We start from the raw sequence: 108,584 nt of genomic DNA, 5'->3' as shown, positions 1-108,584 counted from the left end.
TTTGTTGCAGGCCACCCTTTCCTCACGGCCCAACAAAACAAACCGTAACCACCAGTGCCTCCAAGCCATTTATGTAGCCCCTTCCTAGCCATGCTGCCCCACCATGGACTCCAGGCAAACCATCAACCATCTGATACAGCTTTCCTGAAGATTTTAATTGTTTTTTTCTTTTTTGTGGGCATGTACCTGTCCTATGGACGTGTTCCCACATCGCACTACAGCCCAAATCTTTTCCCAGTGTTTCCCCCACAAAGCTACATTTTTTTGTGCTGCCCCAGGGGAAATGGCTCACGGGTTAAAATCGTCAGGAGAGGGTGCACAGAGGTTGATTCCCCTTCCTCCAGTGACGGGTCTGGGGCGGCAGCCCTGCCTGTGCCACCTGCAGCACTTTCCCAGAGGGAGCCCAGACAGGATTTACAGCCAGCGGTAGTAGGGGAATCATTTTCACCTTGCTCTTCTTGTTGCCATCATCCCTGTTGATATCCTGTAAAGGGGTGATTGAGAGGACAGGCCCTGTAGATCGGTAAGTAAAAATTTCATCTTCTAAAGCACTAGATGTTTCACAACCTGTTTTTGTTCCCAATTCCACACCGCATTGTTCTTTGGCAAATTGTGCAGGGGTCTCGCAGGAATACAGTCACCTGGCACGTGTGACTCCAAAACCTGCAGGACCTGGGTAAAGCCCACAACCCCCATTTTTTTTAATATCAGAAGGTGCCAGAATATTTTGTATCTCTACTGAAACAGATCCTGTCAGTTTTCTGCCCTCCCGTCCATCAAGTACCTAAAAACAGTTTGGCGAATTATTTCCGTATCTGGACTTCTGATTAAGATATCAACTGTATATTGAGAAAGATACTTCAAGTGGGAGGATGGTGGATTCCAGTTGTTTAGCCAACACGGTAAAGGCAATGGTGGGGCTGTGTTCAAAACCTTGGTGGATAAGGGTGTATTATATTGCACCCCAGGTAAAAGCATACTTTTATTTATCTTGCTCTTGTGTCGTGATCACAAAGATCATACATTTTATACCTGGCACTTCCACCCATGGAAAAGCACATAAATTAATTGTATTGGCTACATCTAGGGTGCTTCAACAGCTGGAAAGGCCAGCTTTTTTATATCAACCCTGATAATCAATAGAGGCCATCCTAAGCTGTTAAATGGTGATTATTTTTTTTTTCTATAATACCCCATTGCTCTTTTTGTTTGATTACCTGTGTCACAGGTTTTATAGCAGGAGCAAGTAGCTTATACTGATGAATATTAATGGATAATATTAACCATTAGGCAAGAGTGGGGCTATTTGTAGTGTATTTGTAGGTTTAATCATGTGCAATCTGTCTTTAGAATCAGAATCATGGAATCATAGAATAGTTGGGACCTTTAGAGGTTAGCTAGTCCAACTTCCCTGCACTGACCAGTGACATCTTCAACTAGATCAGGTTGCCCAGAGCCCTGTTCAACTTGGCCTTAAATATTTCCAGGGATGTGGCATCTACCACCTCTCTGGGCAACCTCTTGCAGTGTTTCACCACTCTCATCATTAAAAATATGTATCTTATCTAAATCTACCCTCTTTTAGTTTAAAAACATTACCCCTTCTCCTATTGGTACAGGTCCTGCTAAAAAGTGTCTATCTTTTTTATAATCCCCCTTTAAGTTTTGAAAGGCCACAATAAGGTCTCCCTGGAGCCTTCTCTTCTCCAGGCTGAACAACCCCAACTCTCTCAGCCTGTCCTCATAGGAGAGGTGCTCCAGCCCTCTCATCATCTTCATGACCCTCCTCCGGACTCGCTCCAACACCTCCATGTCCTTCTTATGTTGGGGCCCCCAGAGCTGGACGCAGTACTCCAGGTGGGGTCTCACGAGAGCGGAGTAGAGGGGCAGAATCACCTCCCTTGACCTGCTGGTCACACCTCTTTTGATGCAGCCCAGGGCACAGTTGGCTTTCTGGGTTGTGAGTGCATGCTGCTGGGTCATGTCCAGCTTTTCATCCACCAGTACCCCCAAGTCCTTCTCAGCAGGGCTGCTCTTAATCCCTTCATCCCCCAGCCTGTATTGATACTGTGGGTTGCTCTGACACGTGTAGAACTTGCACTTGGCCTTGTTGAACCTCATGAGATTCACATAAGCCCACTTCTTGAGCTTGTCCCAGTCCCTCTGGATGGCATCCCATCCCTCAGGTGTGTCAACCGCACCGCTCAGCTTGGTGTCATCTGCAAACTTGCTGAGGGTGCACTCGATCCCACTGTCTATGTCATTGATGAAGATATTAAACAACACTGGTCCCAATACAGATCCCTGAAGGACACCACTTGTCTTAAAGGCGCAGGAGCAGGCCATGCCCATGTGCCAAAAGATGAACCAGTGGGAAAGGCCACCCTGGCTGAACAGAGAGCTTTGGCTAGAACTCAGGAAAAAAAGGAGACTTTATGGCCTTTGGAAGAAGGGGCAGGCAACTCAGGAGGACTATAAGGATGTCCTTAGGCTATGCATGGAGAAAATTAGAAGGGCCAGAGCCCAACTAGAAATTAATCTGGCTACTGCCATTACAGATAATAAGAAATGTTTCTGTAAATATATTAACAACAAAAGGAGGGCTCAGGAGAATCTCCATCCTTTATTGGTTGTGGTGGAAAACATCATGACAAAGGATGAGGAGAAGGCTGAGGTACTTAATACCTTCTTTGCCTCAGTCTTTAGCAGTAAGACCAGTTGTTCTTGGAGTACCCAGCCCCCAGAGCTGGAAAACAGGGACAGGGAGAAGAATGAAACCCCTGTAATCCAAGGGGAAGTGGTTGGAGACCTGTTAGACACACACACATAGACACACACAAGTCTATGGGGCCGGGTGGGATCCACCTCAGGGTACTGAGGGAGAAGAGGTCACCAAGCCACTTTCAATCATGTATCAGCAGTCCTGGCTAACCAGCGAGGTCCCAGTTGACTGGAGGTTAGCAAATGTGACACCCACCTACAAGAAGGGCCAGAAGGAGGATCTGGGCAACTACAGGCCTGTCAGTCTGACCTTGGTGCTGGGGAAGGTTATGGAGCAGATCATTGTGAGTGCCGTCATGCAGCACACACAGGACAACCGGGCAATCAGGCCCAGTCAGCATGGATTTATGAAAGGCAAGTCCTGCTTGACCAAACTGATCTCCTTCTATGATGTGACCTGCTTAGTGGGTGAGGGAAAGGCTGTGGGTGTTGTCTACCTGAACTTCAGTAAAGCCTTTGACACCATTTCCCACAGCATTCTCCTGGAGAAACTGACTGCTGACAGCTTGGTTGGGTGTACACTTTGCTGGGTAAAAAACTGTCTGGATGGCCAGGCCCAAAGAGTTGTGGTGAATGGAGTTAAATCCAGTTGGTGGCTGGTCACAAGCGGTGTTTCCCAGGGCTCAGTACTGGGGCCAGTTCTCTTTAATATCTTTATCAGTGATCTGGACGAGGGGATCAAGTGCACCCTCAGTAAGTTTGCAGATGACACCAAGTTGTGTGGGACTGTTGATCTGCTGGAGGGTGGGAAGGGTCTACAGAGGGATCTGGACAGGCTGAATCGATGGGCCAAGGCCAACTGTATGAGGTTCAACAAGGTTCAGTGCCGGGTCCTGCACTTGAGTCACAACAACCCCAGGTAATCTTACAGGCTTCGGGAAGAGTGGCTGGAAAGCTGCCTGGCAGAAAAGGATCTGGGGGTGTTGGTTGACAGCCGGCTGAATATGAACCAGCAATGTGCCCAGGTGGCCAAGGCAGCAACCAGCATCCTGGCTGTTGTATCAGAAATGGTGTGGCCAGCAGGACCAGGGAAATGATTGTCCCCCCGGTACTCAGCTCTGGTGAGGCTGCACCTCGAGTGCTGTGTTCAGTGTTGGGCCCCTCACTACCAGAAAGACATTGAGGTGCTGGAGCATGTCCAGAGAAGGGCAATGGAGTCTGTGAAGGGTATGGAGCACAAATCTTATGAGGAGTGGCTGAGGGAACTGGGGTTGTTTAGCCTAGAGAAAAGGAGGCTGAGGGGAGACCTTATCACTCCTTACAACTACCTGACAGGAGGTTGTAACCAGGTGGGTGTTGGTCTCTTCTCCCAAGTAACAAGCAATAGGAAAAGAGGAAATGGCCTCAAGTTGCTGCAGGGGAGGTTTAGATTGGATATTAGGAAAAATGTCTTCACCAAAAGGGTTATTAAGCATTGGAACAGGTTGCTCAAGGAAGTGGTTGAGTCACCATTCCTGGAGGTATTTAAAAGACACATAGATGTGGTGCTTAGGGACATGGTTTAGCGGTGGACTTGGCAATTCTAGGTTAATGGTTGGTTGTGATGATCTTACAGGTCTTTTCTATGATTCTGTGACTGTTCTCCATCCAGACATTGAGCTGTTGACCACTACACTCTGGATGCGATGATTCAACCAATTCCTCATCCACCGAACGGTCAACCCATCAAATCTATATCTCTGCAATTTAGAGAGAAGAATGTTGTGGGGGATGATGTGCTCCTGTAACAGGAGGACTGCCAGTTTCTCACTTACCCCAGCTATCTACCCAAGATTCTCCTTTCAGAGTACCCACTCCCAAAGTACTCATTTTGCCTAGTAACAAGGGACATACGCCCCCCCCAGTGCAGAACAGTAATACAGTCTGTACAACTAAGTGTTAATCGCACAATTCTCATCTACTCCTGAAAAAGCTTGTTTCTGTGAAGGAGCTTCATCCATCATCCTTGTGCTCTGGCTGTGGTACTGGCTCCCCCCTGCCCTTCAACCCCTGCAGTGTTCAGCTGCCGGTGGGGGATACCTCCAGACCGTTGGGGGAGATAGATGGTGGGTCCTCCGCTCCACTTCTCTCCACTCTTCTCCGTGACCGGGTTTCTCCTGAGGCTGTCTCAGCATTCAGCTGGCAGACTGCGCATCACTGCCTCGCTAACCCGGTATCTCTGTATTTCCACTCAATGTTGCTATGTCAGTCAGGCGCTCCACCTGGAGGGGTTTTTACCTGCCGAGCACATAATTGGAGCCAAGTGTGGGGGGCACTGCACCAGCACAGTCCCAGACTTCACCTCGGAGCCTGGCATTTCATGTAATGGCAAAGCAAGCAGCAGCTCTGCGCTTACTCTGGGCTCTGGGGCACACGGCACTGCCATGGGTTAGCACTTGGGGTCTGCCCGTCCCGACCCTCTGCCCAGGGTGTCTGTGGTGGCGGAGGTGAGCAAGGCATGGGTCTGTTTGCAGTTGCGGAGCCCTTCCCACAGACGTGTACCTGGGGACTGTTGGAGTGGATGGTAACGGTGATCCCCATGCGGCCGGGCTACATCTGTGGCACCGGGATGCAATGCTGGTTATAAGCAGCTGCTCTCCCACCTGAGTGCACTGCATTTTACATGCCGCATTACCTTTCGTATCTACTTCTTTCTCTCCTTCCAGAGCACACAGCACTCTCCAATGGGCACATCTCCCTTGCCGGTCTCACGTTTCACACGTGAGATGCATGCCTCACATGTATTTCACACTTGCTCCAAGATCCAAGGTCTGGATTAGACCAATCCCTAATAAATTTCTGTCTTCAGACCTTGTGCTGTCTCCCAGGGTCTGAGTCTTTTCCATATGCAAACCTTTAATTGAGCTGTAAGACTTGTGGATATGCAAGGGATGGCATGTGGTAGGGAAAAGAAAACATTTCCACAATTTCTGTACTTACTTAAAACGGACCATCAGAGTTGCTAATCACAAAAATGTGCGACAGTTTCATTACGCCCTTAAGTCTTATAATTGCACTACTTTTTTCTAGTAAAGGAACTTATTCCTTCTTCTCCACAGGAGGAGAGAGAATGTCCCTGTAACTCACTCACCATTAGCTGAGGGGTCAGATAAACCTTTGCCCATTACAAATCAGTGTTTATCATTTAGGACATGGGACAATCACTGTGCAATGTAGTGGCAGTCAAGTATTTTTCTGTGAAGGCCAGAAGGCAGCTTTGTGGCTTCTGACAGGGAATCTCTTGTTGCAAAAGCTGTTCCTGACATCCTTTGGTAGAGGAAAAGAATTGTGCTGCTGTGGTGCTCCAAGGCTGACTGTTTCCCAAGGAGGCATTTCATGTCCTGAGTGTAATGTGAGCTACCCATCAGTTAGGAATTGCTTGCTGTGGCCATTTACGATGGTTTTGTAAACCAGTTTGGGAACCTCAAGTGTGAGAGAAGCAGCAGAGAACTAAAAATCAAGTTGTAAAACCATGATTTCCACACTTACTCTGTTGGACTTACATCATTAAATACCTCCAAAAATTCTTTCTGCAGCAGTCCAGAGGGACAATGCATGTTATACTAATGTCCAGTGTAGTGATATCCACAACATCTCATGCAGATGTGGATTTTGCACTGAGTAAATAGAGCAGTCGTCCCATTGCCAGCATAGGGCTTTTCCCTTCCTGGGGCAGTGCGCCTCAGCCAGCAGGCTTTAGGAATTTCAACAGCACACTTACCTCTCTTGCTTTTTAGGGAGTAAGCTAGGGCCAGTGGCAGCATATTGTTATAACTGTTGTGCTAGCACTCAGAGGCAGTTGTCATTTCTGCCTCCAGCATTTTCTTCTGCCCTTCCTCCTTCCCTGGAAACACCCACTGTGTCTGTACCCTATTTTATAAGCAATGACCGTCCACATTCTGGAGTATTTCTGGGTTTTATGGATTGAAGTCCTTGAGGCTTCAAACTTCATTTCACTTACACATTTCCATATTTTCCTCTACGATATTTTCCAGAAAAGTAATGTATGTTATACAGTACCTTTTCAAATTACCTGACTGTCGATATTCATGAGTTCTTTATTTTAGCTGCTGTCAAACCGATTAGTTTACAGGGATGAGGAATGGATAGCCTCATATATGACAGCAGACTTTGGGGAGCAGGAAAATCCGAGTTCAAAAACTTTAAAAATACACATTTTTGCTGTCAGTTTTATTAGAAAACTATTCTTCACAAATACAGGTGTGAGGCAAATCTGCTTGTGTTAATTTGCTCTGCTTTTCTAAGAATTTACTTTACTTTTCTAGTTTATAAATTGCCTTATGGGCTGGCTTCCTTCTGCTAGGAACAACACCTCTTTTTTTTTTTGCAGAAGGCAAATAGAGAAGGTTTCTTCTTTGTCGCTGACTTCCTGTTGCCAAAGCCATGCCTACCTTACAACAAGCCCTTCTACAGTTGTTTTTTTTTTTCCTTCAAAAAGCCTTTCTTCTGCGGATACCTTTTGTGGCAGTTCCTTCCCTAATACAAAGAAAGGCTAGTTAGCCAAAGTCAAGTCCCATTTCTTCTAGAATCTGAATTTTGGTATTATCCATCTAAGGTTGCTTGTTGTTTGAGAAACTCTGATGCTTCCTTACACTGATACAGCTGCCATCAATGTATTGGGGGTTATCTGAACAAAGGCTGTGTTGATATGACATTAAAACTGTACTTTCCAGACAGATCTATTCAGAATCATAGAATCATAGTATGGTTTGGGTTGGAAGGAACCTTTAAAGGTCATCTAGTCCAACCCTCCTGCAGGGAGAAGGGACATCTTCAACTAGATCAGGTTGCTCATACATAATAGCCTGAATAAACAGAACTTAATCATAACGTTTACATTTACTTCTTTGTAAAAATTCTGCTGCTTGCTCCTGAAAACATCCCTGTGGGATAAGCATCCGCTTTAGAGGAACTGAAGGAAGGTGCGTAAAAATCAAAACTGGCACAGTTTCTCAAGTTCTGGTTTGCAAACAAGCACATCAGAAAGCCTAGTATCTCAGAGGACAACTCTTCAAAGTTAAGACCATAAAGCAGCGTGCTACTTGGGATGAAACAAAGAATTTACAGCCCAGTAAGTGAATTTTACTCAATGAAGAACTCTGCTGTTGCCTCCAGGGGGAACAGATTTTGTTTCCAAATGGGGATTTATCCCAGCTGCTCCCTTAACAGAGGGTTTGTTTGCCTATTTTTGCCTTCTAATAATTGAGCCGCTCACAGGAAAGAAAATGTCACAGAAAACGGGTATTTGCTGTCATCTAGTGGTAATATTTATTTTAGCAACTGTTCGTTAGCTCTGCAACAATGCAGTTTTGGTTTTCTCCTAGGAAATACTATCTCTGATTTTGGTTTTATGTTCTTTTCCAGGTAGTAAAGCAGAGGACTTGTGAAGAATAAAAATAATGTGTCCTTTTACTAATGGTTTAGACTAAAATCATAGTGAGATTTTTTTTTTCCCTGCAAATGCATTCCTCTCTCTTCTAAAACAAAGAGTATTCTGACTTCATTTTTTTGATGGACTTTGCTGACATCATTGCAAGATTGACATCAAAGGTGCCCGAGAAGATAAGCTTTAGCTTTCCACCCCCACCACCACAGGAGGAGGGATAATTTAAATAATCTTCTTTTAACACAGTGGAGAGAGTGTTATCTTTATAGTTGGGTGTCTTTTTTGTTTTGGTTTGTTTTTTTGTTGTTGTTTGGTTTTTTTTCCTCACAGATATTCTTGTTGCTACAGGATGGACAGCAACACATGAAATCTTGAGGTATTATTCACATCTGTGATATAACATGCATGGTGTGTTGAGTTACAGCTCCTATTGCTCGGTTTGGCTCTGTAGATATCAATAAAGCTGCATCACTTTATACTCTTTGAAGAACTGTCAAATAAGGCACCCCTGCTTTCCATCACTTAAAGGCAGTTACACTGACGGTTGTTAGATGGCTCATGCACAGGACAGGACTGTCCAATAATGCAGCAGAAAACAAGGAAAAACACAGATATTAAACCTGGGATGCTGCATTCTGCCCAAGGTTTGGTGTGCAAGAAAGGATGCATACAGCACTGTTGAGAAAGGGTAGTACTGATGACAAATGAGGCTATGCCATAATATACCCTTGATTAAGAGAAAACACTAAGTGATGTGGGGTCCACAAAGACCCACTTCCAAATTTATGTGAACCTCTTTTTAACTCTCTGTGTTGTAACAATGTGTATAATAAAGGAGAAAGTTAAATTGTCGTATGTTTTCAAGTATCCTTCCAGCCCTTTCCACTTGAATGTGATCTTAGGAAGGCTGAAAGAGGTTTGTAAAGTTTGCATCAAGGGCACCCCAGGAGAACTATTTTGTGTTAAGGCAGGCATAGGGTCAAGACTGGAGAAAAGCTAAAAGTAAAGGTCCAGAAACCCCAGGAAACCACCACTTTGGTAGGGTGTTTGCTGGTTAATCGTGTGGCCATGGGAGAGGCTGAAAAGGAAGTGGCATCATTGACATAATCCGAATCAAAGTAAAACCTGACAGGCAAAGGCCAACAAGGACAAGTCAAACCAGCACCCGCAGTAAAATGGCAGGTAGAAACAGCCCTCCACTTCCATGCAAGGGGAGCTACCTGGGAAAAAGAACTTGTAATTCTAGAGTAAAAAAATAAAGCAGTATGTTACTTCTCTAAGAGCATTGTGGCCTAAATTTCAAGCCAGGTCCACAACAGATTCATTTCAGCAGCAGTAGGCTCCAAAGACCTCAACCCAGATGTGGACTGCAGATAGCTAAATTAACTCAGTGTCTCTGGCAATCTTCAGGAAATGCCCTACTTAACACCTGCAATTGATATTTTAATTTATTTTATCTAACTTTCTATTGCAACTGCCAAGTACAGCTACACTCATTTTCCAGTGTCCATCAAATTTTTATTCCCCTTACACTTTCACAGAACATAAATAAGAAAATTTGAAGTTACCCTGGATTTATCTGAGGCTAGATGAAAGGTCAGGCAAGACCAGGAGCAGAAGACACACCAAAACCAAAAGGCTAGCTTGTTTGACTACAAGTGCCCAAAGACATACATCCAAATGGATATCCCTAATTAAGCACACTTCCTGGCTTGCAGGTCGTGAGAAATGAGAGTGAACTTCCCAGAGATGAGCCAGAAGATATAGTAGGTTACGGAAGGGAAAAATAAATCAGATTTTTTTCCTGCGGACAGACCCTCAAAGAGCAGACTTTAAGACAGACCAGACATGCCCACAGGAGGCGCTGCTCCACCACTTTCCACAGCGCTGGTGGCACCTGCAGTTGGGTGTAGTGCTCAGCCCCGGACCAGGACCTGGATGCAGATGTCTTGAGGCATTTTGAAATTACACCTTTGACTCATTTTGTCCGATTTTTTTCTGGATTTTAAAGTCAGTGGTGCTTTCTGGATTATTTGTATCTATTTAAAGTACTGCTTTTATGGCTACCTAACCTCACTGGTGGCCAAAGAAACAATCAGAGACACTTGAATGTGGAGAGGTTCTTCAGCAGACACAGTATATTGCTATAATTTTTTCTTCAGCTGTAGTCAGAAGATAAAATAACTTTCCTGGGAAAATCAATTTGTCGGCTAGAATTTAGAGTACGTATGCTGAAAATTTTCTTGACCCTTGACATAAGACAGAGGGGAACTTTTAAAATTAGAAAAATCCCAAATGCTTTGTCCAATAGTATTCCCCCAAATGGCAGGGCCGGAAACAGCACGCAGCGAAGACTGAAGTTAACAGTGTCTTTTTCAGTGGGTGCACAAACAAAGGAAACTTCTAAGCAACTATGCTGAGTAAGTGATATTGACACTTACTAAGGAATCGCTGGGATTCTGTCTGGGACCCTTACTTAAAATAGGGCTTTTTAATCCCTGTTTCTCAAAGTGCTTTCTAAGAGGTCAGTGAACTTGGTTGGTGAACTGAGGGACTTAATTATATCGTGACTTGCCCAAAAACTCAGAAAGAAAACTGATATTAAAATCTTTCCTCCCACACACACATTCCAAGGAGCTGTTTCCCATGCTGCTTTCTTGTTCCATTTTTGTTTTAGTCTTAATTCCTTGTCAGAGACACTGTGACTCAGAGCAGGGGTCATGACAGTTTGTTTTTTCTACCTTGCTATATTGTTGTAGAAGTCAGTGTATGTAAGACGGGGAATCCCTGTAGCAAACAAACGTGAAGATATGTTCCTTATCAGAAAGGGTGTTGGGGCATTTCCTGCTCTGTATCTTTAAACTTTGTATATGCTTTGACCTAATGTTAAAAATCCCAGGCTTTTAAAATGGATGGACAGTAGATCTGTACTATAAATTCAGTCTCTGCTTCATGTACCAATTTGTTAATACAGCGAGAAAAACAGTATTTTCTCTGTCGCCTTTACTACATAAGATCCCTGGGGCTGGTAGACAGATAGCCAGGATATATTTGAGAATGTATGTTTCACTTCTGTATTACGACTGCACAGCTCCCACGATCAAACCATTGTGCCTTAACTGAGACTTGCATTTTACTCAGTAATTCCACCAGTGAAAAGGACAAATATACATAGAGAACGTGCTAGCTTGTAAGGAGTGGACTTCAGACCATGAAGTAATTTGTCTGCCAGGATTCTGCAGTGCACAAGTGGGAGATCATGTGGAAGAGGCCATTCAGTTGGCAGCATCTGTAAAGGCGTGTTTTGTCATGGTTATAGAACATGGTGTCATCTGAGGATTACAGCCTGGAGGGCCTAGTATTGTGTCACTCTCATTGGGTGCAGTGGTAGTACCTGTTTCTCACACCTCTGAAAATCAGACCTGAAATCTGCAGGTCTGTCGCAGTAGGACTGGTTTGTAGGTTGTTTTATTCTTTGCGTATCATGTGCCAGAATGCCAACCATACGGATAGAGTTTCCACTCTTAACTTGTGACATATTTACCAATGTAAATAGCCATAAATGGAAGGGTAAGGCTTCCACAGTGTGTATGGAATAAGCTCCTGCTAAATCAAGCTTTGACGACACGGTGCTTGCTTGTACAAACAGCTCCTTAAACAGAATATGTCTATCTCCATCACACAGTTGAGCAGGACTGTGGTGACTGCACACTTAATTTTACATACTGCAAGATTAATTAACTTACTTACTTGCAGTTAGAAAAAGAGTATGAATCTCTTGATAGTGGGCAAAACTAAGGGTGTGAAGCATCCTTCCATATTCAGCACTTCCACAGAAAGCTTGTGTTGGACTCAGAGAACGTGTCTCTTCCTGAGCAGGAATTTAATTAATTAATTACAAAACGTCAATATTTGAGAATGTTAGTATTTTAGAGAGCTTAAATATATTTCCAGATTTTGTGAAGAACTCACATGGGATCCTTGTCAGACATCTTTGGGTTTTTTTGGATTGCATGTCTGCTACTTTCATGCTAGGCCATTAATTGCATTGAAGCATATTTGTGGGGTAGCAGGAGGGAATCGTACTGCACAGTATCCCCTCCAACTGCCTTCTCCTCCCACGAGAGGACACTGTATAGCTCTGTCCTGTCCCTAGCCTTTCCCTTCCCCAACCCCATCACAGCTCTTTCCACCCTTGAATCATGTTACTTGCCAATCTGTACTTAATTAAATGACAGCAACAAATATTGCATGTGTTGATGGTTCATCGTTCTATCCTAAACTTTCTGGTATTAATTTTTAATTCCCACACAGAAAAAAAAATGTATCACACATCTGTACATAAATTCCAACATGAACTCAAGTGAAAAATACAGACTTTCTTCTCAGAAGATGCCCTCTGCAGATGTCCTAACTCCTAATACTGGTGGCTAGCGTGTGCCCAAAGAATGGTACAAATTTTATAGCTTATTTGAATGATTGAATCTAGCAGCTGTTAAACGAGGGTTACTGAACAATACTGGGAAAAACTTGAATCATATATTACTTACAGCCTTTTTATCAATGCAGTATTTATTTCACCCCTTGTACCCTCCCACATCAAATCCAGACAGGCTGCCTAATAAGAGGCTGTAATTTGTGTAGAAGCATATCCACTCTATCCTGGATTTCAGACATCCAGCAAAAGCTGTTGCACAGCAGTGCCTATTTTGGTCTACACAGCCGTTTAGCAAACCTAGCATGTGGAGTAAGACTTTAACACATCTGTTTTTATTTCCCTTAATCTACAAGGAGTGGATAACAGGTGACGGATCTAAGAAAGCTGTGTGAATAAGTAGAATGGTGCTCTCACTAGTGAGGCAACATACTCAGAGGAGAAGCATTGCATACCCCCTTGAAGGACCAGAGAGAGGGCTTACTTTGACTCCCAGGAATTACATTTTGTTTCCTGTCCCGTGCTGGTGAGTCACATTCCAAGCTGCTGTTAAGGCGATAGGAGAATTACAGTGTCAGCTGCTCCTTCCAGTCCTGGCAGTGGAGGCTGGACCAGCAATGGAGCTGCTGAACTAACTGTGGCAGGACTGCAGCGGGGACAAAGACAGTTGCTTGGGTCCATGTTCAGGTTCCACTTCCCCACATTGGCAAGAACCATTAAGTAATGGATCTGCTGTTCACAGCCTTGCGTAACACCTCGTGGCCTAGCATTCAATGCGCTTGTCTGGGTATTTCTATGGAATTACTTACTGAAAACAAGAATGATGGGACTGGTCTCTCAGTAACACCGGAAAATGAAAAATTGCTAGTGATTCTAAGAGATCCAAAGCACTAACTTGAGTAGGCATATCATTAGAGTTTTGAAATGGATATTTATCTTGAATTTCTCTGCTATGCACAAAACTATCTGAATAAACTTTCTGCAGCTGAGTCTTTGGGCATTTTGGGGGATGCTCTTTTTAGAAAAGTTACTTTCTCTGTTAGGTTAATGATTGGTGACCTTCCTTCCTTCCTTCCTTCCTTCCTGGGAATTTTTTGTGTTTGGGCTTTGTAAATCCGTTTGTGTGAAAATGCTCCTTAGAACAATTGCCCTGTTTCACAGTAATTAGAAGCTAACAGTTGTAGTGAAATACAGCCTTTTCTGGTGATTAAGTATAATTTCCAGCAAACAACCTCACTGAGTTGTAGTATCCACCAGATCATACATACTACTTCTAATAAAACTCTGCTATAAGGGAACTAATTTTCCTGTAAAAGTATAAAATACACTTGCTCTGCCTTTTCTAAATATTATAGCAAGGCTTATATAGAAAAGCTGTCATTTCTGAACTGAAAGACAAGACAGATGAAGTCAAAATATCAAAATATTCTTGCATTTTATTTTCTCTTTTATTCTTTTTTAACTCCTAAGTAATTTACATTTTGAAACAAGGTCATTGCAAGCCAAAGAAAGCAAACTATTCACAAGTAGGAAATGCCTCAATTGGAAGCACTGGATTTTAAAACTATTTTTGCTTTTATTAGCAAAACAATATATTAATTGAAATTAGCCATTTTGAGTGGCTTTGATAAGCCAACATTTTATTTTTAGAACTTTTTTGCAAAATGCTTTTTTTCAATAGCTCAGTTTAATAATTTTCATCTTATAACAACACTACTGTATGCCATTCTCCAAATGATAACAGCACTATAAGAGTAACTGGAAAATCCAGTTCAGTGGCAGAATGAGAATTTGAACTGCAAAATATGGCACCATGGGGAATGGCTGAATTAATCTTGAGTATCCACATTTCTATCACAAACACATATTGCATTAAACAATTATAAAAATACTTTTCCATCTAAAACTCAGGTATTACACTAGCGCTGAAGACCTTAGTAGTGCAACTGAAGGAGCAAAACTTGCTTAGTTAATGGTGCTGGTACCGTCCTGGTGCAACATTTGCAAGCTGATACAAAATATTTTTCCTTAACAGAAAGTAAGCTTCAGGTCCACAGCTATTTCTTGTATATTAGCATCAAATCAGAGCTGGGCTGGGCTTCCATAATCTACCTCTAAGATCCATTAGTAGTTTCTGCCATCTTGCAGAGGGGACGCTTCTGGTCACCAGGTCAACTGAATTAGAAGTGACTGTGTGGCTTCTCTTGCTGTGGGACACATTTCTTTCCTCTGAGTCAACACGGACAACAACCCAATGCCCAGCTCAGTGCATGAAAAAATTGGACCTGAAGGGACAAAGAAAGGCACCAGTACAATGCTGGTAAAAAAAAAAAAGCTGAGGAAACACAAAAAAATATGGTTCTTAAAGTAATTAACATTGACTCAGTCAATTGCACAAGACAAATGAGTTATGGTAAACATCTTAGAGGCTCAGGAAATACAAAGTTTTAAGACCCAAAGTAAGGACTGAAAATGTCCCTGAACTAGATAGCATATGTCAAACCCAGCTTGCAAAATTGGCAGTCAGAAAACTAATTGTTTTACTTGGAAATGGAACAAATTTAACATGTATCCTATCACTCCACTAAGTTTTTTTTTATCTTAACAACGTTGTAAAAAGTCACAACACACTATGGTAATATTAAGAATATATTTAGCTGTTGTTTACCAGAAAGGCATTCCAGACTTTTAATATCATTCCATATTGATAATTATTCCTTTGTTAGAGATACATAGCAGTAATCACTTAATGCACTGCAATACTGGCCATCTACAGTGACCTCCACTTTTCAATGAAATTTGCTGAGAGCAGACCTGCTTGTGAGATGTGCATTACCATAAAAAAGAATTTGAAGTGCATCCCAATGTATAAATGCATCAACATAGTGCTAATCCAGGTACTTCAAAACTGAAGCATTTATGAAAAAAAGTAAAAAATTGTTCCTTTTCTTCAGCTTCTGTACTAAAATGTTCAAGCTCCTGACATTAACTTTTTCATGCTCTGCACTACTACAGTGAAGGCTGGTAATTTTTTTTTTTTAAACAAAACCTTTTCATGAAATAGCATGACTTTGAGAACCTGAGTTTTGCAAAGTATTACAGGAATCACAATAAAAGAAAGGTCACATAAACCTTGCTTGGACTTACCTCAAGCAGACCCTGAGTTTGAACTAAAAAATTTACAGTGCTCTTTACAACCCATTACACTCCTGGTAGAGCCATTGTCAAGGTGATGCTTGAAAAGCCTGCACAACTCTCTTTGTCTTTATTCTTCAGCACTGTTTATGTAAATGATATGGGTAAAGACAAACTCTTCTAGCAAACTGTAACTGATTGTCCCTCTCAAGTACAATCTGGGAATGTCACTGTTTGCAGAGTTTATAAAACTGATTCAAACGGATATATTTTCTTCCAAATGCTGAACACATTTCCCCTATCCATATGAAAAATGCAGTCAATTCTCTATTTTGAAGACTATTACTGTGCTTCTTACTTTGGTCATGTGTTTTCCTTTATTTGGCATTTGGAACTTATCATCTGCTCTCTCTAATGCTTTCAACCTTTGTTGCTGGTTCCTTGTTGGATACTTGCTGTGGTAGATACCAGTTACCTGATTCCACTTCAGCTTTCACTGATGCAGACTATATGTTGTGGCTTCATTACTGGCAGTGCCCAAAATTATTTCAGGTGTAACAACCTCATCTATAGCTGTGCCTTGTTTACATTAGGGATGTGACAACTGGCATTTCCATACTGCAGAATTTTTCCTTCACTATTTAGAATTCTGAATCACTACAGGAAGCCACAAATGTGACTGCAGACTAGGAAGTCTAACAAAAGAGAGATTACTGCCTCCCTGTAGCTGTTCTGGCCCTCTGCCAGAGTATATGGCCCGGTATGTAGGTGTTCCTTCAACAGAGCTAGAATTCCTATATCTGCTTCAGTGCACTAGGTTTTAAATAAAACTAAACTGTTGGGCCTTGCCTACTGTAGTGTGTATAGTGTTCTACTCAGCAATCCATAGCGATGGATAAGTAGCAGGCAATTGTATCTTAAATTGCCATATCCCATGTGCTACGAACCCTCAAAGAGTGTGCAGAGATAGGGCTCAAAACCACCACTGAGTTCTTCTGGTTACCATTCACCAGGTGACTCTCACTGACTCTTGATGAGTTCTTAGTCATGTGTCAGACAAAAGCCTTTTACCTCACGTTTGCCTGGCCACCTCCTGTCACATTGCTCATGTGTTGTTCTGTTGAGGTGTGATACTCCGTGCTTCTGAGCAGTTTATGAGCAGACTCCTTCACAGACACCTGAAAAATGCCTTACAAAATTATTTTTGCCTCCTCAGGTGCAGGTCTCTTAAGCACAAGAATGACATCTAGGTTATATGACTTTTTTTTCCAACTCTCCAGCCAACAGAGTTGTCCTGGCAAAATACTATTGTGTGGGCCCAGTGTGAAACAAGCATTTGGATGGAAAATTTCAGCTGATGCTTGACAGTCACAGGCATCTGTAAACACAGCCTTTATACTGGGAAATGTCAGGCATGTTTGCAATTGCCAGTGCCACCACCTCTGCAGAATGAACTCAAGCAGAATGAACACACATGTCAATGAACTCAGCCCCACCACATCCGTATGAAATACCTTACAGTATTTCAAAGGGAAAGGCACCTTCAGAGCACTGCTCAGCCTCACAGGGAGTAAGCCTGGACACAAACCAGCATGATCAGTTATCCTACAATGAGATTAGACCCTTGCTGTAGTACTCGGCTCCTGCTGTGAAAAAAACAACCAAAACCGCTCTGTAAGCTTGCTTACTACACAAACCCCCCCTTACTTTCACGCTATATTTTTATATAGTTTTTTACTATATTTAGTAAAAAACCCCCAAACAAAAAACCGCATCAATTCCCCTCGCTTAAAGTTTAGTAGTGAAAGAACTTGTTCGTTCTTTAATTGCCTGGTCTTCTGTTTTCTCGCCTGCAAAACGGGAGAGTACCACCTGCCGCTCTTACTCCAGCCTGGGGGCTGATTCTCGGCTACGTGTGGGTACTGCCCCTACCTTCAGCCGGGAGGTGCTACGGAAGGGGAGAGACCGCCGGCAGCTTTCCATGCCGCCCAGAGGTACGCGACTCCCGAGGCCTTTCTGCTGGCCGGGAGGCAGCCGGCGGGGGTCGGTGGGGACGGCTCCAGCGCTGACAGAGAGTGATCCCCCCGAGCAAGTGTGTGGCGCTGGCTCTCCCTCTCCCCGCTGCCTCCAGTTACATCCCTGGCAGGAGACCGCGATTCTCGGCTTCGCTTTCCAGGGTTATTTTTGGCCGGGGCCGCCGCATGCTGATGGCAGCGGACTGGCAAGCCCCGGCCGTCCTTGCGGGCGGCAGGCGCCGGCGGGGGCCCCGACGGGCGGGGAAGGGGCGGTGCGCACCCCTCGCCCGCCCCGGCTCCCCCCCCACCCGCGGCGCCGGGCTCCCGCCGGCGGGCCGCCGAGGGCTGAGCGAGCCCGCCTCCGGCCCCGCGGGGGCCGGCCGTGAGGGAGCCCGACCCCGCGGCAGCCCGCGGGAGGGAAACACCTCTCTGCTCCGCGCCGCCGGCGAGGCAGCCTGCGTGAGGGGCTGCCGCTGCCCAGCGGAGCCACAGCCGGGCGGGCGGCAGCGGGCCACCGCGGGCCGCCGCCATGGAGAGGACCCCCATCCCGGTGTTGACGGTGCAGACGGCGCCCTACGAGGACCAGCGGCCGACGGGCGGCGGAGGGCTGCGGCGGCCCACGGGGCTCTTCGAGAGCCAGCGCAACTACCTGCCCAACTTCGTGCAGAGCCTCCTCTCCTCCGTCGATCTCCGCGACCGCCAGGGCTGCACCATGGTGGTGGGCAGCGACGGCAGGTACTTCAGCAAGACGGCCATCGAGATCGTCGTCCAGATGGCCGCGGCCAACGGGGTAAGCGGGCCCCCCTCACCCTCCCCGCCGCCCTCACGCCGTCCCCGCTAACCGCCGCTGGCCGGGCCCCCTCAGCCGCCCCCGGCCCGCCTCGGGCGCGCGTCCCCCTTCCCTTCTCGCAGCGGGGGCCGCGCCCTGCCCGCACCGGCTCCTGCCGGCGGTGCCGAAGCGCGGAGCAGTCCCATAGGAACGGGGGAGAACGTTTTAATGTCAGAACCCGGCTAGCGCTGAACATACAAATAAAAATAAGACGAAGTTCGCGTCGGGCTGTGTTTCAGTGGTCTGCGCGCCTGATGCCCCGGCCGGCCCAGCGCCGGCTCGTAGGTCCTTTAGGCTGCGCCGCCAGGCTGTGGCGTGGCTGGTTTTATCTACGTGTAACGGAGGTGATCGTGATAACCTCGGGAGACTGCTGGCCATGCCATACTGTTTCACCTCATTTTAGCTGAGGCAGGAGTGGGAGATGAGAAACACGGTTGATTCCGCGGGAGAAAATGTAGCAGAATTGAAAATCAGTGTGTGGGAAACAAAGGTATCAGATATGTATCTGCAGATCGGGATCTTTTAAAAATATTCAAGGAAAATGGTATTATTGAAGCAAGAGGAATTCAGCATTTTGGCTGCATCTTAAGAAAATAATTGTTCTTCTCTGTTGTTCACTTGCGAACAAATTATGAAATGCTAGAAGATAACAGTGGCAAATACTGTCAGATGGGTTACAGCTTTTCTTGTGCAGTTTTGAAAATAGTAAAGAACTTGGGAAGAAAATGGATGTCTTCTGATACATACATGCACGTTCAGGTGTTGGTGTGTATGTACAGAAAGCTGGAAATACCAGCAAATGTAGGCTTGAAGTTTCTACTTCAAAGCAGAGTTGAAGCTGCTGTCTCTCATTATGGCTAAATTGAGTCTCCAGATCTGGCAAAAGAAGTGATATAATTTTATAGAATTTTTTTGGTAGTGAATTTACTTTTACTTATTTTTTTTCAAAAGCTCCATTCTTTAAATGCAGTCCTCTTTTATAACCAGGACATCTTTCAACTTTGAAACAAATCTCCATATGTGTCTGAATTTTCCCTGCTCATTTATCATCACATATAAGCTATATGGATTAGCCAGCCTGGTATAAATAATGAATATTTTAAATTTATTTCTAAAGCACATTCTCACCATGCTAATACTATCAAGCAGAGTGATACCTGTGATTTCAGCGAGACTGGCTGTGTTATGTACTGGCTAGCTTTTGCAGACTCGCCGTTCATGCAGGGGCTTGCTGGAGGGCAGCGCTTCTGTGGCCCATGGTGTGAGGAGGGCTGTCAGCAGGGACACTGGTGAGGGTGGGGACACTGGCGAGCGTGGCACTGTGGTGTTTTGTCCGCAGCAGTGCAGGGAGCAATCACAGAGCAGTGGGAGCGGGCTGGTGTGTGGGGTGTTGGAAGGAAGGTAGGATGGGGTCTGCAGGAGTGCTGCTCCCTAGCCCCTTCCACCATGTAGCTTGGTGGAGAAAGCCTCCCTGCTGGAATTGTACCTGTTGACCAGGCAGGGTACAGGGCAGCAACAGCGAAAGCCAGAGCCCTGCAGCAAGAGCTGCCCTGCTGAGGCTGAGGTCCTTGCTTACCCATGCACACTGGTAGGAGCTACAGAGTGGGTTACAGCCACAAGGTGACCACAAGGGCTGAGGTGCTGAGGAAGACAAGAAGTTTAGGGTTTAGAAGATCAGGAGCTTGCCAGCCAGGTTATGTTGTATTCAGGACTCCTTCCCAACTGATTTTTCCTGGCAGCTTGCCTCTTCTGTGCTGCTTCTGTCACGTTCCCCGTTTTGCTCTGTTTTCCCTGAGGATCAGGTCTTTTTGACCTCATAACATTTCCAGTTTGATATATTTCTGGCACCTTGCTGTAGTAGTGCTTCCTCTTTCTTAAGTTACTACAAGTTTCTTGGATACACAATTTCTCCCTCATGTTTTCTGAAGCCAAAACCCAAGCTTTTCTGCTTACAGTTCCCACAAATATCTGAATTCAAGCATGATACTCTTACTAATGACACAGTCCTCACAAATCCAGCAGGCCAGCTGGTGGGGTGCTGCTGATACTGAAAAGGCTTCCCATTTCCATGTGCTAATGCTCCATTCCCTCTCTACCATCCTCACCCTGCTCACCCTCATCCCCATTTCTCTCAAGCACACTGTAAATGCATAAACCTCACATTTACTTAGTGAATACTGTTTGTATGTTTTATTCTTTGGCTGTTAAAATACATCTGTTGGGAAAATATCTAAACCTCCTTGAAGGCATTGGTTAGTGCTGTGCTAGGTAAGCAGGGGGAGAGGAAGAGAGCATTCCTGAGGGCAAAGATCTCTCCCTTTGGATGAGGTTAATGTCATTAGAATACATGTAGCCAGTATCACAGGGAAAGAAGTGAGCTGGTCTAGGCAGGATTGGATGAAATGTGTGGAAGCCTTGAAGTTGCATTCAAAACTTTTCGCCACCCCAGAGTGCCAGGAGAGGGATAGCCATGTAGTGCTGATAAACTGAACTTGAATCTCCTTCCTGGAAGACACATACCGAGTCTTATGGTTAATTGTGCCTGCTGAGTACAAAAATAAAAGGGATTTTCTTTTATCAACTGTAAATGTATTGCCCTTTAGAGTCACTAGGTTCCCCTTGTTCTAATGTGGTGACTCACCCCACATTCCCCCTGCGTTAACAGCCTAGCACAGTTGGCATAGGCCCCAGTACAAGGAATGATGAGATGAGGCCCCCTGCCCGGTCAGCTGCCAGTGCTTGCCCTGCTGCCTTCTCATCTTCAGTCCCTCTGGCTCATGCCCTCCAGCTTGGGGTCGCAGATACACGCTCCAGAGCTCTAGCCTGTGTAGGCTTCCACTGGTGACAACAGTGACAGGCTGGTCCATGCTGTGCACCTGTAATCAGCACGTGTTCCACCAGATCTTTCTGTTTGGAGCCGAAGTTGGCTAACCAAGGTGACCCTTCAATGGGTAACACAGCTGGAGGTGCAGTAAACACATTTGGGTAAGGGACTGCGTGTCGTGGAAAGGTGGGAGAGTGTGAGGAAAGCCAGATGGAAGTCCTGTACCATTCTGGGTTGCAATAAGTAGTTTTGCCAAACAAGGTGGTAGGAGAGGCTCTATTTCCCTTTTCACCTGTGTACTGTCAGTAGTTGTGTCCTTGCACCTTAGTGTCTGGAATAACTGAGGTAAAAAAGGCTCCATTGTTTATAATATAGTTCCACTACAAATTAAATGCAAGCATTCTGTTAGACCCATCAACTGCATGTGGTGTCTCATTTTTGATGCAAAGTTTAGGATAAGTTTAAATGAGAAGCTACCGTGTGTGGGTCTCAGTGGCAGATCAGAAGCTGATGATCATACTCTGAATATGGAAAGTCCTGGCAACATCCTAGAGACATCACGGAGTATTGCTAGTAATACTGTAGAAGTTAGAGATGGCAAAGAGTTTTCCAGCTGTCTTCTTTATAATACCATGTGGCTTTTATTTTCCATGGTCTTCCAGGTAAATCTTGCTCTCCCTCCCTGGATGTGTATGATTGATACATTTGCTTCTGCATTGAACGTGGCACTCAATCATCTTTAGGATAAAGTAAAATATAGGAAGATACAGCCCTGTGCTGTCCAGGATATAATCTGCTTGCTTCATGTTCTTTCAAGTTTAATTGACTGAGGCATGTGAGGGATTACTGGGAAAAATAACAAAAAAAGGCATTAACTGACTCCATGGTAATCAACTGAATCGTCTGAAAATGCACAGCTGCAAGTGGTAATATTGCATAAAAATGTTCTTGTAAAGTACTTGTTAGGGTGACTAGTCTTTCAGCTGTAACAGTTTGCTGAGGATCATGGTCTTTGTTTCTGCTGTTGCTACTAAAAGCAGAGTGACAAAATAGAACGTGGCGTAGGGGCACAGTATTAGAAGAGACATTACATGCCTGTGATCTCGTAGCCATGCAAGTTTTTGAATGCCAAAGATAATCTTTCCATGCTTTGAAACTGTCCAAGATTTTCAGAATGATATTACTGGAACTTTAATTGTGAGTCAACACTCGGACATTATTTGGTTACTGTTTTAGCCCAGTTTGCGAGAAGTCTGTAAATCTGAGAGTTTGTTACTTAAAATTAGTAAAATGTCAGTTTAGTATTTGGTTCAGAGACAAAATGAGTAGCTTCTGGGCCAAGAGAGGATGAGGTTGTCCATTCTTGCCACCAAAATGAAGAGAGCAGAGGAAGGTGGGTAGCATGTGTAGACTTCTGATGTCTGCACTGTCATCAGGGAGTTTCATAAAAGCACTGAAGACCTTCACAGAAAGTGAAGCTCTTTGCAGTAGTCACTGCAAATAAAATGTGTATCATTCGTGTAATTTCATTTTCAACATCTCTAATTTAGAATACTAAATATTGCAGTATTTCTATAGTATAGAAATTAGTATAGCGAATAATATTTCTAAGCAGTATAGAAGTAATAGCCTTGTGACAAATGCTGAAGGCAAAGCAAATTACTCCTGTTCATATTAATATTGGGCATCCAAAAAAATGGGAAAACTGATTTGTGCAACATCTGTTGAACAGGAAAAAAAGAACATATGGTGAAGAGGTGGTGCCAGGTAATTTGTGCATTCTGAATAATCTTAGTATTCTACTTACTTTAAAAAAAACCAGTTTTGGTGTGCATGAGGGCAAAAATGGAAACCTTACTAGTTTAGATTTACAAGTACAGAAAATATGTGCTCATGATAAGCCTGTTTGCAAGAATAAATGTATTTATACTTGAGTTCCTCAAGATAGATTCAGTGTTATTTTCAAGCATTTTGCAAAATGTAATTTCTGTCATCTTCCTTGTGCTTACCCACACACAATACTGTTTTAAGAGCTGGCACCCATTTCTGACAGCTGTATTTGGAAGTTTGAGTCATTGCGCTAGCTTTCTACATGCTTCATAGTTTAAAAAGGGAGAGATAATATTCAAACCAAACATTTTCAGTATTTATTTTTATCGTGCTTTTCTTAATAAAGCTATCATGCTTTAATAAAGGTACATGGGTAGACTGTTGTATAGACTGGAAGAAAGTTTGTTAAAGTCTGTTTCCCAATGTTCTGTGTTTTTTCTTATGTTTCAGTACAATTGGCAATAGTGATTAAATGACAGCATTAATATAACAGTCTTGCAAGACATGGCATGTTGTCCAAAAGCTGCTTCATGGGCTGAAAAGAAGCCATAGTAGGACACACATTCAGTACAATTTGAAAAAAATCCTGTATTTCTCTTTCAAATTATTTACATGGCACTGGTTTAAATAAAAAAGTAAATTATGTGGCTAATGGAAAGTTTTCGTTCTTGAGCTTGATTCTAAAAGTGTGTCAAGGCATGTGCTAGAACTCCTAGTGACTTCGGTGCCTCTCCTGATGGATGGAGTTTTATCCTTCGCGTTTTCTGAGGTAAAAGTGTGTCTCTCAGTTGTCAGCCCACAACAACTGGAAATGCTTCTGCTTAAAAAAAAAAAAAAGGTCTTCCTTATTCCACAGTGTAGGAATTGCATTTCTGTGACAACAAGTAGGGTTGTATAGAAAGTATTTTTGAAGTAGTTTAGTATTCAAAGCAGTTGAATAAATAAAATTTAAATGTCGCATTTGGAGATTTTAAAGTTTTAAAAGATGGGAAGAACATTACATAAATGTGAAGAAGTCTGATCAGTAAGAGACACACCAATTTTATTCTGTAATCAGTGAAATAACGTCTAATCAGCTTCTTCACTTGGCTTGGAGCTAGGAGTAGAGGAAATACACTTTTATTGTTGCTCCTGTGGTCTGTAAATTATTATAAATGGAGAGATTTACAAATACGTGTGCTGTAAATTACTGCTTAGTTTCACCTTCAGGGAGAAGCAAGAGTGGGAAGGCTGGAGAGACATAGAGTCAGAAAGTGATACAGAGTCTTGCAAGTAAATGCTGTCACAGTGCACAAACAGAATGTTTAATCTGTTCTTGAAGGAAAACTGTATTCACTGGTCTGTTTTGTTCCACAAATAATCAAAGGTATTTATGGCATAGTTGGCATCAGGTTCTACAATAAGGAAGATGGTATTGCTTTAAGTCATTCAACTGTAAATTAATGAAACTGTGTTGTTAGGCTTAAATAGGAAATAAAATTGTTCAATACCACTGAATTGAGCAGGAGTGAGGTTCAGCTGTGTGGTGTATGTGTTAACTGTATATACACTTCACCTTCACTAACTGACCATGTCAGTGGTAGCACTGCTTTAAAGTAATATGTTGAAACAGAATGTGTTGGTTCTGCTGATCTGCATTTTTTTCTCCTGGAAAGGATACTTGTTGTCCATGGAAAATATTTTCATTATAGTAGAAAAAGGAGAAATCAGAATTTTTTTGTTTCTTAACTTTCTTTTTTCTTACTTCCTTCAGAATAGTTCCAACCTGGGAGAAAAAAAAAGACAGTGAAAGACAACATTTTCCCAACAGTAGCAAGAGCAAGTCAAAAGACCCTTGAAGATTTTCTGTGAACTGTATTAGAATCTTGATAGCTTTGCTGTTTTCTAGCAACAAGCCATAGGCTTCAAAATTATCTACAAAAACTGTGAAAAGAGAACTAGGTAGACAAAGAATCATTCTATCATCAGATCTTGAGGTAGAAATCTCAGTTAATAGAATGTGTTCCTCTACACATTTTTTAAAATTTGAAAGCAGATCTTGTAATTGTCGGTGAAAGAAATGTCTAACCATAGTTTGTGCTTTGTGAGGGTTAGCAAAAAATATCTTTAGAAGTCGATCATTTCAATGTAGAAATCTATTATTGTTATTATTACTATTATTATTCACAAAACCAAGCTAAATAAATCATGTATTAATCCTTTGTTTTTCTGAAATAATTTGGAACCCCACTTCTCAATAACCATTCAGGGCCTCTCACAAGCGCTGAACCCAGAAGAAGGTCATCTGTTCATGAAGGAATAGCTCTTTATAGAAAGGAGGCAGGTAGTGACACCTCTTGTGCCGTTGCTTTGCCACACAGACAGTAGACCTATCAAATCTCCCTCAAACTGGAGAAGGAAATCTGAGGTTGAACTGCCAGTTTGCTTTTAGATGGGGAGTGGGAAGGATTCAGTATTCGGCCTCTCCCTCCCCTGCCCCCACCTCCTCTCTCTGTCCCTCTCCTTCCCAAACTACTACTCAGTAGTGGTGAGGGGTTGGTTTGTTTGTTTTTAAGTGAGGATATTCAAAAAAAAACAAACAGCTTTGGCAATATCCTTTTAAACTCCATATGCAGCTGCCTCAGTTCTTGTTTGTGACACTAGCCTCCCCTTCTCCCCTCCTTTTTTTGTATCTGTCTGTTTCCCAGGAACTGGAACTCTTTTATATTTCTGTGTAAATACATTTCTGGTTCGCTCCTAGATTATTTATGTTGAGCTGAAACTGTAGTATCTGTGTAGGGGATAAAGGCAAGGTTTTGAAATTGGAACCTTGCAGTGAAACTGCACGTAATACCAAACACATTGAGTCAGTGTTTAATAAAACCACCTGAAAGCTTTTTTTACTTTAAGAATGGTGGGAACTTCCCCCGCTCAGCTGTGCCCTGGGAAACATACCCTCTTCATCTGGAATAGCCAAGGAGTCACTGATACAGTTGATAGGGCAGGACATCCAAGGGTGTCTTGGTAATAGAGATGTGACTCACAGAGACTACAGGTCCTAGTATGTAGTGATATTTGTGATTACACTGAAAGGCTGCTCCGTGAAAGGCCATTTGCTTGCTGTTCTCTTTTACACAGCTAAAGTCCCAACTCTGCATGCACACAGTCAGCCCTGAACTATGTTGATATTTGAGGGGATTTGCTGGTTCGTAGGGATACCTGTAAAGGTTTGCTAGCAGGATCATAGCCCGGTCCTATGCTTGGGAGCTTTGCAAATCACTACCATGGCTGTGCTCTTTCTTTACTGTCAGTACACATGCCACTGGGGTTAAATGTGCCAGGATACAATATTTTTTGTATTAGCATGCAACCAACTCATATACATATATTTCTCTGCAAACGAATAGGTTCCATACTAGGACTTTACAATTTCTATCCTATACATGTATACCTCTCTGTGTGTGTGTTTATTAATTTTCAAAAGTTTAGCACCATTCAGAGTACTTTGACTTTCTTTTCCACCTAGATCGGCAGATTGGTTATTGGGCAGAACGGTATCTTATCCACACCTGCTGTTTCATGTATCATCCGAAAGATCAAAGCAGCTGGTGGCATTATTCTAACAGCTAGCCACAGTCCTGGGGGACCTGGAGGAGAGTTTGGAGTCAAGTTTGAGGTTGCCAATGGAGGTAGGTGATTTTTTTTAATAACACGTTACAGCATTGCATCTCAGTATGATGTAAATATGCTGACAAGGATGACTAGATGACTTTAACTATGTGTTTTTTGTTTATTCTGTTAAAACTATGAAGAACATAGGCATATCTCTTTCTTTTCCTCCCAGTAATAGGAGTGTATTTGTTTACATGTGTCTGTAAAATAGGAATTGAATGTTCACTGAAGTCCTTGTGGTAACTGTAAGGTTTCTATAAACAGGAGGTTTGCCATCCCATTTTTATAGCATTTTATGTAGTCTGCCAGATCATTGTAACAGTTCTGATCCTTTTATAAAGATGGCTGTGAGGGAGCTCTGTTTTGCTCATATTTCTGTGTTGCTTGTCTGGGCATTTACTTTAAAGTGTGCAATTTCAGAAGTGCTGTAAGCAGTATAACTCATTGTCTTGTGTAGAAGTTTACCCAGGAAATAACTGCTTTTATCCAGGGAGAGGGTTGTACCATTTTAACTATTGCAGTTCCACTGCTGAATAACGGAATTTGTGTATATAGCTAATGCCTTGTTTTCCAAAATCAGCAAGCTAACACATGTAGGTATGTTATACATTATGAATGTTTTATGTTATAGATCTGTGTACACCCATACAACATCACGGTGACAATTGCTGACGCCTTGTTTACTTCACATATGTAGAGTGTTCCATCTGAAAAAAAATGAAAGTGCTTTTGAAACAGTGTTTCCTTTCCCCATTTTGAAGGCGGGAGAACTTGAGAAGGAGATGCTTTTCCCTTGTTTAATTGAAAAACGTGCATGGCTAAACCAGTGTGATTTTATAAACAGAATAGGCTTGAATCCCAAAGACATTAAAGGAACTGTGTAAGGTCAGACTGTGAGAAAGCCAAGGTCACAGCACAAACATACCAGAGCCAAACCATTAGATGCATTAGCACTCTATAAACTTTAAAACACCACATACATCTAAAATCTGTTTGATAAATGGGTAACAGCTGGTGGGGCATTCTTTTTAGTTTGCTTTGCCTTTTAAAAGAAAATTCAGACAGGCTATTAAGCTTTAAATATGAAACACTCCTCAGGCACAGGTCACAAAGTTCAATTATTTATGATAATCAGCAGGACATAATGAAAAGTAGTTCATTTAAGTTGCAGCTGAGAAAATGTGGGTTAAGTATTAGGCAAGGCTTTTGAACTAAGAGAATGGTTAGGCATCACGACAAGCTCCTAGGGAAGGCTGTTGTTGCTCTGCATTCTCGCCCAGTCTGTTTTGCAGATCCAGGTCAGGCAGAAGCAGTTTGTTTCTGTAGCTGTAGGAGAGAATGCAGAGCAATGCTGTGGGATCTCCTGAGCTGGAAATATCATCCATCTGTCAAGGATGATCTGGAGCTAATGAAACCTGTCCTCGCCCCTTGGATGGGTTTGGATCAGATGAGTAAGAAGTAATTTTCTAAGCCAAATGAAGAGTTAAATGACTGTTACTTACTGTGTTACTTTGAACCATCTGCATCTGAGATGGAACACCCTAATTTACAAAGCTGCACTGAATATAGCAGCATTGCTAGAAGAGTGGGAAGTTAGCACGGAAAAGGCAGAGGCTCTGGATTAGGAGAGGGAGCACATACAAGAGAATAAAGGAAGTAATTTTTCAGAGTGGAAGTGTGGTTTTGATATAAGCAATGAAGAGTCAGATAAACAGGAAGGAATTTTGTTGTATCGCATACTCAACTCTTGCACTGTATATGACATAGCTTATCTGGTAATTTTTGCATCAAGGCTGCAACTTTTATTTGATTGACAGTAAATCTTTAAAAATTGAGCCAATCTTCAGGATTTGGCAGTAAAAGTAATGCACAAGTAAGATGTGATTTCTGTTTCTGAATGACATAATTGTTCCAGGTCATAATTGCCTGTTAAGCAATTAAGGGATTTTGAATTCTAACAAAGATATATTTCATTAAGCCATTGGAGAAAAACTGCAAGAGAACACCACTGCCAGACTCGTAAGACTTTTAAAAATTATAATTATGTATAATGAAATTATGTGAAACACAAAGCTATCTCACCTTCACACATGTGCATTTGCAGGAAGCTCTGTGAAACACCAGAAACTGCTGCTGAAGGATAGGCTTTCCTTTAATATATATGTTGAGATTCTGTTCAGAGTGAAAAATGGCAGGTTTTGAGCAATAAACCCAAAGAAAGATGGCTGTGGGTTTTTTGGTTCCCTCATTCCCCCTGCCCTGGATAATGACTGATTTAAATGCTCTATGTGAACAAAAATGTTGCGAGTAACCACTGAATTTCCATGTTATATTTTTTTCAAAAAATGTTTTAAACCTATGTTACACTGAAAGAAAAGACCTTATTTACTATAGTTCTTTGTTTGGGTATATTTCTTAATAACTTCAATATATTCAGAAAAAAGTTTGCTATACCACTCAATTTTTAAGTAGGGAAACTACATTTAAAAATAATGACCCACCACATTCTTTTTTCTTATAGGACCTGCTCCAGATATAGTTTCAGATAAAATCTATCAAATCAGCAAAACCTTGGAGGAGTATGCCATTTGTCCCGATCTCAGAGTTGATTTATCACGCATAGGAAGACAAGAATTTGATCTGGAGAACAAATTCAAACCTTTCAGAGGTATCAACGTGTGCTTTTATGCATGCTACATCCATTGATTCTAAATATTAGAATAGCTGCAGAATGATAATGGCTAATTATTTAAAGAGAACTTTAATTCTTCAAAATGCCTTAGTACAAGTTTGTGTGTCCAAAGAAGAGCAATGAAGCTGGTGAAGGGTATGGAGCACAAGTCTTATGAGGAGCGGCTGAGGGAACTGAGGTTGTTTAGCCTGGAGAAAAGGAGGCTGAGGGGAGACCTTATCGCTCCCTACAACTACCTGACAGGAGGTTGTAGCCACATGGGTGTTGGTCTCTTCTCCCAAGTAACAAGCGATAGGACAAGAGGAAATGGCCTCAGGTTGTGCCATTGTGGGAAGGTTTAGATTGGATATTAGGAAAAATTTCTTCACCAGAAGGGTTGTCAAGCATTGGAACAGGCTGCTCAGGGAGGTGGTGGAGTCACCATCCCTGGAGGTATTTAAAAGAGGTGTAGATGTGGGGCTTAGGGACATGGTTTAGTGGTGGGCTTGGCAGTGCTAGGTTAATGGTTGGACTTGATGATCGTAAAGGTCCTTTCCAACCTCAGTGATTCAAAATGTTAGGCAGTATAGGTCAGTGTTGTGTTTGTTTTGCACATAAGCTGAGTTACAGACTTTTAAGTGCATCAGCCCTTATCATTTAGCCAAAAACCTTTGCCAAATATATGTGCTTAGGCTTGCTAGTAGTTCAACACCAAACACAAACTTTTTGGGACTAGTAATGGTTTGCTTATGTAAGTCTAATTGACAAAAGAGTTTGTATGAGTCTCAGTTTGTTTATTTTTTTGCTCACACTTTCTAAAAAGTTGTGAGATGTGTAAGGCACTATAAATCCAGTGACTCCAAATGTAAAAGGAGTGTTTAAGCACATGTTTAATTTTCAGCGTGTGAATACTTTTATGCCTATACTGGATTTAAAATGAGCTAACACAGCTGTTTTGTCCTGAAGGAGTCAAAAGCAAAGGAAGGGGTTCAGACAGTATTTCAAATACTGTAAAACTCTGTGTGGCCTCAAGAACTCTTCCTCATTCCAGATGTCCTAGATGTAAAGCCAGTTTATTTTCCACCAAAACATTATTTTTTGAGACACATTTTGATAAATAAAGTTTTCGATTAAAAAAAATCTTAAATTATATTTTTGATTGCAAAGAACACATTTGACTTTTTAGGCAAACAAAAGCAAAAAAAGTTCAACTCCAGCACCACTCTGGATGACTGCCACAATTTTAAATTTTGCTTTTTCAACTTTTTAATCTCTTCAAATTGTATTTTTCTAAATCAAAAAATGTGTAGTATGAAAATAGATTAAAAATAATTGCAAATTGTCTGAATGTTTCTCTAAGGAAACATAATTTCCCAATCATCTTTTCCCAGAATACATCAATTGTACTGGGACAGTAGAACTGCCAGGGATCCCTACTGAAGCAATGTAATTGGCTCACAGGTGCATGAATAAGTATAGTTTACACAGGTCTAAAGGCAGAATGAAAGTGCAGAAAGCAAGCAAATCATTTGAAAAGTATTTTATGATACTAGCTGATGTATTTAAAACTTTTTCAGTTTTATGAACTAACTGCTGTGAATCAAGACTACAGTGGTGTTGAAGCAACTGAGAGTAAACCAATTTGGTTTTGAAGGAACTAAAATAATTTTTAGACTTTAATCCTACATGCACTTTATCTTAACATGTGTGAGCAGCTCCACTGAAGTTGAGGCACTTGTTCATATGTGTAAAGCATAGAGCCCACTTAAATGTTGTTAGAAGCAAGGCATAGAAGATACGCAGTAATGTAATTTTGGTAAATCCTTGAGACTTTCAACATGTACAGTAAAATTAACTTATTTTCAAATAGGTTTTACAATTTGTTTTTCAGCCCTGAGAACCGTTTTTTTGTTTTGTTTCTCCATTCAAGTGTATGTTCACAATCCATTCTAAGTGTTTTTTTCATGCTCAAAAAATGTGTCTGTCATTTTCATGTTAGCCTAAAGAGCAGCATTAGGGTGAGGTCAGTGTTTCTCAGGAAAACTGGCTGATATTCTAAGTAATAATTTAACTTGTAACTAAAATATTTTGATAGTCATTTAACCAGATAAAAAGACATTTGTATAACATATGCTTTTTAATTTAATGAGGGAAAGTAATATGTTCCAAGATGACTGAGAAACATGGCTTTTGACAGTTGTTTGGTAACTGCTTTCATTATGACAGACTTGCTTTCATTAATTCATTTTAGTTTAATTTTTTACATCCAAAAGAACTAGAAGAATTTTAGTTCTCTGCTTTTATGAATTTAGAATTCAAATTAGCAATACATTAGCATAACACAGATGATGTATCTGAACCTAACTTTCCTAAATCAGTGAGATATAAAATGTAAAAGTACAGTGGTGGATGGACAACAAACTCAAGACAGAGATTCCGGGTGCCAAAACTGAGAAGAACAGGCTGTATGTCTCTCCTGATAGAGTGATGCAGATAGATGCTGCTGTCAGATGGAAGGATAGAATCTGTGGCTTCAACTTGGCATGGACGTCTTCTATCCTCTGAGAATAAACCTGTTTAGCTTGAAAAGTTGTTCAGTGATTTAGTGAATGATACTTTACTTTGATATAATGTAGTCTCATTAATGTTTTCAGTGAAATAGGAACTGTCAACTTACATTATCTCTGCAGTCCTTTAGCAGGCAAAACTGTTGATCTTTGCAAGGCTTAGAGCTTGACAGTAGCCACACTGAAATCAGTGTGGCTTTGACTTTGCTTCTCTGGGCTTCAGAGCAAATCCATATTATGTAGAGGTTGCATGCTCTGATTTTAGTTGAGGTGCGTGGCTGCTGGAAGTGTGCTAGAAGACATATTTTTCTATGTGTGAACCGTAGCAAGTTTTTTCTACCTCATTTTTCTAGTGGAAATTGTGGATTCTGTGGATATCTACCTCAATCTCCTGCGAAGTATCTTTGACTTCAATGCGATCAGAAATTTGCTGACTGGACCCAACCAGATTAAAATAAGGATTGATGCCATGAATGGAGGTATGAACTGAAGTTGTTATCAGGACAAAATTGTAGGTACACTGCAATAGTTTCCCAGTAAAGGTACAGCATATAAAAGTCAGAATGTTTAGTGAGGTTAAGGCTAATAAGAAAGGATTTGAACATTATACTAGTAACATAGGCAATCTTAACAACAGGCTAGGTCCCTTGTTAGGCAATGAGGTTTATCTTTCTTGATAAAGAAGTGAAGGCATATGTGTCAAATAAATGTTCTCTTTCTGCATTTGGAAGCAAGCAGGATGAGGTAATCTTGCCATGAGAGGGTGATGAAGTAAGTTGCAGCGTGCAGTATCAAAGGAGGTTGCAAGGCAATCTCTACTAAGAATAAATTCTAAATGGTATAAAATTAGTTCAGTCTGAACAAATTGCACCCAAGAGTCCTTAAAGAGCTGGCTGAAACCTCTGTCTCACTAACATTAACTGTTAAAAAATTCCAGTATACTGGGGGCAAGAAGAAAGAAAGTGACACAGAAGACAGCAAGGGGACCAATTTTGTGCCAATATTAAAAAATTATAAGCCGTGTCACTTGGGGAAACAGATCACTACGAGATCTATCTTAGGCTACATTGTGAAAAAATAAGTAAAGATTTCTACAGATAACGAGTTGAAGGATAGGAATGTAAGTAATGCCGTTCAACATTATCTTATGGAAAACAAATTCCATCAAACAAACCGGGTTTCATTCTTTAATAGTATTACAAAAACAGACTGATAAAGGGAGCTGGATAGACTCACAAAGCTTTTGTAATGCATTTTATCTAGTACAGTGTGATAGTCACTATTCAAAAGATCACAGTGGGCACACAGTCAATGTGAACGCCCAGTTCACAGGCTGTGGCAAAAGATTATAGTGGGCATAGAGTCAGTGTGAACACCCAGTTTTGCCAGGCTGTGGCGAAAGGGCAGACGGTGTCCTTGAACCATGCAGACGGAGCAATGGGGAAGGCACTGCCTCCTGACATGTACGGCACTGGAGAGAATGTTACTCAAATAGTGTGTAGAGCTCTGATGTCCAGATCTATAACTGAGTGTTGAAAAATTTTACACAAGGTTAAAGAGATGCATAGTCTGGCTCAGGGTTAGAAAAACTGATGCATCACAAAAATTTTAAAGGACTGAGTTTGTTTACTTTACTTATGAGGTGATAGAGAATTGGCTTTATGACTTTGTATCTTGGTGGAGAAATAGCCATACTATAATACATAGTATACATACAGTAAGCATATGCAAGAATATTTGTTTCTACAGCAGACAAGTTTTGTTTTGGGTTTTGTGTTTTTTTGTTTTGTGGGGGTTTTTTTTTCAGAAAAACTATTTCTCAGTCTTCTATTCCCCAAAATACCAAAAAGAATCAATAGAGAGAAGTTGAGGCCAGACAAATTCAAATTGAAATGTAGCTCACGTGTTTGTCAGTAACATTGACCAACCACTGGAGCAATCTACCAAAGATAGTTGGGGTTTGTCCATCAAACATGGACACAGACATTGGTGGCATCAGATCAAAAGACTTTCTGGATGAGATGCATTAGCCAAAAGTGAGTCACCAGCCACAATATAGTGAACATTAGAGAGGACCACATGTGTGCATGGACAAACTGTCTTCCAAAGTTTGTTTTAGCTCTGCAACTCTGGAATATGCTTTTATGCCTGTAGACATTGACAGTTTAACATTGGCATAGAAAAGAGTAATTTGTCAGGAGTCTACTCTTAATAAGAACCTGAATCATTGTTTACTGTGTATTTTACAAAATTAGCATCTACATTTTCTTGAACACAAGTTTCTCACATAGTTTTACCTCAGGTTACAGTTGCTGCAGTCAGCAAAATTTGGGAATAAGGTAGGAGGAAGAGAGAGCACAAGAGAGTAAGCTCACTCGTGAATTTTTTACCGCTGAGAGACCTGTTCACATGTGCCTCAGGGATGCAGAGAGCTCAGTCAGTTGTTAGCGTCTTTTCAGCCACTGAATGCACGGGTGTAGATTTCATACACCATGAACATTATAGTTTGTCCATAGAAGCAAAAGATTTGATTGCGGGGTTGAACAATGTTCTGTACAGTTTGATGATGACTACATTGCAAGGTGTGTATGTATTGAGAATCCTTTTATTTCTAATCTGAAATGATAGAAATTTGCTATTAATACTTAGAAAATATTACTTATAGTTGTTTAAAATGAAAATTCATTGATTAAAGGATAGAACATTATATACTTTCATTCAGGGATTAAAATTAGAATGGGAAATTTCTTTCAGGACAGAAAGAAAAGGCCCAAGATGTTAATACAGAATGTAGGTAAAATAAAATGCTGCTCCAAAATGAACCCGAGTGATGTTTTGGGATACCCCACTGCATTGCATATAATAATTATGATATATAATAGCATGAGCTGGGGTCTTAGTTGTTCATATCCTTAACAAAATAAAGAAGTTATTTTGGAGTTAGTTTTGAGAAAGTTTTTATTTATTATCTACATGGTAGTAACTAAAATATGGCAAAATTCTTTGGTGGACAAACCTGTTGTAATTTTAATATGAATTGGAATGTTGAGGTAAATTTATTTCCCATTTGTATTCCCCTACTGTTTACTTTCCTTGCTATTATATGTTAAACTGTTTTTTGCATTCCAGGACACATAGAATACCATCTTATTTTTATTCCAGTGAGGAAAAACCCTCTATGTGTATGATCATTTCTTTACTTAATAATGGGTAAATAAAACTTGCATCTTTCACCATTGAGTGATTACTTTCACACTTCCACTAATGAGGAACTGTGTTTTTAATGCTGAATTGCCAATTGATTATTTACTGGGGGGACAATCACATACTCCTCTGTGAAATAGTAGTTTGGGTTTGGATTTTTTTTTTTTTGCTAGAACAGATGTGTAGAATTGCTGAAAGTATGTTTTGTATCAAGTCTCCATGGTGCTGTGAAAAATTTGAATGTCAAGCATACGCTTTTGTGATTGCACGGCAGATTTCTGTTTTTGCAGTTATGGGACCTTATGTGAGAAGAATCCTGTGTGATGAATTGGGAGCTCCTGCAAATTCTGCCATAAACTGTATTCCTCTGGAGGATTTTGGTGGACAGCCTCCTGATCCCAATTTAACATATGCAACTGCCTTGCTGGAGGCTATGAGAGGTGGAGAGTATGGATTTGGAGCTGCTTTTGATGCTGACGGAGTAAGTATTTTGATCTGTCTGGAGGTTTCACCATAGTTGTTGTTTTGTCTGGGGTCAGATATGGGACATGTAAGTATAATTTATTTGCTTTTCAGTAAGCCCTCAAAGCTGAAAGCGATATTACTTTCAGGTACAGATGACAGCATTTGCAACCCATAAATCAGACACATATGTTGTAATTTGTCTCTGCAGATGACTGCAAATCGAGCAGGATTTGAATTCAGAATGAGAATTCTTTAAATATTAGGCTGGTTTTATCTTGTACTGGTGTAACACTTATTCCCTGGTTAGGAAGAGACAGCATATATAGATGAAATGGACTTGTCACGGTAAGTAGTAACTAATTTAAGTAATTCTTGGTTAACACTGTAAATTGAAGGATTTTTAGCTAAATAAAGCACTGAATCATAATCTTTGTTTCAATTTTTTTAATGTGATAATTCAGCAGTATAAACAGTGAAGTATTGCAAAAACAGCTTTCTGTCCTGACAGGGTGGGAGAAAGATGAGAAGGTTCTGAAGAACAGAAGCTGTTTTCTGTTGTCAGTAAACACAAAACACCCTCCTACTCCCTGCATAGAGTGTGTCATTGGCAAAAAGATTCTCCTACACAAGCATTCCCTGGCAGAAACAGACCTACTAAAGTAGTATGTAGGAGGCTGAAGCTACATGGATGGATCTGGAACTTTGATTTGCAAGGCTGGAGGGAGTGATGGTGTGACAGTGAGATTATAAACCTGCCAGGATGGTGCCAAGAAATTATTCTGCCCAAAGAGGGATGCGAGTAAACCCAAAGCCTGTTCCTTTTTTTTTTTCCCCTATCTACAGTGTATTTAATCAAAGAAATTACCACTCCCCCAAACATAGGATTTAAGATCCCTTTTTGAATTTCTTGTCTTTTCCAGGACCGCTACATGATCCTTGGCCAAAATGGTTTCTTTGTTAATGCATCGGATTCGCTGGCTATCATTGCTGCCAATCTGTCTTGCATTCCATACTTCTGTCAGATGGGTGTCCGAGGATTTGGTAGGAGCATGCCTACCAGCACAGCCCTGGACAAGTAAGATGAAACATTTATTTGTATCACCTTCGTCATTACATTACTTATTTCCCTGTTTTGTACTCCTTAGCAATTCCAAAATTGTGAAGTCTTTTGGTAACGATTGTGAAAATTAGAAGCTCTTATGTGCTTTATTGTTTTAACTAGTTTCAATGATATTTTGATCTTACCTAGACTAATTTTATGAGCCTTTTCTTGGATGAAAGTAGTTTAAGTCAGCCTGGAAAAGAAAGAAGTAGGTTAAATCTTTTTAAGCGTAAAAACACTTGACTGGTAATTCCTTTTCAAAGTACCTTCCTCTTTGTCATAGTGAATAATGGTTTACAGCCTAATCTGGCAGCCCTTCTTATGAAAGTCATGGAAGTTTAAAACAGATAAAGTACTAATTCAGAACTAAACAAGCATTTAAAAAAACCCAAAAAACCGAACAAAACCCTCCTGTTATTTTAAGCAGTTGAAATGTATCATCTATTATGATACAAAATGTTCCAGAAGGGACTGCAAGAAGTTATGAAATCCATTCCCAGTCCCAAGGCAGGTTAAAAGTATACCTAAGCTATTTCTGACAAGTCCAATCTGCTCTTAAAAGATTTGCTGAATGTGCATCCTGTGTTAGCAGCTGAATTTTGAGCAAGTCTTAGCCAGGCCTAAATGTTCTGTAAATATATGCATAAGAGGATTAAGCTAAATATTATTGCCTTATATATTCTGTGTGGAAAGAGCATTCACTGAGATAACTGTGTCTCAGTGTTGATCTGATTGCATAGCCTTGCTAACACAAGAATGATCTGCTGCCCCTACTAAATGTGTCTAATCAGGAAACAGTAATTTTGAAGTGAAATATAGCTCTTATGAAAAGATTGATTTGCTCTTTGAAAAGCGAGGATATTAGGGTGCTTCCTGATTCGGGAAACTTCTAAAAGTTACTAAATTCAGAGCTAGAAGCTTCCCCTGATGATTGACAGAGTCCTCAGGATAATATTCCTTACTTGTAGGTGGATGGTCTAATTTAAGGAAATGCTGTTAGGTCGGAATTACAGAATCATAGAATCATAGAGTGGTTTGGGTTGGAAGGGACCTTAAAGACCATCTAGTTCCAACCCCCTGCTGCGGGCAGGGACACCCTCCACTAGACCACGTTGCCCAAAGCCTCATCCAACCTGGTCTTAAACACTTCCAGGGTGTCAGGGTTTGCTGTATTTTGTTCATTTTGTTTAGAGATCCAAAAATCTCATTGTTTAAGTGAAAGCTATTATTATGTTGAAATACAGTATAAAATAGAGGTTCATTTTGTATGTGCAACCCAGGATATCTGCATTTCTGTAAGACTTGAAGAAACAGTGACATTTAAATATGTTTGTCTTCTTTCTTAAAGTTTGGTAAAGTATGAATGTACTGAAGTCCCCTTCAATAACACTGTGACTATTTGAATTATGTTTACTTGACCTTCTGGAGTGCAGATCGTCTCATGGTGATTACTGCCTTATTTAGTTCTGTGGAGCTAGGTCTGATTATTAACTAAAACTGGGCAATTGATAATGATGGAAGGATATAAGTATTTTCCCAGACACTCTTACAAATATTTATTATTATGAAGTTTGCTGTCTGTATCCAGGGCGCTTGATTTTTTTTTCCACTTTCATTTTGTGGTTGTTTTTGTTTTCCAAAAGATTTAGAAGTTACATATTTTCAAAGTTGCTCAGTTTTGTTTTGTGACTCATTTACATGCATCACAATCCAAAATACCTGAATTTTAATTTTCTTTAAAAATGCCATAATCTCGTCCAGAGATTCTTATGCTTTGATGGCCAAAATTCTATAACCTGCTTAACTTAAGAGTGCCAGTGCTGAACTCGCCCATTAAAGAGCCCAGCTTAGGCCTGAAAGCCCATTCAGTAGTTCATCTCTTAAGCAAGTCACTTTTCCTATATATATTGGCTAGCTACATGGGCTGGAACACAGTAAGGAGTATAACAAACAACTTCTTCAGAGGTTCACTGCATGAATTATCAAGACATTGGGTCTTCCAGGATTCCCAGTGAAGCCCACTATAAGGAACTGCTGAAATTCCAGTAAAGATGGTTGTCTATAAGAGGCATTTTTCAGTAAAATCATAGAATGTCATTGTCTGAAATCCAATGTATTGCTTGAAGGAGTGGATAACAGAGGTTGATTCTCAGTATAGGTTTCATGTTGAACTGAATTCCAGTTTCATGTGTCTATAAACATAAGGGACAGTTCCACTAGTGTCAGTGATATCTTACAGTGGGACAGTGGGTGTAAAAGAATATGTGTAAGGCATTCATGATTCCATTCCCATGGACTACTGTGGAGGGTTGACCCTGGCTGGAGGCCAGGTGCCCACCAGAGCCGCTCTCTCACTCCCCTCATTCACCAAACAGGGGAGAAAAGGCATAACGAAATGCTTGTGGGTCGAGATAAGGACAGGGAGAGATCACTCACTAATTATCGTCACGAGCAAAACAGACCGAACTTAGAGAGGGAATTCATCTGATTTATTACTAGGCAAAACAGAGTAGAGGAATGAGAAAATAAAATCAACTCTTAAAACACTTCCCCCCACCCCTCCCATCTTCCCGGGCTCAACTTCACTCCCGGCTTCAAACCTTTCCCCCCCTCAGCGGCACAGGGGGACGGGGAATGGGGGTTATGGTCAGTTCATCACATGGTGTTTCTGCCGCTTCTTCGTCCTCAGGGGGAGGACTCCTCTCATTGTTCCCCTGCTCCAGCATGGAGTCCCTCTCACAGGGTGCAGACCTTCAGGAGCAAATTGCTCCAGTGTGGGGTCCCCCCACGGGGTCACAAGTCCTGCCAGCAAACCTGCTCCGGCGTGGGGTCCTCCACGGGCTGCAGGTGGAATCTCTACACCCCCTCATCCTTCCTCCATGGGCTGCAGGGGGACAGCCTGCTTCACCACGGTCTTCACCACGGGCTGCAGGGGGATCTCTGCTCCGACGCCTGGAGCACCTCCTGCCCCTCATTCTGCACTGACCTTGGTGTCTGCAGAGTTTCTTACATCTTCTCACTCCTCTCTCCGGCTGCAAAAGCTCTCCCTCTCTAAGTGTTTTTCTACTTCTTAAATATGTTATCACAGAGGCACTGATTGGCTTGGCCTTGGCCAGCGGCAGGTCCGTCTTGGAGCCGGCTGGCATTGGCTCTATCAGACACAGGGGGAGCTTCTAGCAGCTTCTCACAGAAGCCACCCCTGTAGCCCCCCTGCTACCAAAACCTTGCCATGCAAACCCAACACAACTACCTAGCCAATCTGCAAGAAAAAAACCCAGCCTTTTGGAAGGAGAATAATATTCCCAGTACAGTGAGACAGAAAGAAAAAAAGCAAGATTAAGCAATTCTCTGTTGAATTAGCACACCAGTATAAGGCTTACTATTAAAATTCTAAAACCTCAATGTACTTCTGTAATAGGGAAGTCCATTCTCTTCCAAAATGTGCTGATACCAGACAGCATATTGTTTAGTGTGAGGGACAGCATCCTCTCTGCGTTTACTGCTGAACGTCTCACCTCCAATATAATAAAATCAGTAAGGAAAATATTTTGTGCTCTCAGTAGAAAATTCAGAAGAGAATGGATAACACTACTTGCTAAGTCCTGCAGTAGGTTTCATTTTACTGCTTACTAGTGTATGCTTTATATCTATTGTCCTTTTTCTTCCTTGATCCTTTTTATTCCTTTCTAATGGACTGGTCTTATGTGCTCCACAGACAACTGTCACAGAACCCCTTTGTGTACCTTTCTATAAAGCTCATGCTTTCAGCTTGTGCACTGGAAAGAAAATGTTAAAAAAATAATTTAAAAATTGTACTGGGAATATTAATTCTGGCAGAAAAGAAGGAAGTAATCACAGAGTAGTGGAGCCTGGAAAGGATGCCTCGACATCATCTAGTCCAACACCCTGGTTCAAAGCAGGGTCAACTCAAGTGGGTTGCTTAGAGCCACGTCCACTTGGGTTTTGAGTATCTCCAAGGATGGAGACTCCACAGTCTTCCTGGGCAACCTGTTTCAGTTTTTCACTCTGAGTAGAAAAGTTTTTTTTTCATAAGTAGAAACAAAATTTTCTGAATTCCAGTTTGTGCCCATTGTGTCTTGTCCCATCACTAGGCACTGTTAGAAGAGTCTGGCTCTGTCTTCATTCATCCCCTCACCCCCGCATTGGGTATTTATGCACATAGATAAGATTTCCTCGCTGAACCTTCTCTCTTTGAGGCTTAGCAATCCTATCTCTCCTAGTATGACAGATGCTTCAGTCCCCTAGTCATCTTTGTGGCCCTTTGCCAGAACTGCTCCCATAGGTCCATCATCTTTCTGGGGAGCTCAGAACTGGACTCAGGACCTCAGATTTTCTCACCAGTGAAAAGCAGTGAGGAGGGCTTGATTCCCTCTACCTGCTAGCAATGCTCTTCTAATGCTGGTCAGGATGTTGTTTGGCTTCTTTGACGAAAGGGCTTATTTGCTGGCTTATGGTCAACTCATGGTCCACCAGGACCTCAGGTCCTTTTCTGAAGAGCTGCTATCCAGATGTTTGGTCCCAGTATGTACTGGTGCCAGGGATTATTCCTCCCCATGTGTAGGACTTGGCATCGCCCTCTGTTGACTTTTATGAGGTTCCTGTTTGCCAATTTTTCCAGCCTGCTGAGATGTCTCTAAATGGCAGCACTACCATCTGGTATATCACCCCTTACAGTGTTGTATCATCTGTAAACTTACTGAGGGTGCACTCTGTCCTATGGTCCAGGTCATTAATGAAGATGTTAAACAATACTGGCCACAGTATTGATCTGTGGGGAGCACCCGTGGTGACTGGCCTCTGGCTGCATTTTGTGCTGCTAATCACAACTGTTTGACCCTTGGAATTCAGCCAGTTGTCAGTCTACCTCACTGCCAAGTTACCTATTCTATGTTTCACCATTTTATCTACAAGGATGTTATGGGAGAGAAAGTTGAAAACCTTGCTAAAGTCAAGATCCACTGCCCTCCCCTCATTCAGTGAGCCAGTCACCGTGTTGTAGAAGGCAATCAGGTTGGTCAGGCATGATGTCCTCTTCATAAATCCATGCTGACTACTCATGGAGGACCTTCTTGTCCTCCATGAGTTTGGAAAGGATTTCCAGATTCATTGCTCCATCACCTTGCCAGGGATTAAGGTGAGGCTGATTGGTTTGTAGTTCTCTAGGTGTTCTTTATTGCTCTTCTTGAAGACAAGAGTGATACTTGCTTGCTTTCAGTCTTAGGAAGGCTCCCTCATGCCACAACCTTTTGAAGATAACCAAGAGTGTGCCTTTGCAATGACTTTGGATAGCTCCTTCAGCACCTGAGATTGCATGAACTTACGTATGTTTAGTTTCTTTAAGAGTTCCCCCATGTATTCTTCCTCTATTGAGGGTAAGTCTTCCTCACCTGACACTTCCATTATCCCTCACCTCACTCTTGTCTTTGGAAGAAGGCTGTTGTGTTACATAGTGCTAGTTACAGTAGAAGGTATGAATTGTTAAGGTGAGTGAAACATCTGACAGTGAAAGCTTGTGAGTATTGGTTAAAATGGACTTAATGAAATAAAGCCTAAAGAACTTCTGAATAGTGATTTTAATAAAATGAGTAAAAAGTTTTGAGTGGAATGTTACACATTGTCATCTGATGTCAGCTGTAATCTATCCTGTTTGCGTAACTTTCCAAAGCTGCTTGGCTTTTGCCTTCTTTGCAACTATTCACTATCTGTAGTTACACCAATGCTAAAGATTTTGCTTGAAGCTTCTAAAATGGACATCAAAATATGCACCCAAGTATTTGTGGTGGGTTGACCTTGGCTGGCTGGCTGCCAGATGCCCATCCAGCATTACTCCCCATCCTCAACAAGACACGGGGAGGAAATAGGATGAAAGAGCTCATGGGTTGAGATAAAGACAGGGAGATAGATCACTTGCCAATTACAGTCATAGACGAAAGACTCGACTTGAAAAAAATTAATTTATTGCCAATTAAAATAGATTTGATAGCGAGAAACAGGAACCCCACAAATTAAACCAACACCTTCCCCCCAGCCCCTTTTTCCCAGGCACAACTTCACTCCTTCATTCTTCTTCTACCTCCTCCACCCTAAGTGGTGCAGGGGATGCGGAATGGGGTTGGGGCCAGTTCATAACAGCTCCTCTCTGATGCTCCTTCTTCCTCACACTGTTTCCCTGCTGCAGCGTGGGCTGTCCTCATGGGCTGCAGTCCTTCAGGAAAAGATTTGGTTTAGTGTGGGGTCTCCACCAGCTGCAGTTCCTGCCAGGAAATATCTGTCTGCTCCACTGTGGGTCCTCTTCATGGGCTGTAGGGTAATCTCTGCTCCAGCACCTGGAGCAGCTTTTCCTCCCCTTCCTTCTTCTCTGACCTTGGTGTTCTCCTCAGTCCTCACTGCTGGGCAGCTTTTTGCCCTTTTAAAGTATGTTTTTCCAGAGGGGCTACCAGCTTAGCCGCTGGCCTCCGCTTTGCCCTGTGGTGGGTCTGTTGGAGCTGACTGGAACTGGCTGTGTCCATCACAGGGCAGCCCTGGCCTCTGTGAGGCCCTGCAGGCCCTGCTGGCAACCCTGCCATATACACTCAGTACAACATGTAAAACGAAATGCCTTAAACACTTAAATATTTTCTCTTATATCTAGACTGTCGTTCATTCAAATCAGCATTTATTTCATTTGAGATAGCAGATACATAACAGACCTTCTTATTTACAAAGATTAAGTGGTAAGTTTTGTTCTTGTTCACACTAGTCTACCTCCATGGGTTTCTTAGACATGTCCCACTTACCTTGCTAGATTTAATCTTGAAGTATGATAGCTCGACTTAGTCATAGTTTGGCCTTTAATGCACATGCAGTACCATTCAATTCCATGGGAACAGTTGTTTAAAAATACTTTGAAAAGTCTTTTTTGTTAGTGAACTAGAAGAAATAAATAAAGGAAAAGAACATTCAGGGCCAACTGTTATCTACGTGTGGGTAAGAATAAGAAAAAGACTTGATTAACAAGGGAGGGAGAACATGCGTAATAAACAGAGTACTTAAAAATATCTATCCTGTGCTGTTGAGTGCTGATATTCCGTATTTACCGTATTCTGTTGTTCTAACACTAGAAATTGAGAAACTGTTTTAAAATAAAGATGATTGAAAAGACAATGGCAACATTTGTAATAGTAGTTGTAGTAGGGTAGGAGAAATGGTGCCTAGGAAAAGAAACGAATCTTGTATTCTACTTGATAGGTCTCAATCTTCCTAAGAAGTTAGGAAATGATGACTTCAAGCACATCTAACTGGGATTTAATAATACTGTCACTACTCCATAATAAAATTAAAACACTTGCAAATCTTTTCCCAGTGGTGGTTACCAGAGTAGGTAAACAGAGATAATGATGGTCAAAAAGATCTTGTGTGTGAACATTCCTTAACTTCTTTTCGTGAGAGAAAGATAGATTGTGCTAGGCATGCTTAATTGTATTTGATGGTATCATGACAATGTCTCTGGAACAGCACTTCTTTGGTCCTCAAGCCCCACAATTGTCTGAAAGGTGTAATTTGGTTTGTGTCTGCAAAATGAATCTTCTTATTGTATTGTACCCAACTCTCTCTTTTGGCCCACTGCTGGACCTTGGTAATAAGCTGTCATGTGAAGGATTTGGGTCAATTTCTGTTCACTTGGCTGCTGTCTTCTGAGGTCATGGGCCTCCCTCCTGAAGTCTATGCTAGAGAGCAAAGGAAAACCACCTCTTCTTACGGTGTGTCCATATTGCGTGGCCACAATTTAGCCCAAAACATTGTATTAGAGCTTTTCCTTAGCTGTAAAAAAGTAATCATATGTAGTACTTGAAAGAAAGGATTTAGAAAATCTGATGCTTTGTTCACTTGTGTGCATGATGATGTGTTGTTTAATAGTTTTTCACAGTGCATTATTAAACTTAAACAGAAGGAAGCAATAATCCAGAGGACTTAAATGTTGCTTAGGAATACAGCATTAACAGATGGAGTGGTGGATTAGAAGAGAATTCACTCAAGATGTCTAACATTCACATGTGTTTGCTTGAAGTGACTCCTGGAATATACTAATGTGTACTGTAGGGAGAGTCTAACACTTGACAGGAAACATCTGCTTTAATATGCTCCAACATCAACAGGATTGTGGCAGTACGTCCCCAGACTTCAATTCTCTGGCAATATGTACCCTTAGGTTGGTGTTCTTTTTCTTGTGGGCAATGTGAAGGAATGTGTATGCTGTTCAACAAACTATTATTTTTCATATCCTTGTATTCTGATTTATCTGATACCTGCATAACAGGAAAGGAAATTAAATACTGAGATGTTAGCTAATAGTCTACTAAATGAGAATCACAAGGGTGAGTAAAAATTGTTTCTGCAGGAATTATGAAGCTGGGTGGGTGTGGAAAATAGCAGTCAAGTTGGTACAGGAAAAGAGGGTTATTTAGAGAATTCTACTGTGGCTAGCATTATCTAATCCCTTGTTTCTACAGCCAGGTCATTGCAACAGCATATAGGTGCTCTGTAGACTTGAGACTTCCATTATCCCTCACCTCACTCTTGTCTTTAGAAGAAGGCTGTTGTGTTGCATAGTGCTAGTTACAGTAGAAGGTATGAATTGTTAAGGTGAGTGAAACATCTGACAATGAAAGCTTGTGAGTATTGGTTAAAATGGACTTAATGAACATCCTTTACTGTTGAGTTGTAAGGGATTCTTTAACATAAAGACTTCTCCAAGTTATAAATACATCTTTTTACGTGGTTGATACTGCAATCACTCTGACTGCGATTTGTTCAAGTTATGCAGGTTGTGACCTTGCTCTTTTATTCTTCCTTCAGTAGGATAAGTCAGTATCACTTTCTCTTATCTGGACGAGGCTTGCTGTGAATTTTTTAAGACACCTCTGTCAAACTGATTACATGCCATGCACAAGAAGTTTTTAAATTAGATGGAGCAGAAGAGTAAGTTCTGTTCTGGAATGCTGCAGAAGGACAACTGCATAAAGCCGTCATGAAGATAATTTGGCATGTTTGAAACATAATGCAAAGTTGTTGAGCACTGTGATGGGAAATTTGTTCAGGATTTGCAACTTTTAAAATAACATTGCAATATTAAAAAAAGCTATTTAAGTCCTCTGTATACTTATATCTAGTAAAGAATGGTAGTTTTTCTGTACCAGCTTTCAAATATGTTATGCATGTAAATGTTTTATTTACACAGATATGACGTGTTTGAAAAAAAAAAAAAACCTACTGTCATTACAAGACATTGATGTCCTTTCATTAGATGTGCTTCTTAGTTTAATTTCTACAACATGCTTGTAATCTAGCTGTTATGTTTTCATCCCTGAATGTTTTATAAGCAGTGGAGGTGATTTATCATTGCAGCTATTTTAAAGGATATCTTTAAGAAGACGTCTTTGTCTTCTTGGTATTTTGTTTGATGCTGGCTTTGACAGGCTTTAGTGTAGAGTGGTATAGCAAGCCCCCCATATTATTTGCTATCCAGTGTTTCATTATCGTAGCCTGCACTGATGAAAATATGCTTCCCATGTTGGTCATGGCAGGCCACATTTTGGATGTATGTGGGGTAAGTGTTTATTCTTAGCACTTCTCAGGACAGCAGCAGAGTCTCAGATACTTTCTCAGCCACAGATGGGAATGAACCTTCCTCAATGTACTGCGTACTTTTGAATTTTCCAGGTGAGAATGAATTGATACTGCATCTTGTGTTCTTCAGTGGCTGTATTTCATTGCTGGGGAAGAAAAGGGCAGAAAACATGTTGCTGTCCTGTGAAATATCAGTAGGAAACTCCGTCTTGTTCCTTACGGCTGAATGGCAAGAGAAGCTAGGCAGTCCTGTGGCTTGCCTCCTTTGACTTGGCACACAACTTAGTTTTTAAGTCTGAGAGGTATTCACTTGCCAGAAGGCAACTGATCCCTATTAACAATGGCAGGCTGCTGAGCAGCCTTACACCACATACGACTCTTACTCTCATTCATAGTTAGTTGCATTCTGGCCTGTACCTGGAGTGGACAGCTATAGCTGCTTAGCCTAAAATGAGCAGGTTCGTTGTTTGTGCAATGTGCAGCTTTTAGGACTGAGCGCAGAAAGGTGTATTGAAAGCTGTCTTCATTTAAAAGGAAAAGATGAGTTAAAAACTATGCAGTGCTCTGTTTCCAGCTTAAGTCTTGGCTATACATGAGGTCAGTTTGTCCAACCAAAGTTAGAGCAAGATTTGGTGCTTGGTGTGGCATAAATACATTCTGTAAACTTGATTGACTCTTACTAAGAAATATGTTTATTTGCCATTCTCACAAACAGACTTTTGTCTGAGCTTAATATGTCACATGTGAAAAACTACCCAAGAAAAACAAACTTTTTGCAAAACGTTCTGAGCAGGCCTTGCACTGTGCAATAGACAGATGTTGGGTAGCAGAAGGTCCACAGTTTTCTTAGTGCTGCATCTGTCTTATATCTGAAAAAGTGTAGAGCTATGAATAAACAACAGGAATTCTTATAAATGTCCTGATAAAAAAGTTCAAAAGCGTTTTAATTAAAACAATGTGAGGAAGTTTACAGCAAGCCAGTTACAGAAGATTTTGTGACTGCTAAAAGACAGTTTAAAATAAAGGCCTCTTTTCTTTCAAGGGCTTACGCAGTCTCATTTTGGGCTTCGAACTAGAAAGGCTCCCACATGGATTAGCGTGTGTGAACATGTTTGTCTGTGCTGGACAGCACAGCTGGTATCAGCCCAGGAGCAACCTCTCCCATCAAAGGATTTTTTGTAAATGGATGACCCTCATGAAGAAGTCTTCCTGCTGATTTCAAAGAAAACCTTTCTGGCACAGAATTTCAAAATAGTGTGTTTAAAATTCTGCTTCTTATGTGTACTAAAGTATAATTGTCTGCAAAGTTACTTAGATTGTTTACAAATTAAGAAGACAGGAACTTGTTCTTTACATTCTAGGTGTTTTGAAGAAGATCTCTTAGACTGCAATAGAGCCAGGGTAAACATTATTTGAAGAAGTTTGAGAGTCATGCTAGAACAGATCTTACTTTAAGTCATAGTCACTTGAATTGTTCTTAATTCTGGAGGATCAGTTCTGGTTCCTTTTGTGGGAAAATGAAAGAAACCTAAGATCTTTCTAACCTCAGCCATTCTGTGATTTTGTAGTAACAGTCTATTTCTATGGCATATTATAAGTTTCTTCTTCCTTTTTAATTTTCTCTATTTCTGTAAATGCTATCATAAAGTTGTGAAACTGCTTTCTTCCTTCCCAGCCAGGTATCACAACCACACAGAGCACTTACTAATTCTTACTCTCTAAAGTGCACAGAACAGTTTGCAAGAGAGAAAAAGCAGGAGTAAGGAAGGAAATCTGAATCTAAATTATATCATTAGGAAGCTACTAGCATAAATCATGTCTAACCAACCTGATTGGCTGGGTGATAAAATGATTGAATCTGTCAATGAGGTTAGGGCAGCAGATGTCACTTACTTCCAGTCTAGCAAGGCTTTTGACACTGTCCCCCACAATATTCTTGTGTCCAGCTCAGGACTTTATGATTTGGGTGGGTGGACAACTAGATAGTTAGGAGTCTTGGTTGGTGGTCTGTTCTGTGACCTGTCCTGTTTAACATGTTTATCAGTGGTCTGGAGGAGGGGATGGAGGGCACTCTAACCAAGCTTGCAGATCACACCAAATTGGGGGGGTACCTGTTGGTACACTGGAGGGCAGAGCTGCCAGTCATGGGAGTCTGGACAGCTGGGAGGAATAGATCGACAGGGACCTGATGAAATTCAGCAAGGACAAATCATGAATCCTGCTTCTAAAAAGGCAGAGTCCTGCCATGATGTAGGCTGGGGACAGGGGGGCTGAGGAGCAGCTCTGCAGAGACAGCCCAGGGCCCTGGTGGGCAGTGAGCTGTGCACGGGCCAGATGTGTGCTCTGGAATCAGAGAAGGCCAACAGCATCCTGGGCTGTATGAATAAGAGCATGGCCCAGAGAGTGAGGGAAGTGGTTATTCTCCTCTGCTCAGCACTTGTGAAATGACTTTCAGATACTGTGTCCCATTTGGGGATCCCCAGTATGGGAAAGACATCAATAAACTGGAGTGAGTTCAGCCTAGGATCACCAGGACAGGTGGGGGCTGGTACACAGGCCCTATAAGGAGAGGCTGGTGAACTGGTTTTGTTCAGCCTGGAGAAGGATGACTTTTGTGGGACCTAAGAGCAGCCGCCTATACCTACAGAGAGACTGTCAAGAAGATGGAGCCAGGGTACTTCATAGCTATCAATGGTGGGAGGACAAGAGGCAATGATAATAATTTGAAACAAGGAAGTTGTTCAGTGTCCAGCTGGATAAAGCCATGAGCAACCTTGTCTTATCTCATAGCTGACCCTGCTTGGGTCAGGATGTTGGACTAGACACCTCCAATGGTGACTTCCCATCTGAATTATTTTATAATGCTGTGGCCCTGTGAAGAGACCTTTGCTGGAAATTCCTCATGCTACCAAGACTGTTGAGCCTGCCTGCACTGTTGCAGTCTTGCGGTTACCATGATTAACAGCAAGGTGGTGTATGAAAAACCATGATGTTGCCTCAAATTATTTACTTTTTTATTTTCTTCTAAACCAAGAAATTACCCAACTGGTGAAACTGCACTGTTTTTTTCTTTCCTGGTCATTTTCTGAGCTATCCTACTGATTCTGCCTGAGAGGATGGAGGTAGTATTAAAGTACTTGGGAGGTGAAGAAGAGGCTGTGCAAGCAACCAGTAGCTTCTGATATGTACCTAAAGCTGCTGTTTCTCTATTATTCAGACAATTCAGAGTGCTGAAACCCCAATTTGAATTTCCGTCAATACAGTTTTGTACTGCATGTTGTGGTTATATTCGCCTCTGGTTTGCATCTTTGTCAATGAGCATAGGCACAGTGTCTTTTGAACCAGCTAACCTCATTGTAATAGGCCTAAAAAGGCTAATGATTATGTCCCATGTGTACTGCTGAGTTAAAGGAGGGTCTTTTCCCTGTGTTCATAGGATTATTGCCTTTCCTGTAAAAGACCACAGGTCTTGCTAGTCATTAGTGATGACATTACTGATGCTCACCTCAGTAAGTATCTGCAGAAGGATGTGAGGAGAGTACCATTTTTATTGCTGGAAAACTCACAGGTTTTGTATGCAGCAGTGACTGTGCAGTACTCAAGGCTAGAACAGAAAATGTCCCGGTTTGAGGGTGGGGAGATGCGAAAGCTCTGAGTGTTGGTTGTTCTTTGCTCAAGCTTTGTTGTTTTTCCCCATAGCATGCATGCATTACAGACCTTTCTGACATCTCACCGTTGCACTAAACATGGAGTTTTTGCCAAATCCTTAGTGGGGCAAAGTCCAGTACTGAAATTCATTTGTGTCATTTTGTGCTCAGGTGTGTCTTATATTGATATTCCTTTTCCAGGGACAGGCTTGCTTTAAACAAACTGAGTCTGTTTGTTTGTTTCTGTTCTTTCCATGCATTAAAAAGACTGTCCTCTTACGTGCCTTATTCAGGAAGCCAGTAGCAAGGCAGGCTGTTAATACAGCATACCACAGCAACACCTGTTTTTCTGGATGTATATACCAAAAACCCTGCCTTTTCTTGTGGAGCTTAGGCCATGCATGAACAGGACAGACACAGACTGTCTAATAACAGTGAGCTGCAGCCATAAAAAAGTGGACAGTACCTTTCCTAGAACAAGGCATAATCTTTCTGCTGTTGAGCCATGGCAGAATTCAGAGGCTAAAATAAGCTTGGAATCTTTAAAGGAATTACATTTGTTATGTAAAAGTTCACTGAAAATGCTAGAAGTCATCATACCTGATCACCATCCATTCTCTTTGTCCTTTAATTTACTGACAAGGAGGAGTTAACTTACTCTACACACATATGAATGCTGAAATAGTAATGAAAAGTGATTCTTGTGTCTCTGCCAGGAAGGGCATGAATAACCTTAGGGATTATTGCAGTACATCTGGAGAGCGTGGCCACATGCTTCCCAGATGGTTGGACTTTTCTTCATCAGTACTATGAACTCTGCAATCAAACCTCAGATTTTGTGTGGAACTACAGTACATATGTGTGCAATTTGTCACTGGAACAGGCTTCCCAGGGCAGTGGTCATGGCACCATGCCTGTCAGAGTTCAGGGAGCGTCTGGACGACGCTCTTACTCATATGGTTTAGTTTTAGGTAGTCCTGTGAGGAGCAGGGAGTTGGGCTTGATGATCCTTATGGGTCCCTTCCAACTTGAGATATTCTATGATTATAATTTCACCTCACAGGGACTCTGAGCACTGTGCCAGCTGGTTTTATTACGTGAAAGACAAAATTCTGTTGGGGTATGTTGCTGCCAAAGCACATCTCTCCCTCATTGTATACACATAGAAACGCTTGTGTTTGCTAGTTGTCTTTAGCAAAACAGCTTTTGTCTCTCGCTTTATCCTTACTTATAGTGCAGCCATATCTAGATACTGTATATGTCAACAGCTGCTTTTAGTCATTCTATTAGAGCTTGTATGAAGGGGACAATGAAGTTTTCAGAAGGCAGGGAGACACAGGCACGCTGTCCTGAAGGTTACGCTGCCTTTGGGACTTAACTCTTGAAACATTTACAAAAGACAGTGCGAAGTTTTGCATTTTGGATTTGAATCTTGAACTGATGACTAAAGCAACATGAGAACAGCATTTGGTGTGAAACATCATGATGAGTACACCTGTCAGCATCCCACACACTGAAGAAAACAAACCCATAATAAGAGAGAGTTATACAGACTGCATCTTGTGCAAAGCTTTCCAATACATTTGTAACCAAGAGAAACAGTTGAAAACAAGATTAGTTACTGTAATACTTTTTTGTTAGAAGTTTTCTAACTTGTAGGTTTGGGTTCCTGGAAGTACACAGTTCAAAAGCAGTATTGGCATTTTCATGAACTTGCATATTATACATGGGGGTGTGTGTTATACTAAAGAGAAGAAGAGCCATTTCCCATATATATAGCTTGTGACTATAATGCATAAATAGTTTTTTACCCCAGGCTGGGAGACCAGTGATAATTTTCATGTTTTCATCGCTTATATCAGTTATATCACTCATTTGAGTTTCTGAGAAGAAGTGTGGGCTTTGTTGTCGATGAAAGTAATTAGGGTTTTGCTGTCCAAGTAGCATTTATTACCACTAAAACAACATCATGCCAAAATATTACAGTGTGGACTAAGCCATAGGCTGTAAATTTCCTTTAAGAATTGTTCTTTTTTCTTTATTTCATTCGGTAGTATGGATCTCAGCTATGGTATGTAGGACTACAGCACCATGGGAACCTGTGCTCTGTCTGTGTGTGCTCTAGAAGGTATTTATTTCCATCTCTAACTACCAAAGTTCAGCAGTATCTTCCTGGTACTCCAGTATGTCCTTCTAGTGAAATGTCATAAACATTACTAATCATTATAGGTAGTCTAGGTTAAAAGACATCCATAATCACTGTAATTCATATTGTTTAAGGGATTTTCAGTGGCCTGACTGTTGTTTGCTCCTTGTTTCCATTTTCTTCAAATTTTTCACATTTCCTTTCAACTTTTACTGTGTACTTCCTATCTAGGAAGAGTGAGAGAGCAACTCCACACTTTGCTTATTTTCCACCACCAAAAACCACAATACTGTGGCAAAATTTGCTTCCCCCTCTGCCCAAGACTGACAGAACCCTATCTATGGTAGACTCCCAGGTGGCACGCTAAGGGTGCCACTCCCTGTCTCTTTTTCTACAGTAATTCTTATTGTTCCTCTGATGGGTAGTGTGCTAGAGAGCGTCCTTACTTAATGTCAGTGTGCAGGTGTTACAGGTGGTTTGACCAGCCTGCAGAATCTTTCTGTGATTCCAGTGAGGAATAATATACATACAGCAAATTCTTCCATACACATAGTGCTGGGTTGTGTTAGGAAATTAGCTCAGTCATAGAGCTATTTACAAATTGGAGAATTAAGTTCTTTAGCAGCTGCTCCTGACTGGCTGATCACTCACTGTTGGGGTAGTCTGCTGGATTCTTTTACCTCTGCAATCATCCATTGTCATATTTTTCTCAGTATCTTTCTTCCCATGTGAAGAGTGATTTCTTAGGGAAGACTGGGCATGATGCTATCATAAGGATATCAACAGCATTGGTTGTCAGCCCTTGTGCACTGGCCCACACCAGGTCTCGGTTCTTGTGTCTTCCCAAATCAAGAGCTAATTCTACACCCCTCCTAGTTACCTGAATGTTGCTTAGATAGTTCTTCAGGAACACAATAAATTGTGGTCTAAAATCATATGAGTCCATATGTTCTCAGGAGGCCTACTGTGAGCTGATAGATTTGTACGATTACTTCCTCTAGTTCAAATGAATCAGCTCCCCATCAGGTACACCTAATGCTCCCTTAGCTTCTTTTTGTCAATTCTCTGTACAAACATGGTTTGTTTTTCTATTCGTCCCATCATTTAGAAACGCTTAAGAGGCCTGATTCATGCTTGCCTTTGCCAATTCTAGGATCTTACTGACACTGTTACCAGTCTGTGAGCTTGCGTGCTCCTCATTCAGTTTAAGTCTGACTTTGCTCCTTTCCAGAAATTGTTTTTGTGGTTGGTACCGCTCAGGCAGCATAATTAGAGAGTGAATTTAAGTTCTTGTAACTCACTGGAATGAAGTATTGGTAGAATGTCCTGCTGAGTTTACTGTAACAATGTTTAACAGCAGCTTAAACTAACCCATCAGACCCTTCCTTTTCTATCTTTACAGCCCCCATCAAATGCAGGATGAATCAAGCTCCACATGTCATATGTTTTCAGAACACTTTCTTTTTGGTACCAGATAGGTCAGTTCTTTGTTTCACTGGAAAGAGTTGTGGAAATCCTGGCAATATCTTTTTGGAAATTCTTCAAGTGGATCATTCAGCGCATTAAAAGTTTGTTACTAATGAATGGGTGAGAGCCTTGGCAACACTTCAGCATGCCTAAGAATATTCCCATACCTGAGATAAAATGGGCAAGGAGTCTACTGAGTTGCTCCTGTGCCTCTTGCTCATGCCCTAATTTAAGGAGAGCTATTTTACATGCTCCTTATTTAACCAGCTATCTTTTGGATCTTTTAAACATCACCCTGTGACTTGGGAGACTGCAGGAAAGTCACTGTGAGTTGAATCCATATGGGCAGAGGCCCAGAGGAGAAAAATAACTTCTTAACATTCAGTAACTGTTTATTCTAGAAGGTTTTCTTCCCCCATGTGGATCCAACAAACTGGCCTTCCTCCCGTGAGCTTTGGAGTCTGTCTCAGCTACAATTCATTTGCTAATGATGACTGATACCCAGTCGGCCTAATCTGTTTGATGGACCTTGAGTAGAAGGTTAAATAAAGTCACATAAAGGACAGAATTTTTCTATTGGTACTTCTGGTTAAAGACAATGGAGGGGTCTGCACGGGCTAGGCAGGAGCAACATGTACAATTTATAGTCTCAGCACAAACAGCTAGCTTTAGTTACACTAAGGAATTGTTGAGCTTCTTTACAGAGTGTGTCCCCAGCATCCTGTTTTTCTTTATAGATGTACACAATGAAGAGAAATGAGAAGCAATGGAATGAATGCATCCATTTTTGCACATTGAAATTACTTCTTCCCTCCCTTTAAAACAATAAACCTTCCAACTTATCTGTATTTACACAGACCTGTCCACCTTGGCGTCATTTTTTTTTCTCTTCATAAGGAGCAGTATTTCTTTCTGTAAGGTACTGGATTTGTTAGTAGATTTCTTGGAAACAAGTCTTACAGTACACATTGCTAGACTTGCTTTAAAATAGGTGCTTATTACTCAATAAAGCAAAATAGTTGACTTTTGCCTCTTGGCATCAGTTCAGCAAAATACTTAAGCACTCTTAAGTTCTGCACTCATGAGAACCCCAGGAGATTTGAATGCAAATATGAAAGTCTTTGTAATAGTTTATTTTTAAAAATGAATGTAGAATATAGAAAAAAAGAAAATTTGCACAAAAGTACTAGTTTTTCCATGACTTCAATGCTTTATATTTTCCCCCATTTTATTATGTGCTATCCTCATTACTTTTTGGCACTGAGCCCTTTTATAAAACACTTGTTGTCCTGTAAAGGAGAAATTGAAGTTGTGCTGTGACTGAGTCAGCATCCTCTAGCACAAACTTCCTAGGTTACTTCTCTTTGTAAATCTCAGTGTGGGTGGCATGCTGGAGCAGGGCTGAAAAGACATAAGAAGACATGGAAATGGAAGGAGTAGGAGGAACACAGCTCGGAAGACTGGGTGGCATGTCCACAGACAGTACTGTAGTTTGAAATAGCGTAAAGCTTGTGAATATTCTGGATGCTGCTCCAGCGAAGGAAAATACAGTGCAGTAATTCAGCAAAACCTGAATCATGCCTAATTCACACAGTGCAGTATTTTTCATGGAAGCCTGGATAAGCCCATATGTCTACATGGTACAATACAGAGCAGCGCAGAGATACCATCTAGAGTCCCACTGCCTGTGTGTTTGTGCTAGCACAGCACCAAACCCAGCCTGTGAAGGACACCAACCAACAGCGGCACAGTGCCGCGCTGATGGCACCAGGATGCTTCCTGCTTAACAGATAGCTTCTTCGCCATGAGGTTACAGATCCCTGAACCATGCTCAGCTGCACAATAAAGAGTATGGTTTACTGTCATTGGCACCTTCAGAGCTGCCTAAGATTGGTGAGTGTCCAGCAGGACATAAGAACTTAAATTACTCTAGTCCTCTCCTCCCACAAAAATTTGGGCTATGAATTTTGTGGAGCTGCGTCTGATCAATGCTCCAGACTTATTCCTGGTCTCCTTTCCTGTTTCTTCTCATACTATCATGTCTGTGTTCTCCCTCACACACAGCAGAAAAGGACACTAATATAAATCATAGCATCATAGAATGGTTTGGGTTGGAAGGGATCTTAAAGACCATCTAGTTCCAACCCCCCTGCCATGGGCAGGGACACCCTCCACTACACCAGGTTGCCCAAAGCCCCATCCAACCTGATCTTAAACACTTCCGGGGACGGGGCATCCACAAAAATAAATACTGTACTTGGAATAAACTTTTGCTCTTAGCAAACTCAGTCCAGATACAAACATTCAGGTTGACAGTCTGGGTTATTTTTAAACACAGTGGATTAATTCTGACGTGTATCATTCAATGGGAAAGAAAGAAAAGACAAGTGGTGGCAATGTGAGGATTTCAAATGGGTAAAATTATTAATGTTTGGAAACAGAATTTTACACTCAACTAATTCCTAGTAAAAAGTAACTGAGAATAATTTCTAGCAGTTAGATGTGAATTCATGTAAGGCCTGGTTCCACTGCCTGTAATAAGTGCAGAAATACTTCTTCAGGAATTAAAGGTTTCTCATTATGATTCAATTAATTTTTCTTTCTAACAAAGAAGATTTTTTTTCTCTTGACCTATAATGTATTTATTACAGGAGAATTCCAATGGTAAAAGCAATTTGAAGAAAGTACTTCTTAGTAGCTCTACTCATAGCAAACACCACTAAGTCAGTATTTATTCAATTTAATTTTGTTATTGTTGTGCAAAAGTCTAGTATCTAGCAGTTGTGTCCATTTCTGATGCTTTTCTGAACATCTGCTCCATGCTAAAATCTGTTAAAGTGCTGAGATTTTTTTAAAAGCTGACAGAAGGGATTTTGGGTTTTTTTTTTTTTTCTTTCTTTTTTTCTGGAGACTGCAAAGAATCGTGTGTTTTGTAGTCTGAGCTGCAGTGCTTTCACGCTGACAGCACTGTTCATGCCATGATAGTCTGGCTGAGCAGAAACAGATGTTGTAGGCTCATTGGCCAGTTTCCTGTCTGAAGGAGAGGTTTCTGATAAAGTCCAGTTTTTCGTGGTGGGATTTCTTTAATGCTGTATTACCTTGAAAAGAAAGTAAGTTCTTAGTTTTCATATGCACAAACTTCAATTAAATTGAATTAAGCACTGAGCTCTTCAGAAAACTTTTTTCTCCAATGGAATCTCATTGCTAGGACACTCTGTTATCATCCAGACTTCAGAGAGGAACTTATAAGCCAAAGCTGTACTCAAGGCCTTAAAACCTGAGGCTGTGTTTGAGGTCTCCTCCCATGCAAGTTCTCAGAAAAAGATTCTTTAATGCCTCATAGTGCCCACAAATTGGAGATGGTAACAGTCTCACCATGATAATACGTATGTAACTTGCATGCTATTGATAGTTTTAACATTGACAGTAATTTCATATCTTGATCATTATGACAATAACCTACTTGCAAATACAGGGTGAAATATTCCAGTTTTGCATGCCATCTGCCTTGTCTATTTGTTAAAGGTGCATTTACTATCCCCACTCAGCAGTGAATTCTGCGTCAGTGGCAGTTCACTCCAGAGCAGATTAGGGAGACTGGGCTCAAGTACAGTGTCCATAAAAAGTATCCTTACATCTCCTGCCCACAGTGGACAGGATTATCACATTAGTTTTGAAGGCAAAGCCAGACTCAGCAAGGACCCATGCTGGCTATTTTTACTTTGACCACTTACTCCCTGAAGAGCAGGGAAGAGGCCGAGGCATTCTGCAGCCCTTTCTCAGAGGTTTGAAGCAGAGCTGTGCTGCAGCTCTTGGCCCGCGTACAAATGCATTTCAGTTGTGCAGCGCTCCCGTCTGTGTAGCTGGCCGTGAAGTTAGGCACAGGAACTGACTTTTGCCCCCTGGGACTGAATCAGAAAGTTGCCTGTTGGGATTGGGACACAAGCTAGTTTACCGTTATTTTGTAAAGTGTCTCAAGTACTTTAAAAAGTGCTGCCTTTTTGGTATGTTGCACCAGGTGCTTGTAACATTTGGCTGAGATAATATGGAGTCTGTGTGCGGGAAAATGGAATAGTATGGAATGTTGAGCTGTGCGTTCACACCAAGGCCTATAGGTGGCAACAAGAGTGTAAATAACTGCAGGGCCCCACTGCGCGTGTGTTTGGGAGCCTGAGTTACCTGCTGAGCGTTTTAACTACGCTTGTGATAGTGCAAGCCTTTTCAAGTCTGCTCCTGCAGGAGACAGAAAAACTCGAATGAACTTGAAGGGCCCAAAGGGAGATCCTAAGTTTTTAATTTATTTGTTTTAGGAATTTGAAGCCAAGGGGCTGACCTTCCAAACAATAGTTCACGTCCTTGGGGTATAGTGGTGATTGTACTGAACATGAACGTGTTCCATGTAGCTCAAATAAGTTTCTAGTATGTATGGTTGCTGTGTGTTACCAGGCATGAGTGAGGTAGGTTGTGTTTATAGGACTTTGCCTTTCTGCTGGGATAATTTTTAGTTTTTGCCGTTGAAAGATTTCAAACACGGGGAAAGGCCAATGTGAGACTGAGAGGCAGGAGACAATATTGGAACAGATAAGTTGGCACCGCAGATACGTTACATGAGTACCAGGAGGCTCCATTGATAGAAAGGGAATTCAGATTGTCCTGAATAGAATTTTAACAAGAAGATGATTTCTGCAGCTATTAGCAATCTATAACCGTCCTCAGAGCTATGGTCAACCAAAAAAATCCACCTGAAGTTACCAGTTTTCAAGACAGAAACTACCCCTAAACACCAGACTTTGGTTCAGTGTACCTTTAGTCCACCTGCAGAAGCATTTTAGAGTTAAAACTTTGCAGGGGTGAGGAGGAAGCAAAACCAAAATAGCCAAATGTTTTTAGAACCTTTGTAGCTATAGTGTCTTCAGATGGTTTCTGTTTATTGATTTCTGTTTCTAGGATCTTTCTCTGTGAGATGTAGCATACTAGAAAGCAGAAAGAAAAGAAATGTCTACTTTTTTTTTTCTGCCCTGTGCTCCTGACAGCCTCTCTGCCAGCCATGGCAGTTTACATCTTATCTTCGTGAAATGTCCTGGTTATCTGTGTTGTGTGCGAGGGCTTAGCATTCCACTGCTTTTTGCTTAATAAATTAAAGACTGGGAAGAAGTAACACTGTAATACTTGACCATATAAGGGGGGGGTGACTGTTGTTTTAGTTCTGCTCCTTGCACAATATGCAGTCGAAGCCTTTTAAGGGAAGGCGGTGCAGGCAGAGTGAAAACATCCAGAAGCAGAACATCCATTTCGCATTATAGTGGGTGCCAGTGCTGGTGCTGTCATTGCTACTGCTGTGAATTTCTCACAGGCTGCTGGAGATGCATAGCTAAAATAAGGAGAGACTTAAAGAAGAGACTGAAGAAAAACGTTAAAACCATTTAGTTCACAGTTCCTGCATCTTCAGAAACAGTAAGAATGAAGAGGGGAACTGACCAAAGGTGAGCTGAATTAAACTTCCAAAGTTGAGAAACAAAACAGCAAACAGGTCTTCAGCACCACCAAGAAGAGACCACAGAAAGAACAAGTGGAAGCAACAGGCAGTGAGAACGGGATTGGGATTTGGTGCCTAAAAAGGCAATGAATACTGTGTCTAAATTTTCAATAAAGTTTAAAAAAAAAATTTCTTTGCAAAAGAAATTTGAATGTTGGAGAGGGAATGAGATAACTAATGCAAATGATTGGATGGAAAAGAAACTGTGGCAGCATCATAAGAGCTCAATCCTGGATGTCATCTTAGTACTCCAAAAGGCTGAACCCAGGAAATTTTAGGTCTGGTTGTGAGTACACTTAAGCAAGTCCATCAAGGCAAAGACCATACTATATAGTTAGAGAATAACAAAAGCAGGATCTCTAATAAAGGGATGGAAACATCGATATATGCAGTCAGTTGTTTTGATCTCAGAAGTGTGCAAAGTGTTAAAAATTTTTTAACCATCTCAGAAGTAGAATAGCAAATAAAACACATTTGTATGCCAAGGTTAGACTGTGTGAAGACCTTTATTTTCAGCTTGTCATGGTTTAGCCCCAGCCAGCAGCTGCGCACCACACAGCCGCTTGCTCACTCCCCTCCTTCCCCCTCCCCTTTCCCACCGGTGGGATGGAGAAGAGGGTTGAAAGAATGAAAGTGATAAAACTCATATTTTCTTGATAAATCAGATGCAGATCCTTACTTGAGATATTTTTTCATTCTTTGTATGAAGAAAGACTGCAGAAGTGGGAAGAAAAACTGGTTTCTTAGTTTCAGTCAAACCATAGTCTTTAAAATAAAATATGCTTCAGACCTTAAATTAGGCTTTTATCAGCTGGAGATTAGATAGCACAGCCTTCTTCAGTAGCTAAGTAGACATTTAGAAGACCCTGTGTGAAACCTTTTTTCTTCTATAGCCAGTAACTCTGAAAGAAACCATTACAGGGGTAATGTCTTGTGAAATGCTGCTACCGCTCACTGTCCTTCAGTGACCCACATGTCTGTCCCACAAATTCCTTCAATTCCTGTTTGTTAGGGCCCAAGCCCTTCCGCAGCATCAGACTCGTTGCTCTCTAAATTACAGCACTTTGTCTACCTCAGTGCTGGCTGCAAAAAGAGGAGTAGGATTGAAAAAAAAAAAGTGTCCATGAAACGCCAGTCTGTGTTTTGAAGCCTGCTCAGCCAAGTGTCTGTGAACATTTTTCACACGTGCAGCTGATATCTGTAGGTGGTGGAAGACAAGAGAGACAAGGACATGCAATAGTGGCTTCTTTAACAGTTCTTTCATTAATATCTCTTTCTTCCTCCAAATTCAGACTCCAGAATGTATGTGACACTGCAGTTTACCTTAGCCAGCATTTCACCTACAATGCAAAACTCTAGGCAGTCATTTACAACTGTTCGTGAGACCTGTCAAAGAAAGCCCTTCCCCCAGTGTTGTGACCTTTATCTTTGTGGTGAACAGGCGTCATGACTTCGGCAGGATAATTTTGTTTGATTGACTGATCTATTCTCAGGAGTTATAAAGGTTTCACTGGGCACAAGAAAGTCAGCTTGCTGCAGGCCATTTGTTGTATCTGAATGTTGTGTATTCATCAGGATGTTTTTGGCATTGTAGTGAATAGGTTGGAGCAAACTTCCCTCTTACTTTTGTTAAAGTAAGTCAGGGTAATTCTGTTGAAGTCAGTTGTGTTTTCCTAGTGCAAAACCACAGTGACTGGGAGATACCCTCAAGGACCACTTTGCTTTATTAGCCCATCTGTGAAAAATAGTCTGTTGTCTCCACTGTGTGGAAAACTGCAAGAAAGGTCTCACAAGGATATTCCTCTAACCCTTTTTAATAAAAGATTTTTTTTTTCTAATGGAAATTTATCTTTTTACACAGTTTAAGCATGATAATATTTTTACTGTAATTCCAAGGAAAATCATTTGGGCTATCGAGAGTCCTGTACACTCTGTTTTCCTAGTTAGGTGGCACGCATACGGCTATGAAGTACAAGGAAGAAGATCTGATGTGCAGCTGTACAATAAGTAGTCCAGTTGCCTCGTGCAGAAGACGTAAGTTTTCCACATTAGTCTGTTAAGGCTTTCAGGAGCAATTTTAGAATTAACTTGGGTTTTTTGTGGTTTTGGGGTTTTTTGAGGGTTAGTTGTTTGTTTTGTTTTTTTTTTTTTTTTCCTGGCAGGAAATTTTAAAAAATCCTGATCTTCATTATTAAGATTATTATTATGTTCATTATTACCTTTATTATGAACTGGCCAGCTCATGCTTTGGTGAGATATATTGTAGACTTCAAGAATGGGCTTAACAGTTCTGTATTGGTACTAAACTCCCCAATAATTCTGTTTTCTAGTGATGAAATAACTCAAACTGCTTCTCATGGTTGCATTGTATGTGTTCTCCTTATGTTTCAATAAAAAGTGGGTGAACAGCATAGGTGGTGTGGAACTAACTCTTCAAAATAAAAGTTAGAGTAAAGTTGTACAGTACGAGGGTAAATTTAACTATATAACCTTACAATAATTTATATTCTTATTTTAACTCACTTTATTATCTCCCCATTTAAAAACAGCTGTTCCCACTTTTTTTAAATTCACAAAACATAGTTTTAAATAATGTGTGTAATTGTAAAAAGTACAGTCCACTCTTCTTTGATTTATTTTTTCCTCCTTTATTAGCATTTCAGCATACAGGGAACATAAATACCCTTAGCTCTGATATGGGCAGAATAACTAAGGTGATTGCCCTTCAGTTTAGGTCCAAGTGTAAATACCCCGTTTCCTAGTCTAGCAAGAGCTAATTAGTGCTACACACAGAAGAAACTCTATTGTGTAATCTCATTGATGTAGTGAGCACTTACGCTGAAAGAAGGCAAGCAAGAATACTGTCTGAAGTCAGCCCCATTAAATGTCTGAGGTGACAAGAACCAGAATATCCATGGTTTATGGTATTCCTTCTACATAGTTCATACTCATGGAACATATAAACACAGGTGTATCAGCTGTGTGGTTAGACATAAATAGAATGCCTTTACTTCATATAGACTAGGAAAATGAACCTATTCAAATGGCGTATTTTTTTCCAGTTTTTACTTTGAATTGCTCTGGAAGTGTATTCCATCCATCAAGGTGGGCATTTTGACAGCTAACACCTTCACCCAGAGAACTCGGAGACTGAGGTATTGCCCTTACAGGAGCACTACTGCATCAGTATCTTGATGATGATGCATTATACATATATATAAGGACATATAAAATTTACTGTGATGAGTGAGACCTGTGCAAGATGTACACTCTTTGCAGCACTGGTTCCAAAACTCACTTTCTGAGAGAAGTAGTATCCTGTCTGACCAAGAGATCTCCAATAGACAACAAAACCACTTGACTTTCCATTTCTAACTCCCCAAATTTAGGCACTCAGTGCAAACATACAGTAAGAAGAGAAACTTAAAAAGCTGCATATATATAGACTTGTTTGAACTGTCAAGTTCCAGAAACCTTCATCCTACACATTTATTTGCCTAGCAGAATAAAATATTTCCTTAGTATCTTTCAAGCTTGTCATGAAGTCATATGCTGCATTAGGTAGTGCTGGAAATCTTATGTGGTACATTGAAACAATTTCCAAATTTTGGTCTACAAGGGATGCTACTCTTTTGTCTCAGCTGACACTTTTTTTAAAAAAAATGTGGGTACTTGGTGTACCAGTGACTGAAAGCTCTCATTTTGTCTACAAGAAAGCAGACTGGTAAATGTAAAGTGAAAAAAAAGTTTTGGTAAATGAAGGTTTGTTTTTTTTTTTCTTTACTGAAGTCATACCAGTTTTATTTCCAGAAGGATGCAGATGTAGGAGCATTAAAAATCCCTCCTCCTTCGTGCAGTTAATCTCTGTTTTCCCTGGCTTTGAAGATCTAGTAATTTCTCAGTTACAGAATATTAGTTTCGTTACTCTGAGGGTATTTTCCTGTAGTTTGCATTGTTATTTGTTTGATCTGATGCAGCACATTATTTCTCTGAGTCTGCAGCTTTGAGAATTTTTTGCATATTCCTGTGGGAACCCCTCATGTTTCCTGGGGTGGCCATTCACCTTAAATATCTATAGGTTGCATAAAGGCACATTCTGCATTTATTGAGACTTCCAGTGATGATTCTTTATTTCAGTAAAATGGTAATAAAAAACCCAGTATTCTTAATTTTCAGTTGCTTCTACTTATTTACTCTGTTAAAGTCTTAAGAGTCAAGAATAAAAAAATACTACAAGGAACAATCTGTCATATTTCACTATAAACTTTGTATGTATATGTCTATATGTATGTTATGTTTGTTTGTTTGTTTGAAGGGCTTAGTTTAAAGTAACCCCAATGCCAACAGAATCAACATCTGTATTTTCAGTGCTAGCCAAATGCATAGAAACCTTTGAAACCTGTTACAGCCCCTGGAAGCCTTTGGTGCTGGTCAAGATAGCTCCAGCCAAGGCCGTTTCTCCCCAGGCTAGAGGAATACAGAATAGTGAAAGGGAAAGGATTTCCTTCTCCAAAACCAGTACCAGGATATGGGAACATTTCTGCAAGCAGAGATATTCCTGCTGTATTGTTAGGCTACCTCAAGAGAACTGTTTTTGCTCTTCCAGCATGTTAGCCATTGTTTTCTGGGTGATTGTTTTCTACTTTTTGGCAGCGCAGTCCTGTTCCCTGCCTGCAGTTACTGTCACACAGAGATTAAATCCTTTTATGTTCTTGATTTTTTGCAGAGCCAGCCAGAAACCTGTTCAGCTCTGCACTGTATAACCTCCCTTATGCAGCAGCATTTCTATGGGCCAATAATATAACTAGTGCTGTATAAACACAAGAAGGTATACACTTGCCTCTACCTCTAAACTAGAGACATGAAAACCAAGTTTAGGATTAAACATTTTGATAATATTTTTTTCTCCAGGTACCTCTTTAACTCTTTTCAAATAAGGATCAGCAATTCTTACTCTATATCATTTAAAAAACCACTCTTTTTAGACGTAATATATAAATACAAAAGTGAACACCTAAGCTGAATAGGAGGGGACTTAGATTGCAATGGGTACTTACTACATTAAAAAAAAAGTGGATTTGGAGACTTAACACCAGTGCTGATGAACAATTTAAAGATTTCAGAGAGAATACTTAACTGCTGAGCTGTCATTTAGGTACCTTTATATATCAGGTTTTGAAAGGTCAGTATTTGCATCTTTGGACAGTTCATCCCATCTACCTTACATGCCTACTTTAAGACAGAGTGATGGACTGTCTGAAAACAGGTGTCTCCCTGTTGATCAGAGAGGTGACTGCTTTCACCTTGACAAGAAACTTCTAGGTGGATTGTGTTAAGTACACTGAATCCCGCTTTGATTGATCTGCTTTGCCTGGGCTTGACGGCAGTTAAAATTATGTAAATCGTCTCACATGAAGTACTTTTCTGTGGGGGTGGAATTCAGGAAATGTTTATTAGGTGTGATTGTTGCAGCAATCCCAGGGAGATCGTAAGGTCCTTTTTAGTCAGTCAGATTGCTTGACTATATCTCAAGTCTTATTTTTCATATTATGAAAGTTGGCTCTGAAAATCCTAGGCACACAATGAAAACAAGCAAATATATTTAGAAACAAGAAGAATGGTAATATTCATCCTGCATAAATCCCAGCTTGGTACTGGGTTCCTTAGAGGATTTGTTTCTTTCTTGTTTCTGTTTTTTTTAGTCCAAGAAAGGATTTTTTCATTATACTTTATGACAGGAAAAATTACCAGTTAACCTGGGGAAGGGAAAGCACATCCAGCTTATATGGTGGTTTGAAAATGCTGGCAGGTCAGCCAGCTAGTGGGAGTATTTCATCTAGGTCCATCAGAGGAGACAGAGAAAATAAGCTCAGACTCAGGTTGAGACTGAGAAAGCTTTTTTAGAGGAGATGTTGCATCATGGAAACATTCCTGTATTGTCTTGGCTTTGAACACATGAACAGAAGTAAAAGTGTCTTTCAAGCATATCGGTGTTGGCAACTTGTGTTTTGTAAAGGAAGGTACTTCAACATGATGCTTTAACTTTTGTTAAAACATTAGTACAAGAAAACTCTGTATCTCTAGATATAACTATTTCTTGCTCCATAACAAGAGAAAGATACTGGTAAAGCGTATTGAGCTGAGGTTCCACATTTTCCAAAGTACTATACTTAGTGTATAAACGTATCTGTGTTCTGGTTGAAGTCAGGTTCTGAGACACGTATTAGTTTTGAACGGTCCTGTTGATCTGTTCTGTGTTGGTTTGTTTGTTTTTTACTTATAGCCCAGCTGTCAGGAGATGATGTAGCAAGGTCTAGAATATTCCTCAACTGATCTCATGCCATATGTAAAAAAACCACTGTCATAATAGTGTGATGTGATGTTTTATTGTGTCTTTTCCAGAGTGGCAAAAGTAATGAAGGTTCCTGTGTATGAGACACCAACAGGATGGAGATATTTTTCCAACCTCATGGACTCTGGACGTTGCTCACTTTGTGGAGAGGAAAGCTTTGGCACTGGTAAGTAATACGTAATGAAAAGTTTCCACAGACTTTTAATGAGAACTTTTAATTTTCCTGGGTGCCTCAAGTCAAAGCCAAAAGAATTAGCAAATTAACTCTGTCTTGTGCTGGAACAGAGAACTGTCAGTTGTTCACATCTTGAGGATCTTCTTGCGACTCTGGTGTCCGGTACCTTGAGGTATGAAAAATGTGGAAGATGGACATTCATAAGCCAGAGGCAATCTTATCACTGCCCAGACAGCTTTCAGAGGTGCCTGACACTCTTTTCTTACTTGAACATGATGCAGAAAGGTCTCACTGCTTCCACTGTAACAGTCTTTTCACAGACCGCAACAACATTTGGAGGGATTTTGCCTGTATGCAAAACCACGTGCTTTTTCCTAATGTGATTCAGTGCACAAAGTATGAGGATTGGTATGTCTAATGGTATGTCTAATCAAACCTGTTGCAGGCATCTCTTTTTGGAACATCACAATTACTCAAATGTTGGATAAAATCATCCTTAGAAGAAATTCAGTTACATGTCAGCATCTGTGTTTTCCCTAAGTATTTCTCCCTTATCTGTCCCAAGAACTAGTCAAACAATAGAGTGCAGAATGAAAGACAAATTTGAATCCTCATTAATTCAGTACTGATGGGAAGCATTAGAGCAAACAATTAAAATATGTAGTCTGTAAATCTTCACAAATGTGGTTTTGGTTTATGAGAAAAATGGGATAAATTTCACACTGTTTCTTTTTTTCTTTCCTGGATTCTGGCACAGAAATTGTTTCTTCTTTTTATTTATTAGTAGGGTTATGTTACAAGTGGTTTTGAATGAGCACATATCAGAACAATTTAAGCATTTGCCTGGTTAATAAGTTATTCTGTATTTTGATGTGAGTTCCATGGAGTTTTTTATTTTATTATTTATCTATATATTATATATATCTATAATATTAATTAATTAATTGCCTACAGCTTTTCATAGAAAATAATTTACCATGCGGTGACACTTGGTTACGAATTTCATTTTGCTTTGATTGAGTTAAGTCTAGTATTAAGTTTGTGGTTTGAGGTCAATTAGAGCAGAATGTTGCTTTTTAAAAAACGAAGATACCTTTAAGCCATAGACATGCCACTTTATACGTTAGCCTGTCATTAATGTATCTTTTGAACAGGTATTTTCAAAGGGTGTTCTGCAAAGTCATTGATTGAGTTCTGTCTTGGAGGGAGGGGCAGGAAGCTCTTGTACCTTTCAGAAAGTGCTGACATTTGTTGTGGTATGTTGTTAGACTGCGTCTCCATTTGCCCATGAGATGTGTGGACTGGGGAGTTTTCAACTCTCACTGCTTTTTGATGCTTTTTCACCAGGCCAGTTCTGTACCCCTTCCCTCTAAATATTGAAGTTCCTTCTGCTCATCCAAACCCAGATATTTCCATGAAACTTGGGTGGGTCTTGAGATATCAGTATGACCAAATTAGTACCCACATTATTTGGAAAAAAATTCTGCCTTCATCATCATGCTGAAGAAAGGGAAGTGTGGGTTTTGATGGGAAGGAGCTTGCAGGAGTTTGATGGTGAGTTCCCATAGACAGTACATCTGTGTACCTTAGCCCACAGAGCGCAGCATCTCCTACTGCATGTGTTTTTATCTGTAGAGGTATGTAAAGCAAGCAGGGTGGCCTCTATGTGCCATATGCCATGACAAAGCACTGACTCAGGTCTATTTCTCCTTGGGAAGTAAGGCTCTTAGACCATCTTCATCAGGTGATGTTGACTATGACTCTTGCAGATGCTTTCTGTCTCAGGGAGAAAGGAAGAATCTTTGCTTAGTAGAAACCTTGTCTCCTTTGAGGAGACTCGTCATTAACATTTTATGGTGCAGTTATAAAAAAGCCAAACATAAAATTTCCCTGGTGCATTAAAAAGGCATGTTCAGATCTTGCTAACCAGGCTGTCCCAAGCATTGGTGGACTTCACCTTGCAGATCAGTTATATAGGAATTAAGGTAACTGATTTCAGGGCTTGATCTACTGAAATACCGAGAGCCTAACTTTATTACCCTGAGTATCAGATGGCTGTTGAAGCTGGAGAGGAAGAACAGGTGTCTGATAGAGGTCGAGGAAGGACCTCTGGATTATGTCTGTTCTAGGTAGGCAAGAAAATTTTTCTAACTTCTTTCTGTTCTTACACTTGGCTTTTTTCCTTCACTTGTATCCTTCTGTAGGGCCCTAAAACAATTGCATTTTGTACTATGGCCTCTGTCTGTATTTTGCAGCTCCTGTCTCCTGACTTCAGGCCAGTCTCTGCATTCCTAGCACTCTCTGTGTTCCTGTCTTAATCTGGTTCTCCTATCCTATGATTAATTCTTCAGATTCCTGATAAATTCTGTCTCCTGTGAATTCTAAGGGTGCTTGAACAACATATTGTTGGCCAGCATGGAGATCTGCTCTACAGCAATATATAAGATGTGCTTCCTGCTACGTTCTGGTCAGATGAGCTTTGTTGTGCCTGCAGCACTTCAGTGCAGAAAGCCTTCTGACCTCCCATTTAAGCCAATGCCATCTAAAGGCTAATCTGAACTTCAAGATTCAATCCCACGGGCATGCAGACAACTTGAGCACTGGGTTTAAATTCCTCGGTGTGTGTGTAGTTGCTGTGTAAATGAATCGTGACAGTGCCTACAGGGAAATTATGCAATGACTGTGATGCCTAAAGTTTGTATTTCTCCCTGCCTCAGTTTCCTTATCATCTTTCAATTCAATGCAGCTGTCTGAAAATACCTCGTATGCCAGGAAGTTTATTTGTAAAACACAGTCTGGTCTGTAGATGACCAATACTTTAGCGATGTGAGCTGTTTTTAGCAATAAATATTTACCTTATTGCAAATCTTTTAGTAGTGTCCTAAGCTGCCTGATCCTCACAAGTTTCTGCCAGTATTGGGCATTTGAATCAATTTTACAGCTTTCCCCTCAATCATATCTATTTAGGGAACTGAAACTTGGCACTCCTTTAGCTTTCACCACGGAATATTTAAAGAAATGTACTGTATGGCTGATCAGAGTGGGAAGCTTGCTGCTCTGTGCAACAGAAAGAGTTTTTACAGATCCACGTTCTATCATCAAACTAACTGAACAGCACTGGAGACCATTGCTTGGTACTCAGGTAATCCAGCCCAGCTGGAATTTCCAAATAATACAGAGCCTTGGTTTTATAACATAAGGGATTTTGCTCTGGCAAGTAAATAAAAGCAAAATTTCTGCTATAAAAGGACAAAAGATTTTGAAAACATCCCATAGGGCTGTGTTTCCCAGACTTGTTTTCTGGCAGCTGATCTTGGAGCTCAACCAATGCTTTAAAAACTTCTTCCATTTTTGTAGCAGTGTGGGGAGCTTGTCAGATGAGGTTAGTAGCTTTCTGGTTCTATGACTAATGCCCAGGACACAGTTCAGAGAAGGGCGTCAGCAGCAGCAATTAGTTTCCAAATTTCATCAGCAAACTATTAATCAGGATTAGGAGAGCTGTGTGGCTGATTTATCTTTTTGCAGTTTAAGCCACTTCAGTAATTGCTACATCTTTCATAAATTTGCATGCTTCATCTCCAAATTTCAGATGCCATTAACACTAGCCGCCTTGTCCTGCATGATTTTGTGGAGAAGAACTAGTGGAGAATATAAAGATGTGCTGAAATGAGTGAAAGCCTTAAAAGAGCTGTTTGGTGGTATCTGTTACAGTAACACAAATCTAAAATAATCTTATTAACTTGAATAAAGGAACAGATGAGACTGCCTTGAACATCCATTTGCCTAAAATATCGTCAAGTTGCAGATTACTGGGTGATGAATTTGTAAGACTCAAGGTGTGTGCAAACAAAACGATTTACTGAGTTTTGTATATTCACTGCAGTCAGATTTTTGATTTAAAATCACATTTACAGAATGCAATACACTAGACAGGATAACTAATTTAGAGAATAGCAATTACATTTTCTTCATGCATATGACCCTCAGGGCTCACTGTCTTGGAATTGGAAATCTTCTCAGATACAGAATAAATCAGATATGTAAAAGACAGCCTGCAAGCTTAACAGATTTACAGTATCAGAAAATCATCGTATGAACATTTTCGCATGATTTTACTCTGTTTCTAAGGCTACTAGCTTTCAAGACTTTACTTCAGTTTAAGCCTGTTTAAGCTGAGTACTTCTTTATGAATGGGAACATGCTCTGAGTTTTTCCCAGATGGTTTACTCTGAGTCAGGCCATAGCGATTGACTGTTGCAGTAATAAAAAATAACTTTTGCTACTGTTTTATGGAGAAATATGTGACAAATTAACTTAAAAAAAATCTGTTGAAGCAGTTGCCGTTATTATAATTTCCCTTACTGATGGCAAATTAAATATAATGGGATAATCAAGAAAATATTTGTTGACTCTTCTGTTGCATCCTTCTGCTTCAGGTCCTTAAACAGAGGCCAGAATTCATTAACGCCTTGGATGTTGCAATTAAAAGTATTACTGAGAATTATCCCAAGATTGCTGAGGGCCCTCAGCAAGCCAGTAGGAGTATTAGTATTGCAGTCTCAACAACAGATAGTTGCGAGGCACCTTTTACCGGATCCCTTTGCACAGGGCAGCTCTGCCTCTGCAGATCCACAGCAGCAGGTCGATTCTGGAACAGTTGGGTTGTTTCCAGCTTTTCCATCCAGAATTTTTCCTCTGGATTACTTTCCTCCAATGCTTTCTCTTTCCAGAGAAGCAACAATCTGTATGTCCTCCTGAAGGACACATAAGGACAGAGCACATGCCAAAGCTGCTAAATGGATCAGAAGAATGATACGTGTCTACAATCATCGCTCTTCATAGAGATTTATGAGCGTAAATGACGCCAGAACAAGGCTCAGAGCACAACAGAGACCTTTCAAAAAATTCTTTTGTCCGTGTTTCACTGGACCGTTTTGGTTCAATGAAACATACTCAAAGTGTTTGTTAAATCAAAACGCATCTCTTCTTTGGTGTTCAGTTCAGACCATTGCACAGCTCTCATGATGTATAGACCATTTTGCTGAATGAATGCTGTGCCCTTCACGGTACTATTTGATGGCTTGCAGTCTGCAGAGTGTTACACAACAGGAGAATGAATGATTGTTTACATTGGAACAAATTGCTGAGGTGTTTAGCTCAATACCATGTCTCCACTTCTTGCTGGTGTCTGTTGAGACACTTAAGCAGTTTAAGTTGCTGGTAGTATCAGCAACAGAGATGGCTTTTTAGGTGAAATTGAATTTTTCAGTGCTAAGTGTAAATGGCTGAAAGGAGAGGCAGACAGGTTAAGAAGGAAAGGAGGAGCCATGGTGGTGTGAGCTTGCTGTTACCAGGGCCCTGCCCATGCCCCAGGGCTCGCCCGCCCTGCCGTGATGGGCACCGGGGAGCCTCCCCCTGCCCCTGGTCCCTAAGGAGCCCCCAGCCACCATGGTGACCTGACAACTGTTGCTGCTGCTGCCAGAGGGACGATGGACGCTGGTGGGAAGTGACAGCTCTATTCTAGGTGTCTCGTTTGGTGGCAGTGGCAGAAACCGACGCCGGCACTGTTACCTGGGAACAGACTCTTGACTACAATAACAGTGACTGTGACCATGCCATCTGCTTTGCCTACGAGCAAAGCTGACTTTATTATTCATAGGCCTTATTGCTGGTGTTTCTGTGGAAGGCATCCTTCAGCTGATCTAGTGTGTTATCACAAGAAGGGAGTAGAAAAGGTGAGGACCTGAATGTCCGAAGGGCTGATTTCCAGTGGAGGGACATTTGTTTTCCTTTCTTATCTGAAGCTATTTGCAAAGCTGTGAGAGCTCATAAATAACCTTGCCCTTTTTTTCCGATTAGTCGTCACTCTGTGCCTTGACAGCACCCGGGACTCTGGAGCGGGGAACAGAGCGAGCTGTTGCTCTTCCTACAGCAGCTCCTCGAGGACCAGCCTGCAGCTCTGGGCACTGTGGTAGGAGACTGCCCTTGTTGCAGAGAGCTCACAGATCACAGATCAAGCCTGGTAAAAAGTGTCGGGGGGGGTGTATTCTTACTATCATGACAGCTACTTTGCAAATGCAAAACAATATTACTGTCTGTCTCAGCTCTTAAATCTAGCTACAGTATTTTACGTCCTTGTTTTCTGCATTACCTAGCTCATAGACACAAACCTCATCTTCATAGAAGTCTTTTTCCTCTTCACAAATCTTCAGTAATTATTCCTGTACAACTCGGATTTTGTGCTGAAATAGTAATTTGCATTTACTTAACTCTGTGGTAGCTAACTTGCTTAATGTTGTATTCAGGGTGTTGGAGGTCTACACTCCCAGGGTTGAAAGTAACACAAGAGGTGTTACTGGCAGGCCATGCTGTGGCCATGGGCTCTTAGCAAACGTGTATGAGTAGCATCTGCTACTGTGACTGTTGCTGTCTCCCAAGAAGAGGGACTGCAAGTCTGAGGCGGCAGCAGTAACTGGAAGATGGACGTCAAGACTGAACTCTAGGAATCACGGTGGCTCTCGGCATGTCTTGCTGTTTTCCTTATATGTCTTTAATTTTCTGTTGACAGTTTTTCACAGGATTAACAGCTTCAGTGCATCAATTTATGTAATGGGAACGATGTCCTCTGCCGGTAGCAAAACATAGCCATCTTGACAGATGACTGTGTAGACCTTGCAGGCTGTTATGTAAAATCACAGCACTGCAAAGCAGTCTTGCTGCCACAGGATTTTTGTGTTTGAGGATGGAGGATATTTCATAAAACAGGTTTTCAACCTAAGACTTTTTAGATTCCTCTCTGGAGGATTTTGCTAAGTATCTTCTAAGGGCACATATAGTTCAACTGGTTGCCTCCCTGAGCAGTAGGTAATTCCTGGAGGAAACAAAACTGGTGAATTACTGTGCTTACTTTGTACTGAGGTTTTCAATAATGTGCATGTAGACAGAAAATTATAAGGTTGCAGCTAACAAACTTCAACAAAATCTAGTATTATTGTACCAGAGCAATGGCCACATATTTGATGTCTCTTCAAGTTTCTTGAGTCTATTAGCTTATGGAGTCATCATGAATATCTAGGGAGTGTCACAGGTATCTTGGATCTTACTTTGTGTTAATACTCAGGCATGCTTCCTTGTCATTTTTTGGTAATCTGGGTTAGATACATATTGCCACAAAAGCTTGTTCTAAATTATCCAAAAGAAGAGGGCACTTGCTGAGATGAACAAGAATCTTCCTGTGAAAGAGTCTTTTGTTAGAAAATACAGATTTTATTTAAACTTTTTGCTAATTGATACATTCCAAGTTTAACAGGCAGAGCTTAGCTTCATAGAAATATTTCTGATTAAGGTATGTTACACGTCTGTTGCAGAGCAGTCTGTTACTCCAAGTTGGCATTTTGACTGTGGACATGGGAAGTGCAAGATCAAGTCTTGCTCTCTTGAATTCAGATAATAGACTTGAACTTGTGCCCCCTGTATCTGAGAGTATGTGCTAAATCCTGTGGGGTATTCTGAAATTGTTCTTAGTCTCCATTGTTGGATCAATTTCTCTCTTCATAAATATAAACCTAGGAAGGGATTTAGATCTGAGCATCCAAAAGTCTTTACCACTGGAAGGTAGAGAGAAATACAGAAAGGAGAAGAAGTGTGATTCTCTGATCTGGGGTTTTTTGGTTTTTTTTTCCAGAAACATTTTTTCAGGGTCTTGTTTTTGTCCTGATGGGAGGTTATGAACATTCTGGAAATTTTCATTTTTCACGAAATGGGAAAATTCTTTCTGTGCAGTTTGACAAATGAACATCTGCAGAGATAAGGAGATGCTGTTGAACTTGACTGACATAGAGCATTCTGGTTCATGACCAGGGGTTTGCATATCTAGCCCAGTTCTGGGCAACAGTACCAGGGGTGTGAAAACACACTGTATGTCAGTGAGTAGGAATCATGAAAGCTGGAGAGGGACTTTTTACAAGGGCATGTAGCAGTAGGACAAGGGGTAGTGGCCTTAAGATGAAGGAGGGTAGGTTTAGATGAGGTATTAGGAAAAAATTCTTTATTGTGAGGGTGGTGAGGCACTGGAACAGGTTGCCCAGAGAAGCTGTGGATGCCCCACCCCTGGAAGTGTTCAAGGCCAGGTTGGATGGGGCTTTGACCAACCTGGCATAGTGGAGGGTGTCCCTGCCCATGGCAGGGGCGTGGGAACTAGATGATCTTTTAAGGTCCCTTCCAACCCAAACCATTTTATGATTCTATGACTAAGAATGTTTTCCTGCTACTACCATTTCTATTCAAGTACTTGTACATCTTCTTATTTAACCTTAGGAGTACGGACTTTGTCATATATAAATAAATCACATTTTAAACATTAGTTCTGGTTGTCCATCTGGATGATATCAGAGTTGCTGAGGTTGGTATTGTTGATTACTGATTATGTTACATACAAAGTTAAATGAGACATTTGCCCAGCCTCTTTTACCTTGTTTTCTGATTTGCAGTGATACCAAATAATGTGCTTTACGTATGTCTCTTTAGGTTCTGATCACCTTCGAGAGAAAGATGGACTATGGGCTGTGCTAGTTTGGCTTTCAATCCTAGCAGCTCGAAAGCAGAGTGTGGAGGAGATTGTCAGGGATCACTGGACAAAATTTGGCCGACACTACTACTGCAGGTGAGAAAAATGAGGAAACTTATACAGTTGATAGGATAATTCTGCTACAACCATGGCTTCTTTAGCTGTGCTCAGTTGCATTTAGGTGTGCATTTGCTGTGTCCACAGGATGAAAATCTGCACAGATTGCTACTGTTCTATAGGCAGGTTTCTTCTGATGAGTGTGTGGCAGCAGAATTTATTTACTTACTGAAAGAGCAGCGTGTATATGTCAAATCTAGTATTGAATTTTTTCATATTGAATGGCAGGAAGACTTGCATTATTTACCTGTAGAATCTGTAGGCATAGCTCGTTACATGGTGTTGAAAAAAAATATCAAAATCTTAGCTAGTTTTACTCCTGCATTTGTTTCTGTATGTGCTTCCATGTGGCAGTGTCTTAGTGAAAATTGGAACTATGCCTACTTTTAATTCAGGAGAACTCCTCCAAAGATCTGAACATTTACTCATTTTTATTAAGATCTCGAAAGGGTGAATTCCAACTGCCATTTACATCTTAGCTTCTGCCTCTCTCTTTCTCTCAGAATAGACTTAATCCAGAGGAGTTTACATATCTGTAAGGTCTTTTGCACACAGCTGTTCCCCAAAACATACAGCAAAGTTTTCTCTCTGTCACGCAGCTGTTGAGCACTGCACTGACTGTGTCCTTAATCTCAGAAAGCTAGCTGTGTATTGATGACATTTTCTATGCTACTTTAAAAACTGTGCATTTTCTAAATGATTTCTGTTGACGAAGAGTCAGGTGGCCAGTGTGGAACTGTGGTGCACACACGTAATGGTCAGATTGCACAGGACTTGCATGTGTGTGCTGGTTTAATTTCCAGTCAGTACTTCAGTGGTCCACCTCTGATTTTTGAAGTAAGTGGTAAATTGCTAATTGTGAGTATATTGAGTTCTGTGAAAGCAGAACTGTTTTCTCAGCTTTAGGGGACTTACTTCTTGGTTCTACTTTTTTTATGTATGTGCAAGGTTTGATTATGAAGCACTGGAGCCCAGAACAGCATATTTCATAATGAGAGACCTGGAAGCTTTGATCACTGACAAATCATTCAGCCATCAGCAGTTTGCTGTGGGTAACAATATCTACAGTGTGGAAAGAACGGACAGCTTTGAGTACATAGATCCTGTGGATGGCACTGTGACCAAAAGACAGGTATGGCTGTAGTGATGGAGTAGCAAAGTTTTGCAACTGTCATATTGTCTCTAACAGTGTTGTTTTTAACGTTCAGCTGGCAAGGCTCTCCATTTATTTATAGGATGGTGTTTTCTTTGCTCTGATAGATACCGCATTTCCTACTTAAGATTAGCTCGGTCTGGATAAGATAATCCACCTCTGGTTTAGCTTGCACTTGCTGTGCATAGCTGGAGGCAGTAGTGTTACAGAGAATGTAGGAGGGGATGGAGACCCTGTTGACAGCAATGCATGTATAGGGAGGGTTCTCTTTCCTGAACAGTGCAAAGATGGTTTCCTTTTTTCTATTTTCTGTCTGAAATCTCCACTTGCAATACATTACAAAAAAAGTTAAAATTTGCTTGCTCTTGGTGGCCCACAGGGTTTGTATAATTAAGGGACGTTATCTGTTTTGGCCAATAGCATGCAGAAGACTTTAGTGGATTGTACCATATGTGAGCATGTTTGACTTCTCTAGCCCAAATGACTGGTTCTGTGTTCTTTCTGGGCTGTTTCCATTATGAGATTCCTTAGCTATCAAGAACTGCAGTTCAAACTGAGCCTTTAATGTTTTGAAATTCACGATGTGCTCAAAACTAACCATGTACTTTTGCCAGGTGTAAATGTATATTCAAATGTCTTGAATATGAGCTATGACTCATATTAAAATGTGTTTTGATTTTATGCTGTTTATATTTATTGTCCTAGTTTCTCTGCTTTGTAAATTATTTGACCTGACCAGACCCTAGCAAATGTATATTACAAGCCATTAAAACTATTGTCATGCCATTCTGCTCAGAGTCTTTATAGTTTCCATTCATCATTGCATGCAGATAATATAAGCAGCCCACCTGCTCCTGAGCTACTGTCTTTGTACATGTTACTGCTGAAACAAGATACAAGGATATTGTCATATCCAAGTCCACTGGAAAATTACAGGCATGACAGACTTGTGGCCCTTGTACTTTTAAAAAACAGCTTGTGAATTTTCAGTACGCTTTTCTTTCCCTTAATTTTAATCCAAAGCCCTTGTCCTAAATTGGAATATAATTGCTAATCATATCACCATGTAACACAAACAGATAAACATGACTTGGCCTGTTTTCAGATGAAGTCTGAAAGTGAGCCCATAAAACTAGAAAGCATGTCTTTTCATAGGGAGAAGTGTGTACAGTTCAACCAGTTTGTCTTTTAGCAAGGACACATTCCTAGCTCCCTGTGCCTCGGTGGGATTCTCCAAGCACAATAAAATAAGAGACGACATCGATGCATGCAAATGAAACAACAGTTCACTGATGCCATTTTCCTCAGGTAGCTTGTTCTTCATGTTAATGCAGATGTCTCTTTTTGACTGTCATGAGCTTCATGCAGATTTTCCAGCTATGTTTTCAGGAACCTCTTCAAAGTTTTGTTCCCCAGCAGGTAGGGGAGAGAGATTTATATTCAGTGTAACTGCACTATGTCTCATGAATGAGAAGCTGGCTACATGATAATTACTCAGTGTTAATAAACAGCAGGTTCAGAAAATAAACAGAACAACAACAAAATAGGCAGCAAACAATATGACCAGACTGTAGCTTCTAATTCATTCTGACTGTTGAAATCCATGAATATTGTTTATCACAGTACAATAATGAGGCATAAAATTAAATGAAACGTTCTGCTGTTCTTGAGGACTGTTTTCATTTTTAAAGTCCTATTGTGCTAGCCTTTGTGCACATGAGCACATAACAGTGCTGCTCCTGCGGATCATCCAAGCCATAAACGGGACCAGTTGCATTTTTGTGTGAAATTTGAATTAGAAGGATGAGAAGTACAAGTCATCCATTATAATGGTTAACTTTGAGCTCTTTAATGAAGAGTTCTTACATTCTGACATTCACAGAATAAATGGAGCTTTGTTATTAAAAGTTCGTTAATGTTTTCTCTCTACTTTGTTAGATTTGGGGTGCAAAGGGCTCTGCATGTAGTCTTGGGTTGGGTTTTGTTTTTTTTTTCATTTCATTTTTTGAGCAAGAGTCAGGAAACAGGCACTGGAAAAGCTAGAAAAAAGGAATTTCAGATAACTCTTCAGAGATAAGGTGAAAATTCTTCTCTGTTCAGAATATTTCAATCGTGTATGAGCAATAAAGTATTTCCTGTCAGAGTAGCGAGTGTGGCTTACTATGCCTAGGGGACATTCAAAAGTCCATAGAGGAGCAAATAAAAATTGTGATACTCACAGTATTTTGAAGTAAAAGTATGGCCATTTTACATGCTGCTAATTTATATATATGTGTCTCTGTCTAATACATTGCTGCGAGGCTAGATTTTCTACTGGTGTTACTCCCTGCCATTATACTTCAACAATGTTTTTCAAAATCCTAAGATATTTTGCTTTAAGTTTGCTGCTTAGTCTTGTTCATGCTGCCTTATTATGCTAATTTATTATTTATTTAATTATGAAATTGGTAACTGAAAAAAATCCAAACCAAACCACTGGAAACCAAACTACATAGTACAATATTTAGTAGGTTTAGTTTTCTGAGTGCTTCATAGATACTAATACATCAGCCGGCTGTTTTAACTGGATTGTAATGTAAAAGAAAGAAATCCTTGTGAAGCTCCATCTCCATCACATCAGCTTCAAAGGCAGAGGGTTAACCATGGAACATAATTTTATTTGAGAGTTTCCACACAGCTCATTAATATCAATTAGCAGGCCAAATTTGCCTAAAATAAATATCTGCAGATGTTCAGCGTGGGAGCTGTACTGAACCTTTTCATCTGCTTCCTCCCAGAAAAAAATTTGTCTGTTCCCATAAGAAAACATTATTCTTGTTAGTGACAAATAGTGTGTCCTATTTTATTAAAACTGGAAGTTATTCTGTCCTGTGGGCTTTTCAGTGTGTTACTCTTCTTTCTTTTCCATCGATTTATAAGCTCTGCATATAAAATTTTATGTTTCATGGAGGTAACACCTTCTATATAATAAATAGCAAACATGTGGCTTTAAATTAACTGACCTTATGTCAGGTGAAAAAATGCCATCATTACAAACAGTAACTAGGCTGCTTGCAATTTCACCATCTTGCTTTGAACTTGCTGACCACAAAGGCTCAAAAATGTGAAAAAGGAAATCTTTTATATGTTAGACTGGGAGTTCTGTAACAAGTAGTGAAAACCTGTTTGGTTTTGTCTTCACAAAGATGCAGAGTCACAGGTTATTCTCCAGGTAATGCTTTTTCATATGTATTTGATAATTGTTTCTTTGGCTGGGTTTTTTTAGCTGTAATAAATGTTTGTATCTCACAGCTTTGAGGTATAATTTCCAGAAACCAGTGAGGAATATAAAATTTCAATAGCTGTCGTTAATTTCTGTGGCCTTCCTGAGTGAAAAGCTTTGATAGTGCTGAAGTCACTGTTTCCAATGGAGAGTCAAAAGTCAGATTTTTTGCTGCTAGGCTCTCCGAAAAATTAGTTAAACTAAATTTCCAGATGCAAATATTGTGACTTTAAAGTTTGATTTTGACAGTACAGCTCTAAAAGCCATTGTTGCCGTGGCATATGATTTCTCCCTGGCACTTAGGATTCCTGTTTTTAAGGAATACAGCCACTGTGTCTCTGTAATTTCCTTTTACAGAGTATTTTCAGCAGTATGGCAGAAATCATCGTCTTACAGGCAAATACTAGCTGTCATCACATGTGTGTAAAAATCAATACTGTTAGTGGTGTGTCCCTGAGAAATGCAAAATGAAGAAAGTAATAACCTCAGAAATAGTACAGTGAACTGTCTGAATGCTGGTCGCGTGCCTATATACATTGCATAAACATCCCAAGTGCCATTAACCGTAACATCAAACTGGCTACAGATGCTGTAGTTTGGTGGAGCATTTTTGCGTCATAAAATTATGGGAAGAGTTATAGGGAGTGTTTATAAATCCTTTTTATTCCGAAGACCATCATTTAATGAGTGGCAAGACTTCAGATGTGCTAAACCCAGTAACAGTGTGTTATTGTTATTATTGCCAGATAAGCATGGAGTATGTGGCAGAGTATTCAAGTGGTCTTGCTAGTCATGTCATTGTGGGAGTTGCTAGGCCTGGCAGGAGCATGTAAAATACCCCTTTAGTCTTTGGAGAGGAAGACACTCATATTCTCTGATGTTCTTTCTCTCATCTTGTGCAGATATGTTAGCCTCCCTTCCTTCTCTCTTAAAGCTGATTGACATTAATGTTCTGTACTTTGAGCTGCTGGTCCTGGGTTTGACAAGTACTCAAAACAAACTGTCCCCAGAACTATGAAACTCTTCAATTTATCTTTTTACTTTTCACTGTCATAAAGTTAAGTCTAATGAGCAATCAGCAAGAGACAAAATGTTGCTCACAGGGTCAGACTGTAACAAACTGCCCGTATAATTCTAGGTATCCAAGTTAAAATCTTGATTCCATTGAAATCAATGGCAAAACTCCCATCAGCATCAGCTGAACCATCTCATTACAAAGTTGGCTTAATAGCAAATATTAGAAAAACAGGCTGTAAAGCTTAATCTTCCAAATGTAAACTATTTCTGTTTGTCACTTAGACTGTACATATTGAGAATACTAGATAAATTTATGTTGCAAATACATGTTAAAGTTAATACATAGTACCATACTAGCAGCTAAAAAAGGTTTCATGGTGTCACCAAAGTTAGAGATGGAAAATATCTCTTAGGCCATCTAATCCAGCCTTTTATCCATGGGGATATTTTCCTGTTCTATATTTTCTAGTGTTAATGGGAATTATACTGGAAAGTCATGGAGCTGTTGGAGTGGGTTCAGAAGGCCACAGAAATGATGAGAGGGCTGGAGCACCTCTCCTGTGAGGACAGGCTGAGAGAGTTGGGGTTGTTCGGCCTGCAGAAGAGAAGGCTTCGGGGAGACCTTAGTGTGGCCTTTCAGTACTTAAAGGGGGATTATAAAAAAGATAGGACAGACTTTTTAGTAGGGCCTGTGGTGATAGGACAAGGGGTAAGGGTTTTAATTAAAAGAGAGTAAACTCAGACTCAATATAAGGAAGGAATTTTTTATGATGAGGGTGATGAAACACTGGAACAGGTTGCCCAGAGAGGTGGTAGATGCCCCCTCCCTGGAAACATTTTAAGGCCAAGTTGAATCGGGCTCTGGGCAACCTGATCTAGTTGAAGATGTCCCTGCTCATTGCATGTGGGTTGGACTAGACCTTCAAAGGTCCAACCCAAACCATTCTATGATTCTGTGATTATCAGCCAAACAATGCTTTACATGGTGCTGAAGATGCTTTGGCATATACCTGAGGAAACAAAGGTTTCTACTTTAGCATCTTGGAGCGCTATGTTGCCTACATCAGCGTCCTCTCAAGCTGCTGATAAAAGTGGAAGAATAAAATGCTTCTCTCTTAATTATCTTTCCTCATTTTTTAATAGTTTACTGACCCTTAAACAAAAGTAGCAAGGATTTCAGTTTGTGCACTAGGCATTTGCCAACAGCAGGACTAAAAGGGGAAGTATAGTTCAGTGGTATAGCAGAGGTGGCACTTAGCCTAAGGGTACCACAGAAAGGGAGCTAGACTGCGTGTTAGTGCAAAATTGGTAGAGTATTGAAACACTGCAACTATTTAACTGTGCAATTTAGTGATTTGGTGTCAGTGGCCTTTCTGTACAGACTGTTGGCTGTGGATCCAAGTATATGGCCTGTGGTCTGTAGAAGAATGTGTTCCTATATGCAGTACGAAAGGGGTGAGGAGGAAAGAAAAGAAAAGGTGAAGATGGGAACAAAGAGCAAATTCACAGTGAATAATAAATCCTTTCAATTCTACACACAGTTGATGTGCATTAATTAATGTACTTGAAATTAATTAACACTTTAAGTTTCCCAAATTGTACTACAGACTCTTGTTGAAATCCTTGTAATCAGCCATTGATAACATGGTCTGTCATCTGTATTCACTGTTGACAGCTGTTTTTTCATCTGGGGATCCTGTAGCTATTTCTTAGGCCACTGATCCTTGCTATTTTATAACTGTTTCTCAGGCCATTGATTTTGTGCTCTGCCACACAAGGACAAATAAGCTAAAGAAAATAAAAACAGCCTTAAGAGAGTCCTTGTTATAAGGAGTGAGAGGGAATAAACAAGATCATTTCTAGTCTTTGGAGGTGAGGAAGAAGAGTAATAAATGAATTGTCCAAAGTTACAGGGAAAGAGCAATTGCATCTAAATGACTCTTCCTTTGACTTTTTATTTTAAAGCAGTGAACTGTGATTTGTAAAGGTACTGCCACCTTACATGTATGCTGCTCCTTCTTCTCCCATAGGGACTGCGGATTATTTTTTCAGATGCTTCCAGGCTCATCTTCAGAATGAGTGCTTCTAGCCATGTGAGAGCTACTCTCCGGATCTATGCAGAGAGTTATGAAAAGGATCCTAGCCAACACAATAAGGAACCACAGGTAATGCAATAGCATTGTAGTAAGTCGATAAGCAATGCCCTTCCTCTGTAATAGCAATGGCTACAGGTTTTCCTCTTTCAGCAGAAGGAACACTCAGCACTTTGACCCATTTTTACTGTGTTTGTGGATGATTTTCCTAATCATGGACTGTACACGTTTTGAGGCAGGACCAGGAGTTTTAATATATGTTTGTATAAAGTTTAAAAAACCAGGAATGTCAAGGGCTGAGATGCCTGGTGATAAAAACTGGGCATTTATATAAGCACTTTTAGTCTATTAAGCAAACCCATGCTAGTTTACTTTTCACTCTTTTTTTTTTTTTTTTTAAGTGTTGTAATCTGAGTTGCAGAACAATATTAAAATAAAGATAATTATTTTTCAAGCAGATTTTCTGGGGATCACTTAGTTATAGCATCCCAGGGATTCCTCACGATGAGAGTACAGTTAGGAAATACGGATGCCAGAGTCTAAACAATGTAGGGATTCCTTGTAAGGGAAAGACTTGCAGCTGTCTGAGAATTATCTCATATCATAACCAGACTCTTTCCTAAGAAGAGTGAACGTTGAAAGCAAGTTGCAGTATAGTCTAGCAGGCGCCTAAAACAATTCATAATATAAATCACATTTTGAACTCTCAGATTTTTCCCAGTAAAACACCTTCATGCTGTGATACACAATAAGAGAGGACTAAGGATATTTCATGGAAGAGAGGATAAGCATTTGGCTTGTAGTAAATCAAAACCCTGTAGTTTGAAGTCCCATGTAGTTGTGCGTTCATGACTCGAATGCAAATGCAAATTTCCTAAAACATAAATGCTGTTAAATGCATTTAAACGCTAGGTAAATGTTTGACATTGTTTTTTCACCAGATAATCACCATAAACTTAGCGAGTTTCTTCTTATGCTGTTAAACAATTGTTTATCAGTCATGAAAAGTGCTTCAGTTTTTCAAGAACTGTTGCAGACTCCATTCCTGCAGATATGATCTATTAATTTTATTTGCTTTTTCTTAAAGTAACAGTTTGCATCCACAGTAATTCCTTGGATAGAGTATGTATAACGTTAAGCTTGCAACAGAGTAAAGGACCATTTTTTAGCAATTAATTATTGTTTTTCTGTGCATCCAGGTTTAGCAAGCTAGCAGGGTCATAAATATATTTTGACCAAGGAGGAACACTGCTACAACCCCATTCACATTTGCTACTGTATTGGGTTTATGTGGAAAGGTTTTGGTAGTGGGGGGGGCTGCAGGGATGACTTCTGTGAGAAGACACCAGAAGCTGCCCCTATGTCAAACAGAGGCAGTTCCAGCTGGCTCCTAGATGGACCGACCACTGGCCAAAGCTGAGCCTGTCAGTGATGTTGGTAGCCCTCTGTGATAACATATTTAAGAAGGGTAAAAAACACATGAGCAGGGAGGAGTAAGAATATGTGGGAGAAACAGCTATGCATACAGCAAGGTCAGTGAAGAATGGAGGGGGAGTGACAGAGCGGCTTGGTGAGCACCTGGTGGCCAGCCAAGGTCAATGCACCACAGCTATGTCAAATTTTGTCACGGTACAAATTGTTTATCAGTTGCAGTTAAGCTGACCATTTTAAGTATGGTTCTTTGTGCTATGTAGGCAAGGCATAGATGAAGTGAAAATATGTCATGGTAAGAGATAGACTAAGAGTTCATTTTAGAGGTTTGCAGTGGACTTAGAGTAACCTTGTCGCATGTGACACAGAAAGTGTGATCTGAACATATTTCCTGTCTAACAAATCCCCACAAAAAATTCTAGAAAACAATAGAGCATATACTTGCAGCATTCATCTAGCTAAAGTTTGGGCTATTTAATTACAAATAAGAACATATATTTTAAAATGGAATCCTTTTTGCATCAACGGATTGTTCTACTTGTTACGAGATATGTAATATGAGAGAAGTAAACTGCTGGAAGAGCTTGTGTGTCTCCCAAAGTAACCTACAATCAATGCCCAGTATTTAACACTTGGTTTTTTAAATGAGCGGAAAATAGCAAATGTTCTTTGTGAATTTTCCACTTGTGAAGATACTAGATTGAAGGAGCAGGGGTTATCCTCAGAAAATGAGGAATGTGCTGCCCTACTGTTACATTTCATCTCTGTTCTGCATGGACTTGCTTGAGAGAGGTGCATGAAGTCCACTTCTAGGTCTAGTGACATCACCAGCAACACAAACTGTTTCCAGGGAGCAGCAAGAATGGGGCTACTGCACAAGGTGATAGGAGGCAGGCACCCAGAGCAGCTACACAATAGGCAGTACTCTCATTGTCTAGGGGACAGTCCCACAGCAGGCGAGTGGAGCGGGCAGAGTAAGGCGCTGGTGACAAGCTCCATTGACCATCCCAAACAAGGCAAGTGATGGGTGAGGTTCAGGGTCCAACTGGACCAGCAGGAGATGTGCCTGGAGACAGGGCTGGATACAAGGCAACAGTGTTGGTCCATCCAGGAGACAGAGTCAAATGCAGAACTGGAGACAAGCTACATTGTACATCCAAGGGATCCCTCAGGGAGAGAAGCTACCTATAGCAGAGATCTGAGGTCCACCCAAGGCAGCAGAGTCAGAGATGAGTCTGGAGACGAGCGCTCCTACAGCATAGCTCAGGCAGGGACTAACACCCCTGGGGCAGGGACTAACACCCCTGGGGCAGGCTGAAATGGACCCTGTGAGTCCATGGGCAGGGTGCAGGGAGGGGGAGTCCAGGGGGAGACTGGGCAGGGCCAAATAGGCTTCAGAGCTCTGCCCTCAGAGCTTTCAGAGTCTGGTCTTTTATTCTAGGCACCAAAAGGGTCTGTTATTCCTAGGGAGAGAAAAAAAGGCTGAAAAGCTTTTTTCTATACATGTACCAGAGCCTGTCTGATTGTTACATTTTTGGCTGTTTATCCAGGATATTCACTAGTAAACAGATAATCCCAGGCATAGAAATGTTATTGCCTTGAAACTTGTTGCAGGGACTTTCCTGCATTCATGCAGTGCAGACAGACATTTTAACATCCAGACTGCCTGAGGAATTACATAATACTGTCAACACTCTCCTCATCTCTTGCCATCTGCACAAAATCTGGGACAAATAGTGTTTTCATCTCAGTTAACGCAATAAATTGTTTCTCTGGTTTCCCATTGTATAGTATTGCACAGTTCCAACTGCTCCTCTTTCCTTGCCCTGGCTGGATACATTGGCAGCAACATGAGGGCATTAGGAACTGCAAGGTCATGGATTGTATCCTGCAGGCAGATGGTGGATTTCAAGGGAGTACGCGAATTTGAGTTCAGGAGATCCTCATGTTGGTACAAAAATAACTAAAAATTTCTCAGGACAGCATTTGATAATCTGCAGTGGAGTATGTGGAAGAGAATGAATAGCAAACTCCTTTTTTGGAAAACAGCATTGCTGGGGAGGGGCGGCATAGTTTTTCTAATATTGTAATTTCTTTATTCTTTAGTTTGCTTTGAGATTCATACTGACACATGTACATCCAGAACAGTTGTGACAGATTTGAAGTTTAAAGTACTTTTTTTTTCCTATTTACTTTCAGTAATAGGGCATAGTCAACATATTCATAAGTGACCAGTTATTCAAAGAGCACTGATGTAAAGAAGTATGTAAAGTATATACCTTATATATAGTATTTAAGGTAAGTGTTACATTTGGGATAAATGCTTATTTCTCTTTAAGTGTAGCTGATTTTTGTGATTGGGTAGATGACTACATGTAGCTTCTGTATCATTGCACTCTGCCTGGAACAGCTGATCAGGAAAAACTCTATTCCATACTTTTTCTATCATAAACCAAGACATAAAATCACTTGATAATTGGCTGCTTGAGTAAATACTTGGTTGCTTCTGCTTTATTGGACCACCTCCTTCCAGTACCTTCTTTTCGTTGTTTACATAGACAAGCGGAAGATGAATGCTTTGCATTGCTCCATGTTTTTGCCTGATAACAATTCCTGTTAATACCTGAAACGAAAGGCAAAAGTACCTTGACACATCTTTTTTGGCTCTTTTTCACAAGAAATAGATCTCTCTGTCTTGATAGAAAATTCATTTATATTGGAAGTTTCAGTGCCATTTTCTGGAACCATTATGGTAACTAGCTTGAATTTGTCTCATATCAGCATCGTTTTTTGCCCCCCTTCCTTTCAGACAAAACCTTTTCCAAAATTAATCAGCCACCTTTTCAGAAGTTTTCAAGTTTTTGTAGTTTGCTTCTGTTGTCTTTGACAGTGTAACTGCTGATGGTGAATCTTCCACAGATAAGCAGAAATCTAAACCACACCTTCCAATATGCATGCTGACAAATGCATATTGACCTGTGTTGTGGTTTTACCCCAGCCGGCAGCTGAGCACCACGCAGCCGCTCGTTCACTCCCCCCTGTAAGGATGGGGGAGAGAATTGGAAAAGTTAAAGTGAGAAAACTCATGGGTTGACATAAAGGCAGTTTAATAGGTAAAGCAAAAGCCGTGCGCACAAGCAAAGCAAGACAAGGAATTCATTCACCACTTCCCATGGGCAGGCAGGTGTTCAGCCATCTCCAGGAAAGCAGGGCTCCATCAGGCGTAATGGTGACTTGGGAAGACAAACGCCATCACTCTGAACGCCGCCGCCCCCCGCCCCCCCCTTCCCCCAAACTCCTTATAAACTGAGCATGACGTCATATGGTATGGAATATCCCTTTGGTCAGTTTGGGTCACCTGTTCTGTCTGTGTCTCCTCCCAACTTCTTGTGCACCCCCAGCCATCCCGCTGGCAGGGCAGTGCAAGAAGCAGAAAAGGCCTTGGCCCCATGTAAACACTGCTCAACAATAAGTCCATAGAACAAAGACATCTCTGTATTATCAACACTGTCTCCAGCACAAATCCAAAACATATCCCCACACTAGCTACTATGAAGAAAATCAACCCTCTCAGCTGAAACCAGGACAACCTGAAACACCAGTCTGACATTATGGCACTTTCTGAGTTAAGTGTTGAGACATACTGTAAAGACAATATATACAAGTACATTTCTTTTAAAAGCAACTGTTCACTTGAGGTGGAGGGAATGAATCATTCACATTAGAGGTGGTGTACTTCTGTGAATGACCATAACTCCTTTCCCACAAAAGGCTGGACCAGATAATCTTTTGAGGTCCCTTCCAACCTGGGCTATTCTATGATGAACCCTTGTCCAGAATAAACTTTGGATATAGATGTGTAACAGTGCTTAATATCATCCAGGTTCAGATATCGTGAGAGTGCTAGCTGTAGGCCCTGCTTTGGTTTGATACCCAACAGAAAGCCTTTGAAGCACTGTTGGGGCTGCTCAAAGCTGGGCCTTTTGATTTGGGCCCCAGGGAGCCATTCAAGTGGGTGGTGCTGAAGTGAATTTCTCATACTTTGTTGTGCTTCAGTAGTGTGTAAGTCTGCATGAGTCTTAATGAGAAGAGCTGATTTTTAGGCCTTATTGCCTTTATGTGTGTATTTTCCTACAGAAATATTAGAGCTTCTGTAAGAGCATTCCTGTAACCAGATGGAAGCAAGGCTTATAAGGATCTTTTGTTTCAATTTATATGTAGGCCAAACAGTAGCTCTTAATGAGTGTAAGGATCACCCAAATCTTATTTTAGTAACGTCTTTCGTACAATTAATTGGCAATACTTTCCACCTAGAACAAATTAAGCATAGACAACTGCCTGATCAACAACATAAAAATCCAAGGGAAAGTAGTAAAAGATACCAATAATTAGAAGTCCGAGGTCATAGATAAATGTGAATAGCGGTGGCTTTTGGCTTTTGAATGATCTTGAGTGGGGTTCTTCAGGGGTTGATACTGGGACCAGCACTGTTCAACATCTTTGTCAGCGACATGGACAGTGGGATTGAGTGCACCCTCAGCAAGTTTGCCAACAACACCAAGCTGTGTGGTGCGGTCAACACGCTGGAGTGAAGGGATGCCATCCAGAGGGACCTTGACAGGCTGGAGAGGTGGGCCCGTGCAAACTGCATGAAGTTCAACAAGGCCAAGTGCAAGGTCCTGCACGTGGGTCGGGGCAATCCCAAGCACGACTATAGGATGGGCGAGGAACAGATTGAAAGCAGCCCCGAGGAGAAGGACTTGGGGGTGTTGATTGATGAGAAGCTCAACATGAGCCGGCAGTGTGCACTTGCAGCCCAGAAAGCCAACTGTGTCCTGGGCTGCATCAAAAGCACCGTGACCAGCAGGTTGAGGGAGGTGATCCTGCCCCTCTACTCTGCTCTTGTGAGACCCCACCTGGAGTACTGTGTCCAGCTCTGGGGGCCCCAGTACAGGAGAGACATTGAGCTGTTGGAGAGAGTCCAGAGGAGGGCCATGAAGCTGATCAGAGGGCTGGAGCACCTCTCCTATGAGGACAGGCTGAAAGAGTTGGGATTGTTCAGCCTGGAGAAAAGACGGCTCCAGGGAGATCTAATTGTGGCCTTCCAGTACCTGAAGGGGCCTACAGGAAGGCTGGTGGGGGACTTTTTGTCAGGGAGTGTAGTGACAGGACAAGGGGTAATGGGTTTAAGCTGAAGGAGGGTCGATTTAGATTAGATGTTAGAAAGAAATTCTTTACTGTGAGGATGGTGAGGCACTGGATCAGGTTGCCCAAAGAGGTTGTGGATGCTCCATCCCTGGAAGTGTTTAAGACCAGGTTGGATGAGGCTTTGGGCAACCTGGTGTGGTGGAGGGTGTCCCTGCCCGTGGCAGGAGGGTTGGAACTAGATGGTCTTTGAGGTCCCTTCCAACCCAAACCGTTCTATGATTCTATGATCCGTTGAAGGAAATTGGCAGAAACAGCTTCATGATCATCTGGGGGATAAGGCGTGGCTAGGTTTTTTCCTGTGAGTAGTTCAGTTCTTCCTACAAGCAGGTATCAACAGGAGTGAAAATCAGGAGCAATAAAGAAAGATGACCATCATAGTATATAGCAAAGTATATTAAAACCAATTAAATGTAAGCATTTTAAAATTAAGTAATTCATAGTGGTGATGCAATCTAGTTCTAAGGAGGTTAAAACAACGTCTTGAAAACAATGCCCAATACTTTTCTAAGACTGGAATATTCCCCTTAGAATGGAAGACCACTCTTTTGATGCTCCTTGTCACTGGTGATGCCCCTCATCCCTGTGCATTCCTGAGAAAGTTGCTTCACAGCTAACTTGGCAGATTTCCTTAAAAAGATTATTTCTTTGGTTTTTACTAGTCTAATAGGCATCCACCTAGCAAATTCAGGAAGTTTAGCTCATTATAACAAATGACAGACTTCTATCTGAAGTCTTGGACTTTTATGCATTGGCATGTATCTTTTCCTAAAGTTAATAGAGTTATTAGCTGTGCTAAATTTAACACAGATGGAAAATCTGGAGATATTTTCAATGGACATGAAGTACTAAAATGAGAGTTTATTGACCTTTGGGCTCGTTTGTAGCCTCATTTTATAGATCAACTCATTATTCTTTATTTGCAGATCCTGACACATTGTTAATATCTTCTTGTCCTTTGTCTAGCCACCTGGATATATTATTCAATTTGGATAAGATTCAAATAGGAAGTTTCATATATGAAGACCAAGAAATAAATGACTCATTATGCAGAGTTGTTCTGAATTGATTTATTTGTAAATCCAATGTGTTCCTCAACAACATGGTTGTGCTGCTGTTGCAGGATAAGTGCCCTTGGAACAGTGCAGTGAATAATCTGGATTGTTTTGAATATGGACTAACTAGCTCTGTTTACAGTATGTTATTATTCATTACATGAATTGCACAGCAATAAATAGGTTTTGCCATTGACCCATGCAGTCTATATCAGGTACTTTTTCAATGGGATGCACTGAATCACAAATGCTGCAATTACTTTTGCAAAAGACTAGTGAACTACGTGCTACTTAGCTGCAAAATCATTAGATTAGCAGCAGCCAAGCAAAGATTTTGGGGCATGAGTTGTTTCTTTGTGTTTTTTGTCCAAAAAGGCATGCCAATTAAAAAAAAATTAAAAAAAAATCATTGGGCTCAAAAGTGTCTTGATCATCAAAGACTGAATTTCTGAAACAATTTTTGAATGGAAAGTAGCAGAGGAAAAAACAACCTGATTTTCTGGTGGACCTTGGTCAGTATATGAAAGGAATATGTTTATACATGATTGTGTATCTATATAGTGATTATATATGAATTTGTCCATGAGCAGGGAACTGAAATCAATAAGCTAGTGTCCAATATCACCTAATAGGTTGTGGTGGGTTGACCCTGGCTGGAGGCCAGGTGCCCACCAGAGCCACTCTCTCACTCCCCTCATTCACTAAACAGGGGAGAAAAGGCATAACGAAATGCTTGTGGGTCGAGATAAGGACAGGGAGAGATCACTCACTAATTATCGTCACGAGCAAAACAGGCCGAACTTAGAGAGGGAATTCATCTAATTTATTACTAGGCAAAACAGAGTAGAGGAATGAGAAATAAAATCAACTCTTAAAACACCTCCCCCCACCCCTCCGATCTTCCCGGGCTCAACTTCACTCCCGGCTTCAAACCTTCCCCCCCTCAGCGGCACAGGGGGACGGGGAGTGGGGGTTACGGTCAGTTCATCTCACGGTGTTTCTGCCGCTTCTTCATCCTCAGGGGGAGGACTCCTCTCATCGTTCCCCTGCTCCAGCATGGAGTCCCTCTCACGGGGTGCAGACCTTCAGGAGCAAACTGCTCCAGCGTGGGGTCCCCCACGGGGTCACAAGTCCTGCCAGCAAACCTGCCCTGGCGTGGGCTCCCCTCTTCACGGGTCCACCGGTCTGGCCAGGAACTTGCTCCAGCGTGGGCTTCCCACGGGCCACAGCCTCCTTCAGGTGCCTCCACCTGCTCCAGCGTGGGGTCCTCCACGGGCTGCAGGTGGAATCTCTACACCCCCTCATCCTTCCTCCATGGGCTGCAGGGGGACAGCCTGCTTCACCATGGTCTTCACCACGGGCTGCAGGGGGATCTCTGCTCCGGCGCCCGGAGCTCCTCCTCCCCCTCCATCTGCACTGACCTTGGTGTCTGCAGAGTTTCTTACATCTTCTCACTACTCTCTCTGGCTGCAAAAGCTCTCCCTCTAAGTGTTTTTCTTCTTCTTAAATATGTTATCACAGAGGCGCTGATTGGCTTGGCCTTGGCCAGCGGCGGGTCCGTCTTGGAGCCGGCTGGCATTGGCTCTGTCAGACACAGGGGGAGCTTCCTAGCAGCTTCTCACAGAAGCCACCCCTGTAGCCCCCCCGCTACCAAAACCTTGCCACGCAAACCCAACACATTGGTATAAAATTAAAGGTTTCTGTATGGTTCTGTCAAGACGCTCTTACAACCCTAAGCTCAAGTGCAGTTTGCTAGAGAATTACTGCCTCTTCATTTATTTTTGAAGCATTGGGTCTTTTAGTATGGCTCTGGTTGGCTATTAAAACATACAGTACGGTCCAGAGAAATCATATAAAGCTTTGCCTTTACTATTAAAATTCCTAAGTTTTTCTTTGCAGGGATGTGGGATGTGGAGTTTTCTATCTGTTTGATGACACTCTTAGGTAACACAGCATGTGTGTGCTATTCAGGTAGTTTAGCTCCTGGTTCTGCCCAAAGCTGTACAGTGAACAAATTTTAAATCAGCTGGAACTGGAACAGAAAGTCTGTTTTCCTATTACGTAGGAAAAATACTTCCTGTAACAGTAATTATAAAATAATTCAGGAATCAAGAAAATGAGTTCATTAAACCTAATCTTCACCCAAAGCTCTTTGGATATTCTGGAAAAGAACTAATCTGTTGCAAAGGTAGATGTTTCCATGCACCACACAGTTTACATTTTCCTCCTGTCTTTTTCGCCCCTCATGCCTGCCCTCCTCTGTTGCTAGGGCAGAACAGCAGGCCTCCTGACCTTTACTGTAATTTTATTTTAGTTAGCAGGCCAACCATACAGAAGAGTAGAGAGGTCAGTTTCCTTTTTCCTGCAGCAAGCGTGCTGCTTCATTGTAATAAAGTGAACACCACTGGTGCTGTGGATCTTACAGAGCCAGTCCGGTTTGTTCCGCAATAAAACAGGTAATCCACATTGTTTAGATCTTCTAGGATGGGTGGCTGTAGCATAAACCTTTCCAAAGACTTCTGGTTTTTTGGAATGGAAGACACAAGCAGGCACACTGATCTGAGCTGTGCATTGAGCCCTTACGGCAGAAGGCCTGCAGGAGATAGAGCTGTGGTGCCAGGCTGTGTGATCTTAGTGCTGAGCTCACTTTGTAGTTTTTTCAGTCCATTCTTTGTGTCTCTTCCATCACTTCAGCGTTGCTTTGTAAGTGTATTGGTTTGACTTTTAAAAGTATGTTACAGCCAAAGAAAAAACTTCTTCTGATAGGTAAGGCCATCAAAACATGTTTTGTGGGATTTACCCCTCTCTTCTGCCTTTCTTTTTCTTTCCCTTAGTTCAGTTGATAGTGATTCTGTTGCCTGGGGCTAGCAGCAGCTTTAAGCAGTCACATGCAGCAAGGGAAAATGACATGGGAGCAGGAAGCAGTAAAAAAGGAAGGAGTAATTTCTCAATTCCTCTGTGTCCTTGTTCCAGGACTTGGAGCTGTCTCAGTTATCCTGACCTCTCTGAGCAACCTTCCGTGTAATGTTTAAATGATAAAAAGAGAAGCACTGAGAATGAATTTAAGTGTTAGGAGAGAAAAGGATTTCTAGCCCATGCCTGAGACTTCAAGGCTTATCATAATTTATATAATAACAATAACACCACCTCCTAGCAATTACAGTTTTTGGTGACTTCATTCTGCAAGCATTTCTCAAGGCTACCTTTACGAACTGGGAAACTACTTCAGTTGATACTAAATCTGATAGACAAGCAGCTGAAGAAGTAGAATTTGGGGTTTGACAGCAGTTTTTAGAAAAGGAAGATGCAGAGATGGAAAACACTTGGCAAATCTTCTGTCTTTACAGAGCTCCAGAAATTGAATTACAGCCCTTCTTTGGTGACTTCATGCTGTACTAACCCACTTGTTTATCTCTCTTTAGTTTCGAGGCATTAGCAGTTGTTCTAGGGAAGTGACTTCTTCTGGAACATGTAGTACTATGCCAGCTCTGCTTAGAAATCTGTAGCAAGGTCTGATTGTTTGTTCTGAAATAATTACTGTCCATAGTGTCATTTTGATTATTAGTAGTTCAGGTGCCTAAATGCCTATGTAATAGTCACACAAGGTTTAGCTGATTGATGCTGGATCTTTTTTTCCCCAGTAGGATATTCTTTTAATGACTGGCTAATATGGATGGCCTTTCATTACCTCTCCCTGTGATCCCAGAATACAGAGATCAAATGGTTTAGTATTTAATGTTTTGCAAGTACTGACATATGTACTGACCCTGTGTGTCATATATATTGACCCTGTGTTCCTAGTGTTCCACCCTGTACATCCACTTGGGTATACATAAAGCTGAGAGAGCCCAAAATAACACTAGTGAACATGATACTGAATGCAAAATGCAGATAAGTACAGTAAGAGAAGACAGAGCAAAAGTTGAGAACTGTAAAAGAGAGTCGTAGTTACTTGATGTTCACTAAAATGTTTGTATCCTATTTGAGGGTATTACCATTTTCTGAGCTTTTTTCTGCATTATTTTTCCCAGATAAATTCTGTAGAATTCTTTTCACTAGGGCAACTTGGTTTTGAGACTTACCATGAAGTGGGAAAAGTTTGAGACCTATGGAAAATGTCCATGCCTAGACTGTAAAACTCACCTACATTTAGTTTTCCTAACCAGATTGAAATTCAGTTCAGGCTGGGGGAGAGACTGAAAAGAAGATTCATGAGCTTTCCAGGCAAAGTCTAGACAGGTGGTTTTGCATCAGAAGTGCATGAATTTTTGGTGAAAGTTGGCAAGTTTTAGCATAAGCGCTACACACAGTAGTTTTTTACAAGGTGTTTCTTGACATATAGATGGCATTTGTCCACCTATTCTGAGAAAAATATTTTCTAAAGCCAAACTCCAGACACATGCTGAGCTTTTAACCTGCAAGCAGGTACATTTCAGCCCTACTTTAGACTCTGATAAACCAGATGCATCATGGGGCAAATCTTATCTGAGAACTTGAGTAGAAGAAAGGGAGTTGTATGGAATTTTCTTGCAAGGTCACAGAGGGAAAAAAATGCCACATGTGCCAAACTGGAACGATACACCTCTGACAGCTCTGATAGATTATTCCTAAGCAAAGGGCTTTTGATCTTTATTTGCCTTATGTTAGATATCTGCTTGTTTGATAGGTTTCTTGGTATGAATAATCATTCCTACCAGTTATTTTTTAAGAGGTATAACTTCTGTTATTACTACAGCAAAATTCTAATTTAAGTCAGTTCTGTTAGTTTTCAGTTCTTAAATTTTATCTAAAGGATAACATGCCATATCTCCCAAACAATTTCCAAGAGATAAATACATTATTAATGTACAGTGATTGCAATTGCCATTTTGAGTTGACACATCACTAGCAAAGTTTTACGATTTCTTAAGTAGAAAGAACCATCTGAAAAATATATTAAAATCAAGATCTCTGTAAGAAATAGAAGTCTTTCTAGAGTCATATTAACTATAAATGATTGCTGGATTTATCTTTTGCAACTGAAATGTAAACCATACATTGCAGAGATAAAGGAGTTTTTAAAATGCATGTATAGCTCTAGTTGCTTGTTATTCTGTTCTGCTCTTGCATTCCAATGAGAATGCACTTTTGATTTTTTTACATCTGCAGGATGAAGAAAGTGTGTGTAAGTTGAAGTGTGAGAGGACAGAACTAAAACCGGACTTTCTCTGTTGAGAAGCGTGATCATAACAAGCAGAGTATTTAGTAGTAATTGGAATGACTTGGCAAAAGAGCAGCAGCAGCTAAATTGTTCATGTAAATGGGCATCACATAAACTAATTTGATTCTGTGTTTTGTTCAAAGCCTTGTGTAGGGCTTTGGTTTTGGTTCTTTTCTTCAGAGTGCATTTGTTGCTTAAGAAAGCAAGGTCAAGTAAAGCTGGTCAGTAGGGTTGCTTGTTAAATTTTCCTGTGCTTTTTAGATTAAATAGGGAAGAGGTTTCTTAGAGGACTGTCAGAGGGACTTCAGATACTTTGGTCTTCTTTCAGTTCTCCTTAATCCATATTGCTGGAGGGAAGGAATGGTATGGTGCAGACCTTATAAATTGGCACATTTTCATATTTACTTTTGCAGCATTTGCCCACAGATGCGAATTTGTGCTCCACATATTAATCTCCTCTAAGCATGTTTGACTTTAATGGACTTGTATTCTGCTTCAGTGGTTGTTCAGTAGATAGATATCTACAAATATGGAGTTTTTTGAACAACAACATGTCAGACTGCTCACACTTATGCATAGCTAAGTTTGATCATAAACTCACTTGACACCAATGGCTTTCATGGTGTTACTTCTTAACTCTGCTCACACAGTTAGTTTGTCTCCTCACTCTTGTAATTGTCTGACCATTTGTATAAATAAAGCAAACACCTCATACTGTCAGAAACTGTTAGGTGGCTGAAACAGATTCAAAATATTGATTATATTAAGCTTACAGAAAAGATGTCTGTAAATATAAGCTCTCCAGAATTACTGTTTTGTTTGATTTGATTTGATTTTTAAATCTGACAGGTTTAAAGCCAGAATTTATTTGAAAGAGGCAGCAGGGGGAAATCTTAGGGGGTCAGACAACCTTACTAGTTTGGTAATCAAATATATGATTCTCTGAAAAGGACCTTTTCACACAAAACTCAGCTCTGCCAGTTTATCTTTGCATATTATTTAATTAACTGAGAGAAGATTCAGTTGTCATTTAAAAAAAAAAAAATTACTTAGTTTTCATATGGTACAGTCATAGTTGTTACCTGCACTCAACCATCTGGGCAGTTTCATACATATGGCCATTTAATAATGTCTGTAGCCTGAAACTTGAGAGTTCCTGCTGCTTCTGTTGTAATTTATCCTCTTTAATACAACTATAGGTGGTATTACTCAAAACACACTTTTGTGGTTTCTGTTAAGGTAATTGTTCTGACCCGAAGCTTCACAGATTAAGTGTGCATAAGAAGAAAATCTCATCTACATGGCTTCCGCTCGTCAGAATAGAAATAATTCTACTTTTGTGATTTTTAGGTTTTTATGTACAGCAGATTTCACAATTCCTGTTATGTAAAGATATTATCTGTATAGTGTATTTACTGGTTTCTCTTTTCTGCGTAGCTTAGGTGTACTCGGTGTAACACTTCACAAAGCATATGCTCAGCATGATACTTAATTATATCAAGTATGACAGTATAGACACTGTAACTGTGTCAGTGTTTATTATTATTACATTATTCACTATATATAATGCTAGAGTTAAAAGGGGGATTTATAAATACAAATGTCTGTTGATATTTCTGCTTTATGTAATTCAATGTCTTTCTTCCTCTTTAGGCTGTGCTGAGTCCTCTTATAGCAATCGCACTGAAAATATCTCAGATTCATGAGAGGACAGGGCGAAAGGGACCCACTGTCATCACCTGAAGCCATGGAAGATTGTTAAACCAGGGCCAAAAGAGGAACAGCAAGGAAGAGACAGAACCTTGCTGAAACATGTTAGCCATTTGTGCCTTGTATGATTTAAAAGTTTTCTTGGGGATAGAGGTAGAGTGGGAAGAAAAATTCAATATAATATTGAGCATATTCATTTGCCTTGATCTCCGAATACGATAGTATATTGACTTCTTTGTTTTACCTGCAATATCTTAATTTCATATAACAGTATAACCAAAGAAAGAGGCCTTAACCTTCAAATGTTGTCAGCAATGTAACAGAAAAGGAAAACTGCTTGGTTTTGAATGCTGTGATCGAGGTTGGGGAAATTTCAGTTAGGGAGAGACTGGGAGGAGTTGCAAAGCAAAGACATGCTTGGTGAATATTGTTTGGGATCCTTGTCACCTTCTTGTTGTTTTACAGAGACATACACGGAGCATGTCTGAGGTGTAAGGGCTGTGTACTAGGCTTTGAAAAGGGTGTGTTTCCTCACCTGACACCACTCCTCCTCTCCAGACTCTCCCGTTGCTCACAGATGCACGCTGGCAGCAGTGTTGTGTACACACTTGCACATGCTCCCAAAGAAGGGGTTATGTCATATTTTTTTTACCCCTGCTTTTAACGCATATCAATGTGATTTGTGCCTTTAGATTTTCCTGATTTTTTGACTCTTTGTGGTTTTTTCCTCCAAAGGGAGGCATTTGTGCTATAGAAGCTGATTGTGTCCTTCCAGCAATATGTCGGGTGTGGAATCTGGCTGTCTTTTGCAATATTCCTCATGTCAACAGATGATATTGGTGCTTACTGTGTTTGGAAGGTAATCACTGCAAGTTCAGCAGTTTTTCATGAAGGAGTTATTACGGAAGTTTTTAAATCTTTGGAATACTCACACTCCACTTTAGCACAAAGTGGTAAGTGAAGTGTGTAGTAAAGAGGAAATGAAAACAAACGCTAGTGCATTAAATAGAAATACTTGTCTGATTCACCAGCTGGATGCAGTTTCTGTTAGATTCTGTGTGACAGTGGATCATGGAATAAAAATTTGGGGAGTGCAAAGGGAGAGGAGACATCCCGGCATAGATCTGAGAAGGATATTGGGGATATGGACATCAGCATTTTTCTGCTTGTGAAATGATACTGCAGTTCTAGCTACAATGCTGTGCTCTGAAGAAGAACACAAACACTTTATGCATGTGAGTTGTTTGAAAGCTTTGCTTCCTTGGGAACAGTGTGGTCACTTGTATCATGTGTCAAGGTGGCTTTGTGCAACTTGCCTCTTTGCAGTGTGTTTCAATACATTGTGGTTGTCAATTTTTAGTGCAATTTATATAATATTACAGCAAAGTAAATTGTTTTGATTTCTTTCAACACTTCTGTCAAAAATTGCTATGGCACTTAGTACACAATAAAGAGTAATGCTGTATTTCTGTCTTAATACGTAATTGTTGACAAGACACACTGCACTTTCAAGCATCCTAATAAAACTCCCTTTAATCCAATTACATTATCTACTTAATTGACTCTAAACAAATGAGTTAGTAATGTTCTCAAATAATATTCTACCTTACCATTAAGTGTTCCCATAAACAAAAAGTAAGTTTTAAGGCTTTACTTCTTTTTATAAAGACTTTTTTTGAGAAGACTGTGGCATTCTCATACAGTTGGGACATCTACTTTTGAATGTAAGAATATTCATCTTTACAGAAGATTATCTAATCTTTCACTTTTCTTACAGATCAAACTCCTCCAGGTGCAGGATAGTAAACTTCTAAAGAGTGGATCACACACGGTCAAGCATAGACATGACCTGACTTATGACACATAGTTCCAATTACTGGGCTGCATGAGAGAATGATCTGAAAGGCAGTCCAAGAACTTCCAAAATGTCTTACATGTTCTCTGTCAATGAAATAATTTTTGATCACTCGGTGAACTGGCTAGTTATAGTACCAAGTGTCCCATTTGATAAGCTTCTGGGACTGGGACTCACATTTTGAAAAGTAGGAGGTACTGAAGCCAGGTGTCTTTCAAGATGGGAAGACTCAGGAGAAACAAATCAGGACTGTGAAGAAGCGTACTTGTGTTTTTATCAGAAAGTCACTAGAGCACTAGCTGCAGTAGATGGCAGTCTGCTTTCATGAAGGCAGTCTTCATGAACAAAGGATATATTTTAAAATCTCAGTAGTGACTTTGTCCTGGGCTTCAGAAACAAAAGTTGTGCCTCTGTACTGAAATGGAGAAAAGGGCTCTTGGTGTGTGGTTTTGAATAGCTGTCCAACAGTAGACTTCCAGAACTAGCCTAACCCCAAATCCACTTACCATCCCTTTTTTATGATGGCTGATGATATTCATAAAATGTAACAACTGGTATTTTCCACCAGTTAATTGCTTTTCTCTTCAAGAATATTAATAAAACTTTGTAAGGCTGAAGTACAATGTATATCTTTATATCTGATGTGTTTGGGGAAGGACTGTAGCCATAATCTCATAAAGTGTGCTGCATTTCCTTTTACTTATTAACATGACAGATGAACGCTTGGAAAAGAGCAACATACATGAATTTATACAAAGATGCAAGGCTTCTAAAAACAGACCGTACAGCTAGCAGAAGAAAACCTATTATTAATACTGTTTGTCTTACCACAGTGTCTAGAGGCTATGACAGAGACCCAGACCTTTTCGTGGCTATTGTTGGATTAGCAGTTTTATCAAGTTCAGCTGTGATTGCACTAATGTTTACTTCAACAGTAATTCCGTTTCCCAAAACCTCAGATTTTTCTATACCCAGCAATACAAAGTTACACTCCCAGCAGAGTGGAGGAAAAGGAGAAAGAGGAATTCAAAGAGACCAGTCAGAGAGAGAACAATTTCAAGGTACATTAGGAGAGGGCTGACCAAGACAGAGCTTGGGTGGGTCCCAGAAACATAGAAAGAGGCAGCAGGTGGCAGAGGGGATTAGGAGAGGACAAATCACTCTATTCAGCTGGAAAGAGGAAGATCTGATAATACTAATAGCACAACAATGGATTTGAGAGAGGGAAAGAGAGAAAAAGGAATTAAAGATGGGAAAGGAGCATAGTCTAAGAATGATTTAATACTGTTCAATATTAAAACTCTATAATCTCATCTGTTTTATGATTGTATTGTAGTAACTGCTGTCATGATCTAAGGTAAATAATGGTCTACACTAGGAGGAAATAAGGGCAAATTTGGAGCAGTGTGAATTGGTGACTCTGACATCACTTACTTTAACCGTTTACAAAAACACAGTAGCTGAGACCGAATTACTGAAAATGGTAGAAGAGTAGTGCCAATGTGATGAGAAGCAACAAAACGTTTGGTATGATCTCACTGGGGAGTATGGTTGTGACTTTTTACCACACAGGCTTCGAGCATCTGCTCTTCAGCATCAAGTGGTTTGAGCTAAGTCAAAATACTAGCAAATTCACCTGCCAGCACAGCTAAATGGTTATTACGTTTTCCCTTGGGAGAAGTGCCCTTCTGTAAGAGAGTTAGCGGCAGTATGAGAAGCGCATTGTGTTCAGAGACAATTTGGAAGGCAGCAGGACTCACCTGAACCATGGGATCACAGAATCCTTGAGGTTGGAAGGGACCATCTAGTCCACTGGGACTAGAATCACCTAGTCCATCCTCCAGCTCAGAGCAGAGTCAAGTGGAGGAGGTTACCCAGGACCATGTCCAGTTGGGTTTTGATTATCTCCAAGCATGGAGACTCCAAAACCTCTCTGGGCAAACTGTTCAAGTGTTTGACCACCCCAATAGTGAAAAAAACCCAACTTTCTTGAATGTGGAATTTCATATGTTTCAGTTTGTGTCCATTGACTCTTGTCCTGTCACTGGGCACCACTGAGAAAAGCCTGGCTCCATCCTCTTTTTTCTCTCCCATCAGGTATTTATTGAAATAAAAAAGATTCCTCCTGAGCCTTCTCTTCTCCAGGCTAAACACTCCCAGCTCTCTCAGCCTCTCATCATATGACATACGCTTCAGTACCTTGATCTTTGTGGCCTTTTGCTGGAGGTACTCCGGTATGTCCATGTCTTTTGTGTACTGGGGAGCCCAGACCTGGACCCAGCACTCCAGATGTATCTCAGCAGTGCTGAGCAGAGGGAAGGATCACCTCCCTCCACCTGCTGGTGATGCTTTACCTAACACAGCCCAGGATGCCATTTGCCATCTTTGCTGTGCAGACAAGTTGCTGGTGAGTGGTCAACTTGTCCAGCATGTGACCTCCAGGTCCTTCTCTGTGGAGCTGCTTTCAGCCCACTGGCCTGAGTATGTATTGGTGCCTGGGTGTATTCCTCCCCAAGGGCAGGACTTTGCATTTCCTTTTGCTCAACTTTATAAGGTTCCTGTCAGTCCATTTCTCCAGCCCATCCAGGTCCTTCTGAATGGCAGCAAAACCCTCTTCTGTGTCTGCTGCTCCTTCCAGTGTTGTATCATCTGCAAAACTGCTGAGGGTACACGCTGCCCCGTCATCCAGATCGTTAAAGATGTTAAATGGTATTGGCTTTGATATTGACCCCTGGGGCACACTGCTGGTGACTGGCCTTCAGCTGGACTTTGTAGCAGTGATCAGAACTCTCTGGGCCCAACTGTTCAGCCACTTTTCAATCCTCCTTACTGTCCACTTATACCACATTTTGTCAGCTTGTCTATGAGGATGTTATGGGAGACGGTGTCAAAAGCCTTACTAAAGATGAGGCAAACAACATCCACTGCTCTCATCCCATCCACCAAGCCAATCATCTCACTGTAGAATGTCATCAAGTTGGTTAAGCATCATTTCCCCTTCATAAATCCATGCTGACTACTCCTAGTCACCTTCTTGTCCTTTATGGGTTTGGCAAGGGTTTCCAGGATTAGTTGCTCCATCACCTCCCCAGGGACTGAGATGAGGCTGACCAGCCTGCAACTCCCCAGATCTTCCTTCTTCTCTTAAAGACTGGAGTGACATTTGCTCTCTTCCAGTCCTCAGGAACCTCTCGCAGTCACCACAATCTTTCAAAGAAAATGGAGGGTGGCCTTGCAATGGCATGGCCCAGCTTCTTCAGCGCCGTGAATGCATCCCAAGTCATACCATGGACTTGTGTATGTCCAGTTTGTTTAAATGCTCCCTAACCTGATCCTGCTCCACCCAGCATAAGTCTTCCTTGTTCCAGACTTCTATTGTGGTCTTGAGGGCCTGGGATTCCTGAAGGCTAGTTTTACCATGAAAGGTGGAGGCAAAGAAAGTATCGAGCACCTCAGCCTTTGCCACGGTGAACTAATGTACCTGTAGAAACTCTTCTTGTTGCCCTTTATATTCCTCACCAGATTCAACTCCAGGTGGGCTTTGGCTTTGCTAATCTCATCCTGGCATGATTGGACAGTGTCTTTATGTTCCTTCTGGGTCACCTGACCCTGCTTCCACTTATCATACGCTTCCCGTTCATATCTGAATTTAGTGAGGAGCTTCCTGGTCATCCATGCAGGCCTCCTGCTGCCTTTGATTTTTGCATGTCAGGAAGAACCATTGCTGAGCTTGAAGGAGGTGATCCTTGAAAATCAAACAGCTGTCCTGGACTCATCTTCTCTCCAGGGCCATAACCTATGGGATTTTTCCAAGCAGATCTTTGGAAACATTAAAGTCTGCTCTGCTAACTTTGGTCCCATTTTTGCCCTTCTCCCTCTTCTTAAGATCCTGAACTCCACCATCTCATGATCACTGCAGCAAAGGCCTTCACATGCCCACTCATTTCTTCTGGTTTTGTAAGTTATCAGGACAGCCACGGACCTTCTTGTTGGCTCCTCAATCACCTGGGTCAGGAAATTGTTGTCAGTGCACTGAAAGAACCTGTCCTGTTCTGAAGCCTTAGTTTGACCTGTTCATATCCTCCAGTTCAAAGAAAATACTTTTTAATTCAAAACTTCCAGCTGCTCTTCTTGGCAAAGGTGACTTCATGCTAGTAAGTTTGATCAAAAGCAAACCATTTAAAAACTTTTGCTGCTTTAAGGTTGTTGAAATTTTTGAGCTAATTGCCTGCACCATTCTCCATTAAGCTCATAGCCAAATAATTCATTAGCTGAAAAGACAAACTCCTCCTTATCTCAATAACCTTCATGTCTGAAATACTTTCTTCCGTACTGCAGGCTGAAAATGCAGTTATCTTCACATTTCTGGATCCATTGAGACCTCACATCTGCAGAATGCTGGAGCTAAAAAGGGGCACTGCAGGACTGCCCTGGGATTGGGGGGGAAGAAAGAGGATTAGCTCTTCCTGATTGTCCATAAACTATGTGGAAGGAATCTGAATGTCATTTCCTATAGCAAACTGGTCCAAGAGCAACCTTCAGTGGTACTCCTGCAGTACTTGCTCTCACAGCTACCTGTAGTCTCAATCATTTCCCACTGATGTGGTCTTGCTTTAAAAGTTATCTAGTGGAAATTTAGAAGTTGAACTTATACAGGACAAGCATTTTGCCATGGGACATCTGGTTAATCATCCTGATTTGCTGTGATTGATCCCTGTGCCAATACTTGTGCAGTGTGCACAGCCTTCAGGATCCTGGGCCCTGGAGTAAAGCAGCAAGGGATTTCAGGGTGCGGGTATGGTAGTGCTAGAACGTGAGAACCTAACAAGATCACTTGACATAGGAGATCCTCATTTCAGCTGTCCTGGAAATAATGTGCAGTGTTCCTCTGACTTTTACTGTTCTCCTCTGTGCTGTGCCACTTACCAATCACTTTGAAAAATCTTTATATGTGGATGGCATCTTCTGTCAGCTTCTTTTTCAGGGACTCTTTTTAAGCCTGTGATTGTTGTAATAAATTTCTCTGCCTCAACTTGTCTTGAATTGATTTTCCTTTCTCTGTAGTTTCTCTACCCCATTTTATCCTGCTTTCCTTTCTCCTTATATCAACTGAAAGTTTATAGGTCCTTCCCATAAAGGAGGAAATTCTTTGGAAGAAAAAACTGACATGATTGTCACTTCCCTGGCCTTAGCCATTGCTACTGTCACCACCATGGCTTGCATTTCTAATGCTAAATTTCTAATTCAGCAGCCATAATGCTAAAGTTGTTGTCCTAGGGTATGTGGAGATCAGGAAAATGTGGTAACTTTTCTGTCTCACTGGTTATTCAACAAAAAGCAAAACTCCACCTATAGTCAGTGTTGCAGGTCCAAGTCTGAGTGAACCTCCATGACATTTTTTTTGTCATCTGGAATTATAGATGACAGTGGCCTGGATGCAAATTTGGCTCCGTGATTTTGTGGAAGGAATAAAACATGTCACAGAGGAAGGATGAGTCCAAGCATGTCCTCTTTCTGGTACTTGCTCCCTAACCACAAGGGCACTTGTGTCAAAGCAGGATACAGGACCCCTTTTTCAGTTCCCACAGTCTTGAGTAAGCTGCAGTGGAAGCAACTGCTTTTAGACACAGCTCAGAGGAGTGAGTCACAGGTTTTTCCTCCTGCAATTGCTGGTTCCCTTTGAGGACCTGCTGGCATAACCAGGGTTATCTGTTTAGCAGCTAAGAAGTGTATTATGTGTATTGTATTCCGTGCTTATCCTGAATCATGGACACTTTATATTATTCATTGCATTTGTTTTAAATACAAAATTTATTCATTAATTTAATAGTAAAATACCAGCTATTAGTATGCCAAAATAAAACAAATTACCTTGAAAGGCACATGATACATAAATAATCAGTTGCAACAAATTCCAAACAAAAGCCGAGTTAATAGGTTTCCCAAGTCCGCTAGTGTTACAAAACCACAAATGAGGACTTTCAGCCAAACCTCCTTATGAGGCACAAGACGTGAGATTGATAACAGCATAATGCTTAGTTTGTCTTGCAGCATAAGAGACTCCTATTGACAGTGATGTTGACTTTTATAAGATACATCTGATCGTTTCTATCTCTATGGAGATTCATTTTGCCTTGAAATACCGAGTACCTTTACATATGTGTATATATATCCCCTCCAACTCCACTCAAACACACAAATGGTCAATGTTCTCCTGGGCAATTTCACCCTACGTGATGTGCTATTAGGGATCACTGACACACATCTTCCAATTCTCCCCTCTTCACAGATGCAGGATTTTACCCACTGCCTGTCTCAGATATTCTGACAGGCATTGCTCTTTCTGAGGTCCCCTGGCTCTCCGTATCCTGTTGGTAACTGTTTTCTTGTGTGGATGGATGAGAATTTGCCTTCCTTCCAGGGTTTGAGTCTTGCTCAGCTGTTTGCTGCTGCTGTAGCTGCCACACAGATAATTCATAAGGTGGTGGCCGCTCCTGCTCATTAATTTCACTGATAAACTCTGCGCTGCTTTCACTGTACGGAGGCAGAGGGATATTGATGACTTCTTGCTGTTTTAACATGGAGGCAACTGGCAGTGGGGAGGTCTGTTTTTCAGGATCTGTGCTGTCTTCATAGGAGGGGGGATAGAAGTCAGGCCTGAAAAGCAAACCAAAAAGAAACACATCGTGGTGAAATGCGACTTATCTCAGAGAGCTTGTTTAGATGCTTTGTCTGTTATGTTTCCAAAGTTTAGATGAGGCTTAAACTGTAAATGGAAACCTAAGTAGATTTAGATCAATGGAGCATATTAATATAAACCAGCTGGCATATCTGGGATCATTACCTGTGTCTTTCTGCACAATGTTTTATGAAAACGCAGCATTCTAAAAAGATGAGCCTTCCCCATGAGAGTTCCCTCCCATGGCATACAAACACTCATGCTTGTGAGTATCTCAACAAGTGCCTAAGAAAAGTTCGATTTGGAAGAAGAAATAGATCACTGTCTGAAGTAGGTTAAATTAGTGACTTATGTGTTATTACAATAATAATTGTTTTCCACAGTTTTAGAATACATTTTGCATGTTTCTGCTTATCTAACTAAAATTTGCTGAATGTTGTTCTCATAGTGTTTTTGGAGCACCCATTCTCAGTGTTTCTGGTGTGGTTTCCACAACAGTCCAGGAGAAGTAATTTGTATCCAGTGACCCTGTAAAGACTTGTGTCAGGCTTAGTGCCAATCAGTTTAGGAAAGTCTGTCTCTCAAGGCATCAGACTTTGCTCAGAAATAACAAGGACAATTACGCAAGAAAACTTTAGCAGGGACCATATAGGGAACTGAAGCTCCCTGAATACCTCATTTGTAATAGGTAATATGAGCACACATCCCACAGCAGCACATCTGGAATTGTCTGTCTGGATGGAACTAACGATGCTCCTGCAGGAGCTCCATGAAGTCGGTGTAGCTGCACCTGCTCCGTCCATGTATGGCTTAGGACCACTCTGTGCACCCTGCCACGTTTCCTGTAGTACACTTTACCTTACGTATTGTTTGCACAAATTGCTGTTTGCCCATTGCTGCTTGCTCTAGCAAATCAAATTTCAGACTACGGTTCTCTCCACAGAAATCTAACAAAATGGCTACATATTTTTTATTTTGTAAAAACCTTGTATGGCTTCTTTCTTCTCACAATATGTTTACAAAAGAGCATCCCTCCCTCCCAATTCAGCAGCAGCAGCCTGTAACACATACCTGTCTATGGTGCTGACACGTAGCTCTCTACAGCTGGAATTCTGAGTTAGGATGTTGCAGTGGCCCCTGTATTTCAAGACTTCATGGAAAGTGCTCCAGAAAATGCCAGTCACAAGGAGAAAGAACCCCAAAGCTAATAGGCAATAAACCACCAGCTCATTATTTCCACATCTGCATGTGGAGGAACTTGTGGAAACACAAAGGACTCCCAGACATATTGTGGAGAAACCAAATAAGAGCACAAAAAGACGAATGAAGGTAAAAACACCTTTTGGCATCTTTCCCAGCAGACGCAGCGCTTGGTTCCTGTCCACTGTTTTTTTGCTGGCTGTCTCAGCTATGCTTCTCATCTTCATGCATTGGTATTTTATACACTTCAGCATCAACTGGCCTTTGGACAATTAAGAGAAACAGGCAGTTTTAAGATACTCATTAACTCTGTGAGATACTCATAATCTCTTTTGAGATTAATTTGTAATCTTAAACCTACTTTAAGAAAGGAAACAGAAACTTCCTGCACCATTCCTTTGCACTCCGGAGTGCATACTGAGCTGCTGCATTTGTTGCGTGTTACAGTTTGCAATGGTTTACATACTTGGTTAGTTTATGAAGGAGACCTGTATTTGTTTGTCTTAAAGAACCCCAAACAAGAAACCATAAAAACAATGTTCATAACTCCCTGTTAAAAGTCTGAAGGGTAAATACACTTCTTTGCTAATCATGCATTTTCATCTTTCATTGGATTTTGATCACCTTTTGTCTTTAACACGTTATGGAACTATGTTGATATTTTTATGGTCCTTTGATTGGATGGGGCTTTGGGCAACCTGGTGTAGTGGAAGGTGTCCCTGCCTATGGCAGGGGGGTTGGAACTAGATGGTCTTTGAGGTCCCTTCTAGCCCAAACCATTCCATGATTCTATGATTCTATGAATTTAATATATAAAATGACAGAAATCAAAATTGCATAATATCAGAAAAGGATATGGGCATACAAGAAATCTCCTTTGTCTCCAGGTTCAATCGTACTCTGATTCCTTTACTATTGTTCTCTTCTCTCTTCCAGCAATTTTTATTGACTGATTTTCAAAAGGGTCAGTGCACAAAGCTATGCAGGAACACCTATACTCAGTTGCCCAAATATACTTAGGCATCTGAAATTCAGAGGTGCTTGCTACCAATAGATTTTAGGCCTAAATATTGCTACCTCCAATGCAAAAAATAATCTTTAGAATTAGACTATGCATTTTCTCCTGGAGAGTATATCCACTAGTTTTTGACAGGGTGTAACAATCTCCATAATCAGAACTTGACTTGTCTGGAAATGCTACCTTATTTGGAACATTACTAAATATGTTTCTTAATATTTTCAACGATGGAGTAATTAACCAGACCTTGCCTAGGTTTGTTGTACAATCTCCATTGCACACAGTGTGCAAATCAGAACAGTGGACCATTCAAAAAATAGACTCAGGCTCAAATCTTTATTGCAATAATGAGTTTCTTGCAGATATTGTTGGGTGATATTCAACAAGGTGGGTTATGTAAGGGTAACAACAAATGATTATGAGAATTTTTTTGCCATGGCCTATAAGAGAGTTTCTTCCTACCTGCTGTGTACTCTTCATTTCACTACCACAGTCTGGGGGAGCTGTGGAACTTCTGTGGTCAATGCAATAAAGCTTTCTAATATACTGCTTGGGTTTAGATGCTCTAGGTCATTTGTGCAAATCCTGAAAGAGGGAGTCATGTTTGATGGGATGAGGGAGGCTCCAGCTCTACCTACTCTAGACCCTGCCTGCAGCTTTGAGAGGGGGAAGATCTTCACAGGCACTTTCTATAGGGTGCTTGAGTCTCTTCCACTTAGAGTTTTGATTTCTGACTTTATCACCCTGTCCTAGGCTGTACCCGTGTGAGCTGCACCATGACACAAAATCTCATGTTGTATCTCACAGAAGCTTTATGGTATCTCATGCGATGTTTTATGTCTGCTCAACCAGCACTGTGTTTTTCTGCCCTGCATTTATCCAAATGTGGTGGATAAGTCTCATCCAGCTGTCGCAGATCCAGGACTATGCAACGGCGCTGGTCAGGACTTCTGCTCCTGCTTCAAAAGTGCTGGTCCACTTGACAGGTGTTTCATCTGCCCTTAAAAATCTGCATCAGCCATGCAAAGCACGGTGCTGACTCCCCATCACGCAGAGCTACAGCTAAAAAACCCCTGTCGCTGGGTCTTGAGACCTGCATCTTCTCCTGTTCCTGAAATAATTGTTTGATTGATGCCTACACTGAATATCCACTTCCAGGATGGATCTGGCCCCTGTCA

At 41.0% G+C, this 108,584-nt stretch overlaps 2 protein-coding genes across 2 annotated transcripts; one reads left to right on the top strand and one right to left on the bottom strand.

Moving 5' to 3' along the window:
* Window positions 1-18,050: 18,050 nt before the first annotated feature.
* On the top strand, window positions 18,051-98,119 carry PGM5 (phosphoglucomutase 5). The gene is made up of 11 exons (XM_054810655.1): window positions 18,051-18,542; window positions 26,741-26,903; window positions 29,408-29,554; window positions 32,478-32,603; window positions 35,619-35,809; window positions 36,714-36,868; window positions 65,721-65,836; window positions 74,372-74,507; window positions 75,477-75,660; window positions 81,991-82,125; window positions 96,598-98,119. Exons 1-11 carry the CDS (start codon window positions 18,282-18,284, stop codon window positions 96,685-96,687), a joined length of 1,704 nt encoding a protein of 567 aa, XP_054666630.1. The 5' UTR covers window positions 18,051-18,281; the 3' UTR covers window positions 96,688-98,119.
* A 6,206-nt stretch (window positions 98,120-104,325) lies between these two features.
* TMEM252 (transmembrane protein 252) lies at window positions 104,326-106,609 on the bottom strand. Its single transcript, XM_054810075.1, has 2 exons — window positions 106,260-106,609; window positions 104,326-105,166 (listed from the first exon to the last, which is right to left on the bottom strand). The coding sequence occupies exons 1-2, from the start codon at window positions 106,607-106,609 to the stop codon at window positions 104,809-104,811; spliced, it is 708 nt and encodes a 235-aa protein (XP_054666050.1). The 3' UTR covers window positions 104,326-104,808.
* Between the last annotated feature and the right edge of the window lie 1,975 nt (window positions 106,610-108,584).

The sequence above is a fragment of the Grus americana genome, chromosome Z (assembly GCF_028858705.1).
Source record: "Grus americana isolate bGruAme1 chromosome Z, bGruAme1.mat, whole genome shotgun sequence".
NCBI classification, from domain to species: Eukaryota; Metazoa; Chordata; class Aves; order Gruiformes; family Gruidae; genus Grus; species Grus americana.
The sequence above is the reverse complement of the archived record's forward strand: the minus strand, read 5'-3'. Positions and strand labels throughout refer to the sequence as shown.

Bases quoted from the DNA above. Each gene is read 5' to 3' on its own strand.
- PGM5 (XM_054810655.1), top strand. From the start codon at position 18,282: ATGGAGAGGACCCCCATCCCGGTGTTGACGGTGCAGACGGCGCCCTAC. The intron at 26,904-29,407 runs GTAGGTGATTTT...TTTTTCTTATAG, and splicing joins GTTTGAGGTTGCCAATGGAG to GACCTGCTCCAGATATAGTT. The intron at 75,661-81,990 runs GTATGGCTGTAG...CTTCTCCCATAG, and splicing joins GCACTGTGACCAAAAGACAG to GGACTGCGGATTATTTTTTC.
- TMEM252 (XM_054810075.1), bottom strand. From the start codon at position 106,609: ATGAGAAGCATAGCTGAGACAGCCAGCAAAAAAACAGTGGACAGGAAC. The intron at 105,167-106,259 runs GTATGTGTTACA...TTTGCTTTTCAG, and splicing joins CGTGTCAGCACCATAGACAG to GCCTGACTTCTATCCCCCCT.